The sequence below is a fragment of the Microtus pennsylvanicus genome, chromosome 19 (genome assembly GCF_037038515.1).
Source record: "Microtus pennsylvanicus isolate mMicPen1 chromosome 19, mMicPen1.hap1, whole genome shotgun sequence".
In the NCBI taxonomy this organism is placed as follows: Eukaryota; Metazoa; Chordata; class Mammalia; order Rodentia; family Cricetidae; genus Microtus; species Microtus pennsylvanicus.
The window spans coordinates 31,885,585-31,995,136 of NC_134597.1; the positions used below are offsets into that span (position 1 = coordinate 31,885,585).

The window sequence follows — 109,552 nt, forward strand, 5'->3', positions numbered from 1 at the left end:
TTCTCAGATTTCCACCTTTCTCTCAAAACTCCAGCTCACTCCCTCCAGAGGTTGTACATAAATTTTCTTTCTTCAAATCTCTTCTTTCAGAGTTTTTCAAGACATCTGTTTGTTCCTCACACAAGTGTTCTCAAGAAGGCATGAATGGGGGCCCAGGGTGATGGCTCAGTCAGTAAACTGCTGGCCAACAAAAGCATGAAGACTCGAGCTTAGATCTCGCCACCTAGTAGAAAGCTGGGTCCTAATCTCAGTCTGGAGAAACAGACAGGTGGATGCGCTCCACATTCTGGGAGGGGCCTGTTTCAAAATTTAGGGTAGATGAGCTAATGAGATGGCCTGGCAGATAAAGGCACCACCATGCTTATGACTTAAGCTTGAATCCCAGGCTCCACGTGGTGGAGAAACCCAATTCCTGCAAGTTTTCTCGGACATCCTGTACACCGTAGCACATGTACACCCTCTACATTCCCCTCCCAACTACAGAAACACACAAACTAAGTGTAATAAACAACAATAAGGCAGAAAGTGATTGAGGAAGACATCCAAAATCAATATCCCCAAGCATATGTGCACACAGAAGCATGTACATACAATACACAGAGACAGATAAGGTATGAATAGCTTAATAGCTTGATCTCTCAGGATATATAATTGTTACACATATATACGAATATAAAAAACAAGAGTATGCCAGGCGGTGGTGGTGCATGTCTTTATTCCCAGTATTTGGGAGGCAGACACAGGCAGATCTCTCTGAGTTCAATGCCGGCCTGGTATACAAAGTTCGTTCCAGGCTGTCAGGACTGTTTCACAGAGAAACCCTGTCTCCAAACTCCTTCCCCAAAAAATAATAAAATAAAAATAAAGAATAATCTGACTTTACAGTATGTAGCATGAATTCTAATTGGTATTAATAATAAAACTCAGAGTCAGATATAGGAGTTAATGCTGAAGATCAGAAAAGCAGAGCTACTAGAGAGTTCTTACCTCTACCAATGCTCAGACTGAAGGGGTAATCCTGTCTCCATAAATCCTCAGACTGCATCTCAAGATTGCATCCTTAGCCTGCAACTGGGCTTGTCTCCTCTCACTTTATACTCCTCTCTCTGCCCAGTCATATAACTTCCTGTATCCATCTCCCTGGTGCTGGGATTAAAAGTGTGAGCCACCACCACCTAGTTCTGTTTTTCTTTTAGAATGGATCAATCTATTGTAGTCCAGGGTGGTCTTGAACTCACAAAGATCTGTCTGCCTGTCTCTTGAGTACTGGGATTAAAGGCGAGTGCCACCACTGCCTGGCTTCTATGGCTAATTAGTGGATGATCTTCAGACAACCTTTATTTGTTGGACTACAAACAAAATATCACTACAATAGTATATGGTTTAACTATGTAAAACACTGACTTGCCACTCACTAGGAACTGCCAATACCTCTTTCTAGCCTCTTGAAAGGCCTTTTTTTTTTCAATTTTCAACTACATCATTTAGGGTTTTCTAAGTTCTCTCGAGATTATGTATTTATCTATTGTCTATCTCTAGTCCCTAGGAGCAAAATTACATTTTCCTGTTAAGTTGTGGATTTACTTCAACTTCAAAACTGCAACCAACTAGAGGGTTCAGAAGCTGATTCTGAGGGTTACAAGCATCATTTAAGAACAAATAAAGCAAACCACAATAGAATTAAGGAGAAAACATCAGCACACACCACACCAGGTTTTATTTAGAACTTAACAGTACAACTGCTAAGACCAGGGTGTGGGACGTGAGGGCTCCATGAAGGCAAATCCTGGGCTCATTCATGGGACAGACAGTCTAATTTTACATGATCACAATTAAGCAGAGAGAATGTTGTTTGTTGACAAAATACTCAGAATTCTCTATTGAGTTTCGGGGGTGGGGGGTACCTTCTATGTTTTTAGGAAAAGGATGTCATCAATATAATACATGATTATATATATGAATATAAAGTCATGATGTTATTCAAGATACAATAAAATACTCTCAAAGAGTATGTGTTATTAGAAAAAGGAATAGAAGCCAGGCATAGTGGTGCATCCCTTGAATCCCAGTGGGTTTCTGTGAATTAGAGGCTAGTCTGGTCTGCATAGCAAGTTCCAGGACACCCAGAACTACATAGTGAGACCCTGGAGAAAGAAAGGGGTGAGGGAGGAAAAGAGGGAGCAAGAGGAAGAGGGGAGAAATAGGAAAGTGAAAAGATATAGAAATGTGCGTAGTTGTGGAAGTTTAATACTTTTTCCCCCACTGTAGCATGAATTCTAATTGGTCTTAATAAAAACCTGGAGTCAGATATTAGGGGGTGAAAGCTGAAAGGTCAGAGAAGCAGAGAGACCTTTTACCTTTCCCAAATCCTCAGACCAGAAGGGCGATCCTGTCCTCAGGCTGCCTCCTTAGAGTGCACACTGCAACCATCTCCACCAAACCTCAGACTGCACTTAGCTCCTGTCTCCTCCTCCCTAGTGCTGGGATTAAAGGTATGGCCATCATTGCCTGACCTCTAATGGTTTAGCTCTTCACTCGCTGATCTTCAGGGAAGCTTTATTTGTTAAAACACAAAATATCACTACATTTTCCAAGACAGGTTTTCTCTGTGTACCTTCTGGCAATCCTGGAACACATTTTGTAAATCCGAACTCAGAGATCTTACTGCCTCTGCCTCCCAAATTCTGGGATTAAAGGTGTGACTACTTGGTGAAGTTTAATACTTTCAAAATTCCTAAGATAGCTGGATGTGAAGGGACATATAATAACTGACTAACTTGAGATGAATTGGAAAGGTCAGGAGTTGAGGGACAGTGTTAGCTATATGACTTTGAAAGCAAAACACCTGAAACGTCACTAGAATGGTTTCAATAAGTCCTTTTATACAGTCAATAAGCCCTTTACATATGACCTTAAAATGTAAAGTTAATGGCATAACTCAGTTAATGCAAATCTTAGGGAAAGAGTATTAATTGCCTTCTGATGTAGGAAAAGAAAAATGGATCTTTTTTTTTTTTTTTTGGATTTTCGAGACAGGGTTTCTCTGTAGTTTTTTGTGCCTGTCCTGGAACTAGCTCTTGTAGACAAGGCTGGCCTCGAACTCACAGAGATCTGCCTGCCTCTGCCTCCCGAGTGCTGGGATTAAAGGCGTGCGTCACCACCGCCCGGCAGAAAAATGGATCTTATATTAAGGTTTGAAAACCAGCCAGGCATACTGTTGCACACTTTTAATTCCCAACACTAGGGGGGCAAAGGCAGAAGGGTCTCTGAGTTCAAGGCCAGCCTGATTTACATAGTGAGACCTTGTTTCAAAGAGAAAAACAAAATAAGAACAACTTCTTTATTCAGCACTGGTGGATATGGTGGGTGTGGCACATATACTTTTTGATAAATAAGCTAATAAATCAAAAACTTGTTCTTGGGGCTGGGTAGAGGTGGCACACACCTTTAATTCCAGCGCTGAGGAGGCACAGGCAAGGGGATCTCTGGGAGTTTGAGGCCAATCTGACCTATAGAGCTAGTTCCAGGACAGCCAGGGTTACACAGAAAAATCCTGTCTTGAAAAACCAAACCAACCAAACAAAAAAACTTGTTCTTGGTGATGTTACTATCTAAACTATTACTATAGAACATTTAGAATGAAAAGGTGCAGAACACTGTTATGCTAGATATATGTAGCAAACCAGTTTTATATAATTATTACTCTGTGTAAGAAAATATATTCAATACTAGAAATTAGCATGTAGATAATTCTAGGTCAACAAGATGACTCATTAGATACAGGCACTTGCTATGCGAGTCTAGCCACCTGCAAGGAGAGAACAGGCTCCACAAATCGTCCTTTGACCTCCATTGCTGTTTCCATTCTGTGCCTCACAGGAAGGCACACTGCACGTCAGCTGTGTGGATGTGGACATTGGGTTACAAAGAACTAACTTTCTGCTTTGATTTTTGAGACAGTCAACTTTGACTGTCCTGGGACTTGTTCTGTAGATCAGGCTGGCCTCAAACTCACAGAGATCTGCCTGCCTCTGCCTCCTGAGTGCTGGTTTTAGTGTTTATGTCAAGGCTTAGAATCTATTTCTTACTGTGGACCGGGAAAGCACCCAGCAGATGATAAAGTTGGATGAACAGTATACACACAGAAGAGCTGGCTCAAGGACAGACTGACCCAAAGCTCTGGGATAAATTGTAGCTACTGAACACAGGTATAGAGTTCACTTTGCAGCTCAATTGGAGCTGGAATAGAGAATGATACAACAAAAAGTGTTTCGGAAACATTAATTGCCCTATTGTAAGACTGGCAGAAATAGAGTCTGGGGACAGAAAGGTCATTTAAGTGCCTCAGTCCAAAATAAGAGATCTCAATCAAAATTGGGGGTGGTGGCGGAAGGAATGTTGTAGGTAAAGCATGGTGTCAAGGAAATAATACAGCATTTTAGAGCTAGAAGAGATTTGTTTCTTCTTTCCTTTTTTTCTTCCTCCTCCTTTTCAGACAAAGTCTCCCAGCTCTGGCTGGCGTGGAACTCACTAAGTCCACTAGGCGGGCCTTGTATCATAGAGTTCCACCTGAGTCTGGAGTGCCACACACTTTTAAGCATTTGGGAGGCAGAGGCAGGAGAATCTCAGTGAGTTCGAGGCCAGCCTGGTCTACAGAGTGAGTTCCAGGACAGCCAGGACTGTTACACAGAGAAACCCTGCCAGCAAAAACCAAAAAGAGGTGCTAGTTGGGCTGGAGCTGGTTATGTAGACTGTGTTGAAGTCGCACAGCCTGCCTCTTCCTGTGCCTCCACGCCTGTATTAGAATGAGGAGGAACTTTCGGGATGAACATTCCATCATCAAATGGCGCATCTTTGGAAAGGAACAGAATTCTGAGTCAATACCAGCCTGTTAAAAAAAATGATGTCACTTTGACTCAGCTCCTCAACATCTAATACAGCTAAGGCAATTAACAAGCTTGGGTTTCCTTGAGGATGTGGAAAACAAAAGTCTTCAAATTCACTTTCTACTGAATAGATTAAAACGGTCAGTAATTCTCATCCTTTAAAATCCGAATCACAATTCGGTTCCCATGGGTATAACAGCGAAGCCTAATCAGCGCTCCTTCTCACTCAGAAATGAGCCTCAAAGTCGTCATCCACCTCCCCCCGAGAACGAGTCTCCTAAAATAACAACAAACTCTGCTAAGACGTTCAAGTCTTCACGAACTGTTCGTTTGCCAGTTCAATTTCCCAACCGCTGCGCGTCACCGAGAGTCTCCCCGCCGTGCGCAAAGCGGCTGGGGAGAAGTGTAGGCGGCGGCGGTGTGGGAGGCAGCGTGGCGCCCGCGGGAGGGGTCTGGGGCGAGTCTAGTCTTTGCCTTTCTACCCTGGACACCTCTGGCGACTGGGCACCGGGCGGGCAGGATCAGGGGCTAGGCCGCGAGTCCCTCACCCTTTCCAGGGTCCACCCGGAGTCCTCAGCTGACAACCCTGCTTCCCGGGGCCGAGAGCCAAAGGCCGTCGACGAGCGGGACGCGGCGCCATGTCTGGGTCGTTCCCAGGCACATCGCAACGCTCACCCTGAGGGATCCGCGAGCGCGCCTCGGTTTCCGGGCGAACAGAGGAAATCACTCCGGGAACCCCAAACCCCTCCTTCGAAGCCAAAGCAGAAATAGCGTCTCCGTTGCTACGGAGACAGGGCCACATGTGACGTCACTTCCGCCGAGCTGTCGGCACTCCAGACTGTTGGGAGGAAAACTGAGCAACAGCCACGACTGTGGACGCGAGCGTCTCCGGTGTGCGCATGCGCCCGCTCAGCGGCCTGCTTCTATTTATGTGGGGGACCCAACATGGCGGCTGCGGCGACCCTGGCGATGGCGGTGGAGCTCATCAGAACGTAGTAGCGGGGACAGGGACCCGGTTCGCACTCACGGTGGCGTCCGTGGAGGCGGCTGAGGGTGCTGGAGGGAAGAAAAGCGACGGAGAGCGGAAGGAAAGGCGGGCAGGCACGCCGTGCAGGGTCGAGGCGAGAGCCGGCTCGAGCGAGCGCCGAGGGCCAGAACAGTGGGGATGGCGGAGCCGCGCAGAGTCGCGTTCATTAGCCTGTCACCGGTGAGGCGGCGCGAGGCCGACTTCGCGGGCGCCGAGCGCGAGCCCCCCCGCCTGGAGCCGCCGCAGCCGTACCGCGAGCCGGCCCGGGCGGAGTCGGCCCCCCGCGCTGACGCGCAGCACCCGGCGCGCGACAAGCCGCTCCCCCAGCGCGAGGTCAGCCGCGCCGAGCCGCCCATGGCGCTGCAGCGCGAGCCCCCGCGGCCCGAGCCGCCGCCGCCGCCGCTGTCCCTGCAGACCGCCCCGCCGCGGGACTCGGCTGCCCGGGCGGAGCCGCCGCCGCGACCGCCGAAGGAGACGGTTCGCCTGGAGCTGGTGCTCAAGGACCCCACGGACGAAAGCTGCGTGGAGTTCAGCTACCCGGAGCTGCTGCTGTGCGGAGAACAACGGGTACAGAGGGTCCCTCCCTCCCGGCCGCCCCACAGCCCGGGTGCCTCCGGACCGGCCGCCTGCCCGGGCTGCTCTGCACTTCGCTCACCCCGGGGGTGGGGTGGCGGGGGCCGGGCGGCTAGACGGGGCGGGAGCTGTGCGGCTCGGCCCACCTGGGTGGCCGAGGCTGCCCCTTCCACACCGCGCCGAGCCGGTTTTCCTCTGCACCTTTCGAAACCTCAGCTTTTTTTTTTCCCTCCTTTTCCTTTCTGTTCCCCACACCAAATCCCGAGGCCCCGCGAGCCGGGCGGCTAGCTTCTTGTGGCACTCCATCTGTCGTTCCGGTAGAAGGGAAGCGAAAAAACCTTGGGGGACACGCCCCCCGGTCTGAAGCGGAGAGATTGTGTGACCCCTTCTCGGCTCATCCTCATCCTTCCTCAACCCAGCTGTACCGGGCGCCAGGGCTGCTGAGATGGGCTCGTGGCCGGGTGGTTTATTTTCCTTGATTGAAGGGGATTTAAGAGAATTTAAACATTTTCAGAAACTAAAGATTCCACCTTAGGAATGAAAAAGTGGATTCGTTAATGTGGTTGCACTCGTGTTGGTAAATATTGTTAGCTTTGTGTGTGTGTTGAGTTTGTTCATATTGTCTTTGAATGGAAAGGTCTCCTGTCTTACTCGGTGGCTGTCTAATCATATTATTTGAGTGTTATTATTAGTTCGAATCGGGGTTATTTGTCCGGTGTAGTCTTTTGGAGAGTGATGGGAAAAACGTTGGCTTTGAATTTATATAAAAAAGAAAAACAGGAAAATACATAGGTATGCCTTTGAGGAAAGCGCTGAACAATGGGGATTAGGACAGCGGTTTGCCGGTGACTGTAATTTTTATTGTTGTGGGTTGGTGATCTTTAGGAGGGAGGAGGTGGGAAAGAGACAGAGGCAGACAGACATACAATTGTCCTCTAGTTTAGCGACTATGCTCTTTATTAGGCTGGGCTTTCTAGCAGGTCTAATGGACTCCATAATTCATTAGTATCTTTCATCAACTATCTTTGTTATTGCAATGAAGGACTCTTAATCAAAAGTCTCACGTTGAAAAAATATCATTAGCCTGTGTTCATTTTGTATCATAATCCTCTGATGGCTAGTTATAAGTATTGTTGTGCAGCCATCATTATTAAATGTTTTCAGACAAAATGAAATTTGGGGGGTAGTGACCATTTTGGTCACTTTCACATAACATTTTGTTCTGTAGACTCCATTCAGAGCTCTGTTTTGTTTTTGTTTTTAAGAGACAGGGTTTCTCTGTAGCTTTGGAGCCTGTCCTGGAACTGGCTCTTGTAGTCCAGGCTGGCCTCGAACTCACAGAGATCCGCCTGCCTCTGCCTCCCGAGTGCTGGGATTAAAGGAGTGCGCCACCACTGCCCGACCAGAGCTCTTTAAAAAAAAAAAGTCATTTTTTAGTCTTAATTTGAAGCATTTTTCAAAGAAATTATATTTGACTTGTTAGTATAAGGGGTTCGGTTTTTATAATTTGCTAAGTTACAGATTCAAAACATTTTGTAGATGAGCTTGCTAGTTTGTGACCTCAGCGCTCTGGAGGCTGGGGTTAGAAGGATGGAGAGTTCAGGGCCACATTAGTGAGACCCTGACTCAAAAGACCAGAACTGGGTGACAAAATGGCTCAGCAGGTAAAGGCACTTGCTGCCAAGCCTGAAGACCTGAGTTCCATCCCCAGGACCCCCATGGTGGAAGGAGAGAACCATTATCCTCTGCAGGGTGTACATATACACACACAAATAAGTGTAACAAAACGGCAGGACAAAAACCATCTTTAGGTAAAAATACTTAATGCTAGTTAGTGTTTTGTCATTGTGCAAACACTGTAGAAAGTACGTTCACTTAACCTGGGTGGGATTTTTTGTTTGCTTGCTTTAGTTTTGCTTTTTTGAGACAGGGTTTCTCTGTGTAGCAGTTTTATCCAGGAAATCACTCTGTAGATGAGGCTGGACTACCACTTTAGATCCATCTGACTTTACCTCCCCAGTGCTGGGATCAAAGGTGTTGGATACCACGCCCAGCTAACCTAGGTGTTTTAACCACCTATATAGTTAGCTATACGGTACTTAACCATTTAACCTGCTATTTAGTTAGACTCTGTGGTATTTATCATTGTGTATGTGATCTTTCCCCGAACCTGAAAGCATGGTACATGGCTATACTTTCATGTTTTAAGAGACAGATAAATTGGTCTTAATTTTTGTGTTTGTTTCATATATATTATCAATTTAGGGATCTAGTGATCCAGATTTCTCATTATATATTCAAGCATATATCTTTTGTAATTCCACAAAAGAATTTATCCTGGTGTTTGTTTTTTGTTTTGTTGGGTTTTTTCTTTTTTTTAATTTTATTTTTTATTTTTATTTTTTGTTGTTGGTCTTTGGAGAGGGTGTCTCTGTATATCCCTGGTTGCCCTGGAACTTGCTCTGTAGACCAGGTTGTTACTCTGTTTCAGGTTGTTATTCTTTTGTTTTGTTTTTTAATGCTGTATACTTTTGTAGCAGGAGTTTGCTACTGTTTCCTATGATTAGTCCTACTTGATATATTTATTACCTACTAATGTATAAATAACACCTTTGTAAATGAATTGTGATGGCTCCATAAAGGGAAATCCTAGAAGAGTGACCAGTTGGAATGCAAAAGAGCATTAGAATGTCTAGAAAGTGGGAAGCCCCAAATTTCCTCCTCTAGGAAGTCTTTCATTTTATTTTTCCAATGCTGAGAATCACGCCAAGGGTCAGTGATATGCTAGATCATTGACAGGACTCCAAGTCTACCTCTGTCTTTGTTTTGAGACAAGATAATTTTAAGTTGCTTAAGCTGGCCTTGACTTCATGATCTTGCTGTTTTAGCTTTCTGAGTAGCTGGGATTACTGGTCTGTATACCACCAGGCCTGACGCAGATTAATTTTATTTTTGGAGTTATAATCTTTCCAAAATAATTTTAATTTTGAATTACTGGAAGTGAATAATGTACCTGTAGTAGGCTAAGCAGAATTAGAAGAAAAAGTCTCCAGATTTTTTAAATAGCTGTATGTTTGTGAACAAGATTTGTTAACTGAAAGTTGGTAGCTGTGGACTGTTGAAAATGTTCTGTGTAAATACCATCTGTACTGGGGTGCATTTAAATAAGCCCCTTCAGACCTGCTAAATTAAGAGTGCAATCCCAATTAGTGGAAATACAGTTGGAGTTTTTCTGTATTTATGAGGAAAAGCATATTTTGGCTAACTCTAAAAAGCAAAATCACCTTGCATATTAGGTCAGCCCTTTTCCTTGCTCTCTTTGTGGTATTATGATATAATTATGGTAGTTTAGGTGGTTCTGAGACATTGGAATCATTCCTATCCTGAAAGATTAGTTTGTTCGCCATTGCTGGAGAAAGTGCATTGTGGAGTAAGTTTTGGACTTTATAAATACATAAGAGAAAAAAGCTCAGTTCTTAGCAAACCAAGAATCAGATAACCTGAGCACCTATTTTGAGAACATAATGAGTTAAATATTTCCTATGAAGAGAAAAACAAGCGATAATGATGGTGATGTAACTGTACTGTTACAGACTTCTGTGCTATTCGGTTGCTTGTCACTTGCATATGTTGGATAAGACCTTTGAAAGATTTGAACATGCTACTGAGATCAAAGGAGAAAACCATTGCATTGATTTTACTCATAGATAGCTGATAGTTTGAAATTTGTTTCACCTGGCGGGGGTGGGGTGGGGTAGGGGATTGTACTTAAGGTCTCACTGTGTAGGCCAGGTTTGCCTCAAACTTCTGTCAGACTTCTTGCCTCAGCTTCCTGAGTGCTTGGACTGCAGGCATTAAAGGTAAAGGAGAAGTGAGTTTATTTTAATTTTATGGACCACATGTAAACAAGAGATAGATTTCAATGCCTGTGTAAAATAACACAAAATATTTTAGATTAAACTGGGCATGGTATACTCATGATACTGAGGCAGGATTGTGAGTTTTGAGGTCTAGACTGTAGTGAAATCCTGTCTTGAAAAAAATTCTAGAATAACATTTAAAGGTGAGATAGAGAAATGGCTGAAGGTTTAAGGAAACTAGCTGCTCTTCCAAAGGACACAGGTTCAATTCTCAGCACTCACATGGCAGTTCACAACTGTAACTCCAGTTCTGGGGATTTGTCATCCTCACACATGTGCAGGCAAAACCCCAATGTACATAAAAAAATAAAAATCTTTTTTTTAAAAAAAGTGATTCTTAGTAAAAATTTGTGTTTGTATTTGCATATATAAAATAAGTCAGCAAGTGAAAGGCTCTGAGTTCAATAAAACTGTCATAAAATCCTGATCATACTAATAAGGATTTAGTATTTGAACTACTCAGTGGTGGGAGGGGATAGTTTATGACAACAGATACTGATTGCTTGCATCAGTGCCAGGGGACTGCTGTGCCCCCAATGTAGCAGTTTTACTCCTTACCAGTCTCACTTTGCTAGTTTGTTTTCAATTGGTTTTTTTAATATTTTTTATTCATAATGCCAATTAGGAGAAGATATTCTCTAAATATTTATTATTACATTTAGAAATTCTAAAATCAACTCCTTAAAATCTAAGGAGTTCCCCCCTCTTTTATTTTGATATGCTGGGAAGGATGAAACCTCTCTTTATCCATGTTTCCCTGTCTTGTTTTAGGCTGATTATGTGTATTGGTCTTTCTATCTAGGATGAAACACCTTAGTACTAAATTCAGGTCTTTGTCTTGGTTGTAATATACTTTTAATTATTTGAAGCTGCTTCATCAGGTTAAAAAAATGAATCCTCAGGACTTTAATCCAAGGAGGCAGAGGCGGGAGGATCTCTGTGAGTTCAAGGCCAGTCTGGTCAACAAAGTGAGTTTGAGAACAGCCAGGGCTTACACACAAAGAAACCCTGTCTTTAAAAAACAAAACAAACAAAAACCCCTGTTAAAATTTACTTTGAGAGGGGTATGGTTGTACATAGTTTAGTCGCACAGGAGAGAGAATCAGAAGGATCTCTGAGTTCGAGGCTAGCCTGATCTAACTAAGTTCCAGGTCATTCCAGGCTTCATAGTAAGACCCTGTCACCAAAAACAAAACAAAACAAAAATCAAAAGAAGCAAACAACAAAACCAAATTTACTTTCAAAGTAAATTTTCTGAAATTGGATAAAAATTGTATTTCTTTAAAAGTAGCTCTGCCTTTTAAAACATATATATATATATTTATATATAAATAAAACATAACTGCTGTAACAGCACTTCAGGTCAGAGCAAGCCTGGCAACCTGAGTTCAATCCCCAGAATCCACAGAAAGGTACAAGGAGGGAATCAACTACACAAAGTTGCCCTGTGACCTCCACGTGTGTGCACTTCTCCACCCCCTCCATCATGCAGCACATAATAATAATAATACATTAAAAGTTTTTTGAAAACATAGTAAAGTCAAGAAAGGATACAGTTTTATCTGTTTTGGCGAGTGGCTGGTGAATATAGGATCCTTGGTCATAGTGTGTGAGTGTGTCTGTTTTAAAGTGTATTTTAGAATGGCGTTTTATTCTACACTGTTAGTAGGAAGCCATGGTCAGCTATTGCATTTTTTTTTTTAGCTTTGTCTTTTCCTTGAATGGATATCCATTGACAGGAGACAGGCAATATAAAAAGTTATTGATTCTAAGTCTCAGCAGAAAGCCAGGGTCCCTTGCAGATACTTAAGTAATAACTTGTAAGCATATGATGAATCTTGATTCTCTAATAATTTGGATACCTTTTTAGGGCTATCCATGGCTGAATCAGTTAGCTCTTGGGGATAATATCAAAATAAAATTCATATTTTCATTTTTACCTGTGTTGGACTAGGGAGAGATTGCTTTATTTGGGATGGGATGGTCATGTGGTTATTTTGCAAGTGGAGTCAGTTTTGATGTTGGAATTCTTAGTACAGTGTGTGTAAGTCTATCAACTGCAGATACTTTCCTTCTGTGAGCTATCATTTAAAAAAAAAAGATTGCTTTTAATACTTTTAACCTATTTATGTTCATTGAAATTTAAAGGTAGATTCCAGTCTGGAAAATAATACAATGGATGTAGTTATAGAATATATAGTACTGAATATCTATTTGATATGCTACTTATTTATACTGAACTGTAGTTGATATGTGATTAGTATATGGCAGTCTAGTTGAAGTAGTTGTAATACTTCTGTTTCTTTCCCCATTTCCTTTGAATCAGAAGAAGCTTGTTCATGCAGAAGACCCATTTGATGATGAGCATAAGGAGAGGCAAGAAGTGGAAATGTTGGCTAAGAAGTTTGAAATGAAATATGTGAGTATAGTGTTCACCTCAGTCATTTTACCCTATTGGCCTGATTTCTTTGTGCAGTTAGTTGGGAGGGCCTATAAATAGCAACTGCTTACTTATCTTGATCTCACAAATTGAAGCTGAATGAATGGTTTTGACAGCCAGACAGATTTACTGGTGTGACTGACGGTGTTAGTAGGCTGCATTCATTATAGCCCTTCTAGAATCTAGGCAGTTTGCTTAACAAATCTCACAATAAAAGGCGATAATGTAAGAAATATTTACTGTATCTCACAGATGAACAAAGGAGGCTTTAAGCCCACATGGTCAGGAACAGGCAGCACATCCAGCTCTGCTGCAGCTCTAACCCTGTTCCGCTCCTCCTCGGTGGGGAACTGTTCTCTTGGTGTAGCAGTTCATCACCCTTCCTTCCTTTTAAGAGAATCACTATGAAACTTTTTTGTGTTATATTTACCGTAAGTCGTGTATATCCTGTTTATATGCAACAACACATTAGTTCTTATTTTAATAGAAAATATATAAATATTATAAAAATATAGGTTTTTTTTTTTTGTTGTTGTTGTTGTTGTTTTTTTCGAGACAGGGTTTCTCTGTGGTTTTGGGGCCTGTCCTGGAACTAGCTCTGTAGACCAGGCTGGTCTCGAACTCACAGAGATCCGCCTGCCTCTGCCTCCCGAGTGCTGGGATTAAAGGTGTGCGCCACCATCGCCCGGCTAAAAATATAGTTTTTATATAGTATTTTTTCTCCAATTTTTAGTATAAATAGCCATAGAAAGCTCCTATTCCTATGCCCCTAAGGCTTTAACTACTCTTGGCACTTTAACACCTGAGTGAGTGGAGAATGAGGCTTCTGTTCTGGTTCCTCTCTGAGCATAAGAAATACTTCACAGATGGCCAGGCAGTGGTGGCACACGCCTTTAATCCCAGCACTTGGGAGGCAGAGGCAGGTGGATCTCTGAGAGTTAGAGACCAGCCTGATCTACCAGAGCTAGTTCCAGGACAGGCTCCAAACCCACAGAGAAACCCTGTCTCGAAAAAAAATAAAATAAAATAAAAATAAAAAAATAAATAATTATATTGATTGATTTAAATAATTTCATACATTCTGATGAGTGATTTCACAACACAATCAATTGTGAAATACTTTCAACAGTCCCCTTGGGTATGATAGTGGGAAGTAGATATTGTAAAAACCTGCAATCATTTTAAGAATTATATCACTCATTGGTGAGCCATAACTCCTGAGAAGTTAGGGTACTTGGGGAGCTTCCCCAGGTCTGTTTTTCCTCCATTTTTCTTATACATGGTCCCTAGGACTCAGCTTGATAAAGTTTTGGAAAAAGTTTGGGCAAAGTTTTAAAGATCATTACAAAATGAATTCTACTCATAAAACACAGATTCCAGTGAATTTAGTATAGAGTAACATTGGTCTGCAACTAGACTGGATGTGGTGGCTCTCTGTGAGTTCAAACTGGTCTACATCACAAGCTCCAGGACATTCGGAGCTACATAGAGAGACTCTGTCTTTCAAAACAGAACAAAAGGGGGCTGGAGAGATGGCTCAAAGGTTAAGAGCATTGCCTGCTCTTCCAAAGGTCCTGAGTTCAATTCCCAGCAACCACATGGTGGCTCACAACCATCTATAAGGAGATCTGGCGCCCTCCTCTGGCATGCGGGCATACATGGAATGTTGTATACATAATAACTAAATAAATCTTTAAAAAAAAACTGTATGCCTTTTTATTGGAAGGTTGAAATCAGCATGGATATAAAAAGGCGCAATTGTAGAGGGCTTTGGTACAAGTTGAGAAACTATAATTATAAACAGGGTGTTTTCTTCTGGTTGTAAAACTTGAATCTTATGAATTAATGTCCTGCTTGCTCTGTCTGCCATAAGTGATCAGTGAATGTCACTTATTGTCACAATGGCAGTGGGGGTCCAGTGCTAGGAATGTCTTGTTTGTGTTTCAGCTTACTAATGTTGTAATCGCACATTGGCCTGAGATACTGATTATCAGGTTAAGTCAGTACTAGTGACTCAGTAATAGCCTGAGTCATTGTGGAGTGCTTGGACAAGGAGCTTTAAAGAGGGCTCTTCATTTTTGATGGAGCAAAATGGAAGTTTTGTTGTGTAACAACCCTAGCTGTCCTGGAACTGGATTTGTAGAGCAGGCTGGCCTTGAACTGACAGAGATCCACCTGCTTCTGTCTCCAATACTGGGATTAAAGTCGTGTGCCCCCCATACCTGACTCAAAATGGAAGATTTTAAGAATTTATTTCCATACAAATCTGATTTTTATAAGGTCTACTTGATGTGTAAATTGCACAGTATAAAAGGATTTAGAAAATCATGGAGTGAGGCTGATTGTATTGCAGGAATAGTCTCCTGAAAAAGAGAATGACTCACAATAGGTATGTGTAGAAGAGAGGACACATTGCCAGTCTGTCATGAGTTCCTTTAGGTAATATTTTAATGTTTTAAATTCACAGTGTATATGCTCCTTTTGGGCATCTGTTGAATATGTTGTTCCAAGACAGACATGATGCTACATGCCTGTAATCTTAGTATTTGAATGCTGAGGTAGGGAAAACAAGTTTTAAGAACAACCTAGGCTACATAGCAAGTTCCAGCTGTGGGAATGGAATTAGAGATGTGTGTAAATTGCCTTGTGGGTGATAGAATCAAACCTCTGCAAGAGCAACAAGTGCTCTTAACTGCTGAACCATCTCTGTTCAGCTACCTGTTTTTAAATTTAAATTTAATTTTAAATTTAAAATATGTACTTTTTGCAGTGTGTGTTTGGGCACACACATGCGCATCACATGTGTGGATGTCAGAGGAAAACTATCTTTTTTCTCTTTCTATGTAGGTCTTGGGGATCAAGCTTTGTTTTCTGGTTTGGCAGCAAATGCCTTTACCACTGAGCCATCACTGTTGGCCCTCAGAAGTTTAATGAATATTCTTAATGCTGTTTCTGTGAATAACCCGAGTTGTAAATAAGATTTAACAAATTGCTTTTCTTATTCTCTGTATTTACAGTCTTTTGCCATATTGGTTTTTCAATGATCAGTAGCATTGAATGGTTATGCCATAGTTGATAAGATTTATAGCTATGCCATTTGATGCTGTTATAGGTAGAATTTTTGGTGAGATTACAAATTAATATTATAGTCAAGGCTTTAGTTAATTCTTTTTGATAACCTCTTTAAGATTCACATTTAAAATGAAAAGAATTGACACCTTTTTAATAGCACTACAATTCTGCTCCGTTGAGCACTAACAACAATCATTTTTAGTTGGAATAAGCTGATAACCTTGATATACATGCTCCTAAATTAATTACCAATAAGATGTTTGTTCTTTTGTATTTGCTCATCACATACAGACTGTGCTGTTTGTTTTTTTCTGTTTGTTTGTTTGGCTTTGGTTTTTCTGTTTGTTTTTCAGGACAGGGTTTCTTTGTAGCTTTTGGAGCCTGTCCTGCAACTAGCTCTGTAGACCAGGCTGGCCTCAGACTCACAGAGATCCACTTGCCTCTGCCTCACGAGGACTGGGATTAAAGGCGTGCACCACCACTGCCCGGCTTGATTTGATTTCTTCAGGCAAATTGTTGTCACATAGTTGTACTTTCTTCCCCTGCTCTGAAAGTATTCTTTGAGCAGAAAAGAGTGGTTATGATTTTAATTAGTGTCCTAGAGAAAATTTTCAAACTCAGACTGAGCTGTGAGAGGCAGCAGGATTCATTGAGGAGTAAGAGGCCATATACAGTGAAAGCCTGAGGAAAGATGAGCACATGCGCTTAGGACAGGAATTTCAATGGACTAAAAGCTCATGTCAGAAAATTATAAAAGAAAGGTAGGTAGGCAGTCACGTTTAACATGCAGAAAGCCTTTTGTCTTGTAATAAGGCTGTTTCTGAGGCAGGAGATTATAGAAAGTGGTATTTTTTAAATAGTCATTAGATGTGGTAATGGTAAACTTAAGGGAAATGAGACAAACCAAGGAATTGAATACATTTGGGTCAAAACAGCTTTTTAGACCGGACAGAATGAGAAGGAAGCTGGAGGTGTGACTCAACTTTTAAACAAAGTCTCTCAAGAGAGACTTGAAGTAGAAATACTAATTCTTGAAGCAGAAATAATCTTGGTTTTACTCCAACTCTGGCAAAAATTAAAATGGAGAGATTGAGAAGGAAGGTAGAGAAAAAGAAAATAAAAACAATGACAGACTTTGAGGTCAAAATTATTAAAGTATCATTTAACTACAGCTTAACAGTTTTGGTTGTTTCAGTGTCAGTATATATGCCAAACAGCACTTAGATAGAATTACCTTTGGAAGTTATCCTGAAGGGAGTGCACTGCCTTAGAGGCATTGCTCATTATTCCAATGTAGCCCTTTTCTCCCTCAAGCACCATTTTTTTTTTTGCATTTAGTTTTTATTAAAGATACATTGCATTAAATGTATCAATCTTGGGTCTGGGTTGATAGCTCAGAGGTTAAGAGCACTGACTGCTCTTCCAGAGGTCGTCAGTTTTCCAACAACCACATGGTGGCTCACAGCCATCTATAATGAAGTATAGTGCCCTCTTCTGGTGTGTAGGCATGTAGGTAGAACACTATATAAATAAATTTTTTAAAAATGTATCAATCTTTAAACATTTAATTTGCATTGAAGGCCACACTGTGAGAACATATTCCTTTCATCCTTTCTGTAAAGCCCACTGTGGCTTAGAAGGAACATGTGTAGGCCCTTGTCAACAGTTTCATCTTCCTCTTCTTCCTTTTCGTGCATTCCTTTCCTCTATCCCTGACTACAAAGAGAAACAGGATGGGGAGATGGTGCAGGGATGCTTAAAAATCATAGTTGGATTTAAATCTGTAAATGTGAATATCCAGAAGGTTTCTCTACTAAAATTAATGTGAATTCTTCTACTAGGTCTTTTCTTAAATTTATGGAAAGAGTACAGGTATTGAATAAATCTGATGTATTTATTTCTTCTTTGCAGGGTGGGAAAGCCCGTAAACACCGGAAGGATCGGCTACAAGATTTAATTGATATAGGCTTTGGCTATGATGAAACAGATCCATTTATTGATAACTCAGAGGCTGTGAGTAGTATATCTTTAATATAGCAGTAAGCTCTTGGCAGTAGAAGTCAAGACAAAGTAACTTAAAATATTTCAACATATTTTTATTTGTGCCTTTTAAAGCTGTTTTTATAGCTTGAAGTTTTTTTTTAAAAAAATACTATAGATTTACATTTTTTAATGTTGACTTGTTCATGGTAAGTTGTTACTATATTGCTATCATAGGCCAGGTTTTGGCAAACTATCTCTAAAGGACCATGTGGTAAATATTTTAGACTGTGGCCATCTGGTATCTGTTACAGCTATTTTCCTACTGTGGCATGTGAACAGTCATAGAGACTATATAAGTGAATTAATGTGGCAGTGTTAAAAGTAAACTTTACTGATAGACTGTGAAATTTAAACTCATGTAATTTTCATGCATCATAAAATACTTAATCTGATGTTTTTCCTACCACTTAAAAAACGCAGAATTCATTTCTGGCAGTTGGGGTAACAAAACTGTTAGGCTGAGCTAGGCCAGCAAGTTCTGATTTGCCAATAAAGTAGTAGACCATTACATGTAGCTTTCTGTGTTTTCAGGTCCTGTGAGAATCTTTGAGACTAATAGTTGCTTATTTTCAGGTGCATAGTTAGCATTAATTCCTGGAGAAATCATTGTTCCTTGCCCAAACTGAGAAATAATTTTTGTTTATTTGTTTGGTTTGGTTTTTCTAGTTTGGGTTTCTCTGTGTAGTCCTGGCTGTCCTGTAATTCACAGAGATTCACCTGCCTCTGCCTCCTGAGTGCTGGGATTAAAAGCGTGAGCCACTGTCACCCAGCAAGAAGTAAAGTTTTAAAAAAGATAAAAGCATAGTGTTGTACACTGCAGTCCCAGTGTGGTAAAGTAGACACAGAGAAATCAGAAGCTCAAGATTATTCTTGAGTACATAGCAAATTGAGGGCATTCTGGGACCTGTTTGATATATGGGACTCTGTTTTTGAACACGAGCACACTGCTGGGCAGTGGTGGCACACACCTTTAATTCCCACGTTCAGGGGGCAGAGGCAAGCAGATCTCTGAGTTCAAGACCTGATGGGGGAGTGTCATATATCAATCTGTTGATTTTATTGGTTAAGCAATAAAGAAACTGCTAGGCCCATTTGATAGGCCCACCCTTAGGTGGGTGGAGTAAACAGAATAGAAGGCTGGGAGAAAGAAGCTGAGTCAGAGAGTCGCCATGATTTTCCCACTCCAGGCAGATGCAGGTTAAGATCATTCCTGGTAAGCCAGCTCGTGGGCTACAGCAGATTATTAGAAATGGGCTAGTCCAGGTGCGAGAGCTAGCCTAGAAGAGGCTAGATAATGTAGTAATATGAGCGGCCGCGGGGCTGCGTCCCCAACACCCCAGCCGCCTGCCCGGCTAGCTTTACCCGAAATAATTACACAGACACTGTATTCTTTTAAACACTGCTTTGGCCCATTCCTATCTAGCCTCTTCTAGGCTAATTCTCACATCCCGATCAACCCATCTCTAATAATCTGTGAGCACCGGTCTTACCGGGAAGATTCTAGCCTAAGTCCATCCTGGGTCGGAGCTGGGGCATGGCGTCTCTCTGAAGCTTCTGCTCCGGAGAGGAGAGCTGCGGAGTCTGACCTCACTTCTTCCTCTTCCTCCCAGCGTTCTGTTCTGTTTACTCCTCCCACCTATCTCCTAACCAATGAGAGCCAAGCAGTTTCTTTTTATTTAACCAATGAGCTTCCTCCATCAAGATAAAAATGGGCCAAGCAGTGTTTAAAAGAATACAGTTTCGGTGTAATTATTTCGGGTAAAGCTAGTCGGGTGGCAGGACACAGCCCCTCGTGGGTGGGTGGGTGCCAGGGACACAGCCCCGCTGCCCCTATTACAACAAAGGCCAATCTGGTCTACAGAGTGAGTTCCAGGATAGCCAAAGAAAAAGAAAAGCTAAACAAAAACCATGAGCACAAATGCACACATTGTCAATAGACACACATAAGTACATCACTGACACAAGTACCTGCACTTTCTTACGCATAAGCACAGTCACTAATACACATATAAGTACATATATGGGAAAAGGAATAGAGTTCTAACCAAATGCTGAAAATAGTTACATTAAGTTTAGTCAAGGATGGAAAATATTGATATGCTTGTCTTAACTTTTAAAAATTTTTATTATTCATGTGTGTGTATGTGCTCAAGGAGATCAGTGAGGTGTGAGCTTTTTGAAACTGGAGTTCTAGAAAGTTATGAGCTGCCTGATGTGGGTGCCATGGATTGAATTTGGGTTTTTTCTAAGAACAATATGTGTTTTTAACCACTGAGCCATTTCTCCAGCCCCCTGATATGCTTGTCCTAACTACGATTTATTGAATTAGCATTTCTGGATATAAGACTTAAACAGGAAATTTTTTGTTATTGGGATTTCTTTGGTTTTATTTTTCTAGCTTTTAAAAGAATTATTTATGGAGATGTCTCAGTTGAAAAAGGGCCTCCCATGCAAGCATGAGAACTTGAATTTGGATCTCCAGTACCCACATAAAAGCTAGCCACTGCAGTGCACAGCATTGGGTAGGCAAATTCGGGGACTCACCAATCAGCCAATCTGAACAAATTAGTGAGTTCCAGGTTCAGTGAGAGACCCTGTCTTAAAAAAATGAGGAAGAGAGACTGAAGAAGATCCCTGACATAGACCTCCGGCCTCCATACACTCATGCACAGGCGAGTGCACCCTCGTACACACATATACAACATACAGTACATAAACAAATCAGTTATGCTTATAACTCAGCAATAAAGCACAAGATCATTATGAAGTACAAGATAAATTTTCCCCAAATGTCATCCATCAGAAAGTAAATAGGAAATTTCTTTTGTAGTCAAGAAATTCTGTATCTAATAAACATTCAACATGTATATCTTTGTAAAAAAAATACTATGTATTTTAAATATTCTTTATTGCAATTCAACATTTTTATGGTATTTATACATTAGCGCATAGGTATGCTGATTTTAATTTGTACTTATTTAACTGATTTTAATTAATGTAATTTTAATTCTCAGGGATATGTGTTTGCAGGTAGTGGTAGTTGATCGTCTTTGGTTGCATTTATCTACTTAAATGTATATTTAGGTATTTTATAGAGTTTAAATATATGGTTGAGGCAGATTGCTAGCTATAGAACTTGTTAGTAATGGGCACATACTGAATTTCTTTTTTGGGAGGTATATTTTGAAATGATGTATAAAACGGGAGCCAGGTAGTCTTTTTGGCAGATCCCTAGAAGACAGACTTAGTTTGTTATTGTTGCATACCTTACTACAATGGTGGTATCTTAAGCAACAGCCTTTATCACCAGTATGTTTTAATCAAATTTTGTAACTTTGGCTCTAGCATCTATTTTCTCTTATAAAAAGAAGATGAATTTAGGACACCATATAAGAATTATTATTACTCTGTCTTGTAGCACATGAATTAAGGCTTGTCATGTTGGTAAGGTCTATGTTCTTCCATTTTTATCTGGAAATTAGATTACTCTAATGCCTAGGATTATGATATCCTCTAGTGTAGCAGGAGGCCGCTTGTTGGTACCCAGCCACTTAGCCCCGAAATAAAACCACAGAAACTGTATTATTTAAATCACTGTTTGGCCCATTAGCTCTAGCTTCTTATTGGCTAACTCTTACATATTAATTTAACCCATCTCCATTAATCTCTGTATTGCCACGTGACATTGGCTTACAAGCAAAGTTTCACATGTCTGAGTCTGGAGGGGCTCCATGGTGTCTCTCTAGCTCCACCCTTCTTCCTCCCAGCATTTAGCCTAGCTTTCCCTGCCTACCTAAGTTCTGCCTTGCTATAGGACCAAAACAGTTTCTTTATCATTAACGATAATCACAACACACAGAGGGGATTCCCACATGACTCTAGGATTATGATAACTTGTGCAGTGTGCAGTGATTACTTGGGGTATCCAGAAAATACTAGTTAAAATTTCATGATTCGCAAATTAGTATAGGTTTCACATGGTGATATAGTCAGTACTTGGTTGCCTAGATCGTAACTGACAGTTTAAACTGGTAAGAGTGATTGGAATGATTGTCAACATGATGCATACTGTACATCATGTTCACTTGTGGTATCTTAGCAAGTCATATTAGCAGTGTCCTTTAGAGTAGAGAGGTGTTGCCTTTACTAAAACTGTAAGCAATTGGTAAATTAAGACTGGGATTTTCTGTCTAGAATATTGACTGTTATTTGGAACTCAGAGTGGAAGTCCTGGTTTATATAATAAATTTCTAATTTGACATTTGATTAAGAAAACATACTTTAGTGTCACCCAGTTTTCTGTACAAATTTCAAGGCCAACCTGGTGTACAGAGTAAGTTCCAGGACTGCCCCCCCTCCTTGAAAAAACAAACAAAGCTGGGCGGAAGTAGTATAAACCTTTAATCCCAGTACTCAGGAGGCAGAGGCAGGCAAATCTCTATGAGTTCGAGACCAGCCTGGTCTACGAGAGCTAGTTCCAGGACAGGTCCAAATCTACAGAGAAACCCCATCTGGAAAAACCAAAAACAAACAATTTTTTTTTTAGTTTTTTCAAGATGGAGTTTCTTCGTGTAAGAAAAATTAAAAACCTCCTTCTAGCTATTTTGAAATACAAAGATCATTGACAAGTATCTCCTTCATTCCTTTCTGCCCTCATCCCAAACCCCTACTCTCTAACATTGTACTCTGTACCTTTTTGAACTGAACATATTTAGAGTCCATATACAAAGGATAGTGTGTGATACTGATCTCTCTGTGCTGGTTCATTTCTTTACATATTGCAAGTGGCAGTATTTTCTGGCCTTATTCTTTAAGACAGGGTCTTGCTCTCTAGCTCTAGTTGTCCTGGAACTCACTATATAAACCTGCCTGACCTTGAACTCCATCTACCTCCACCTCCCTAGTGATGGGATTAAAGGCATATGCCACCATGCCCAGCTCTGACTTTCTTTACAATGCCAAATAATGTTTTGTTGTATAAATATACCACATTTTAATATTCATTTACTGATGGACACTTAGGTTGCTTGGTGTTTTAGCTTTTGCAAATGATGCTGCTGTAAGCACAGAACCGTCACATTTTTTTGGCATACTGATTTCATGTCTTTTGGGAGTGTGCCCAGTAGTGGGATTGCTGCATTTGCAGTTAGTATTTAAGGAAATTGTCAGTAAATGCTATTCTTTGACATGTTTTTATAATTATAGACAAGAGAATATATTTGAAACTTTTTTTGCTCTAGTATGACGAATTAGTCCCTGCTTCTCTAACAACAAAATATGGAGGCTTCTATATCAACACTGGCACTCTTCAGTTTCGCCAAACGTCAGATACTGAAGAAGATGATATTACAGATAACCAAAAGCACAAGCCACCCAAGGTGAGTTTGACATCTCATCAGTAAGGAGAACATACAATTAATATTATATACTTTTTGTTTTATTTTGTTTATATTTTTGCTATGCTAAAATTTGAGCCTGGGAGTTCTTATATGCTAAATAAGCATTATTCTTCTAAGTTACACCACCAGACCAGGATATTTTTTGATTATTCCTTTTTCATTACTATTATATGTGTATATATGATGAGTATGTGTGAGTATGGGCAGATGTATGCCATACTTCTGAGAATTGGATTTCTCCTTCCACCGTGAGCTCTAGGGATTATACTCAAGCCGTCAGGTTTGCATGGCAAGCAGTTTTACCTGTTGAACCATTTTGTTGGCCCCAAAAAGATCCCCCTTCCTTTTTTTATCCCTGACTGTCTTGGAACTCACTGTATAAATCAAGATTGTAGCACAAATAATAAAAACCCAGAAACAGATATTGGGGTTCAATCTGAAGATCAGCAAAGCAAAGCAGCCAAACCACTAGACACTAGAGAGCTCTTAACCTCTATGAAATCTTCATACTGGAAGAGAGTGAGTTCCCGTCCCATCCATCCTTCTACTCCTCTCTAGTGCTAGGAGTAAAAGGCTTGCAACACCACCTCTATGACTAACTAGTGTGACTGCTCGGATTAGAGGTGTGCCACTGCCTGGCCTGTATGGCTGATTAGTGTGGCTGTTTTGCATTCTAGTCTTCAGGCAAGCCCTATTTATTAAAATACAAATGAAATATCATTACACAGCTGGCCTTAAACTAACAGGTAAGCAGAGATTACCTGCTTCTCTGCCTTATGAGTGCTGGAATTAAAGGCATGTACCACCACACTTGGCCTCAGGTTAGATATTTTGAATATTATTTGTGCCACAACTGTGGACATAAGGAAAAGTAAAATACTATTGTTTAATTATATGTGTAAAATTATGTTGGTGTGGGCAGGGGCTATGGCTTAATGGTAGCGTGCTTACTTCCTATGTACAAGGCCCTGGAATTGATCACTACACTATTTAAAAACAGACACACACAGTCTTTAATTGCAGCATTTGAGAAGCAGAGGCAGGGGGATCTTAGTGAGTTCAAGGTCAGCCTGGTCTATATATCCAGACAGTGCTATAGTGAGACCTTGCCTCCTCCATAACTTAAGACAACAAAACAGGCAAACAAACAAGAAAGTAGGATTTTCTATAGAAGAACCTTTCATAGCCTTTAACTTCCCTCAGATTTAACTTGTAATGACTTCTTTTGTTGTACTATAGCTGAGAAATGAATATTGTTCATAGGTGTTTCCTGCTGTGGGGTCAGAGACTTTATTTGTACCGGAATAATTAAAATTCTTATTTAAACTGTAAACTCTAAGGCCCCAGTGAGCTGAATCAAAGTCACAGTTGAGAGACTGGTGATACGGCTCAACTCATCTCCCCAAATTTGGATTCCCAGTGCCTATTTAAAGCCTAGCGTGGTGGCACACATCTGCAATTCAAACGCTGAAGAGGCACAGACAGAAGGATATCTGGGTTCGCCTACTAACCAATCTAGCTGAATTGGTGAGCTCCATGTGCAATGAGAATCCTGTTTGAAATAAGATAGAGAACAGTGAAGAAGATACCCATGTTCTCCCTTTGGCTTCACAGGCATCAGTACTCACACACTTAAACACATATACAACAGTAGCAACGAAAACATAGATCCCCAAGATCTTAGACTTTGACCAAGTAATTCTAACAGACACTGTAAAAGACCACTGTCTTGTACTCTATTGCTAACATCAAAGAGGAAAAATCCGGATAAATGACATATTCTCTTATCATGTTGCAGGTTCCCAAAATAAAAGAAGATGATATTGAGGTAAAGAAGCGGAAGCGGAAAGAGGAAGGGGAAAAAGAGAAGAAGCCAAGGAAAAAAGTGCCCAAACAAATGGGGTATGCTAAATTAAGCCTGATAGGAAATTAACATCACAATATTATGGTTTCCTTTTAGAAATATATATTCACCACTAATGTATTTAGTTGTTTAATTTGATAATGACCTACTGCATTTTAATAATGTTGTGGTACTATTAATAAGCAGGAGACTTTGTCATCTTAGAGACTTAGTGTTTCAGTTACACTTACAGATTTTTCATTGGCTATCTTGTTTATTACAATTTTTTAATCTTGAAGAACCAGTTTAAGTCAAACGAGGTGGCACAAATGTGTATTTCTAGGACTTGGGAGGTTGAAGCAGTAGTTGAAGGTCATCCTGAACGATGTTTGTAAGGGTTTGAGGCCAGCATAGGCTGTGTGAAACCTGTCACATATCCAGAAGATGTTGTGATGGAGGAAGGTCATTGGCTAATAAAGGAACTGCCTTGGCCCATTTCATTGGTTAGAAGATAGGTGGGAGGAGTAAACAGAACAGAACGCTGGGAGGAAGAGGAAGTGAGGTCAGACTCGACAGCTCTCCTCTCGGGGGCAGACGCCTAAGAGGGACGCCATGCTTCCAGCTCCCAGGCAGACGCACGCCATGCCCCAGCTCCGACCCAGGATGGACTTAGGCTAGAATCTTCCCAGTAAGACCGGTGCTCACAGATTATTAGAGATGGGTTGATCGGTATATCAGAATTAGCCAGTAAGGGCCAGAGCTAAAGGGCCAAGCAGTGATTAAATGAATACAGTGTCTGTGTAATTATTTCGGGGCATAAGCTAGCCGAGCAGGCGGCTGGGGTGTTGGGGACGCAGCCCCGCCGCCCATATTACTACAATGTTGGAGACGGTGCTATCATGCAAGTGTAATCTAATACAAAACTATAAAGACGATTTTGTTGTGCCATCTCTCACTGGATTATTTTAATTGTTTTATTCATTGACATATGGGATTAACTTTTTAAATGACACAGCCTAACCAGTCTTTTTCCTTTACAGAGTTGTGGCTCTCAATTCACACAAGTCTGAAAAAAAGAAGAAGCGATATAAAGATTCCCTTTCTTTGGCTGCCATGATACGAAAATTTCAAAAAGAGAAGGATGCATTAAAGAAGGAATCTAACCCTAAAGTCCCTGTGACCCTAACCACTTCCTCTCTGACCAAGCCCTCTTGTGCTGCTACAGCCCTGGGGGATGACATCTCGGACTTAGGTCTGAACAGTGCTGATCCAGACCTCCCTATTTTTGTTAGCACAAATGAACATGAATTGTTTCAGGAAGCTGAGAATGCCCTCGAGATGTTAGACGACTTTGACTTTGACAGATTACTGGATGCTGCTTCTGATGGTAGCCCGCTCTCTGAGTCAGGGGGAGAAAATGGAAACACCACTCAACCCACCTTAACCTCTCAGGTTCTACCCAAGGTGGTACCTACACTTCCAGATGGCCTACCTGTGCTCCTTGAAAAACGCATTGAGGACCTTCGTGTAGTAAGTGTAATGATGCTCTCAGTTTTTATTCACTGCACAAACATAAAGTTCAACAAAAACAACCCACAGTCGCAACAACTTATTTTCCATAGCCTCTTATAGACATTGGATAATATGTATACTTATAATATATTATAATATATAATATTTATATATTGTTATAAATATATAAAATATATAATATATATGTTATCCAAATATATATTTGGTTTTTCAAGACAGAGTTTCTCTGTATCTTTGGAGCCTGTCCTGGAACTCACTCTATGTACTAGGCTGGACTTGAACTCACAGAGATCCACCTGCCTCTGCCTCTTGAGTGCTGGGATTAAAGGTGTATGCCACTACCACCTGGCTTAAGTAAATTTAGTTTTACATGGCTATACTATACACTTGCTTTTTTTTTCTTCTAGTGCTAGGGATAGAGCCTAATGTTGTATGCATGTTAGATGGTCACTCTACCACTCATTCTAAGCTCTGTAGTTGATTCTTTTTGTTTCAGTTTACCTTATAAATTTTTCTTCATATTTGGTTGTGTGTGTGTGTGTGTGCGCGCACGCGCGCGCACATGCACCCATAAGTTTATTGTGTACATGTGGAGGTCAGAGGACAACTTGCAGGACTCCATTCATTTCCCAACATGTGGGTTTTGGAAATCAAACTCAGGTTATAAGGCTTAGTAGCAATTGCTTTTACCACTGATCCATTTTACAAACCCTACCTTACAAATAACATTTATATAGACTTCATAATAAAATTTTTTAGGATTTATTTTATGTGTATGAAGTGTTTTGCTTATATGTGTGTCTGTATACCAGGTATATTCTTGGTGCCCATGGAGATCCCCGAGGACCAGAGTTATAGGCAGCAATGACATGCCACTGTGTGGGCCCTGGGAATTGAACCTTGGTCTGATGTAAGAGCAACCAGTGCTCTCAACTGCTGAGCCACTACTCCAGTCCCTCCTAATAAAATTTTTATTAGCTGCAGACACATGCAAAGAAAACAGTGTAGAAAAAGGAGAGAATATTGTGTTGTGGACGTGTACTTGGACTTGATTGCTTCAAACTATTTTAACGTAGTTTTATTTTGTTAATTATTTTTGCAGTTCCAAGGAATCAAGTCCTCGACTTCATATATCCTAGGCAAGAGTTCTACCTCTAGCCGGGTGGTGGTGTCTCATGCCTTTAATCCCAGTACTCGAGAGGCAGAGGCAAGCAGATCTCTGTGAGTTTGAGGCCAGCCTGGTCTACAGAGCGAGTTCCAGGACAACAAGGGCTACACAGAAAAACCTATCTAGGAAAAAAAAGAGAGAGTTCTACTACTGAGTGACATTACGAGCCCCTAGTTATTTTATGATCTACTTGTCTGGCTAATCAGCAATTATAGTAAGCATTAGTTCTTTCCCACCATGATAGCTGTCATGGGTTTCTCCTCAACTTGAACTCATTTGCTAGTTTGATTAGCTACAAACCCAGTCTCACACGTACCCCCTTTATCTGAGGTATAGAATATTTTGTGTTCAATTTTGGCAGACTTTGCTTAAATTTAGCCAGGCAGCTGCTAGCCAGCCAGGTACAGCGTAGGACATACAGAATGAAACAAAGGTAAAAAGCCCTGAGGCGAAACTTAGATGAAGAGAAACAGGTTACAAGATCTAACTAGAAATGAGCATAAGATAAGGCTGCACATTCATAATTAATAATACACGATTTGGGAGCTGGTTGGTGGCCCAAAAGCAAGCCTTTTATAATACCCATGAGTTCTTTGTGTTTTACTTTGAAATATAAGATGGTGGTTTTTTTTCAGGAGATAAAAATTTTTCCTGAGCTCACACATTTGTGTTTTTCTGAAAAATAGCTTCTTGATGTTCATTTTTTGCTTTGTAATGAGAAAGTATCCTTTCATGATAAACCTTTTCACTTAAATTTCTCCTTTTTTCTCAGGTTTCATTTTTATTCTGGCTTTCTTTGTATATGAATATTTCCTCTGAATATGCTTAATCTTCACTCTAGAAATATTCTTGGAGATTTGCCTTTTCTATCTAAAGCATGTCAAATACTTAGATAGCTTGGTACTTTTGACTCTGGTGTGCTTAAGTTCTTGTATCAGCTCTGTCCAGCCAGTGTGCATCTCATGACTCCTGATGCGAACTGTGCCTTTGACTTCCTCAGTCTATTTATTATCATAAGTGATGGCAGAGTTTCCCACTTAAAAGCTCTTTGCCTCTGGTCACCAAGTTAAGAGGAAATACTGTGTGACAATGTTATTTTCAAGCTTATAGTTTGTGCTTATTCCTTGATAATTTTTTTTATTGCTCTCAATTATGTAGAAACCAAACTACCGCAGTCATCCAGTGTCTGCTCTGTGGCAGTTTTGCAGTTTACAAAGGCCTTAGTCTAAATCTTGGCTGCATAACTTTTTTTTTTATTTATTATACACACACACACACACACACACACACACACACACACACACACACACACACACACACACACGAGTGTTCTGTCTGCATGGATGCCTGCAGGCCAGAAGAGGGCACCATATCTCATTACAGATGGTTGTGAGCCACCATGTGGTCGCTGAGAATTGAACTCAGCACCTCTGGAAGAGCAGGCAATGCTCTTAACCTCTGAGCCATCTCTCCAGCCCTTGGCTGCATAACTTACTAGCAATTTGATTTGGGGGCATTTTGCAGCTCCTTATTTGTAAGTTTGCAGTTCCTTATTTGTAAGATCAGGAGATATACTACCAATTTCTGGCTGTTTATGCAGATTCTATATGATAATGAGTATAAAGTATAGACTAGAGTAGAAGAATACAAAGTTAGAAAGTTTATAGACTCACCCTACCAACAAGGACTTTATTCTATAGGAAACAGAAATAATCTTGTTTTTACAAATTGTGTTTTGAGGATGAGAGCTTAACTCAGTGTTTGGGAATTTACCTGACATGTACAGCATCCTGGTTTCACTCAGCACAGGAAAAGTAATGTGGGCTCTACTACTGCCTGGCATTTTTGTTTAGATAGATACATATTTGTGACATTGAGTATTAAGTTTGATTTTTGCCTAAGATTATTAGCATTTAAGATTATAAAGTTTAAAGTGGACATAATCACAGGATTCTGTAGAAATCCTTAGGTGGGTGATAATCTGCAATCTGATTCAGGAGGGCTGCCAAGCTCAAACTATATCCTGGGTTACATAGGGAGCCTGTGGCTTAAAATAAATAAATGTGTGTGTGTTTGAATGAGAGCGAGAAGATCTTTATGCATTTCACTCAAAGGCCATGTCCGTTTTGTACATTAGGCATTTTGGCAATCATTATATCTATCACAAGATTGACACTCAGTTTTCAGCTTTATACTTTTCATGGCCTCTGATGACAATTAAGTCTAGAAATAGGCAGCGCTAATGCATTTCACATTGCTTCTCTTTTTAAGTATAGTATTTCCCTGTGGTTATTAGTTAAATGGCTCTTGGAAAGCTACGTTATCTCAAGTGGTACTGTTAGTTCCATGTGCCATCATGCCATATTAATTCAATGTATGCTTTGTTTTTAAAAAAACTTCTTGGGTCTAACTTTGCTTTTTTTTTTTCTTTTTCTCTCTGAAAAAGAGCCTAGCCCTGTTGTCACTTGACTTTAGACCAGTGACACTGATTTTAAATGTTCAAGTGCTTTTCAAGCCACAAGTGTGTATTAGTTATTACCAACTGCAGCAGTCATACATGATAGCCTGTTTGATTTGGATCTCAAATGGCTTTGCCTGACTGGGTCAAAATTTGTGGTATTTTACTGCTAAAATAAAATAATAGTAAAATACTATACTACTGATAGTAGTAGTACTATTGTTGTTGTTAGATAATTTATGTCAGTAACTGTTTATTGTGAATTATGTTGTCTGTTTTCCTTATGTTTCTCTAGGCTGCCAAACTTTTTGATGAAGAAGGAAGAAAAAAATTCTTCACACAAGATATGAATAATATTCTTCTGGAGTAAGTGATTTTTATCTTTTTTTTAAACCTGGAGTGGGAATAATCTCAATAATATACTTGCAAAGCATTTGTGAGGCCCTAAATTCAAGTTGTTTTTTGAAATAAAAGAGTACAAATGAAAAAACCTTACAGGCTGCTGAGGCTGTAGTTAGTTGGTAGAGTGCTTGCTTAGCATGCTGGAAACCTTGGATTTGCATAAACTGAGTGTGGTTTGGTACACCTCTATAATCCCAGCATTTTGGAGGTGAAGAATGAATAGTTGAAGGTCATTCTCAGCTACATTGTGGGTTCAAAGCCAGCCTGGACTACTTGACACTCTATCTCAAATAAATTAATAAACAAATAATTAATACAAATTTTGTAGAGGATGGTGGTGTATGTCTCTAATCTCAGCAGCAAGAGGTTGAGGCAAGAGAACTACAAGTTTAAGTAAGTGAATTAGGAGGGGCTGAAGATAGAGTTCAAATAGTACAGTTCTTGCCTTTATTTTACAAGATCTGGATCAGATTACCCTGGACTGCATAAAACTTACTGGATATGGTACCTGTTTTCCCAGCACTGTAGAGATAGAGGCAGGAGGACCAGGAAATTCAAGATCATCCTCAGGAATAATATTAAGTTATAGAGTTATAGACTAGCCTGGGCTATATGAAACTTTTTCTTAAAAAAAAAAATGCTACATGCATACACACAGTTGACCTGTGAAAACCAATGAGATGGCTCAATGGATAAGGTGCTTCCCACCAAATCTGATGGCCTGAGTTTGATCCCTGGGACCCACATGGTTGGAGTTCAGAACCAAGTCTACAATTTGCCCTCTGACCTCCTTAGGTACTCCATGGTACCGTATGTATACACACACGTAATATTTTAAAATAGTTTTTGTTTTTTTGAATTTTTTTTAATTGGTAGTTATTGAGCTCTACATTTTTCTCTGCTCCCTTCCCCCCTTCAACCCTCCCCCAAGGTTTCCATGCTCTCAATTTACTCAGGAGATCTTGTCTTTTTCTACTTTCTACTTCCCATGTAGATTAGATCTATGTAAGTCTCTCTTAGTGTCCTCATTGTTGTCTAAATTCTCCAGGATTATGGTTTGTAGGCTGGCTTTCTTTGCTTTATGTTTAAAAACCACCTATGAATGAGTACATGTGATAATTGTCTTTCTGTGTCTATGACCTCACTCAAAATAATGTTTTCTAGCTCCTTCCATTTTCATGCAGAATTCAAGCTATCGTTATCGTCTAGGGGTGTCCGCGTGAAAAGAGATGGGTGTATGCTGGCAGGTGATCCTATGTACAGTGGCTGGAGTGTTAGGAATTTCCTTTGAATGGTCTGTTCCTAGGTGGTGCCATCTTATGGCTTTTCCTGGGACCCAGTGCTGCCTGGACCCCATGCATGACCAGTCTCTCCTGGGCTCCATTATGTGTGGCCCGGATGGCCTAAACCCCACAAGTTCAAGATAGAAATCTTGGAGCCAGGCATAGAGCCCAGGCATGGTGGTGACGCACACCTGATCCCAGCACTTGGGAGGTAAAGGCAGATCGTTCTCTGAGCTTGAGGACAGCCTGCTCTACAAAGGGATTTCCAGGACAGCCAGGACTACACAGAGAAACACCGTCTTGAAAAATCAAAGAAATCTTGGCGGTTAGTTTATATGGAACCTATAGAAATCAGATTAGGAGAAAAAAGATCAAGGTTCATATATGACATGAATTATTTTTAAATGAGCAGATTTTTAGGTTTATCAATTTTACACTCAGAGTTTGATACTAATAAAGCTGCATTTTTGAAGGTTGTAGCCAAATAAACTGTACTTGTAAATGGATGTCTCATAGGTTTAAACTGTTGGTTATAGGATTTAAGAATGCAGTTGAATGCAAGCAGAACTAGGCAAAATGTGATAGTAGATTTTACATGTATGATGAAAATGATAGGTCTGCTCTGGCATTTTATAATGTCAGATAGGAAGATACAAGCAAATAGTGTTAGTGTGACTCCTGTTTTTTAAATAGATAATAGAGATATTTGATATAAAAGGGTGTTTTTTTCAGTACTTATAGGTAGTTATAATCTGTTATACTTAAAAAGTAGACTCAAACAGAACAGTGTGTTTCTCGTGGAGTAGCACAAGAGTTCTTTGTTTGGGCCCTGATTTTCAGTTGAATGCATGTGCTTGAAAGAGGTGCATAACTCTTCACATTCGTGCTGCCACCCTTATGACTGCTTTTAAGCTCCAGAGGCACTAGACAGTGCAGCTGTTGCTCATCAGAGTTGTCCCAGATTCCATAATCTGATGTCACTAGCCATTTTTTCTTTCCCCTTGTACTAGATGAACTTTTTCCTCTCCCTCCTCCCCTCGCTCCTTTCTTTCCATTTCACTCTATTCCCCCCACCCCCAGAGGCAAGAGCCCCATCCTTGTGCTCTGGCAACACAGGTAAACACACTGTTAGAGTTCCATCCCTTTCTGTCACAAACAACTCTCTGAGTTGCGGAGCCCATCTACTTTGGTTTCTTCTTAGATGTTTTTATTTTTATTTTATGTGTATGGGTGTTTTGTCAGCACATATGTAACTGCACCATGCATGTGCCTAGTGCCCAAGGAGGCCAGAAGAAAGCATCAGATCCCTTGAAATTAGAATTACAAACAATTGTTAGGCACCATATGGTTTCTGGGAATCAAACCCTGATCTTCTGGAAGGGGGTCAGTGCCCTTAACTGCTAAATCATATCTGTCTGTCTGTCTGTCTGTCTGTCTCTCTCTCTCTCTCTCCCCCCACAATCTACAGAGTTGAAGTTTTTCCTTTAGAGTCACTTTATTATTGTTTTTGGCCTTTTTTTATCTACCCTAAACCCACATGCTTTCCTCTTCTGGACAGAGTACCTGTTGTAAAAATAGCGTAATCCTATAACATTACCCAGGTGTATTGGCCTTAACCATTTCTTCCTTTTGTTGTGGAGAAAAAGATTAATTTCTTGGTTAACGATTTTTTTTCCCATAGTTGAATTTGACCTGAGTGAACAAGTATACAATATGCTCACTTGATTTTCTTCCCTGTTCCCTGAAGCAGGCATTTCTAACAGAGAACAAGCTGCTGACTGCCTCTGGTCCACTCAGATTGCACTGGGCATGATTCTGTTTACTGGACACTCCTATGAGAGGGCCTCCATGCCATCTCCTTGGTGCTCTCTGAGTGAGCTTTTACTTGAATAGCAGTACACAGAGGACTTAGCAGTTGATTTCTCCTCAGGAAGTCTGCTTTCCCGTGTCTGTGTTAACCTTTTTGGAAACCAGTAACTTTTTAAACTGTCTCCTTGAGTCAGTCTAGACTTTTGTGGCTTCTCTTAGTACTTGGAAAGTTTGCATTTTATCTTCAGTTCCAACTAACTTTTCTTTTTTCTTTTGAGACAGGATTTCTCTGTGTAACAGTTCTAGCTGTTCTGGAACTAGCTCTTGTAGACCAGGCTGGCCTCATACTCATAGAGATCCGCGTGCCTCTGCCTCCCGAGTGCTGGGATTAAAGGTGTGTATCACTACTGCCCAGCTGAGATTACACTGTATTTTAGAAGTGATAAATTCATTTAATATGGGAATATTTCCTAATTATCTATGGTGTCAAGAGCCCCAATTTGTTTTACTATGTTGTATTTTTTTGTTTTGTTTTGTTTTGATACAAGATCCTTGCCTGGCCTGGAACTTGTACATAGTCCAGGCTATCCTGGAATTCAGAGAGATCCCTGCCTCTTCTTTCCGAGTAGGGTTAAATATATGCACCATCAAGCCCAGCTATAAGAGTCCCAATTTGATAATGACCTTCAAACTGACATCAGCTGTTATTTCTCTTCAGCAGCAGCTGCCAAATAAAATCTTTTCCATTTTGAGAGACACCTTATTTATTAGTTTCTCTCTGCCAGAATATGGCAATTATTACAAACTTTACTGCTTTACTTTTTTGTTGTTGTTGTTTTGTTTCTGTTCTTATTTTTTGAGACAGGGTTTTGTTGTAGCTTTAGAGCCTGTCCTGGAACTAGCTCTTGTAGACCAGTCAGGCCTCAAATTCACAGAGAACCACCTGCCTCTGCCTCCCGAGTGCTGGGATTAAAGGCATGTGCCACCACCACCTGGCACTGCTTTACTTTTAAAAGAGGAATTGAGATAGAGAAGAGAAAAATGTTAGTCCCACTAAATGAGAGTAAAGACCAATGAACAAAACTTTTTGGTCAATTTTTTTTTTTTATTGAGCTCAACATTTTTCTCTGCTCCCCTCCCCTTCAACCCTCCCCCAAGGTTCCCATGCTCCCAATTTACTCAGCAGACCTTGTCTTTTTCTACTTTCCATGTAGATTAAATCTATGTTAGTCTTTCTTAGTGTCCTTTTTGATCAAATTAAGAAAGCTTTAACTTCTGTCAGACAGGACTGTCTCCCTAAAGCCAGGTTTGAGAAAAATAGCATTGGACATAGGAGAAATTGGGGCTTTATATAGCCCAAAAGACTGCAAGGCTAGGGAGTTTCCAAGGGGTTTTTTGGTTACATAGGGACTTGATAGAATGTCTCAAAATTATTTGGCAGAACATCTTAATCAGGGTGGAGGTCAGGTGTGGAACATGTCAAATTCCAGAAAAGGGTAAAGACATGCTCAGATTTAAGTTTTACAGAAAACAGGAAGGAACTTATTTCGACCCTGTAACAAGATTCTAAACTTAAGATGGAGTCAGGCTGAAATATCAAAAAGAAATTGCTACTAGACAAAATAAAGATTTAACATTTAGTTTTCTGTCCCCAAAAGGGAAGTGAGAACTAATCATTTACAATAAATTAAGTAAACTATTAAATAACAGCTGTGTCACAGGCATAAAAGGAAAACAAAGATGAGGAAATTATCTTGTGCACATAGCTGGGTGTAAAGGGCCTTGCCTTTTCAGATACTTTAAAGGAGAGTACTATAGGAACTCTGGGAGTATAGTTTCAGAAATACCTGCCTGTACTTGTTTGCTTTCTTTTCTGTTTTTGTTTTTGCTTTGTTTATTTTTCAAGACAGGGTTTCTCTCTATGTAGTCCTGACTGTCCTGGAACCTGCTTTGCAGACTATTCTGGCCTCGATTTCAGAGATCTGCCTGCCTCTGCCTCCACCAGGTGCTAGGATTAAAGGTGTGTGCCACCACCGCCTGACTAATTTCTGGCTTATATATAGATGCTGTTTACTATTGTGTGTTTTGTTTTGTTTTGTGGTCAGCATCGAGTTACAGCTACAAGAACTAGGCCCTGTCGTTCGTAGTGGTGTCTACTCCCATCTTGAAGCATTTGTGCCATGTAATAAGGAAACACTGGTAAAACGTCTAAAGAAGCTACATCTTAATGTCCAGGTAAGTGGAAGAATAGTACCTAGATCTTCAGTTTTGTAACCAGTAAACATGTTTCCAGATACCATTACATGCTTAGTTTATTAATTAGTATCTATGGCATAGGTTTCTAGTCATAATTTTTATGTTCTAATACATCTTTTATCAAAAGGTGTAATGACTTGTTAAGGGTTGGGGGTATAGTAAAGCTTAAGTAAAGACTTGCTTAGTATGTCTGAATCTCAATCTACATTATAAAAAGCAAAATCCTTTTGCTTTAGTGAAGAAAGAATTAAGATATTTCTGGGCCTATGACAATGATGAAGGTTTTAAGCACTTAAGTATATGTTATTTGTAAGATGAAAATGCTGTTGGCTGACTTGAACTGTCAGATACAAAATTCTTATTTTCCTTTCTATACTGAACCCACATGGAGAAGAGTTTCTCAGTTTCCTCTTTCTTTTGGCCTTGAATTTTAAGTTTTGCTTGCATCCTAAGTTATAATTGCTAGCAGTAACTGGGAGAACAGGTTGCCTGCATCCTGTTGTTAGTCACCAGAGCAGATTGTGTGTTGTAGTATTTTAGAATAGTGTCTTCCTTGGCTATATCTCAACACCAGGAGTTAAACAGTAGTCTGGGTAATATCAGTCCCATTTTCTATTTGTATTTTAATTCATTCATAAAACTTATTGGCCAAAATTTGGACTCATTCTTAAGAATGTGAAGGAACACTGTTTTGGGGGCAGCAGGCAAAAACTGGGACTCTGCTTGGTGTAGTGGAAAACACAGTCAATGTAATTTTTCTTACAGTGTACCTTGACAAGTCGGGGCTGTAGAAGAAATGTCATGTTAGATAACATTTCATGTCTATAATCAGTATGTAAAATGTGATTTTACCTATTGAAGTTCTGCTTATAGAGTAAGTTTTGTTATATTTGGAAAAAAAAAACTCCAAATATATTTACCCCTTCAGGATGATCGTTTAAGGGAACCTCTGCAAAAATTGAAGTTGGCTGTTAGCAACGTCATGCCCGAACAGCTATTTAAATACCAGGAGGACTGCCAGGCTCGCAGTCAAGCCAAGTGTGCCAAGTATGTACCTCTGCTTTGGGCTGGTTTAGAATTGACAGTGACGTTTGGTTGATAGTCTTTTGTTTGGTTTTATTTTGTTTTGTTTGTTGTCATTTGTTTTTGGCCTTTTGCTTTTTTTGAGACACAATTTCTGTGCAGACCTGGCTGTCCTGGAATTCAGCTGTATAGACCAGGCTGGCCTCAAACTCACAGAGATCCACCTGCCTTTGCCTGCCGATCTCTGGGATTAAAGGTTTGCACTACCACTGCCCTGCTTAGTTGATGTTCTTAAGTAGTCCTCATTCTCTAGTCACCATGTATACAGTTAAAATGATGTAATCGAATATTTTCTAAGTGATGTGTCACTTCCCACTCAACTGATTTTGCTGTCAAGAGCAAAAGGCTTTGTCTGGTTGGTGTATAGATGCGAACAAAACAAGAACCAAGGGAGGCATAATAGGATGTACCTATAATAACAGCAATTAGGAGGTTTCAGCAGAGTGATCCAGGTTCTAGGCTAGCCTAGGCTTCATGCTGACACCTTGTCTCAAAAAATAAGTAAAAATAAAAAGCTAAAACCTAATGCTGCTTAAGGCATTTCATGTCTTAACCAATTATACTAAGCTGGGACTGGACACAAAGTTTGATCTAAAGGCTGAGCATTTGCACCTCTGTATTATATTATAGTTCAGGGCCTTATTTACTCATCCACTTCATACTGGCTTCATGTGGAAATACTGCCCCCTGTCCTGTCTCAAGTAAACATTTGGATGAGCAACTGAAGTATTTAAGGACTATATGGTCGTGAATTCTGGGTTAAAACTGCTTAATAAAGTGTTATTCATTTTTTAGGGTGCAAGCAGATGAAGAACGGGAAAAAAATGGATCTGAAGATGATGATGAGGAGAAACCAGGGAAACGAGTCATAGGCCCACGGAAGAAATTCCACTGGGATGACACCATTAGGTGAGCTTTCTTAGTCTTCATTTATAGGCAAAGAAATGAGAAGAATCCCCAGAAGTGGAGGACTAGATCAGAAGCAACCAAAGAATAGTGTCTAAGAAAACATACTCAAGAATAGTAATCCAGTATAATGGCCTCAGGGGCTGGTGCTTTGGTCTTCATATAATACATTTTATCAGCTGTTCTAATAGTGGACTGAAGTCATTCTGTTTGCATAGGACAAGCATGTGATATACTTGTGTGAACTGTCTGCTTGCTTTACCCCAGGGAGACAACTATCCCTTTCAGTCTTTGGTCACTAAAGAAAGGTACCAAAGGCCATTGTTTCATGATGGGAATTGATTGTAGTGCAGTGAATGATCAATTTTAGAACTTATTTCTCTTATCATAGTCTGAATACTTCAGTTAACATTCTTTATTGCCACCAGATTTGTGTGCTTCAAAAGTAACTGTTTTGAATCTTTTTTTTTAAGTTTTACAATTCACATTTTTATATCAGTATATATTTTTAATTTGTTTAGAACTTTGTTATGTAACCTTGTTGAGATCAAATTGGGATGCTATGAATTAGAGCCAAATAAAAGCCAATCTGCTGAGGATTATCTTAAATCCTTCATGGAGACAGAGGTGAAGCCACTTTGGCCTAAGGGCTGGATGCAGGCAAGGTAAGAAATATATTTTTGTTGTTATAAAGATATATTTGCAGACAAACATACATCAGATCGATTTTGCTAAGAACTTATGTTTGGGGGAGTTAGAGGGAGGAAAGAGAAGGGGGGAAATTATAATCTAAAGAAATATTTAAAATGAGCATACATGTTTAACATTAGTATATCAAGAGGACCCCCATCTCAAACCAACCCCCCCCAAAAAAACCAACTATTTTGTGTGTGTGTGTGTGTGTGTGTAGTATTTCAGATCATCAACACTTAACAAAACAAATCTTGTGGAACTAGAAATAAGATGGGTATAAAGATGTTTTTTGTTGTTTTTTTTTATTCAAACTTTTTTTTTGCTTTTAAGTTGAGTAATAGGGAGAAAGGACTGTAGATAATGGTTATAAATTTGAGGAGTTTTTAACAGATAGAAAGGAACCACATGGTAGATTTAGAACAGAGCTAGATGTGTGGTACATACTTATAACCTAGCCCTAATGAGAATATACAGAGGGCTGCAGGTTTGAGGCAAGTTTATACCAGAGAATTCCAGGTCAACTTGGGCTATGTTGTGAAATCCACTTTAAGAAACAAAATTGCTAGTCGTGGTGGTGCATGCCTCTTAATTTCAGCACATGGGAAACAGAGGCAAACAGATCTCTGTGAGTTCAAAGCCAGCTGGGTTTAAGTAGGCCGTGTTGACCTTGAATTCACAAAGATCTGCTTGCTTCTGTTTCCTGAGTACTAGTACCACAGTGCCTGCCTGGAGAAATTTTAAGAGAATAGGCTATCAACCTATCATCCTTAAAGTAACAAAAACAACCTTTTCTATTGATTTGTTAAAAATTCTGAATACATAGAAATAAAGTTGTTACTACTTTTGCTTGATAAATAAGTAAAAATCAAATGGTTAATGATCTTGAGTTCAAGGTCAGCCTGAGCTATAATACTCAGTTTGAAGGTAGTCTGATCCACACAGCAAGATCTTTTATGTAAAACAAAAACAAAAAGTGAAGCAATTACCATGTTATCTGCTATAAAAAATAATTTTGTCTTTCTAATTTTTCCAGAATGCTTTTTAAGGAAAGCCGGAGTGTACATAATCATCTCACCTCTGCTCCGTGAGTAAATGCTGGCTCTAGATTTCTACACGTGCTTTTATTCATGTTATGGCTTCTTTGGGGTGTTTCCTTTTGTTTTTCTAAGACAGGGTTGAACTCTGTAGGTCAGGCTGGCCTGGATCTTAGAGATCCACCTGGCTCTGCCTCTCAAGTGTTGGGATTAAAGGTTGTGCCACCACTACCCATTCATGTTATGGTTTTAAAAACAAAAATATTACTTACTAAATGCCCATTGACATAGGTAAGCTTACAGGACACTTCCATAAACACCCTCCTCCCCCCGCCTTGCAAGCTTACAGTGTTCATCCTTCTGTGCACAACTGGCTATAGTAAAAATATAAAGCAGATTTCTAGATCTGCGAGATGGTTCAGTGGATAAAAGCACTTGTAATGCGAATCTGAATTGGAGCCCTAAAACCCATGGTAAAAGGAGAAAACCAAGTCCTGAAAGTTGCCCTCTGATCACTGTATTGCCTTAAGGCATGTTTCTACCGTACACACACATACAGTCGCTCACAAAATCAAATTTTAAAAAATGTTTATACCAGGAATTAAACACAGGTCCAGCATATGCTAGGTAAGCACTCTTCTACTGAGCTACCTGCCCAGCCCAGTGAAATTTATTAAAGAATGAACCTTGCTGGGCGGTGCTGGCACATGCCTTTAATCCCAGCACTCGGGAAGCAGAGGCAGGCGGATCTCTGTGAGTTCGAGGCCTGCCTGGTCTACAAGAGCTAGTTCCAGGACAGGAACCAAAAGCTACGGAGAAACCCTGTCTCGAAAAAATGAATGAATGAATGAATGAATGAATGAATGAATGAATGAATGAATGAATAAATAAAAATAAAGAATGAACCTTTATTCTCCTAATACACTGGAACATGCCATGTTTTGTTAGTGTTTGTTTTGGGGGTACATATTGATCCACTGGAATGTAGCTCAGTTGGTAGAGAGGACTTACCTACCATGCACAAAGGCCCTTGGTTCCATTTCCAGCATTTAAAAAAGAAGTTACTGAAATATGAAGTTAGTGAGTTATAAATGATTTAAGCACTTCAATGTATTTTTAATTCTATTTAAGGTATCAGATTATCATTTTGGAGTGATATTACAAAATTCTTATTCTCCTTTTATATACACAAAAGAAATGGATATTTTTCGTTTTAGAAAGGACATTTTGTTAATATATCATCAGAGATCTATTGTTTCAGTTATTATTCTTCATTTTCTCTTTTTTTTTTAAGATTTATTTATTTATTATGTATACAACATTCTGCCTCGATGTATGCCCACACACCAGAGGAGGGCGCCAGATCTCAGTACAGATGGTTGTGAGCCATCATATGGTTGCTGGGAATTGAACTCAGGACCTCTGGAAGAGCAGCCAGTGCTCTTAACCTCTGAGCCATCTCTCCAGCCCTCATTTTCTCTTTTAAGACAAGATCTTGCTTTGTTGCCCAGTTTGGTCTTAAACTCCTGGCCTCCAAGTATTCCTTCCTCTGCTTCTCAAGTAGCTGAGACCATGAGTGCTTGCTGCTGTGTCTGGCTCCCTCAGTGATGGGCACTGAGCCTAGGTTTATACATGCCAGACAAGTGTTCTGCCATTGGGCTGAATCCTAATCATCTCCTCAGCTCTTAAAAATAGTTCCATTGGAGTGAAAGATCTATTTGACAAGAACTATAAGTCTTTGAAGAAAGAAATTGAAGAAGACACCAGAAAATGGAAGGACCTCCCTTGCACTTGGATTGGGAGGATCAACATAGTAAAAATGGCAATTCTACCAAAAGCAATTTATAGATTCAATGCAATCCCCATCAAAATCCCATCAAAATTCTTCACAGATCTGGAGAAGACAATAATCAACTTTATATGGAAAAACAAAAAACCCAGGATAGCCAAAACAATCTTATACAATAAAGGATTGTCTGGAGGCATTACCATCCCTGACTTCAAACTCTATTACAGAGCTACAGTATTGAAAACAGCTTGGTATTGGCATAAAAACAGAGAAGTCGACCAATGGAATCGAATAGAAGACCCTGACTTTAACCCACAAACCTATGAACACCTGATTTTCGATAAAGGAGCTAAAAGTATACAATGGAAAAAAGAGAGCATCTTCAGCAAATTGTGCTGGCAAAACTGGATGTCAATCTGTAGAGGAATGAAAATAGATCCATATCTATCACCATGCACAAAACTCAAGTCCAAATGGATTAAAGACCTCAATATCAGTCTGAACACACTGAACCTGATAGAAGAGAAAGTGGGAAGTACTCTACAACACATGGGCACAGGAGACCACTTCCTACGTATAACCCCAGCAGCACAGACACTAAGGGCATCATTGAATAAATGGGACCTCCTGAGACTGAGAAGCTTCTGTAAAGCAAAGGACACTGTCACTAAGACAAAAAGGCAACCCACTTACTGGGAGAAGATTTTCACCAACCCCGCAACTGACAAACGTCTGATCTCCAAAATATATAAAGAAATCAAGAAACTAGACCGTAAAAGGCTAATTAACCCAATTATAAAATGGGGCACTGAGCTGAACAGAGAATTCTCAACAGAAGAACTTCAAATGGCCAAAAGACACTTAAGGTCATGCTCAACTTCCTTAGCGATCAGGGAAATGCAAATCAGGACAACTTTAAGATACCATCTTACACCTGTCAGAATGGCTAAAATAAAAAACACCAATGATAGCCTTTGCTGGAGAGGTTGTGGAGAAAGGGGTACACTCACCCATTGCTGGTGGGAATGCAAACTTGTGCAACCACTCTGGAAAGCAGTGTTTCGGTTTCTCAGGAAATTCGGGATCAACCTACCCCTGGATCCAGCAATACCACTCTTGGGAATATACCCAAGAGAGGCCCTATCATACAACAAAAGTATATGCTCAACTATGTTCATAGCAGCATTGTTTGTAATAGCCAGAACCTAGAAACAACCTAGATGTTCTTCAATGGAAGAATGGATGAAGAAAGTATGGAATATATACATATTAGAGTACTACTCAGCAGTAAAAAACAAGGACTTCTTGAATTTTGCATACAAATGGATGGAAATAGAAAACACTATCCTGAGTGAGGTAAGCCAGACCCAAAAAGAGGAACATGGGATGTACTCACTCATATTTGGTTTCTAGCCATAAATAAAGGACATTGAGCTTATAATTCATGTTCCTAGAGAAGCTAAATAAGAAGGTGAATCCAAAGACAAACACATAGGCATCCTCCTGAATATTAACCTTCATCAGGCGATGAAAGGAGACAGAGACAGAGACCCACATTGGAGCACCGGACAGAAATCTCAAGGTCCAAACCAGGAGCAGAAGGAGACAAAGCACGAGCAAGGAACTCAGGACCGCGAGGGGTGCACCCACACACTGAGACAATGGGGATGTTCTATCGGGAACTCACCAAGGCCAGCTGGCCTGGGTCTGAAAAAGCATGGGATAAAACCGGACTAGCTGAACATAGCGGACAATGAGGAATACTGAGAACTCCAGAACAATCGCAGTGGGTTTTTGATCCTACTGCACATACTGGCTTTGGGGGAGCCTAGGCAGTTTGGATGCTCACCTTATGAGACCTGGATAGAGGTGGGCGGAGGTGGGCGGTCCTTGGGCTTCCCACAGGTCAGGGAACTCTGATTGCTCTTCGAGCAGATGAGGGAGGGTGACTTGATCGGGGGAGGGGGAGGGAAATGGAAGGCGGTGGCGGGAGGAGGCAGAAATCCTTAATAAATAAATAAATTAAAAAAAAATAGTTCCATTGGGGGCTGGAGAGATCGCTCAGTGGTTAGGAGCATTGCCTACTCTTCCAAAGGTCCTGAGTTCAATTCCCGGCAACCACATGGTGGCTCACAACCATCTGTAATGAGGTCTGGTGCCCTCTTCTGGCCTGCAGACATACACACAGACAGATTATTGTATACATAATAAATAAATATTTAAAAAAAATAGTTCCATTGTTACTACTACCTTTGTGTTTTATTATTTTTTTAGTCAGAAAACAGGATAGGTAAATTTGACTTTTTTTTTTTTTAATTTCAAGACAGGGCTTCTCTGTGTAGCTTTGGAGCCTCTCCTGGAGCTAGCTCTTATAGACCAGGCTGCAAACTCACAGAGATCTACCTGCTTCTGCCTTCCAAGTGCTGAGATTAAAGGCATGAGCCACCGGCTAGCAAATATTTCTTAATGCTCTAATGGCTTCCTCCGAAAAAGGCATGGAGAATTAGTGTTGCTTTCCTGAAACTGCATATTGACAGGTGTTTCTGCTGGTTCCTAAGTGTTCAAAGTTTTTGTTTTACATAACCCTGGCTGGCCTGGAACTCACTATGTAGACCAGGGTAACCTCAAACTCACAAAACTTCCTTCTTGCCTTTTAATTAATTTGTTAATTTGTTATCATTCTAACATTTTTTTTATTTTTGCAATTAAAAATAATTTTTAATAAAACCTTAATTTTTTTCTTAAAAAAGTCATTAATAACTCGTCCTGATTTGAGTATGCCATATCCTGAAGATGTTTCCCTACAAATAAATCGTGAGTTCTTACCAATCCATTGAAATGAGTCTCCTGAGGCTAACCTGTTTTGAGTCATTTTATGTTTTATGTACTTACATGTAGCTTTTATTTTTCTATTTATATTTCTTTCTTTAGTAATTATTTGGCCTTTTAGTCCATCTGAATTAAAAAAAGTATTGCTGATTATTCCCATGCAAGCTGAGTAGTTACTTCCTTCAAAGAGTTTTCTAAATAGTGGAAAGAATTAAGGTAGTCTACTTTAATTCCTAATATATAACTACTCCTGAATGACCTTTGTTTTAATCTTTTATCTTAGAGCAAAGAAAAAGGTGATTCCTGCGTCAAAACCCAAAGTCAAGGTAAGAATCCAGCAAATCTGTAGTTGGTCCTTAATGGTGAGTGTTGGGATAAATTCTTAGAGGAAAGGACACATGATATTTAGCAAAGATAATTAGGTGCTATGCTACGTTGCTTGTTTTCGACTTCATAAAAGTCCATTTGAGGAGTAGATTGTTGTGGAGCTGTGGAGATTTGCATTCATTATTTCTGCATAGGAATATTGGATAAAGAATCTAGAAGAAAACATACTGAGTAAGGTAACCCAGACTCAGAAAGACAAATATCATATATACTCACTCATCAGTGGCTTTTAGACTTAAAGCGAAGAAAAACCAGCCTACAGTCCACAACCTAGAGAACCTAGACTACAAAGATGACCCTAGGAGAGACACACATGGGTCTACATAGGAAGGAGAAAAAGACAAGATGTCCTGAGTAAACTGGGAGCATGGGGTCGTGGAAGAGGGGAGGAAGGAAGGGGAACAGAGAAAAATGTATAGCTCAATAAAAACAATAGAAGAAAGAAATATTAGATAAAATGTAACAAGTGTTCTTTATAACATTTGAATAACTGGGCATAGTTGCATATGACTTTAATCCTAGCACTTGGGAGGCAGAGGCTGGTGGATCTCTTAAGTTCAAGGCCAGCCTGGTCTGCAGTACACGTTCCAGCACAGCTAGGGCTACTCAGATAAACCCTGCCCCCCCCCCAAAAAAATAGCTAAAATTATAAATACAAAGAAAGTGGTGGCCTGCTGCTGAGGCCTTCATTGCCCTTGGAGAGACTACCTATCACCTTATGGTTTCTTTTCACTGTCTTCTCAGAATATGACAGGTAGGGTTTTCTAGGGTTAGTAGTCAGAGATAGAAAAGAAGCCCGTGTGGAGAAGGCTTCTAAAAGGACGTATTTAATTAATGACAGGGAGGGGAGCATCTGCGTACCAGCAGAGAGAATTATCTATCTTGGCCAAAGGTTCTAGATTGGAGAAAGACTGTCCTGCCTGAAAATGTCCCCTTTGTTAGGAGTTTAAATTGTATTACTTGCCCAAGGTGGCAGAGTAATTTACTGATTTAGCAGTGACCCAGGGCAGCAGGTAAAAACAGATTCTATGCCATATAATGGTCCACATCTTACCTACTTACAGCACAAGTCAGGCATAAAAGCTATAGGTGGATTTCAGGCAGAGCATATATTCAGCATGTCAGAGGCCCTGGGCATAAACCCAGCACCACAAAAAAAGCCCCAAACAACAATAAACAGACAAAACCAAAAAAATCAAGAGTAAATAGTATACTCGGATTGTCCACATGTGCAAGCTTATGTGTCGTGTGCTACCCTCTCATTTTAGCCAGCAGTGGGGCCCTAGTGGGGTTATACCAATGCTTCTATCAGTAGTGAGGTTTGCAAAATGGAGATTTAGAACAAGTGCTATGGAAGTTAGAGTGTAAAGCATTCTTAACAGCTTACTTACTGTAACACCCTAGGAGGTGATGGTAAAGACCCTTCCTGTTCGTTCTTTCCCCACTATGCTGAAGGTAAGTGATGTGGCTGTACACATCGATATATGAGATTCTGGGTTTGGGACTTTTTCTTTCCAAGGAATTAGTAGAGCCCCTGAAATGATGTATTGATCTGTGTAGTCATTTTGTCTTTATCTTAAACATAAAGTAGTCTAGTACTTTATATTACTCCCAACAAATAAACAGTTGCTCTTTGACTTACTAATGTTTTTTTTACTCTGAATACTTAAAACTATAATTCTCTTAATTCTTCCTCGAATTTTAAGAAAATTTATTCATTTATTTATTTATTTGCTTAATTATTTATTTATTTATTTTGGTTTTTCAAGACAGGGTTTCTCTGTGTAATGGCCCTGGCTATTCTGGAACTCACTTTGTAGACCAGGCTGACCTCAAACTGACAGAGATCTGAGTGCTGGGATTAAAGGTGTGCACCACCACCAGCTGGCAAGACAGTTAATTTAACAGATTATACAAGACAATCTGTTAACAATACAATATTCACCTAGATCTTTAGCACTTTAATTACTAATATCTTTATTTCCTTAGAACAGAGCCTTAACTCATAGGAGACACTAAACACATATTTGATAAATTACAAGTAATGTTCATCATAATGAGTAGCAATATGATTTAAATATAGTTGGATAATTCAGTAGTTTCCCTATATCCTGGTGGTTGGTAGCTATAGAAATGCAAGGAAACGGAATGAGAGCCTGCACCAGCAAACCTTACTAGACAAGAGTTCAAGTCTTGATACGAAGGCAAAGTCCCTGCTGAGCACCAGAAAAGTAAAAGCTCTGAGAAGCTGGGATTGAAATGAGTTCTGAATTTGATGGAGGTAGAGTTAACGAGTGATGTCTCCCTCAGTCACCGCCCTTCAGCCCCAGTTTCAGGATCTGGTAAGATGACTTGCAGGGACATAATGGCATAGTGTGTCACACACTGTGTTATGAGGAGAGCTGGTTAGAGTACCGTCTTCTCAATTTTGTTTTCAGTAGTCTTCTCTAGATTTCTAGCTAAAAAAAAAAAAAGAGGCCCAGTACAGTAACACAGGCTTTTAATACCAGCACTCAAGAGGCAGAGGCACATGGATCTTTGTATGTTTAAGTCCAGCCTGATCTATTTAGGGAGTTTCAATTTCTTAATCTTATAAAAACTAAGTTTAAAATTTATAATTAACTCTCTGTATCTTTTCCAATATAATGATACTTGTGCTAGGAATGTAGCCCGAAAAAAGACCCAAAGGCTCCTGCATCTTTGGTGGCTTCAGTTGGTGGTCCTTCCACGAGCTCCAGCACATCCATCATCGCCTCAGCCAGCTCCAGCTCAGCACCAGCCCAAGAAACCATCTGCCTCGATGACTCCCTGGATGAAGACCTTTCTTTCCACTCATCTTCACTGGATCTTGTATCTGAAGCTTTAGCTGCCATCAACAATGGGAACAAGGGCCCCTCAGTTGGCTCAAGGCTGAATGTGCCAACTACAAAGCCTCGTCCAGGACTGAGAGAAGAAAAACTAGCAAGTATCATGAGTAAGTTACCACTGGCTACTCCCAAAAAACTAGATTCTACTCAGACTGCACACTCATCAAGTCTTATTGCTGGTCACACGGGGCCAGTACCAAAGAAACCCCAGGATTTAGCTCATACGGGCATTTCTTCAGGCCTTATTGCTGGTTCTTCAATTCAGAACCCTAAAGTTTCCTTAGAACCTTTGCCAGCCAGGCTACTCCAGCAAGGACTGCAAAGGTCAAGCCAGATACATGCTTCGTCCTCTTCTCAGACTCATGTCTCCTCCTCCCAAGCCCAAGTTGCTGCCTCCTCTCATGCTCTGGGAACATCAGAGGCCCAAGATGCTTCTCCGTTAACACAAGCAACAAAGGTGCACCAGCACTCAGCTGTCCAGCAGAACTATGTGTCTCCATTACAAGCCACCATTAGTAAATCACAGACCAACCCAGTGGTGAAATTAAGTAATAACCCCCAGCTTTCCTGTTCGTCCCAACTACTCAAGACTTCAGATAAGCCACTGATGTATCATCGCCTCCCTTTGTCTACCCCATCACCTGGAAATGGGTCTCAGGGGCCCCACCCCCTGGTTTCTAGGACAGCACCGAGCACCACTACCTCCAGTAATTATTTAGCCAAGGCTATGGTGTCACAAATCTCCACCCAGGGTTTCAAATCTCCCTTCTCAATGGCTGCATCTCCCAAACTTGCTGCATCTCCCAAACCTGCCACATCCCCCAAACCTTTGTCCTCACCTAAGCCTTCTGCCTCACCCAAGCCCTCTCTGTCAGCTAAGCCTTCAGTATCAACTAAACTTATTTCTAAATCCAACCCAGCTCCCAAGCCTGCTGTATGCCCGACTTCTTCCAGTCCAAACACACTAGTAGCCCAGAGTAGCCATCCCTCAAGTAACAACCCCGTCCATAAACAGCCCAGTGGAATGAACATCAGCAGACAGTCTCCCACTCTGAATTTGTTGCCCTCAAATCGCACTTCTGGCCTTCCATCTACAAAAACTCTTCAGACCCCTTCTAAATTAACAAACTCATCATCCACTGGAACTGTTGGGAAGAACAGCTTGAGCGGAATTCCAATGAATGTACCTGCCAGCAGAGGTAGCAACCTTAACTCAAGTGGAGCTAATAGGACTAGTCTATCTGGGGGAACAGGAAGTGGAACACAGGGTGCTACTAAACCGTTGTCTACTCCACATAGACCAACCTCTGCCTCAGGGTCTTCAGTGGTAACAGCCAGTGTGCAGGTATGTATGTGATGTGCATTCATGTGATAAATGTAAGATTGAGCAAGCTTCCTAAGTCACCTTAATGACTTCCCATATGACATACACAATGTATAGAATGTGCTTATGCTAGGCTGATAACAGCTATGGCCATGGATTGTTCTCAGTGTTGACATCATAGTGCTGGGTGAGGTTTTTGTTGGGATGTGTGTTTTTTATTTTTTTTCAACCAAGTATCATTAATCTTTGTGTATGGTGCTATATACCTGTAATCCTAGCACACAGGAGGGTGAAGCAGGAAGAACTCAAGTTGAAGGCCAGCCTGGGCTATATACAGGGAATTCTAAGCTAATCTGGGCTGCACAACAAAGTCTTGCTAAAAATTAAAGCTTTAGAAGGTAGGATGGGAACTTGGGGTTGTTAGCTCAGTGTCTTTATAACACATGTGAAACCCCAGGTTCAGTCCCCAATATCAGGAAAAGACTCAGATTTACCTTAACGTTTGTTTTGGAAAACAGAACTTGAGTTTATATTTAAAACTTTTTCTCTTAGCCAGACATGCTGGCACACTCCTACAGTTCCTACTCTTGAGAGGTAGAGGCCTAATGACCAGGAGTTCAGAGTTACCCTTGGTTACGCAGTCAAGTTTGAGGCCAGTATATATAGGCTGTATGATACCCTGTTGAGGGTAAAAAATCTTCGCAATCTCTATCTTTTACTAAAAGCAAGAACAAAAAGCATTAGTGCAGAAATTTAAACATATTCAGTTGTCTCCCTCCCTTTTCTTCTGTCTTTATAAATGTGTATGGGGGCATGATGTGCGTGTTGGGTGTAATGCTTAAGAAGGCCAGAGAGGGGTTAACAGGCAGGTGTCAGCCCTGACTTGAGTGCTAGGAAGCAACCTCTGGTCCTCTGAAAGAACAAGTGCTCTTAACCATTGATCCAGCTTTTTTTGTTGTTGTTTATTTAATCAGATTTATACATTTGTCTTTTCTTTAAAATTTTATCCTCTCCAAATTTTTATTTTACATTAACTTTTTAGTTATACATGTATAATTCTGTGCACTTAATGTTGGAATACCTGCATACCATAGTTTCCCAATGGTTTGTCAAGTTTTAGTGTAAACATGGCTCTCTCTGTTAGCCAAGGTCTTTGCTAGAAGAGGCATAGATGGTATTTACTTCACCATTGCTCTCTCAGACTTAATCTCTCCTTTCTGTGTTGTAACACTTACACAAGGGGAGACTTCCACTTCAAATTCATTGCTTAGTGTTTAGGATTATTTTATTCTCCATGTAAGTAATGTGTTTTGTCTGCTGAAATAGCTAGAAAAATTTACCTTTAAACCCCAGAATTCTTAGACTATAGCTATGTTTATCTAGTTTTCATTAATTTTCGTACTTAGAACATAGTGAGCCTCAGACCTGGCTATTTTTTCAGCTCAAGAATATCTTATTCTTGGCCAGCGAGATGGTTGAATGGGTAACGGTGCCTGCTGCCAGGCCTAATGATTTGAGTTTGATCCCTGGAAACTCAGGCAGTAGAAGGAGAACAGATTCCTGAAAGTCATCCTCTGGCCTATGCACACATACATGGCAACATAGTTCTCCCAACTCAAGAAGAAATGTCATTTTAAGAAGTTTTTTTTTTAAAAAAAAAAGCAAAGACTGTATTATTTTATGTTTGGTAATTGTTTCTGATCCAATGCTTTGCTTAGACAATGGACATTTGTATATAGGTCAGACTGGCCCAGACCTGCTGTACCCCTACCTGTCCCTGAAACGGAGATTCCTGGCATGTGCTGCCACACCCCACTTAGGTTATTCTGAGAACTTTGTTCTTTTTAAAGAGAGGATCTCACTCTGCCGCCCAGGCTACTGCAGCGTAAGCTGCTGGGTGACAGCCTTGGATTAGCACATCTAATTTGTTGTTCATCTATTTCTTGGCTCTAACTTCTATGCCATCTTGTATTGTATTCATTTCTCTACCTTCACTATATTTTGAGGCTTTCAAAGATTTAATTCTTCACATTAATGATGTGTGATTTTTTTTTTCCTCCTGGAAGTAATACACTGTCACTGTGAGCAAATTTAGAGACAAAATAAAAACCACCTATGCCCACCACGTTTTATATGTAGGGTATTTTAAGGCTGTTCTCAAAAAAAAAAACTGTCTTATACAATGTCATGTTATAAATATATTTTATGATATACAAGCGCTTAGGTCCTAAGTCTTTAAGAACATGACTCTGGTTTGGGAAATGAGTTGTCTACAGCAATGCTTTAACTTCATGCTGCTCCAGTTTTTGTGCATTAGGAATTTAATGAAAAGCTTTCCCCTTACTATTTGTAGGGGCTTCGTGCAGTTTGGTATAGTGTAAGACTTGGTGTTGAATACACTTAATAATACCAAGTTATCATTCTTGTACTCACATGGGTTCAGGATTGCATACTAATGTAGAACAAGTTCAGTTTACTAAACATATGGATGTTTAGTCTCTTAAACATCTTTTCATAATAAGGAAATAAAGCTGAGTGAGTGTTCGTCATCTGCATCCTAACCCAGGAGTCAGGACGATCACTTGAGCCCGTAAGTTTAAGACCAACCTAGGCAAGCTAGTAATACCGTATCTCAAAGAGAGCGGGAAAGACAAAGGGGGGAGAGGTGAACAGCGAAGCTCAAATGCTGATAGTGGGGGTTGTTGGTTACACTTGTTCCTTATAGATAATTTGTGAATTAGTCTTTACTAATGTTCAGACTTGCTAAAACGGCAGTTCTTTCTAAAATTAACCTTTAATTTGGTCAAAGGAAAAAAAAGAAATGGAATTCTAAAAAAAAGTGATAGTTCCTGGCCCCATACCTCCTTATTATCCATACTTTTTTTTCTTTTTTTTTTTTTTGGTTTTTCGAGACAGGGTTTCTCTGTGGTTTTGGAGCCTGTCCTGGAACTAGCTCTTGTAGACCAGGCTGGTCTCGAACTCACAGAGATCCGCCTGCCTCTGCCTCCCGAGGGCTGGTATTAAAGGCGTGCGCCACCACCGCCCGGCTTATCCATACTTTTGTTCTTTCTGAGACAAGACTTTTGACAAGGCCACTACTGGGGTTATAAACATGCACCACCATATAATAACAACCAGGTATGGTGTGGATTACCTTCAATACCAGGCAGAAACAGGTGGATCTCTGTGAGTTTGAGTCTAACTTTATCTTCATAGTGAGTTCCCAACCAGTCAGGACTACATAGGGAGACCCTGTCTCAAAAAAGAATGAAGAAATGAATGATAAACTCTTAATTTCATGAATGTTACCATTATGTTACCTTGTCATTTTCATTATGAAAATAAGAATTACAGTTCTTCTTAGCTGTACCATTTTGCTGAAATAGTAATCAGATTTTGGTTAAGTCTTCCATGACATAAGTATTTGTTTCATTATCAGAGTTATGACTTCATTTACTTTCTTATAAAATGGTAAGGGAGTTTTCTATACTTAAAAATTGGCTTTGTGTCGGTTTTTTATGTCATTGCCTTCAAGGGTCTGGTTAAATTGTCCTTCACCTTTGTTCATCTCTAAAATCTACCTGACCATCTTGTATTTGATTATCATTTATCCTAAAAGAAGCCATTCACTGTCTTAAGAATAGTTGATCTGTCAGCAAGAAAGCTGCATGACAAAAATGCATATTCCTGACAAGTTCCTTCCCGGTACTTTTCCACTCCTGGGTCACTGTATTCCTGCTTTCTTTGGTCTGTTTTTCTGTCTTACTGGTTTGACTAAAGAAAAAGTCAACAGTTGATTAATGTCACGTCGCCTCTGTCACTGGTAGTTGTTTTCATATGACATAGCAGCTCTGAAGCCTTCTCAGCTGTTTGTGGCCTCCGGGTATTATTAAACACAGGTGCTTAAAGCGATGTTCCTTCATGAGGGGAGTACATTTGGTATCCGGTCTTGTGAAGCCTGCATTTCCTGTCTACAAGGGATCTGCAGTGCTAGCCACAGCATAGTGGAAAAGATGGGTCGTTTAACAAAGGCTGAGAGTGAAAATATTCCTAAGTCCAAGCTCTGTCTACTTTCCTTACAGAACGGTCTTCCTCTTTATTGCGCTTCAACTTACTTTGTATTTGTTACTTTATGACTCTAAAAGCCATCATTCAGTGAGCAAATTGAGTGCCATGTGCCAGGCTCTGTTCTATGTGCTGGGGAACCAGGGTGAATAACATACTACATCTGCTCTTGTGGAGCATATATTCTAGATAAGCTAAATATCAGTTTTATTTTAAAAAGAAAGAAGTATGTGCTATGAAAAAAATGTTAAAAATTGATTGTTGATAACATAAGGGACTACAGAAGACCTATTAAAGGAAATACTATTTTATTTGAGCTGAGAGTTGAAATAACAGGGCACAGCCATGCATAAAGAAGACAGGAAATTGGTATGAGCTATATAAAAATGCTGAGATGAATATAAAAAGAGCCTGAGATGAAAGCCCGTGTGTGTGTGACCTAACTATGGGGATAAACCTACACTAGGTCAAGGGGGCCTGATAAGGGACAGTAAGGATTTGAGGTTTGTTTTGTGAAGAAGGGAACCTGTTGGAAGGTTTTAACCAGAAGAACAGTCTGGCTACATATCAGAATATTATTCTAGGTGAATAGGAAACAGCTGTCTCACCAAACAGAATGAGTAGCTTTATAGGATCAGGTGCCTACCTGAGGAAAGCAGTTTCCATTCATAAAAAACATGTCTGATTATGGACACTATATAGTCTGCTTATCTAGCCAATGTTGACAGCCTTTCTATGCTCCCAGATATTATAAAAGTGGAATTTTCTACTTCTGAAAGTGCCTAAACGCTTAAATGTCAGTGTAACATTGAGGTCACCTGGTAATTCTAACTTAGTTAGTCATAAACAAAATTAGGTTTGAAAAATTCTTAAAAAGTATAAAATATGAGTTATAGAATATTTTTAATTGCTGGTATTCAAATTATTTTTAAAATTTGGAATTTGTCCTAATTTATGTTCTCTATCTGTTGTAATGCTTCAGTTAGACTCTTGGAGAAAGGCTTTAAAAGGTTCAATCATTTGCATTATTTACTGTTTTTTACTGAGAGAAAATTTGGGGCACAACCTTGGAGATTATCTTGACTACAATAGACTTATGTCTAAAATGAAGGAACCATTCTTGCTTACTTTTTAAACTTTTTTTATTATGTATTCAGTGTTCTGCCTGCATGTATGCCTGTAGTCCAGAAGAGGGCACCAGATGGTTCCTGGGAATTGAACTCAGGACCTCTGGAAGAGCAGTCAGTGCTCTTAACCATCTCTCAAGCTCTTGCTTACCTTTTTTTTTTTTTAAGATTTATTTATTTATTTAATGTATATGAGTGCTCTGTCGACTTTATGCCAGAAGAGGGCATCAGATCACACTAGAGATGGTTGTGAGCCACCACCACACCATGTGGTTGTAGAAATTGAATCCAGGACCTCTGGAAGAACAGCCAGCGCCCCTAGCCACTGAGCCATATCTCAAACCCCCATTCTTGCTTACTTTTTTTTTAAATATTTATTTATTTATTATGTATACAATATTCTGTCTGTATGCCTGAAGGCCAGAAGAGGGTGCCAGACCTCTTTACAGATTGTTGTGAGCCATCATGTGGTTGCTGGGAATTGAACTCAGGACCTTTGGAAGAGCAGGCAATGCTCTTAACCACTGAGCCATCTCTCCAGCCCCCTCTTGCTTACTTTTAAACTGATACGGGATCCTTTATATCCTGGTCACTTTAAGACAGTAGTGTTTGTAACCGGATATTTTTTCTTAAATGTACCCACTGTGTATCATAAGAGGTATAGTAGAGAGAAGGGCTGGCCACTCTTCAAGGTGTCTGTAACAAAGTGTTGAGGATTACTGCTTGGGTGGAAAGAGAAGGTTGGGTGAAGAAGAAACTCCTTTAGTTTATGAGGCCTGCAGACTAAGGTTGATGTCCCAAACTCCTGGAAGAAGAAGTGCTTGCTGATGGCAAGACAGTGGAGGGTGGGGACCAGGTGAGTCCAGTTTGGACAGGTCAGGCTAGCTGAGTGTTAGAAACCCATGTGGTGATACTCACTAAACTCTGGTTCACAGGATTAAAGTTGAGGTGACAGGTCAGAACTGAGCTTATAATAACACAGGAGATGCGCAAAGTGGAGAAATGAAGTTGTGGAACTTAAATAAGATGACTTCTTGAGAGTGACCTCACTTTTTGTTCAGCAGTGGTGTTAACCCTGGGGTGCCACATATGTAGGGAAAGTTCCATATATTTTCTTACATGTTACGAAATAAAACCTTTAGCCTTTCCCATGTGTGGTGGTATCTGAGACATGCCTGTAATCATCGTAGTTAAGAGGCTGAGGCTGGGATACTCGGATTTCAAGGGTTTTTTTTTTTTTTTTTATGTTACGTAATGAGTGCCAAGCCAGCCTGAGATACATAATGAAATGCTGTTTGAAAAATAAAACATCAACCTTTAATTAATGATGTTTTTGGTAGAAATAGCACACAAACCAACAATATCTAATATGTATCATTAACTTAAGAAAAAAGCTTTTGGGGCTAGAGAGATGGTCCAGAGGTTAAGAGTACTGGCTACTCTTCCAAAGATCCTAACTTAATTCCCAGCAACCACATGGCAGCTCACAACCATCTATAATGAAATCTGATTCCCACTTCTGGTGTGCAGGCAGAACACTGGGTATAATAAATACAATAAATATAATAAATAAATAAATCTTTAAAAAAGAAAGAAGGAAAGAAAAGAACGACAAGGCTTTTTGGAAATTCTACCTGGCCTGAAACTTGCTATGCAGATCAGGCTGGCCTTGAACTCAAAGAAAGCTGCCTGCCTCTGCCTCCCAAGTGCTGGAATTAAAGGCATGTGACACCTCCACTGACCATCTCTCTAGTTTCTAAATTTAAAAAAAAAAAGGAAATAAAATTCTGTTTTATTGACCACAGTTGAAACTATCAATTTTTTAGCTGAGGAAGCATTGTAGTTTACAAAAGAAAACTACAGTGGCAGGACAGTAGTATGTAATGTTTGCGTCTGAGAAAGTTGGATGTGTTTAAATAAATGTTGATGATAAGTGCCCATCATGAAGAAATATCAAAAGTGGAAAAAAGTCTTGTTGCATAGAAAGCCATTGGAAATACTGAATTAGCTCAAATATATTTATTTGAGTGTACTTAACTAGTTTCCCATAGAAGCACATCGACATTAGCAGATTTCTGATTCATCATTCAGGACCTCAAAACTCACATAAAGAAATGAGAAAATGCTTTATACTTTGAAAGTCTGATTTCAGAAAAGTGATGTAATGAAAACCAGTTTTAGTGGTTCTGGAGAGATAGTGTGGAAAATGAAGGTTGTCATTCAGTATTGATTTTTGAAAAGGATTACAAATAAGATTAGATTATGACTGGGAGATGGAAAAGATGCAGAAATAACATTGGAGTTGTAGAAAAAGAGAGAAAGAATGTTGTGGGAGGCTTCAGTTGGTGCCCTTTGTGGTATAGGTTGGGAAGTGTGCAGCCCTGGGGAAGCACAGGTAAGACCAAGGATGAGGAGTGCTCAGGGGGCCTCATCTGTGTCAGGTGCCGTGACAAAAGCACAGTAGATGGGAGCAGCAGCTGTAGGCCTTGGGCCAGGAAAGAGTCTGCGGAGTCCCAGGACATTGACTCGAATTACTCCTTGTGATTCATATCTGTAGTTTTGGAAGGAGAAGTAGAGAAAGGGAGATTGAGGCTTACAAGCAAGAATGGGCATTGAACAGCTAAGAAGCAAACTACAATGCTAATACAAGAACTGTACATACAAAAGTTTTCAAATGTTTTTTGCAGATTTTCAGAAGCATTATTAGTAACTCTCTGGATTATATTTTTCACTTCAGTCTTAATTTTTCTCTCATTTGTTAGAACAGATAAAGACACAGTCTTACATCCATGAAGATGTTAAATCAACTTAGGTGCAATGCTTTATTTCTTATCTATTTTGACCCCTGGTTTCTACACAGTCCACAACAGGAGCATCATTATTGGCTAATGCCTCACCTCTGACTCTCATGACATCACCTTTGTCTGTAACAAATCAAACTGTGACTCCTTTTGGGATGCTGGGTGGCCTTGTTCCAGTGACCATGCCCTTCCAGTTTCCCTTGGAGCTACTTGGCTTTGGAACGGACACAGCTGGAGTGACAACCACCTCGGGATCTACCTCAGCCGCTTTCCATCACAGCCTAACTCAGAGTAAGTAGGGCTCTGTTTCAAATGAACTAATGGACCGTCCACCCGCATTTCTGTTATAAAGTATGTAGAAGAAAGTCAACATGGGGGGTTTCTTAGCATACTCATGGCTGTATTTACATAAGTCAACTCTTTACATGTGTGTGCTGTAGTGTTAGAAAACTCTGGAGCTGGGGCTCAGGCCGGCATTAGAGAAGACAGAGTCTTACTGAGTTTGAGTTTACACACATACATGGTAAAGATAACTGACAAGTCTGTTTCCCTCTCAGATTTACTAAAGAGTTTACAGCCGGGAACTCAGCATGCAGCAACACTTTCCCACTCACCTCTGCCTACACACTTACAGCAAGCATTTAATGGTAAGCAAGCTGCTTGTTCCTATTGTGTATAACTGAGTATAGATGCTGATTAAAGTTTCTTCAAACAGTGTGAATAAAATGACAAAACATTGGGGGTTTTCATTTACCTGGATCCTCAGTGGCAACAGACACTTTTTTTCTTAAGAAAAAAGGATAAATGAGATCTATTAGACACATGGGGAAAGAATTTTATTATATAGACATGTTGCCTAATCAAGAATTCATAAAATAATTATCCAAAGTCCTAGATGTTGACAAGAAGGTTCAGCAGGTTAAAGTCCTTGAGTTTTGTCCCCAGAACCCACAAAAAAAGGTAAAGGGACCAATTCCACAAAAGTATCCTCTTCACATGAACACTGTGGTATGTGTGCCCACAAATACATGCACACATACAAGGTGTTTTGAAGTCATACTCAAGTCATAGCAGTTAAAGTCATTTAATGCTTTTACAGAGGACCCAAGTTCAGTTCCCAGCATCTACGTGGCATCTCCTAGCCATCTGTGACTTTAGGGGATGTTATGCCCTCTTTTGGCCTTCATGGACACCAGGCACATACATACAGGAAGAATACCCATACAAGTGCAAACAAAACTAAACCTGTCTTTACACTCTTGGGCATAGGGCAGAAACGGGAGCTGTGCATCAGTCTGGAGGCAATAGGCTATCATCAATTTCATGGTCATTCCTGTGATCAGCTGCCCAAGACTCATTCTTGAGAAAAGGAACATAAACCCATCTGACCTTCTTGCTCTTGATTGGGCTTGAATATATTCCTGTTCTGGGATCCAGTTGGGGACAGGAGCTCTTGATGATTGTCATGAATGTGACCGCCTACAAGGAAGTAGACAACCAGAATTCTTGATGGTTCCATCTCTATGGGAGCTATCTCTTATTTGGTCAACCCTACTCTCCCAGCACAAGAAAAGATGAGTATTTTCCAAATAACTGAAGTTTAATGTTTAAAACTCTTCATTTAAAAAATTGGATGTAAGCCGGGCGGTAGTGGCGCACGCCTTTAATCCCAGCACTCGGGAGGCAGAGACAGGCGGATCTCTGTGAGTTCGAGGCCAGCCTGGTCTACAAGAGCTAGTTCCAGGACAGGAACCAAAGGCTACGGAGAAACCCTGTCTCGAAAAAAAAAAAAAATTGGATGTAAGGCCTTAAAACTTTTTGGATTTCCAGTTGTAGAGCTGCCAGTTTGAAAAACTTCACCATCACTTCTCTCACCCCACACTGAAGATAAAAAAGGTCTCATAGCTGTCCTATGGGATCTAATAACAGTAACTGATTGAAAGAGTCTCAGCTGGTAAACAGAGGTCAAAAAAGGTTGTCTTTGCTTTTGTTTTCAGAGACAGGGTCTCTCTGTGTAGACTTGGCTGCCCGGGAACTTGCTTTATAGATCATTCTTGCCTTGAACTCACTATGTGCTGTGTGCCACCAAGCGTGAGTGGCACAAATAATAAATATTTGTGGTCTGCAGTTGTTAAAGTCATTTAGTCTTTTTTTTTACAACTACTTAAATCATTGTCATGTAAAATAGCCACAAATAATTTATAAACAAGCAAGTAAAGCTGGATTCCAATAAAACTCTATTAACAAAAACAGATGATGGGCCAGATTTCACCATGGGCCATGCTACACTAAACGCTCGTTTAAAGAATTTCAGTCTAGTTGATAGAATTGTTTTATTTCAATAATTAACCAAAGTTACTTTATAATAATCACTAACATTGATATAGTTTTTCTTCTAAGGACAGTGTTTTAATTTTTTTTAAATGTTTTCTAAGATTCTTGGATATGAGTGAATCTGGCCATGTGACTTATGATCCCTACTCATTCCTCTTCCTTTGAAGAGTTTCCTTCCCTTGTTGTTATCTCTCAGGCCTGGCTTGTCGTTGAGTCTTTCTTTTCCTTACTAGGGTTCTGCACTTATGGAGACTTTCTATTCTGTTGGCCCTCTGGGTCAATGGGTCCTACTCTTGCCTGGGTAACCCCTTTTTCTCTCCTACCAGTTATTTTAGAACTATTTGGCTGAGGATCACATGGAGTGGGTCCATATTTTCTGTAAACAGTGAAGGACAGTAGCATTAGTAGATATGGAAACTAAGCTGCCCAGCCCCAGCAGCAGTCTCACATCCTGTACCTCAAGGCTAGGACCTGCACAGAGACGTAGCTGGACTTTCTTTACTACCAATGTGATATGTTCACAATGCTTGGGAATTACCAGATGTCATGTTATTATGGCAAATAACTTCAATTTCACTTACAAGAAAATAAAATTGACCTAGGCTTCCAAAGAAATCAAAAGATGTGGTGGGTCCCTTGAAGGTGGGCATTGTGTGATCTGGTTTCTCTGTAATCCAGCATTGGACAAGGTTATGAGGTAAATAAATGGTAAACACCTGCTGGAATAGTTTTTATATAGTTTTCAGTCACTGAGTTTCTACATCGTATGTGTAATCAACTTCTATAATGCCATCATCATGTGAGATAAAGGTTATCTTTTTAGAAATGTAATTCACAATAAACTGATTCTTCTGCTTTTTCTTTTTCCTTTTTTTCTTTTTTACAATATGCCAAACCATATCAATTTGTTTATTTTCTCAGATGGAGGCCAAAGTAAAGGGGACACTAAGTTACCACGGAAATCTCAGTGACTTCCCAGCAATCAAGAGAGGAATCATTTGACTGGCTGATGGGACCTACCTGATGGGAAAGTCTTATGTGGTCACAGGGCTGCTGTTTCTGTCGATGTTTACATTCTTGTCCCAAGCACTGTGGTGAGGAGGAAAAGGAAAGAAAATGTTACTTGAGCAAAGCCAGGTGCAGGAGGAAGAAGTGCTTTTGTGGAAAGTTAGTGACCTTTGGTCTCAAAGTTCCCATAGGAACTTTAAAAGAGACTCAGCTGTCAAACCCACAGAAGTATCAATTTGATTTTTTTTTTTACCCTGGGGGGAGAAAGAAGGAAGTTGAGAGGATTTGGGTAAATGGCCATCCATCCTGGGGGTTGGATCTGAACACTCTACATAAAAGTGCATAATAAAAGCAACTAAAAAGTAGAATTAACCCAGTTTGAGGAGAATCAGTCATGTCTATGTAGTGGACAGATTTGCTACAGTCAGTTGCATGATGCTCTCCAGACAGTAGCCCAAGAGTACTGTACCCTCAAATGTCCTGAGCAAACTTGAATCTTCTCCAGTATGTAGCAGTTCACAGTGTAAGTCAGTAGACTGAAAATGCTTCAGCAAAGTTGCTGTAGCACAGCGATATATATTACTATATCTTTTAGGTTTTTAAAGTAAGGAAAGTGAGCCTGTTGCTCTTAACAGACAAAATGTAGACCCTTTTTGTGAAAGGGTCTGTTTCATCCTCCTTCCAGAGTAGGTACTGAACTCCTCTGTGCAGCTGACTGTCGTCCGGTCTGGACTGGTTAGTATTTATTTCTACTGCTGGTGCGCAGAAGTGAGTGCTCACTTTTCCTCTTGATCATGGGGTCTTTGCTGTTGGGCTGCTGCTTTGCTGCTCATCTCCTTTGTAGCCTGCCAAGAACTGCAGATGCCCAGTTCCCTCACTGCACAGTGCTCTTTACTAGTGGTACTTTAGGTGATTAGAGCTGTTGATATAAACAGTGTGCACAGCATCTGTTTCTTTGTGGGCCAGCTAAGTAGCATATGCATAATAGTACACTGTTTTAAAGGGACGAACCCCAGTAAGAGTACTGATGTGCACAAGGGATCACCTTTTATTTCTATCACAGTGAGACTTTATGCCCTATATCCAGTGCAGTAAAAATGTTTCAAGCATTTGGAATCTTAAAGTTTTACTAGAATTTACTTAGAATGCTGATATTCAAGTAAACCTACAGATAATTAAGATTCTTTAATTCTGGTTTCTGTATGTGAATAGAGACAATGAAGGGTGTAAAGGGGAAAACATACAATTCTATTTGGAAACTTTTATTTTTGCCTCAATTACATTGTGGTGTCCCCTGAATTTTAAACTTCTAAGTATTTTCAAACTGTCTAAGAGTAGCTCTAAGTGATGTAACTTTAGTCTATATATGATGACAGATTCGTTTCTATATGATGACAGACTAGCCTGGTAATAACAAGGTTGCTTTTATATTCTCATTACATGTTACCATGTACGATTAAGTTTATACAGATTAAGAGTGTTAACCAGGCCCAATTTTCCTTTAATAAGCAGAAGTCCCAAGAAGCATCTAGGACTATAATAACCAACCACAGATCTACTCGGATTTTTAATGGCTATAATTTGACTTAAGTCACATTGGCATGCTTCATAGCCAAAAGTCGATGAATAAATAATGTAAAACTTTAGTTCCAAGAACTTGTTACAGTAAGGGAAAATGATTGTTCAGAAGAACCATTGAAGCTTGGTGTGCTGCCCAGTGCTTGTAATCCCAATACTCAGGAGGCTGAGGCAGGAGGATCTCAGGTTTGAGGCCAGCCTGGAGTATATGTCAGTGAGTCCCAGGCTAATCTGAACTGGGCTAACAATGAGACCCTGTCTCAAAAAAGAAAAGAAATCATTGGTATAATTTCTTGACTATAGTAATTTAGTTTATCAGTAAAACAAATACAGATGCTACATGAGCCCAGTAGATATTTTGGAAAGATACAGGGACGTTGAAGAGAGCTTTGACTTGAACTTAACATGCTAAGTTTCATTTGAAAGGTCTCTTAGAGGAACTTGCTCAGCTCTTGGCTTACTATAGTACCGGGTGACTTCTTTACAGACATGCCTGCTAATACTGCCTGGGCTGCTGTGCTGGAGGTGTGCTTAGGAAGGCGGCCTTTGGCTTCACTTCCTCTACCAAGGAGAAGTCAGTGCGTTTAGTCTCTTCCTGCTGATACCTGTGTGTTTGTGTGTTTACATAGACACACCCATTCATATAAATCAAATGCTATTAAAAGTCAATAATGATAATTGTAGTTTCTTAAATCCATCACTTCTGAACCATACTATATGAAGGCTCTGATGGTTCTTTGCCATCTTTAGAAAACAAAATTAGTAATTCTTTTTCCTGTGTCTTTTTATAAAATTCCCTGAAGCCCTGGGCTCTAAGAATATAAGATGTAAAGTATATTCTGTTCCTGTCAGTCTTGATTCCCTAAGGACTGCTGAGAGATCCCCACTTCAGCAACCCTCTCATGTTATACAGATAAATCAGAGTCCTTTCTACATGTAAATACATTTCTTTCTATATCATAACATTGAAAATGGTCTCCATACTTTATGGTTACCTGTCTTTACAGTTTTTATTACTAAAAACAAGCGTATAAGTTGGTTATTTTTTAACAGAGACTTGCGACTCATACTGTATTTTTGCACTTAAAGTCAAATTATGTTATTTTTAAATGGTGAATAACTGGAAAGGATATCTGTAGAGCAGTGTGTATCGCTAAAGAGCATTAGCAAGATCCAAATGCAGAGGTAAATCAGCACACTTGACCCACTCATGGGGTACTTGATTCAGGAAGATTAAGCTATTTGTTTCCAACTGTCTTATATTTGAAATTGCCTTCACTGATGTATAAGCTGTTACTGTACATACAAGGTGATCCTCAGTATTCACAAGCAATAACAGTCAGCAGAGCTGTCCTCGGACAGCAGTGCTGAACCTCAGTTGGAGACTGTTTGGGAGCAAAGTGTCAAGCTCATTGAGAGCCTCCAAAATAAATGCAAGCAATAATTTCTATTAAAGTTAAATTATAATTCTTCTCATGCTTCTGAGAACAGAGTGGGAAATCATGATTTTAAAACAATCTGGAGAAAAGATTTGGGGGGAAAGAAGCCAAGTTTTAATCCATAGTAAGAAAGTCCTTATACTTTGAAGAAATCAGGAAGATTTAATTAGCACATTCTTTCATGCCCACCACCCCTTTGATGGATGTTATTAGCCCAAATTATATCGTTTTGTGTCATAGATGCTGAATAAGGCTTATTTGGGTCCCAACACTGGGGGAAGAACCGGGCATATACCCGTTTGAAAACTGTGGGTTTGACACCTGCTTGGAAACAGCTTATTGGAACTGATCTTAACCCAGGATATTTTTTCCCAAAGCAGATCTAAATTGTTTACTATGCAGAGATGGAAAGGGCAGGCACTCCTATTCTCTCTCCTCCAGATGCCCTCTCCCACAACCCTTTCCACCTCTACTTGGCTCAAGACTTTCTGAAATGAAAATTCTACTGTTATTGCAACTGCCATTGGTTATAAGAACTCTGTCCTTTGGGATCGTCTCTAGAACTTATCTGTCCTACTTGCTGCTACATTTGGAAATGAATTTGCCTGTGTTGGTTGACTTTAACTTCTCTGTTTGTAGGAGATTTTGTCATGTGCTTTGCTCCCAGTGTAGAACTAGGGTACTTTATTTTAAGAGTGTACTACAAAAGCACACTGGTCCTTGTATTGTTATTATTATCTAGGTTTTGAATTTGTTTCCTTTGTTTGTTGGATTTTGTTTTGTTTAATTTTTCAAATTGAAAATAGAATAATGACAAAAGTCTATACTGCAGGCCAAACTTGAGAACTGTCCTGTGCTTCAGCACGAGTACTTCTGCTGACCTGATGTTCTCTGAAGGGGCACTTTGACTTTTAGTTGTACATGTGTGACTTTTTGTTTTTGCTTTGGGGGTGCTTTTGGTTTTGTAAAAACAAAGCAGAAAAAAAGTACAGTAGTAGATAAATGATCACAAACATGTTATGCAATTTTATTTTATAAAGTTTTAAGGGAAAAGTTTAACTCCTTGTAAATAATTTCTTATCTCTGGTAAAAATGCTTATATACTCTAAACCATGCTCAGTTCAGGCCTTTGTCTTTGTTAAGTGCCTTTTATTTCTTTGTTTTTCTCCCCTCTTTTGAAACTTTTCAGACACCCTCAAATACATATTGATAAAGTCAAGGGATTCAGGAGAAAGAATCTCAGACTTGCCAAGATCATATCATGTTATAATACTCTTCCTTCTGCTTTGTATGTGTGGACACAAGTACGAGATGCACAGTGTGTGTCTAAAACCAGGAACAGCTGTTCGTGGCAATCTTTCTAAGCACTGCCCTTTTGACATTGCAGAACTTCTGCCCTGTTTGTTCCATTGGTTTGAGTTGATTCAGATGGGCAGATTGGGAAGTAGTCTTTGCACATGATGCTGGCTTCCCCTTCTGAATATCTGTAGAAGTTAATGTGTGTGTGTGTGTGTGTGTGTGTGTGTGTGTGTGTGTGTGTGTGTGTGTGTATAGGATAATATATATATATATAGCATATATGTGTTGGTTATTGCGAGCATAATAAACTCGGTGGACTCGTTGACTTTTTCTGGATGTAATCCACTTCTCTCTACCCTTCAAATTCGGCAGATGTAGTGTGTAAGGAAGCATCAGAATAATAAGAGCATCTTGTGGGCCAATCTGAGATGGTGCCCTATGCAGACAAACACATGGGTGGCTAGAGCTAGAACCATGCAGTGGTATCTGAATACACTTTGAAGGAAGTTAGCACTCATGTCAATATTAAAAGGTGTTTTCTTCTGGAAAATGATCTTTAAGAAATTATATAGCTGAATACCTTTTAAAACTTCAGTAAGCTTAGAATTTAGATAGTGAAAAAACACTTATAATCTGCAACATACTTGAGATTTTTAATCTCTTTATTTTCCAGATGATTAGATTTTGATCTGATTTTGTGATTATTTAAATATCTTTCTTGAACAAAATAACATAACTTCCAGAATCTAAGATTTATTTATTTATTTTAGATGTGACATGTTGAAAAAGACTAAATTGAACCAATTCTCTATAAACAGTACAAATATATCTACAAAGTACCCCATGTAAGTAAAATTTTAATTGGAAAAGGAGACTTGTGGCTAAAAAAAAGAAGCTCCTGGTAGCAGAGCTGTTGTCTGGCAGCTAGGATCAGTAGTGAGTATTAACTCCTAAACAACTTTATCTAGGGGGATGTCATTTAACCTTTGTGCCTCAGATTACCCATGAGAAAATTGGGTATAATAATAATTGCCTACCTCCCAGGGATATCAGAGACTTTACTATTTCAAAAATATTTTGAGTTTTTCTAGAACATCCTATATAATTAATAGTATTATCTTGCTGCAGAGGTTGAAAAGCAAATGTTTTCCTTAAAATGGATATAAAGAGCACCCTATGGTCTTTATGTTTAAAAAAATCATTGGAATTTTAATTTAGATGCATATTTGATATTTAAACATACCATATTTATAGTGTGGTAGAATTACTAGTTTCAGGTTAAATCAAAGGGGATGACACCAAGTTTCTTAACTACCAATTGATTGTTTTAAGCTTTTATGATGTTATTACCTCGTGTGATATTTTCAAGATAGTCTGGTTTACAGATAAACGATCCTGGCAGGTTATAGCTCCCTCCTCCACCTTCTGAATTTACTTTACTTGTAGTACCTGCTTGGTGGTGGAAACTAAGGTTTTGCGTTTCTAACAGTAAATCAGACCCTACACACTGCTCCTGTTTCTGTAGGTTTATCCAGCTTTGCCCTGGGGGAGGGAGCTATGTGTACTTTTAACTTTGCAGTTCATGCTTCTTCAGCCCATAAGCAAGTCGGAGCCATCAGCTGCTCAGATTGTAGGAAAATGGGAGAAAGAAGACAGGATTTATTTCCTACCAGGAACAGAGGTAGGGATGGTCAGAGTAGAAGGAAACATGATTTCCCTAGCTCCTGGGAGGAGATTAAGATCATTTTATCTCACCTTCTATTAGTGCATACTAAGTAATAATACATAAAACGTTTCTCTTTAAAACAAAGGAACAAATGGATGCTGCAGTTTTTGCTGGGGCTAAATAGTGTGTAAGAGAGAGTGAGTGTGAGGGAGTTTAAATTACAGCAGAGAGACCCGGGTATTGTGTCGAGGAACAGTTACAGCTCAAGCGAGTTAGGAGAAAGCACTGGGCCTAAGCAGCTAGCACATCTGGGCTGACCCCAGAACTGGCTTGGACCTGGTCAGTCTCTAAGCCCTAGGTGTTTGTTATTGTTTTTCTAAAGTCCCTTTTGGCATTTTTATTGATTTTTTTTTTCTCCTCCAGATAAGGCCTTAGTTCATAACCTTTAAGTATCAACTATGCAGATAAACATACTCTATTTTCTGCATTTCCTTCTTGTTCCTTCTTCAATAAAAAATGTTAAGATTTCAACCCAAAGTAATAAGGTTTAGGGGGTTTGTCGAATGTGTGTGTGTTTCCTCTGGGGAAGAATAACAGCAGTCTAAAATAGATGCATTGTCTGTGTTCATCTGTCCTAAAATGTGAACTTTACATAAAAAGCTAGCTGAAGACCCTTTTACCTGTGCAGACCTGGAGTTAGTGTCGTGGAGCATGTTTGTGCTTTTATGAAGTCCCCAGTGTGTTGTTGAGAAGTTCAGTGTTTGGTTGACAGAGCTGAAAAGATGGCTAAGACTGATTGAAAAGAGCTTCAAATATTAATGTCGAGTTCTTCGTTTCTTTTGGTCTTTATTCTTGCCTTTGGTGTTGAGCTCTTAAGTTAGCCACTTGTTCCACTACAGTATAAGTTGCTTGGGTTAGATCTAAGGAGGAAGGGCAGATTGTTTCCACATCCTCTTGCCCGCCACTTTTCTGTCTGCTCTTTGTGCTCCAACACAAAGATAGTATAAGTGGACAGTTTGCATCTTAGCAGAGGGCACAAGCATAGGTTATCTTGAGTTTAGTGGAAATGCCTTCAACAACCTGATGCTAAATGACACTTTTCTCATGCACACACCATTTGCTTTAAGGTGTTTATTTGTGATCCCCTTGTGTTGTGATGATTCTGCTTCTCTGTGTTTCCTATGTATTTCCATTTCATAGCAGTTGGTATTCAAACTTTGTATACTTTAACACTGCTATCCAAACTGGTCAGGAACACATTTTGAAGTCTCAGTAGTACAATTAAGGTTTTGTATATAGTCCAGAACTTGGGGATTACTGATGATTGGAATATTTTCCTCTTCTCATTTATATTAAAAAAAAATTAGATCTCCTAGGCTGAGGGTGTAGCTCAGTGGTAGAGCTCTTGTCCAGCATTTGCAAAGCCTGGAGGTCCAGGTCCATAATAACAATAAATAGGTCTCATTTTTACATAATACCAGTACCTTTCAAGTTTCATCAGAGGAAATACAGTCTTCATTAGGGCTCATAACAGCCTGCCTTATTTCCATGCCTCCCCTAGAACAGAGCTCTTTTGCTAAGGTCTATCTGAGCCAAGCCGACCTTTAAATCCTTAGTCCCAGTTTTAAGTTCCTTGGAAAACTATCATTTGCCCCCACGTTGCTACAGTTACATAATTCTGGTTTACCGTGAGTCTGACTGGTGAGTGCTTGGTGGTAGAGCTCTGACTGATGTCAGATAAAATGGCTTCCCTGAGGGAATGTGAAAGTCAGTGGCTCCATCTGTCTTCAAAGTACATTTAGGAATCAACAACTAAGAGAAGCCATTGTCTGCCTGTGTGACAACTTGTGCTTAAAAGTTCACAACCATATTGTGTTTTCTGTACTTAGAGCCATAGACTTTCCTCCTTTCTTGCTTACCTCTACTGTTTGCAGAAACATTATGCCCTGTCAGAAAATTGTCTTTTCTCCCACACTGGCAAAATTACCAAGGATTTGCCCAGTTTTAGCTAGAAACATAAAAAGGGAAATAAATTTTTATCAGTTGACAAAAGTATTTCTTTTAAATAGAAAGTTGAGCTAACTTTGGAACAGCTTTCTTGATGTTTCAGCTCTGCCTTCATAATAGATTATACATACCTTTTTGACATGTGCTCAGCAAGGGCCTTCTCCCACACAGCCTCCTCTAATTCATAGTTAGCACCAGAGAAGAGAGCCAAGCTTTGCAGTGACCTGTTGTCAACTGAAATTGAAGAACTGTCTTATTCTAGGAAATATTGGAGTACTAAACCATTCTTGGAGGAGAGTGCCTTCATTTGAGCCTCCCCAAGCTTCCTCTTGTTAAACAGTATCAAACTTTAAGGAGAGGAAAAGAAGTCTCTATCTGGTGAAAATTTTGTGCTCCAAATAATGAAATAAAGTATAACCAAGGTGGCTAAGAGTCGGGTGTTTTCTCTCTTTGCTTGTGAGCAAGGTTTGTTTATGAATGCAAGAACTACCATGGGATTGCAGACCTATTTGCTATAACTGGAAAACAAGAGTCTGAATTTTAGTCTGCTGAAACACACATTTCCAATCCTCGTTAAAATTTAGAAAGGGGAGACTTTTCTTTAGTAGCGAAGGAAAAACAGTTATTTATTCCTGAATGTCCACTCTGCAGAGCTGCTCCCACCAGGGAAACAGTCCCTCCCCTTTCGGCAGCTCCACCCTGCACAGATGCTATCTTGTTTGCAAGCCCCTCCCACAAAGGAGCCTGAGGAGTCCATGGTCCTTTAGGGGAGATGCCCCAATTACTGTGTTGCATCTACTCTTAGGAAGGTTTTTTTTTGCTAACTTGAAGGATTATATGCTGTATTTCAAATAAGTGTGTGACTTAATACTTTGAGACTTTTTTTTTCCTCTAAAAACTGGACCTGAACGCAAGCTTTGAGTTGGTATTTGTAATAATCTCAGGACCTGAAAGATTGTAGCATTTAGTGTGTCTTAAAAATTATGTACTGTACCAGCCATGGAGTTTTGTAAATATACCTGTCTCCCTTTTTTTGTATTATTTTAGTAAATAAATAAATAAATTTAATAAAAGGGGATGGTGATGACATGTATGTGTTTGTCTGTATGTGCGAGTGTGCGTGCATAAGGCTCTTTTAAGACAAATTGGTGCTTGTTGAATTTCTAGTTAAGCTTAGCAGGAATATGGACAAACTGCTGCTGCTGACCCTGCACTGAGCAAGGAGGATGTCCATCCTGCCTTTCCAGTGGTCTGTCTGCGCAGTACTAGTAAATTGGAAGTAATTAGAATCTAAGCTCTTCTCCACAGCCGTCTTGCTGTTGCGATCTTGATCTAGTTCCGGCACCCTTTAAACTTGGGTACGAAAGTTTCCACCCTTCCCTGATTCCTGGTTTTAGAACTCAACTTTTCTAAGAAAAAAAAAAAGGGCAGGTTTAAAAAAACAACAGCAACAAAAGAACCGCACATTTCATAAGACCCCTGATGAATTTGGGACATGCGAGAACATTCCTAAGCGTGAACTTGCCGGCCTGGCCCATGATACACTCCTTCAGTGCAGGGACTCTGTTCATCTTACTTTGCAGCAGCCCTGTTCATATTCCAAGTGTAACTAGCAAACCCATTTTGAAATAAGAGCCTTATTTGATTCAGAATAGATGTTTCCTGTCTATCCTTTGTGACAGGACCTTTTACATGAGTGGGCTTTTTTCCTTTTGTATATGTTATGTGTGTTGTATTAAATAAAGAGGACTGTAAATATTACTCCTGTGTCTCTTGTTTTACTACGCTAATTTGGGTTTAAATGCTCCACCGTCAGCAGGGGTTGAGACTCTGTATTATACTGTACCTGGGCACCATGGGCAATGGAAGGGCACAGCTTGCTCATTGTGTTCCTAAACAGTTTGCAATCACTTGACAACATACAGTTGTCAAGAATTATTCAAACTTTGTGTACAAAAATGTGCTCCCTTGCCAATGGACATTTGAGTTCTGTTTTAGAGCAACGGGAAGACTCCGAGGAGTAGAGAAAGCTTTAGGTGGACCTCCAAGGACAGGTCAGGAATTGGTAGTCAGGAAGAAGGGGCAAATAGATGTGCTGGGATGTCCATTTGGGTAGCTGAGAAGGGCAGATGGGAGAGTCCTTCCTGTAGGCAACAGCGTGGTGTGTGTTGAATGATATGTAACAACGCATAGAAAAAATAGACAGGGACATAGACACCCCCCCCCAATAAGAATAGTGGTTTGAATGCTTGTTTTCATTTTTGGTTTCTTGAAGATGAAAAGGACTTCTAAGATTTCAAATAGCACCAACGACTTTGAAGTACCAATTAGCTTCCGCCTTGGAAGCACTTTTTAATGCCTCCCCAGACCTCCAAAATACCTGAGTTAGTAATTAGACATGCCAGGCGGTTGTGGCTGGCAGCACTCGGGAGGCAGGCAGGTGGATCTCTTGAGTGTGAGTGCAGCCTGGTCTACAAAGCAAGTTCTAGAACAGCCAGGATTGTTACACAGAGGAAAAATTGACATAATTACTCAATGACGTCATCTTTTGTCAGTGTATAACTTTGATGTATTAAAGGCACCATTGCATATTATTCTAGGAGTTTATTCTTGCTTACGTATGTGTGTCCACTTGTGGGTATATGAGTGTGCATGTAAGTGCCCATGAAGGCCAAAAGAGTGTTGTATCCTCTGTAGCCGAAGTTATAGGCAATTGTGGGCCATGTGATGTAGGTGCTGCGAGTTGAATTTGGGTCCTCTGGAAGAGGAATGAATGTGCTCTTAGGCACTGAGCCATCTCTCTGGGCCCCTACAGATGCCATTGTCATCAGTCAAGGTATTTAAAAGATCTGTTAGTGGGTCAGCGAGGTGGCTCAGTGAGTAAAGATGCCTGCTGCCAAGCCTAATGGCTCGAGTGTGATCCTTCGCCCACATGATGGAAGGTGAGAACCAACCTCCTGAAAGTTATCCTCTGCATTCCCACACACTCACTCTCTAAATAAAATGTGCTTTAAAAATCCATTGTTGGTTTGACACACTGTCTTCCACAAAGCAATAACTAAGTAATAGCTTTGCTATTATTTGTATGCACTATTTTTTTTTGGCATGGTTTCTCTTTGTGGCCTACACTAGCCTTGAACTTGCAATCGGCCTACCTCAAACTCCTTAATGCTAGGTTACAGCTGTGTGCTATTGTTTCTGGCATAATCTTGTTTCATCATTTATTCTGTATATAAAAATGAAACTCAGAAAACTTTATGAAGAAAGTCATCCAAAGAACTAAAGGGTTTCCAAATAAGCTAATAGTTTAGAGAGCAAGAAATAAGTGGGTTAGACCAATTCTGTCATGTGGACCTGAATGGAGACCAGGTGGAGACATAGAAAGAAGTATTACTAGACTGGAAAAATAAGTGTGTTAGGGTAAGCTTCTAACACCAACAGAGGATTAAAGATGCTGAGTTTGGGACCATCTTGGTCTACATCTGTAGTTTCAGGCCAGCCTGAACTATATAGTGTGACCCTGACTCAAAAGGAAGAAAAACTATGCGGGTTTTATCTTACAACATAGAAGCAACAAAATGGAAAGCGACTTAGGAAAGGGTCAAGATGGAGTTTCAAGTCAGATTTAACAAATTGTCGACGAAGGTACTTTGCTTTTACATATTCTAGGGGTGACTGTGTAGAGATTTGTGTCTATGTTTCTAGCGTTACAGCAATAGTGTAGGAATACAGTCTAACATAGTAAGACTGGCTGTATAAATCAGATTAACACTACATAGCATGGTTTTTTGTTTGGTTTTGATATCAAAAAGAGTAAGAGTAGTAGGGGAAACCCTGTGTTTTCCCAAGTACAATGAAAGTTGCCTCTTGTCTAGGTGTGTGTGTGTGTGTGTGTGTGTATATATATTAGTATGTTTTGTCATCTCAAAAACTTGTGTGTCATTCACATGCGCCTTGACATAGCTTGTCCTTTTCTGTGTGTGTTTACCGCTCTTGTGTCCTGGCATGTGCGCCTTCACTGCCTCCCCACTAATGTTCTTACTGGTAGGGTGGCATATGTGAAGGAGAACAAGTTGTCATTAGACAGACGGGTTCACATGGCTCCACTAGGAAACTCTGGCTGAAGATGTGTTCTCCCTGCCCCGCCATGAGAATGGTCGGGTTAGACGTGGAGAGCACCTAGCCGAGTGCCTAGTACATACTAATGGCAGCTACTGCAGTCATTCTGTCTGCTTCTCAGCGCATGCTTCCTCTTTCCTGTCCCTCCGAAACAGAAGTGTAATAACCTTACAAAAATCTTGATCACTGCTTAGCACCCAGGTATGGAAGAAACCCAGCTAAAATGCTTTTATGGCAGGTGTCAGAAACTCCTAACTTAGAAAGAAAGGGGGATCTTGTGTAGCTGAGCAGACTTTCAGAAGCCACCTGGTGCAGGTGAAGCTTTATCTAGTGGTCACTAAAGTCCACCTCTTCACAGGTAGCCTGCTTTCTGCTGGCCTCTGACCTTCTTCATAGCCCGTTGGCTACTGCAGTTCCGAACTGTATGTAAGCATTTATGGCTTATAATGTGTCAGTCCAAAAGCATTCTCTTTCCTGATTATGCACTCTGTCCTGCCGTCCTTTCATCCCTCACCCAGTACTGCCCCATCATATAAGCACCTGTCCCTTTTTTGACATGTTCCCTTGTGCATAAATCTTGGTAAGTAGCATTGCTTTGCGTGCGCACAGATTTAATGTATACAATTGATGCTGTGCTATAAATGTCTCCTGCCTTGTCTGTTGGGTTAGTCTGCACTGTTCTGTCTACTCGTGTGCTTCTGAGGTCTGTCGCATCGTTTTTCCTGAGTGTGGATCCTATCCCACTCTAAACTCATTCCCTAGAGGTGGATACCCTAGTTCGCCCTTAATTCCTTATTACCTCAGCAAAACAAAACAACAAAAGCTGCAGGTCGTCTCTCTTTCTGGGAATTACTTGCTCATCTTTGCCAATATGGTCAATTGTACGTTTTGTCTTCATTGTAGATACTATTCTCTTGTCAGTCTTAGATGTCATATTTTATTCATTCCCTGTCTTTTAGCTTCGTGTATGGCGTCCTTTACTGAACAGAAATCCTTGGTTTTTAATAGTCGAATTTAGCAAGTATTGCAGCACACATACAGGAGGCCAAAGCAGGAGAATTATGAGTTTGAGACCAGCCTAAGCTACATAATGAAACCTGGTCACAAAGGATGGGGCTGGAGTTGAGTGAGAATATTTAGGTGTTTTCAGGGGTTGCTTCTAACATGCTTCCTATTCTAGACCACAAACTTTCTCCTTGAAGATGAAGCTTACCTTTATTTTCTCTTCTGTCACTCATTTGTCGGTTTTGTTTACTAATGCATTTCCTGCAGACCACCTAGTAATCCTGCCCCATCAATGTGTAGTGCCAGTTTTACCCTCTGTCCAGTTCTCCTGTACAGAAGGGCCTGCTTCTGAGCTCTGAGAATATGAAGCCCGGTGGGACTAGGTACGTCTGCACCAGCGCCATACTGCTTGCCATTCCTGGGGACTTAGAGCATGCTTTCCATTGAGTCCCCAGTTGTCCACAGCCCACCTGGGTTGTGATTTTTTTTTCTTGTCTGTTTTGTTTTTTGAGACGAGGTTTCTGTGTCACAGCCCTAGCTGGAACTAGCTCTTGTAGACCAGACTGGCTTTGAACTCACAGAGATCCACCTGCCTCTGCCTCCTGAGTGCTGAGATTAAAGGTGTGCACCACCACTGCCCAGCTAGATTTTTATTGTCATATAAATTTCACATTGTGTGGGGCTGGAGAAGTTGCTTGGTAGTTAGGAACACCTCTTCATGCATCTGGACCCACATGGCAGCTAACAACCATACATAACTCTGGCTCCAGGGTATCCACCTTGGTGGGCACTAGGCATGCACATGGTACACAGACATACATGGAAGCAAAACCTTACTTGCATAAAAGTGTAGAAATCTTATATTTTTAAAAAATTTCACATTGTGCTTGGTATGGGTAGCACATTCCTTTAATCCCAGCACTCTAGTGACAGAGGCAGGTGGATCTCTTTGAGTTCAAAGTCAACCTGATCTAAATATCAAGTTCCAAGATAGAGGTATACAGTATGAGACCCTTTCCAAAATAAAAGGAAAAAAAAATCACATTGTATTAAAAAAATTAAACTGAATGGGGTAGAGAGTTGGCTTAGGAGTTCAGAGCACTGGCTTCTCCTCCAGACAACCTGGGTGGGATTTTCAACACGCACTTGACAGTTCGTAACCATCTGTAACTCCAGTCCTGGGGCATCCAGTGTCCTCTGGCCTCGTTGGGGAACAGGCACATACATGGTGCACAAATAAACATGCAGGCACATTTTTTTTAAATTAAACTTTCCTTAGTTACTTTTCTGTTGCTATGAAGAGACACTATGACCAAGGCAACTTTTAAAGCATTTAATTGGGGACTTTCTTGAAGTTTCAGAGGCTTAATCCATTTCATCATGGCAGGGAACAAGCAGACACGACACTGGAGCAGTAGCTGAGAGCTCTCATCTGATCCACAGGCATAGGGCAGAGAGAGAGAACTGGGCCTGGTGTTGATTTTTAAAACCTCAAAGCCCACCCCAAGTGACGCCTTCAACAAGACCACCTCCTAATCTTCCCCAAAATGGTTTTGCCAACAAGGGACCTAGCATTGAAATATATGACCCTATAGAGGCCATTCTCATTCAAACTACTACAAAGTTGGAATTTTTACTTAGATAGAATTAAATTTATAAAGTGGTTTAAGAATAGAATACAGGGGGCTGGAGAGATGGCTCAGTGGTTAAGAGCATTGCCTGCTCTTCCAAAGGTCCTGAGTTCAATTCCCAGCAACCACATGGTGGCTCACAACCATCTGGAATGAGGTCTGGTGCCCTCTTCTGGCCTGCAGGCATACAAGCAAACAGAATAATGTATACCTAATAAATAAATAAATATTTAAAAAAAAAAAAAGAATAGAATACAGGCCAAGTCTTCTTTAATCCCAGCACTCGGGGGCAGAGACTGGCAGATCTTTGTGAGTTCAAGGCCAACCTGGTCTAGAGACTGAGTTCCAGGACAGGCCCCAGAGCTACACAGAGAAACCCTGTCTTGAAAAACAAAACAAAGAATAGAATAGAATACAAATTTCTTTGTGGTATAGTGATATGTTCATTTTTTCAGATGGTTTTTGCCTTCTGTGCTCTACGCTTTTCTCTGTAAAGGTCTTACATATTGTAGTTTAACTTATTGATAGTATAGTTTGTGAAAATATCCTAGTCTCTATTATTTGATTTTTGTTACTTGTGTTAAAGAATGTTACTAGTCGAACATGGTTTCATACTTTTGTAACCCTAGCTCTCAAAAGCTGAGCCAGAAGGATCTTGAGTTTGAGATCAACCTTGTCCACACAGACTCTGTCAAATGTCAAAGCAGGAGCTGAAGGGGGTAGTTAGGTAGAGAAAATAATAGGGAAGGAAGGAAGGAAGTCATATTAGTAGGGGGCTGGAGAGATGGCTCAGTGCTTAAGATCACTTGTTGCTCTTCCAGAGGACCCAGGTCTAGGTCTAATTACCAGCACCCACATGGCAACTCATAACCATCTGCAACTTTCAGGATATTCCACGCCCTCTTCTGGTTTCCCTGGGTACCAGACAGGCACATGCTATACAGACACGCATGCAGGCAAAACCCACGTACCCTTAAAATAAAAATTAAAGTCCTTTGATTATTTTTGTTTTTAAAGTATTAGATTTGAGGGTGGCAGGATAGAATTCTTCTAATGGAAATAATCCTAGGAAAGATGCATGGTATTTAAAATAGAGCTCGTGACTGAGCTCTGCTGTCTTCTCAAGCCCCTGACTGCTGAGACTGCAGACTGCCTCACCAGTTTACTACTGATTCCTGTCCATACTGCACTGTCCTCTTCCCGCCCTCATCTTTCTTCCTCCTCTGAATGCCGCAAGTGTGCAGCGAGGCTCCTTTCCTTTCTCCTGGTCCTCTGCTTTCCCCTTTTCTTTTTCATTTTCTTTCTTTCTTTTTTGCTGTGCTAGAAATAGGGCCCAGATACCACTGAGCCGACACGCCAGCGCTTGCCACGTGTCACTCCTTTTTCTCACTCCCCCTCACTGCTGTTGCGGCAGGATCTGGCCTTGAATAGAAAGTCCTTCTGTTTCAGTTTCCTGAGTGCTGGATTACAGGATTGCACCACCACACCCAAATGCCCACTATACCCGGCACTTGCTAAACATTTTGATGGTGGTAATATTGGGGATTGAACCAGAGTCTCACACATAGGACGCATGAACTCAATGCATGAGCTGTATCCTGTCATTAAACTGCCATACTCTAGTATTCCTGTTACTGTCCAGTGAAATCTAACCAAACCTAACTGGGGTTCTGTGGGTTGAGTGCAGGGGCCGGAACGCAGCAAGCGCTGTGCCGCTGAGCTGCAGCTTTTGCCCCAGTGACGACCACCTATCAACACAGTGATGCTTTGTTTCCTCATCTAGGTCTGGGACTTTGGTTCTTGGAACCTTAGACAGGGTGGCCATCATGACTTTATTAAGTGTGGGGCTTATTCTGATTTTAGTTGTGTTTTATGAGATGGGCTCAGGCTGGCCTGGAACTCAGCCACCTTCACCTCCCAGTCCAGGGATTACAGACGTGTTGAGGTACCATCTCGCCCAGCTTGCAGTTTGTGAAGCTATTTATGAAATAAAGTTGCTTGGGAGTGTAGATCATATGCACACACAAACTGAATTATTTCAAGTATGTTTCCTAATGTTTACATAAAGCAACACTCACAGAAAATCCTTAGACATGCACTCACAGCTCCCTTTATTTGTGTCATGCTTTATATCTTCTCAGTTTTCACACTCCATTTTGCTTATGCACGTCATCTTTTTGCTTTTATTCAATCTTGTCATTCCTCCCTACTAATTTTTCAAAGAACTCTGAATGTCACTGGGTACATGCTCATTGTGGTTGTATTTTTAAAAGTATTTATGTGTATGAGTGCTTTTCCTGCTGGTATATACATGCAGCACATACGCGCAGTAGCTACTCATGGAAGCCAGAAGACACCGTATGCCCTGAAGCCGGAGCTACAGTAGGCATGAGCACTGCAAACTGCTCACGTCCTCTGCCCAACCGCTCGTGCTCCTGACTGATGAGCCACCTCTCTAGCCCCGAGTTTTCATTTCTTTAGTGCTATCTAACCTATCCTCACAGGTATAAAATGGCATCTTCTTACTCATGTTTTACCTTTTCCTTTTTGTGTGCCTGTTAAGTAGTATATTGAGGGTAAGATATTTGTATATCCCCAATTTATCATAAAATTATGTATTTCAGGAAAGTTTCCAGATGGGCTTTTTATGGACTAAACTTTCTAAGTCTAGTGTTTAAACACAGTTGAGCTGTAATTGTTATTTTTTCATTTCTTACTGAAAAGTGTAATTTTGTTGCTTTTCTTCCCTTTCTGGGGCTTCTGTTCAGAAAATAATGTCATTCTAATGCTTTGCTTTGGTGCTCTCAAATTTCACTGTTTTGTGTCCAATTTAGTTTTTGTTTGGTTGGTTGGTTTTTGCCTTCTGTAGCTTTGGAGCCTGTCCTGGTTCTTGCTCCACAAACTCACAGAGATCCGCCTGCTTCTGCCTCCCAAGCGCTGGGATTAAAGGCGTGTGCCACCAACACCCTGCTTCCTCTGGTTTTTTTCTTTTTCTTTTTTTTTTCTTTTTTTTTTCTTTTTTTTTTTTCTTTTTTTTTTTTTTTTGGTGCTCCAAGACCTTTGAGTTGGTGATTTTTATTGAACTTGGAGATGTAGCTGAGACTGACTTTCTCTTACCTCTGTATTCACCATCTTAGTTCTAGGGTCACAGAGGTCACAGGTTTGTACACCACACCAGGTCCTCTGGAAGAGCAGGCAATGCTCTTAACCACAGAGGCATCTCTCCAGCCCCAAAGTATGTTTTTTTTTTTTAAAAAAAAGAATATCTGAGGGGCTGGAGAGATGGCTCAGTGGTTAAGAGCATTGCCTGCTCTTCCAAAGGTCCTGAGTTCAATTCCCAGCAACCACATGGTGGCTCACAATCATCTGTAATGAGGTCTGGTGCCCTCTTCTGGCCTGCAGACATACACACATATTTATTATTTATTATTGTATACATAATAAATAAATAAATAATATCTGAGTTTGCATCTTCCAGGCTTTAGGGACATTACTAACCTAAGACCACTCCAAACTAAGTTTTTAGCTCAGGATTTCAGTAACACATGGAGTGAATCTTAATGTATATGCATGGTATGTGCAAGGTTAAAAACTTGTGGGAGAGTCCCTACCCTGTCACTCACCCAGAGTTTCAAGTGACAGAAAAATCCTAGAAAAAAGCCAAAGATGATCAGTTTCTGTTGTTTTTTGTTTGTTTGTTTTTGTTTTTGTTTCATTATTTTCATTCCCAGCCATGCATTCTGTAGGAATCTATGGCCTGACCTCCTGCTGTGCCAGACTGAGGCTTTGTTCCCAGAGGCAAGTTTGAGTGCACAGTTCAGCCTCCTCCTCCCCTCAGTGTAGACTGCCAGGACACGCTGCAGCAGGGCCTTTTGCCTGTCCCTCCTCCAGCCTCTGTGTTCTGGCCTCCTTTTCATTTGTTTCGGCTGAATCAGGCTTCAGAAAAGTGGTTTAATTTTTTGTTGTTGTTGTTGTTGTTTGGGTGGTTTTGGTTTTTCAAGACAGGGTTTCTCTGTGTAGTCCTGGCTTCCCTGGAACTCACTCTGTAGACCGGGCTGGCCTCGAACTCACAGAGATCCGCCTGTCTGCCTCCCAAGTGCTGAGATTAAAAGTGTGCGCCACCACTGCCCAGCCAGAAAAGTGGTTTTTATGTTAAAGTTTTCACAAATACTTAAAGGTGTTCTATATTGACAGAAATCTTTGCACAGCTAATTGTATAAAATGTGAAACCTATACATCCTCTGAATTTTTTTATTGAAATGCCCAGGTAAGAATACAATATAAAAATAGTTAATAGTTCTGTTTAACTATCTCCACACAGCCCAGTTCATAAGGCAAACTGTTGTGTGACACCTCTGGTCCGTCTGATAACGTGCTTCAAGAACAGGCGTTCATAAGGAAGAGAGATTAACCATGGTAACTTCACTTACTAAGATGGGGACTTCTGTGTCGCTTTCACCAGAGACCCCAAAGGCTGAGAACAAAGCAATAGGTGTCCTTCCGAGTTGTAAGGGGAGGAGGAGCTGGATGACACGTGCAGCCGTTAGCTCTGTCCGGAAGGACCCTAGCGTCTACCTCTGGGCTGCCCCATGGATCAGGAGAGTATTCTCTGGCAGCAGCTCCTCTTCGCTTGAAACCCAGTGAGGGGCCTTCAAGAGACTTGACAATGTGACCAGCACACCTTCTAGAGTTTGAAGGATTTGAGATTGGTATCAGACGCGGTCCTAAAAGTCTCCAGATGAACAGTCGGGGCCAGCGCCTGCAGAAGACAGAGTGGCTGGTGTGAACAGTCGGGGCCAGCGCCTGCAGAAGACAGCTGTTCGTGGAATCATTGGCATTATCAGAGTCTCCATGTGCCTCACTGAGGAAGGGAGGCCAATTTGACCGTTTTCAAGAAGAAATTCATATGAGACCCTGGATCCAGTTCCCAGTACTGCTGGGGTGTGGGTGGGGGGAGGAGTCCAGCCAAAGGGAGGACTTAGAGGGATGGGATGGCCCAATAGAAGGGAGAATTGCTGGAAAATGAAGGTCTGGGGCAAAAACCCAAGCGTGCAGCTAGCGAGGGCCCCCCACAGAGGCTAGAGACTGGAGAAGCTTTTGCAAACCCATGAGAAAGAAAACGCTACAAGAAAAGAAGCAACATTCTCAATCTGTCGCTAGAAATGGCGCTCACCCGGTGTCCGTCTCTAATGACCAAGGGAGACCTGGCCTCTGCTTCCCGTGGGAAACAAAGCACGCTGACCCGTGGCCCTTCTGCCACACACCTCCCAGCCGGCACAGCAGAGTTTTCAGTGACAATGACAGCTTGTGTTTTGATTTGACAGTGTCTGAGACTGATACCTAGAAAAAGGGATTTTAAATAATGATAAGAATAAGAAAGAAATCACAAACCTGTGTGCTACCCAGAAGAGCTGAATTTCATCCAGGTGTAGAAAAGAATATACCGCTGCAGCAGCCTTGTGGGAGGTGGGAGCCCTGCTGAGAATCGAAGGGTGCTCTCCGCTGGTCCTGAGCCTGAGCTGGTTCAGCAGGAAGCCTTATCAGCAGACCAGCTTGGTGTGTTCAGAACTCCTGGCTGCAGGCGAAGGGAAACATCTCATCCAGTTAGGTTTGGTGTTCTAGTGTGGTACAGACTGCAACTTTCCAGAACCAAAGATGGTCTGGCATGTCCAGAGGAGCCGTGTGGACCCCCTCCAGTTCATAGCAGGAGAGGACGGAATCCCCTTGGAGGTTCCTGTGGCTGAGGGGAAAGAATAACTTGTCCCTGCTTGCACTTAGTATGTCCAGCTTGCTAGTTAGTCGTCACATTTTCTTCTGATTATAATGTCCTGCAATTTGGACACTACAGGATGCTATCAACAGAATGGATTTGGTTAAAAGACCTTGACTGGGCATGATGGCATTCGCCTGTAACATGGAGGCTAAGGCAGGAGAATCCTTAAGTTTGAGGTCAGTCTGGCCTACAAAGTGAATTCCAGGCCAGCGTGTCTGAAAATAACATTAATTAGAATTAGGACCTTTAAGTAATAGGATGCGAATAGGCATGAGCCTCTCCTCTAGAGCTGGCAGTGTACAAATGACACAGCTGTTTTGACATCAACTGCTCTCCACCCACCCTCAGTGGCAGATGCTGCAGCCTAGTTCTGTGCTTTGGGTACCAGCTTTCATTCCCATGTCCTTACAGGTTCCCCTGCATACCATAGAAACTAAAGTAGAGACTGGGGAGATGGCTCAGCTGTTAAGAACACTGAGTTCAATTCCCATCACCCACATGACAGCTCACAACTGTAACTACAGGATCCAACGCCCTTACTGAGACATACATACAGGCAAAACACCAATAAAATAAAAATAAAATTTTAAAAAAGAGCCTAACAGTATAGAAACTCCATTTACCAAGGCAACTCCATTTGCCTTCCCGGTTCTAGCTGCAATTTCTTCCAGTGCACTCAAGCAAAGCCTCAGATAAGAGGAAAAACTGGTGTCCCTGGCTACTCAGTGCAAGTGGGGACTGAGATAGGCTTAACGTTCCCTGTTAGCCTCCAAGCCATCTGTCTGACCCGTTTCCCATAACTTGGGCCACAGAGATCAACCACAGAGGAATCCTTGCGCTCTTCTGCTCCAGGTGACAGAAACAACCATGCTCCTGTCCTCTGGAACCCTGTGTGGCTGCAACCCGCCCCCCCAACCCTAACCCTGCAGCCCTTGGGGCCTGTACTCAGCTCCTCCCAGCTGTGGAGCCCTGCAGTGGCTCCTTGTTTTCTCACTGAACCTTGACTGATCCAGCTACCTAGCTGATACACAGCAAGAAATGTACTTTGTGAGTCTTTAAGTTAAAGGTGATTTTTTTTAAAGCTATAAGAGATGCTGACATTTAAAAGAAATATGCTATGAAGAGAACTTGACAATGGATGTTTAGAAATGTTTATCACTACGTGACTTTGTTGTTCAAAATAATGTGCTAAAGAATGACTTTTCAAAATACCGAACATACTGAATTACATTGTTTTCAATAAAACAATCTTTATTGCGCGAAATTAGGAGTTTTTACTGTTGGTAAATAAAAGTATTTTCTAAATATTGTTTACTTTTTGAAGTAGCCCTCATTTCTGCTTTGTGAATGCTTTAAAATAGCCGTACTATGTTGCTTCAGTACTTACTACATGTCTGTAATTTAAAACTACAAGCATGTGTAGACAGGTAGCCAGTCACTGCCAGGGTTAGACACAGTAAGGATGGGCCTACAACGGCCTAGTTCCCTAGTTTCAGGGCATCAGAAGCTGATAGACACATAATCTTCCCCACGGAAAAGCACACCAATTGGTTATCCCATACAAAACGGTATTGGATAACTGAAAACATACAAGTAACATTATACAGACTAAGCAGGTTGAATTTAGGAACATACATATACACACACCAATAATGAAAAAAGAGGCCATGAATTTGAAAGCACTAGGAGGGGTTTGTGGGAGGTTTTGGAGGGAAGAAAGGGAAAGAGAATGTGGTGTGATTATAAAGACCTCAAAAGAAAAACAATTCAAAGAAGTATGGGCATTGTCTTTCACATACACGCACAGCTGAAAACACCAGGTAGGGTCTGTCACACGGGGGCTGGCTGTGCTCAGCATTGCACTGTCAATAAAGACCCCGAACACCTTGCAAAGCCCCGATCCCAACAACCCCAGCTTCATCACCACAGCGGAAGTCGTCACTGTTGTTTGACTGGAGCAGAAGCTTGGTGAGTAGAGCTGGGGAACACAAAGTATTGCTTGTGTTTATTTCCTTAGCACCTACAAAAAGGAACAGGACCCATAGCCGCTGCTATCTCATCCCCACTCCACCCAAGATGTGAGCACATGGACCCAAGTCAGTGCAGCTGACAGCTCCCATCAAGGCTGTGACTTTAGGATCAGGACTTTATTCTGAGAGAAGCCAGCTTCAGCCATTGTCCCCGAGTATCTGACAAGTGTTTGGGCTAGTTCTATGTAACAACACAGCTAGTGGCCTTTGGGAAGAGGGACTCAATTGAAAGAATGCCTCTCCATAAGACTGGCCTGAAGTGTATTTTCTTGACTGATGATTGATGGGGAGGGTCCAGTTCGCTATGGGTGGTGCCACCCCTGGGCTGGTGGTTCTAGATTGTATAAGAAAGCAGGCTAGGGGCTGGAGAGATGTTTCAGAGGTTAAGAGCACTGGCTGCTCTTCCAGAGGTCCTGAGTTCAATTCCCAGCAACCACATGGTGGCTCACAACCATCTGTAATGATATCTGGCACCCTCTTCTGGCATGCGGGCATACATTGAGCCAGAATGTTGTATACATAATAAATAAATCTTAAAAAAAAAAAGAAAAGAAAGCAGGCTATTAAAACGCTAAGCTAAGGTTTAGCCATCACACTTGGCTATTTACTATTAACATGATGTACTAAAAGTAGAGCCCTTTGAGAAGATGACTAGACATGTATAAATGTAACATTGATAAGCTAATAAAAGTGATTGAATCTTAAAAAAAAAAAAAAGGAAAAAAGCAGGCTGAGTAAGCCATGGTTTTGGCTAGAGTTCCTGCCTCTAGGTTCCTGCCTCCAGTTCCTGTCCTAACTTCCCTGGATGATGGACTACAACCTGTAAGATGAAATAAACCCTTTCCTCCCCAGATTGATTTTGGTCATGGTGTTTTATCACCACAGTAGAAACCCTAGTTAAGACAGCCAGTGCCCAGGGCCTGCCAGTGCCCTGTGTCAACCCTGAAAACTGCAATGACTATGCCCAGGATGTTTTAACTGAACTAGATCCACAGTAGGTCATCAGGTATTGGGTGTGTAGCTTTGAACTTGATTTAAGTATTAGCAGAAACTTCTGGCTGGGTGTAGTGCCTTGCACAGGTAATCCCAGCACCTGTAAGACTGAAGCAAAGCTATGCAATGGTGGCACTCACCTTCAATCCCGCACTCAGGAGGCAGAGGCAGGCGGATCTCTGTGAGTTTCAGGACAGCCTGATCTACAAGAGCTAGTTCCAGGACAGGCACTAAAGCTACAGGAAACCCTGTCTCGAAGACCCATGTTTGATGTCAAAACACTCCAGTTCTCCAACTCTCTCAGCTTTGCTGACTGCCACACACTTCTTTCTCTTGGGCTGGTTCCACCCCCTGTTAGCAGCGCTCCTTAGCAAGTATCCCATGACTCTGGAATCTCTAACATCATGGGTTGTCCAGGGTAATCCAGGCTTCAACTTCACAGCTTCACACAATGGCCTCTCTACAAGGCCTCCAGGGACACCTGTGACATGCCTGGCCTCAGTGGCTTTGTTCCATAACTCCACTCCTTTCTTCTGTCCTTAACTCTAAAGCCAGAACCACATAGCTGAAGCTGCCAAGTTCCACTGCTTGTTGGGACTGGAACATGGCCCCTCATTCAGTTCCATCTTCACTAGCTTTCTATCTTTTACTGCCTAAATGGCTACCCTGTAACTTGCTCTGTAGACCAGGCTAGACTCAAACTCAGAGATCTGCCAGCCTCTGCCTCCCAAATACTGGGATTAAAGGTGTGCACCACCACACCCTGCTCTAAGTTTTTCTTTAATTCTTTTTCACAAGTTGGAAACTTAGCTGGGTGAGATCTTGCCCTGACGTTACCATTCCCTTTTCAATTTCTTAATCAGTTTATCTCCTTGAACGCAGGATTTAGCTCCGTTCCTCTTCCTGGTGCTCTTTTTCTCCTCAAAATTTACATTTTGTAATTTACCCTGCTCAGCTTGCTCCTTTTCATTATAAATCTTCATTAGAGTTACCACTAATAACCCCACAACAGAGTCTATACCAGGCTGTTTGGGGATTTCTTCTGCCAATGGAATTAATCCAAAACTCTTCACTTTATCAGATTCTTCAGACAAGGGCAAAAGGCACCCACTTTCTTCAAAATATCACAATAACTATCTATAGGCAACATGTTCAAATTCTTCTCTGAAACCTCTTGAGTGAGCCCCCCAGCAGTTCAGATGACTCTTGGCACCCCTGTTTCCATGCTCCTACTAGTATGGCTCATTAAGCAGTTCTTAAAGCATTCCACTGCTTCCATAAACCAAAGTATCAAAGTCCAAATTCCTCCAGAGGAAAACATGTTCTGGCTTAACACAGCAATACCCCAGTTCCTGGTACCAACTTCTGTCCTAGGGTTTCTGTTGCTGTGAAAGAAACACCATGATCACAGCAACTCTTATAAAGGAAATATTTAATTGGGGTGGCTCTCACTTATGTTTCAGAGGTTTAGTCTATTATCATCATGATGGGAAACATGGGGGCATGAACACAGATGAGCTGGAGAGGGAGCTGAGGGTCCTACATCTTGCAGGCAACAGGAAGTTGACTGATACAGTGGGCAGTATCCTGAGCATAGGAAATCTCAAAAGCCTGCCCCCACAGTGACACGCTTCCTCCAACAAAGCCACACCTCCTAATAGTGCCACTCCCTATGAGATTATGGGAGCCAACTGCATTCAAACTATCAAACCTGGTCTACAGAGTGAGTTCCAGGACAGCCAGAGCTACACAGAGAAGCCTTGTCTGGTGTGGAATGGTCTTTCTGTATGCTGTGAATATGTGTTGCTCTCATTGATAAATAAAGCTGTTTTGACCTATGGCATGGCAAGGTAGAGCCAGGTAGAAAAATCCAAGCAGAGATACAGGAGAAGGGCGGAGTCTGGGAGATGCTAACCAGCCTCAGAGTAAGTAAGACAGGTAAGAAATGAGGTAATAAGCCATGAACCATGTGGCAAGCATAGGTAAGAAATATGGGTTAATTTAAATGTAAGAGCAGACTAGTAATAAGTGTTATGGTTTTGGTCCCTTTAAGAGACAAGCCACACCCATTCCCTTCCCCATCTGCTGAGGTAGGCTGATCTTCCGCTTCCGGCCTGAGCTCATTCTCTTTTCCATCTTCCTCTCCGAGAGGCAGCTTTGCTTCTGCCTCTCTCCCCACTTCTCAGCTTCCCCCCCTTCTCTGTCTCTTTCTCCTCTCTCTCTCTCTCTCTCTCCCTTCCTCCCTCCCTCTCTCTCCCTCTCTCTCTGTCCCCCCTTCACCCTTCCTCCTCCATAACCCCCTGAATAAGCATTCAATCTCACCCTGCATGTCGTGTCTATTCATGTTTCTGTCTTCTGCCCGCCTGCCATGTGTCTCCCTGCCTGGAACCAGCCATTGCTCAGGGACCAGCAGCCTTCTCTGCCTGGGGCCCACTGCCTGCTACCACATGGCCCGCCACCACTGCTCTGAGACCAGCAGCTGTCTCTGCCTGGGACTGGCTGCTCCCAGGACCTGCTGTCTGCTGCCACATGGCCTGCCACCACCACCACCGCTCGGGCCGCCGTTTTGGGACCGGCAGCCATTTCTGCCTGGGACTGGCTGCTCCCAGGGCCCGCTGCCTGCCACCACATGGCCCGCTACCACCATTTGGGACCTACAGCATTTCTGCTGCCTACTGCCACTGGGGATCTTGCAGCATTTTTTAAAAAAGAATAACAATAAGCCTGAGCAATCAGTCAAACATTTAAATAAACATAAGCCTCTAAGTGATTATTCAGGAACTGGCAGGTGGTAGAGAGATCTCAGATTACAAATGATGTAGCAACGTGAAGCTATCAAATTTCCATAGAACCTGAGAAAACTTTTAAAAATAGAAAAGGAAGTGGTTCCTTCAAGAGTTTTTGTGGGACAGTGAGTTCTTGAGGAGCTAATATGTTAAGTAGAAACAAACTAAGTAAAACTGCCTGCCACAGCGCAAGCATTGGCATTCTAGAGCTCTAGGAAAGGTTTAATGCAATTCTTACTCACGAACCTCCAACTGGGCTGTGAGCTTTAGGCTTGACTTTCAGTACCCCCAAAGTGGGCAGAGTCAGTCACCAATGTCGTGGGCAGAGATTCACTCTGCTTAGCAGTTTAAAGGTTTGTTTTCATCTGGCGATGGATGGAGATAAAGACAGAGACCCACATTGGAGAGCACTGGACAGAGCTCCCAAAGTCCAAATGAGGAGCAGAAGGAGGGAGAACATGAGCAAGGAAGTCTGGACTGCGAGGGGTGCATCCACCCACTGAGACAGTGGAGCTGATCTATTGGGAGCTCACCAAGGCCAGCTGGACTGGGACTGAAAAAGCAGGAGATAAAACCGGACTCTCTGAACGTGGCGGACAATGAGGGCTGCTGAGAAGCCAAGGACAATGGCACTGGGTTTTGATCCTACTGCATATACTGGCTTTGTGGGAGCCTAGCCTGTTTGGAAGCTCACCTTCCTAGAGCAAGATGGAGGGGGGAGGACCTTAAACTTCCCACAGAGCAGGGAACCCTGACTGCTCTTCAGACTGGAGGAGGGGAAAGGGAGGAGTGGGGAGAGGGGGAGGGAAAAAGGAGGCAGGGAGGGAAAAGGGAGGCGGGGAGGAGGCGGAAATTTTTAAATAAAAAAAAAAGCAAGAAAAAAAAGGCTAAAAGTAAAAGTGGTCTGGACAGAAAAACCTCTAAACAGGTTCCAATTTGCTTTACAATGTGCGTAGGCTTAAGAAAAAAAAATGGTATCTACAGTTATAGAAAGGAGTAAAGAGTCAAAAAAAGTCATAGCCTTTAAGGAGACAAATGAAATAATAAAAAAGCCAGGGAGTCTGGATCCTGAATTTTGAAATTTTTGATGGCCAATGGGTGAGAGCCAGCTGCTGAGAGACCTGGGGTTGAAAGAGAGACATAAAATATACCAACAAATATTTTTAAATTGCCTGACTGGGTATGACTAAGAAACTCCATTTACACCTGACTTCAAAATAAATAAATAAAATAAAGAGGAGGAAGAAGAGGAGAAGGAGAAAGAATGTTCTTGATTGCCAGGTCAGACTGCATAGTTTCAGACAAGCCAGGGTGACAGACAGAGTGAAACCCAGTCTCCAAAACAAAAACCTACCACCCACAAAACTCCCGGTAGCTGATTACTATCATGTAAAAGTAGTTTATCTAGGACTAGTGTCAAAACCTGTCATCCCTGGGGCTGGAGAGGTGGCTCAGTGGTTAAGAACACTACCTGCTCCTCTAAAGGACACGGGCTCAACTCCCAGCACCCACATGTCAGCTCACAACTATCTGTAAGTCCAAGATCTTACACCCTCACACAGACAGACATACAAGCAAAATACCAATGCACATAAAATAAATAAATTAAAAAAAAGAAGAAGAATGTGACAGGTTTACAAGAGTAATGAACGGTTCCAAGAAGGTGCCCGAGACAGTCATAGCAGGATTGCCGAGGCCAAGTTTTAAGGAAAAAGAAAAAGAAAAAACAAAAACAAAAAACCAAACCTGTAATCCCAGTCAGTTAGGAGGCTAAGGCAGGAACAATTTCAAAACCTGCCTAATGAGACCCTGTCTTAGAATGTGAGGGGGCTGGAGAGCTGGCCCGGAGGTTAAAGAGAGCTTGCTGATTTTAACAGAGGACCAGAGTTGAGTTCCCACGGCCCATGTCAGGCCACTCACGGCCTCCTCTTGTTATAGTTGAAAAGATAATGGCGGGCGAGGGAGAGACGCCATCATGCGATGCGACGGAGCTCATGTGGAGGGCTTTATCGGGAGAAGGGAATGGGAAAAGGAGGAAAGGAGGGAGAAAACCAGCCTCTGGAGACAGGAGCAGCTGCGGAAGAGGGGAAAGGGAGGCAGAGAGAGGAAGCAGGCGGGGATGCCTTTTATGAGGGGACATTGGTGTAGTGAGGTCGCTGTCAGGAACCCTGAGCAGGTCAGAGTACTGCCTGAGTACTGGCAAGCGCATCCTGTCAGGTGACGGCCAGCACAATGCCTGAATTGTAACCGCCTGCTACTTCGGCTCCGGGCTGATCCGACAGCCTCTTCTGGCCTTTGTACATACATGTGCACATACACATACATAAATTTAAACATCTCTTAAGTGCAAAGAGCGCTGTAGACACATTTTAGTGTTAAACCTTTTGCCAAGTGTGCTCAAGGCCTTAGATTCGATCCCCAGACTGTAAAGAATAGAAAACAAGAAAAGCAGGGGAAAGGAAAGATCAGATACTTTTTTTTTTTTTTTATTTACAGCTGGGTGGTGGTGGCACATGCCTTTAATCCCAGAGGCAGGTGGATCTCTGTGAGTTCGAGGACAGCCTGGTCTACAAAGTGAGTTCTAGGACAGCCAGAGCTGAATAGTGTAACCCTGTCTTGAGAAACAAAAACAAAACAAACAAAAAGAGTAAATTTGAGATCTTCAGAGACAACAAAGGAGGCTGGAAATATAGAGAAGGCAAGGAGCCAAGTTTACAAAAAGGCATTCTAGTTTACTGTAATATTGAGTTGTGTCACTCCTGCCTGACAAGGGCTTGGACTCCAATTCCCAGCCTGCCAAGCGCTGACCCCACGAACCCACAGGGTATTTAGGGTAGCACTAGAACAAGGAACATGTGGTTTTGTGTTTGTTTGTGCCACTCCCTCTGTCTTCCCCCTGCCATGCTCTTGGCCACCCGGTAGTCTGCCGTCTATTAAACTCGGGTACTTAATTTGGTTTAATCTAGTCTGATTGGATTCCTTTGCACCAGCAGAGAGGCTCTGTTAGAAAATATTCCTAACGTTTACCTTTTCCTCCATAATAGCAGCACCAGCACTTTAGTGATTACTAATATTTGGGGTTTTATTTTTTATTTTTGGTGGGGGTGGAGGATTGGTTTTGTTTGTTTGTTTGTTTTTTGAGACAGGGTTTCTTTGTATAACAGTCCTGGCTGTCCTGGAACTCGCTCTCTAGCTCAGGCTGGTCTCGAACTCACAGAGATCCGCCTGCCTCTGTCTTTCAAGTGCTGGGACTAAAGGCGTGCGCCACCACCGCCCTCCCATATTTGTCGTTTTGAGACAGGGTGTTGGCCTTAAAATCACAATAATCCTCCTGTCTCTGCCTTCCAAGAGCTGGGATTACAAGTATAAGTCACTACATTTGTTAGCCATTACTAAATACTAATTATATGTGCAACTAATTAGTGAGAGAGTGTAACTTTGTTCTCACAAAAGAAAAATGATGTATGCTTGCCTGGCTGGGGCAATAGCATGACTACAAAGACGATTCTCCCAGGGGAGAGTTCTCCATTGCACTCTGGTGTGCTGATCCCTGAGATTTCCCAACACGTGGACTGCGCTCGCACCCTCTCCTGCTTGCGTTTATTTATTTATTATTTATTTTCGAGTCAGGGTTTCTCTGTGTATCCCTAACTGTCCTGGATCTCACTTTGCAGACCAGGCTGACCTCAAACTCAGAACCTGCCTCTGCTCCCGAGTGCTGGGATTAAAGATGTGCACCACCATCGCCCCTCTCCTGCTTTTAAAGAAGAAAGAGAAAATAAGAATGGTGTGAGCTCTCTGCACCTTGTTCAAAGGAAATCTCTTCCCTTGACGTGATATGTACACGTGTTAACCAAACAATTCTGACTGTACGATAAATGATAGCTGAGGAGGGCAACAACCGAAGAAAGGTGAATTCCACGTTGATGTTTTAGGGAGACTGTTGTATGAGGTCACTTGTTTGTTTCCCGGCTGGCTGCTCAGACTCCCAAAATAACCACACAGAAACTGTACTAATTAAATCACTGCTTGGTTCATTAGCTCTAACTTCTTTTTGTTTGTTTGTTTTTTTGTTTTTTTTTGTTTTTCGAGACAGGGTTTCTCTGTAGCTTTGGAGCCTATCCTGGAACTCCCTTTGTAGACCAGGCTGGCCTCAAACTCACAGAGATCCGCCTGCCTCTGCCTCCTGAGTGCTGGGATTAAAGGCGTGCGCCACCACCGCCCTGCCCTAGCTCTAACTTCTTACATCTCAGTTTAACCCATTTCCATTATTTTATATTTTACCACAAAGATCATGGCCTACAGGCAAGGTTTCAGCCTGTCTGTCTCTGGCAGCGGCTCCATGGCTTCTCTTTCACTCTGCCTTTCTTTCCCAGCATTCAGTTTAGTTTTCCCTGCCTAGCTCTGTTCTACCCTATCAGGCCAAGCCAGTTTCTTTATTAACCAATGGTATTCACAGCGTACAGAGGGGAGTCCCACATCACCTCCCCTTTTCTGTTTAAATGAAAAGGAATATTTTAACTTTAACATAGTAAAATTACATAAAACATTTATCAAGCAAGAATTACAGTTACAATATTTATATCTATTTTATCTTTTATCATAACTAAGGAAAACCATATTATTACTATCTACTCTTCAATTCCATCAAAGACTCCAGAAGGATATAATATTACCTAAGTTAACAGGAAGTGCCTTGTTAGCAACTTCCAAAACTCTAGAAATGACAGAGACATCTCACTGCCTGGACTGTCACCTAAAGTTTTTCTGTATCATTGTGGCATCCATCTTTAGCCCACAGGCCTATAGCATCCAGCAGACTTGACCATGAAGCAGGAAATTTCAAAGACATTTCCGCCTATATTGGCAACTTGTCAGTCACTTTCTTCTGGTCCTGCAGAATATCTGGCAGACTCTTTCATGAAGCGGGAACCCCAAAGGACCGTCTCAAAGGCAGGTTCAGCAGTCATTTCTCTGTGGGTCCTGCATATCAAGCAGTCCAGGCAAGAGCAGTTGCTTCTCCAAATGGCTAGTAAACTCCATAAGGAGCCTCTTCAGTTCACATCTTCCTCTTGAAGAAACTGGTGCTGCCAGGAGGAGTTGTGTCTCATAGTCATGAAAAGTCCTAAGTTCTTAAACATTTTAAATGCCATATTCTGAAGGTCTTTGAAAGGTTTGAAGAATGCCCATCCTTCTAAAGTATATATCTGTCCATCTAGAAAATCTAAATAATATGACTACAAGCTTGACTATTACAGATGATTATCTATTAACATATATTTCTTCTTCTTCTTCTTCTTCTTCTTCTTCTTCTTCTTCTTCTTCTTCTTCTTCTTCTTCTTCTTCTTTTTAGTTTTCTGAGCTAGGGTTTCTCTGTAGCTTTGGAGCTTGTCCTGTAACTTGCTCTGTAGTTCAGGCTGGCCTCGAACTCACAGTGATCCACCTGTCTCTGCCTCCCAAGTGCTGGAATTAAAGGTGTGTGCCACCACTGCCTGGCTAACATATATTTCTTAATTATACATTACATTTTTAAATGAGTTATACAAACACAATACCTTAATCAAGAGCAGAAATACATATACACAGTATAACAATATTGACCTTAAATTTGCATCAATAAACCAAGATCCATACCAACGCAAATCTCTATAGCATATCCCCCTTGAAATATAAACAAACATTTATAAACAATATTTGGGAATTTGAACATAGTTCTCTACAAACTGTTTCCTGTTTTTTGTTGAATGAAATAATTTTTGAGGGTGTTTACAGCAACTTTTCAGGGTATTTTGGTCCATCAAACCACATTAGCCTGGAATGAATCCACAGGTTCTCATCCTCTGTGGAAACAAAAGAAGAACCTATTTTCCAAAGCAATATATCCTTAGATCCATATTTTAAAATCAAGATACCTTTAAAGTATATATGTTGGTCACTTAGCTCCTTCACGGTCAAAAAAATTCAAGGAAAACACAATAATATACATCATCCAGACTTTTTATGTATTTTCCATCTTTATGTGGCTTATTATTTTTTACTCTATTACTTTTTAATATTTATTTTATTATCTTTACTCCTTTAATATATGACTATCTGTACTCTGTCTCTTTAAAGACTCTGTTTTATATTTTTTCTAAACCATTTACTTCCTTTTATGACTCTCTATACTAGTTATCTTTTCTCTCCCAAGCCTACATATGTTTTTAAACATTGTGACCCATTTAGAGGTCTTTTTTTTTATCTGAATATGTCTTTATTGTGTATCTGCAATTATTTTCTGACCAGGATTGCTTATTAAAATGCTAACCACTTCTTAAAATCATAAGCTGCAGCATTGCTAGATTAAATATGGCCCTGCCTGCTTGCTCCACGCAGTCCGACATGGCGGAAGTCTGTTCACTGCCTCTAAGACTGCTGGGTGAGAGTTGTCCTCACTACTTCAACTCTGATAACCAGTTGGCCCAAGTAACTTACAGCACACTGCCCACAACCCCCATTTAAATGCTCCACAGCCAGACCTCCAGAAAGAGTCAGAATTTGTACTGGCAGCATGTCCCAGGAAGTTGGTTCAAAACTGTGTGGCTTTTTTTCTGCTACCGTTGAATCAGTAAGACCTCTCTTAAAGGAGCCGCAGCATGCTGCCCACAAGCAAAGCCCATTCAGGGGGAAAATGAGCTAAACTTTGCTTTTTTAGTGTCTAGAATGCCTTTCCAAGCTTTCTTAGGTTTTACATGGATTTAATCAACCACGTTGGCATCCCTATTTTTTGTATGAGCCTGCTTGTTTGTTTCCTGGCCACCCAGACTCCCAAAATAACCACACAGAAACTGTATTATGTATTAATTGAATCACTGCTTGGCTCATTAGCTCTAACTTCTTATTGGTTAGTTTTTACATCTTAATCTAACTCATTTCCATTATTTTACATTTTACCATGAAGCATGGCCTACCAGCAAGGTTTCAGCATGTCTGTCGCTGTTGGTGACTCCATGGCTTCTCTTTTACTTCAGCTTCTCTCTCCCAGCATTCAGTTTAGTTTTCCCCACCTTGTTCTCTTCTACCCAATCAGGTCAAACCAGTTTCTTTATTAACCAATGGTATTCACAGCATACAGAAGGGAATCCCAAATCACTAGACCATTGTGTGTGGGAGTTTGTGCAAGAAAATAGTGACCAGCCGGGCGATGGTGGCGCACGCCTTTAATCCCAGCACTCGGGAGGCAGAGGCAGGCGGATCTCTGTGAGTTCGAGACCAGCCTGGTCTACAGAGCTAGTTCCAGGACAGGCTCCAAAGCCACAGAGAAACCCTGTCTCGAAAAACAAACAAACAAACAAAAAAAAAGAAAAGAAAATAGTGACCATACTGTGAACTGTGGACAGAGTGCAGCATGTTTTTCCCACAGGTGGCCTTCTAGAAATAATTCCACAAACGATGATAACTGAGTGTTCTTAAAAGCAAGGACATGAAGGGACTGTCCTGGTGTTTCCACTTTATCTCACTGGGAAAGGCAAAGGCCTGGGAAGAATATTCTTGACTCTTTTCACATGACCAAAGATGATAAAATACAACACCAGGTATATTCTCTCATTTCACTTATATGTACTTGAACTAGTTGTAAATGCCACATCATGTTTAGCTTGCTTTAATAATCAAAATGAGAAGTATGTTCTTTGCTCTATTCTTTGGAGGCCCCAGGACCCCATGCAGGTGTTTGTAATGTCTTTTGATCCACAGAGCCTTAGCCTTGCTGGCCCCAGAGTGGGTTGACCATTGTGTAAGGAAGAAAGGATGTTTTACGGTTTAAGTTACTGTGTTCCTGAATGGGAAGACAGTGATTTCCTCCAGAAGACATGGGTTAGTAACAAAAATTTCATTACCATGTTTAGGTGGCCTCCCTACCAGTGTTGGTCAGGGAGGCCACAAAGGCCCACTAAAATAGAAAGAAAGAAAGAAAGAAAGAAAGAAAGAAAGAAAGAAAGGAAGAAAGAGAGAGAAAGGAGTCTATTGCTATTGCCTCTCCTATTGCAAGTTAGCAAGTACCCTGTGTGTTTGGTATAGTAAAATTACAATTACCAAAAAATTATATAAAATTTTAATTAGTCATTGGTTCCTGATAATTGTAGAATCATGAAACCAGCATCAAAAATCAAAATGAAGAATGGTCCCAATAGGCTCAGGTATCTGAATGATTTAGTCACCAATGAGAGGAACTCTTTAAAACTTGTTGAAGGAAGGTTGTCACTGGGGGTGGATTTTTCTTTTTTGACGATTCAAAAGACCATGCCAGGCCCAGTCTCTCTCCTCTGTCTCTGCTTTGAGAGGACATAGCTCTCAGCTACTGTCTGCATGCTGCTATGTTCCCCACCATGATGATGAACTAAACCTCTGAAATTGAACGCCAGCCCCAATTAAATGTGTTTTTTTGTTTTGTTTTGTTTTTTATTATAAGAGCTGCCGTGGTCATGGTGTCTTCACAGCAATAGAACATTAGCTAAGACAGAAGGTATGTGTGTGCCACAGTGTGTGTGCGGAGGTCAGAGGACAACTTCCACCATGTGGGTCTTGGGGATCAAACTCAGGTCTTTAATCCTGGCAGCAAGTGCCCAGCTGTTGGGTCATCTGACTGGGCTCCTATCACCACAGACTAATTTATATTTTACACAAATGTCTACAAGTTTTGCTTCTTGCTTTTCTCAGGGTGATGATTTTGAGGTCTACTCATGTTACTGCATGAATCATTTATCTGTCCATTTTATTCCACCTTCTGCTTCTGGACATAACACTTTTTTGAGGGGGGCTGGTTTTTCCAGACACGGTTTCTCTGTTTAACAGCTCTGGCTGTACTGAAACTCACTCTGTAGACCAGACTGGCCTTGAACTCACACAGATCCAGCAGCCTCTGCCTGGGATTACAGGAGTGCACCACCACCGCCCAGCTTGTTTTATGTATGTATGTATATATATATATATATATATATATATATATATATATATATATATATATAGATATTTAATGCTCCCCCTCTCCTCTATGTGTATATTTTTAACAGATTTTTTTTACTCGCTAGTTTTATGTCAACTTGACACAGCTAGAGTGACCAGAGAGGGAGGAGCCTCAGATGAAATATGCCTCCATGAGATCAGGCTGTGGGTAAGTCCGCAGTGTAGGTGATTCATGGGAGAGGGCCCGGTCCATTACGGGTTGTGCCATCCCTGGGCAGGTGGTCCTGGACTGCACAAGAAAGCAGGCTGAGAAAGCTAAGAGGAGAAAACCAGTAAGCAGCTCTCTTCTGTGGCATGTTAGATGTATGTACATGTGAATGCAGGTGCCCAAGTCAGGTCCCCTGGAGTTAAGGAGAGGTTGTAAACCACCTTATGTGCACGCTGGGAACTGAACTCAGGTCCTCCGAAGAACAGTATGCACTCTTAACACCTGAGGCATCTCTCCAGCTCCATGTTTGCTTTATTTAAAAAAAAAAAATGTGTGTGCCAGGCGACAGTGGCACAAGTCTTTAATTCTAGCACTTGGGAGACAGAGGCAGGCAGATCTATGAGTTCGAGGCCAGCCTGGTCTACACAGTGCGTTCCAGGACAGCCAGAACTACACAGAGAAACCATATCTCAAAAACCAAAGAAAGAAAGAAAGGGGGGGGGGGTTGTGTGCCAGTATGCTCACTTGTGTGTGCATGAGTGGAGGTCGGAGGTTGACTCTGAGTATCTTCCTTTCTTTTGAGACAGGCTTGCTCACTGAACCTGGAGCTTGTCCCTTTGGCTAGACTGTGCAGCAGTGAGCTCTAGAGATCTCGCTGACGAGTCCTCCCCAATGCTGGGGTTATGGGTGCTGAAGATCCAGACTCGGGTGGTGTTGGGCTGGGGAAGAGTCTACCTGCTCAGACACCTGAACAGCGGGTATAGAGAAGTGACCGATGCTAGATAAAGGGTAAAACATAAGAAGCTAATGAGACAGGGTCTAGTTTGGAGACTTAAGTAGACAGAACTGTCTCTTAGAAAATGGAGAGCCAAATGACCTCAAAAGTGGTTTTCTCCAAAGTATACAATTAGGGATAAACCCAGCAGAAAAGCTAACTCCAAATTATTCCTAATTAGTTTTTTCTATAGTAACTATTAATTTTCCGCCGCCTTATATAGCCCGCTTGAAATTTCGAAACACAGCCATTCTAACACATTGCTGGCGGCGGAAATGGTCTCAGTATTGCAACCGGAAACAAACTGACCACTACACAAACGCCACCTAACGACGGGTTAGAGCACAGGCAAACCCTGAAAAGCAGCCCAGTCGGAAGGGGCCTGGCTTTCCGGGGAAATTTTGACGGAGAATGAAATGAGAGCGAGGAAGAACTGGCCAGTTTTCTCGGTCGCCGATTTGGCAGCCCCTCAGGCCCTCTATTGCGCAGGCGCAGTTCTACTACGCTCAGCAACAAGAACACGTAAGCAAAGGCAGGAGCCGGTTCTGCTTTCATTGCACCTACTATTTCACAGGGTAAAACCGTTGGCTCTTGATTTCTAAACTACATTTCCCAGCAGGCACCACTTTCATACAGATAATAGATTTGGTTCAGGGATAGGGTAAAAACAACTTTAGGGAGATGACGTATGAAACAGGAAATAAGTTGATTATGATGTTTGAGCGCCTCAATGCAGAGAGCCCCAGTGGCCTAATGGATAAGGCATTGGCCTCCTAAGCCAGGGATTGTGGGTTCGAGTCCCATCTGGGGTGGTCTGCTTTTTTTTTCTTGCACCTTCTAGTTAAAACGCGAGCATTGAGTCAAATCTATTATCCATTTTGTTTTATATATTTATTTTTGAGACAGGATCTCACTACATAGCTCTGGTTGTCCTGGAACAAACTATGTAGAGACCAGACTGGTCTTGAATTCACAGAAATCTGCCTTTCTCTGCCTCCCGAGTGCTGGGATTAAAGGCGTGCGCCACCATCACCCAGCCATTTTGTTTTAAAACTAGAGACACTGGTGTTAGCTAGTAAAGCTGAGGGGCTGCGGTTTGCCACATCAAGATACAAGCCCATTTTCTTCCCCGGGGCTGCGGGTGTCATGAAGTTTGGAGGTCGATGCGTTTAGTTTTGACATCCCTGGAAGAAATGGGTTAGACCTTTTTCACATGACCTGAGTCAAATCCACACTGTCTCCTGCCAGCCGCTTTTCTCCTGAATGTCAGCGGCCACCGGCTAATGGACGTCCGAAGCGACGCCGTCCGAAGGTCCTCCGGGAGTCGCTACCTTTACGGTTCTCTTCCCAGCGCGCCCCTGGCGTGTCGCTCGCTCGCAGGCGGACGGTAGACGGCGCTGTGGAGCGCACAGGAGCGGCCGCACCAGCGAGCGCGGCTTCGCGAGGGACCCGGCTCGCCAAGGACAGGAGAATGGCGGCCCTGGGGTCCCCGGCGCGCACTCTGAGAGGCCTTCTGCGGGAGCTACGCTACCTGAACGCGGCCACCGGGCGACCGTATCGCGACACTGCGGCCTACCGGTACCTGGTGAAGGCCTTCCGAGCACACAGGGTACGGAAGCCGCGTCCGGGTCTCGGGAAGGGCAGACGAGGGTGGGTCTGGGCAGGGTGATGGCGATGTCTTGGGGAAAACGTGTCTGAGCTCATCTGTCCTCCACCTGCGGTTCTCACCACGTAACCCAGGCCCTGGGCTAGCCTGTGCCTCCAGTCCCCCTACTGACCCCAAAGCCACGTGGGGTGCACCTTCTTAGGGACTTCATATTTGCCACCCCCCGGGGTGGAGCTGTCTCTGACGATTTCATTGGTTTGTCTGGTACAGGGGTATGGGATTAAGGGACGGGCATTGTACAAAGTAGGCCCCAGGGGTCCTTACCCTTAAAGGCACAAGGGCACAAACATCCCCTCTCCTCACACTTTCCACATTAAGTTTTTATAGGAAGCAATGTTTTTGTGTGGCGGGAGTGTGTGTGTGTGTGTGTGTGTGTGTGTGTGTGTGTGTGTGTGTGTGTGTGTGTGTGTGTGTGTGAGAGAGAGAGAGAGAGAGAGAGAGAGAGAGAGAGAGAGAATTTCACTATTAAATTAGCTGACCTGGAATTTGCTATGTAGACCAGACTGACCTTGAACTCAGGTCGCCCCTGTCTCCTGAGCTCAAGGATTAAAGGAAGGCATGGGCCAGACAAAGACAATTTTTAAGATAATGAAGTAGGGAATATTGGCATATGTTTTATTTATGTAATATTTTGTTCACCATTGAGAAAAGCAATGACTTGTATAAAGAGATTGCACTACTAGCTAATTACCTTGCTATATAACAAGATGCATTTTTTAAAAGATTATTATGTATATAGTGTTTCTGTCTGCATGCAAAGCTGCAGGCCAGAAGAGGGCATCAGACTTCACTATAGGGGTTGTTAGCCCCCTTGTGGTTGCTGGGAATTGAACTCAGGATTTCTGGAAGAAAAGCCGGTACTCTTAACCTCTGAGCCACCTACAGTCCCACGTTAAAGGTTTCCCCGCTGTAACAAACATAAACACACAGAATGCGATCCTTAGGTACCACTGTGAAATCCACACTCCATTTCCTCTTAGTAGGGAGGGAAAAGAAGGTGGTTCATTTCCCAAATCAGTTCTCTGCCTTTGGACAGCTAAGGCTCAGGATAGTTACCTGTATAAGAATAAGCAGAACTAGAATTTAGGAGAAGAAAATCTAATGTCCTTGAGCTTCATTTTACCGCTGAATTTGAACAATGGAAAACCTTAGAACTAAAAGCTGCTTAGCTTTTAGAAAGTCATAATGTTAGGGACTGTGTGTATTAAGAACTTGGACCAAATATTAAGAGTAAGATTGCACCTGCCAGTGGTGACATATGCCTTTCATCCCCGCACTCAGACTCCTGAGTTTGAGGCCAGTCTGGTCTAGAGTTGAATTCCAGGACAGCTATAGTTTCACAGTGAATCCTTGTCTCAAAACACAACAAAACAGAACAGTAACAGCAAAACTCCTCAGAAAAACACCAAAAATTCATGCTCACAACTCCACGGCTGGCCAGGCTGTGGTGGCACACATCTTTAATCCCAGCACTCAGGAGACAGAGGCAGGCGGATCTACAGAGCAACTTCCAGGACAGCTAGTACTGTTACACAGAGAAACCCTGTCTGGAAAAAGCAAAAACAAACAAACTAACAAAAAAACAAAACTCTAGGGTTGACCCACATCTTTAATCCAAGCACTTCTGAAACATAGGCAGGCAGATACCTGAGTTCAGGCCAACCTGATCTATGAAAAACGTTACAAGCCAACTAGAGCTTCCCTGTCTCAAGAAACTAGCAAACAAAACAAAACACCAACAACAAAAACAAGCCTCGGAAATGTCAAATCTGATGGTAAGAGGCGGCAGGAAAGTACTTGTCTGAGGCCACTAGAAATTCAACTCTAGGTGGTGGCACATGCCTTTGATCCCAGGATTTGGGAGGCAGAGGCAAGCAGATCTCTCTGAGTTTGAGGCCAGCCTGCCTACAGGAATAGTTCCAGGACAGCCAGGATTACACAGAGAAACCCTCTCTCAAAAAACAGAAACCGAAACAAAACAAAAAAGAAATCCCATGCTATTTCTAAGCGAATGCATATAGACTATGGGGAATGATTTCTATTTCCTCCTGGCTCAGGGCTGACAGAAGCTTTCTGTGCTCATCTTTTCTGTTGCCTAGGGAGAAGGATGAAATTAGGAATGTCTCTCGTTTTTCATCTACCTTGATTTTTTTTTAAATTATTCTTTTTACATCACACCTGCAGCTTCCCCTCCCTCCACTCCTCCCAGTCCTCCTAACCTCCCATCTCTTCCAGATCCACTCACAGCCCTGTCTCCCCACAGAAAAGAGCGGGACTACCAGGGTCACCAGCTGAACATGGCACAAGATACAATAAGATCAGGCACAAACCCTCATGTCAAGGCTGGGCAAGGCGACCCAGTAGGAGGAAAAGCTACCTTCATCTTTTAATATATTTATATATCTACTTTTTTGGGTGGTGTGCATGCCAAACATGTGGGGGCTGGAGAACAATTTGTAGGAAGTCAGTTCTCTTTCTCTACTGTGTGGGTTCTGGGGGACTGAACTCAGGGCATCAGGTTTGGCAGCAAGTATTCTTACCTACTGACTGTGACTTTCTTTTTTCTTTTTTTGTGTGTTTTTTTGTTTATTTTTGTTTGTTTGTTTGTTTGTCTTTTTTTTTTTTGAGATAGGGTTTCTCTTTGCGTAGCCTAGGCTGCCCTGGAACTCACTTTGTACACCATGCTGGCTTGGAACTCACAGAAACCCACCTGCCTCTGCCTCCTGAGTGCTGGGATTAAAGGTGTGCGCCAGCCACCACACCTGGTTTCTTACAGTGATTTTTCAAGTCAGCTAGTGTACATAGTGAGACCATTTTCTCAAAAAGCAGTCATACACACACACACACCAAGTTTGACAATGTGATTATGGTGTCACATACCTGCAAATCTCAGTATTTGTAAAACCCTTTTTTGAAGAAGATGGAATTACAGGCCAGTCCATGCTACATAGTAAGACCTTGTCTCTAAAAACATTCCGATTCTAGCAGGTGAGTGCTGCTGGTAGTACATTAGATACTACATGCTGGAGTTGTCTGATTTTTTTTTTAAGTTTTATTTTGTTTGTTTGTTTGTTTTGAGGCAGGGTTTTCTCTGTCTAACAGCTCTGGTTGCCCTAGAACTCTCTTTGTAGACCAGGCTGGCCTCAAACTCATGGAGCTCCACCAGCCCCTGCCTCCCAAGTGCTGGGATTAACGGTTTATGCCACTAATGCCAGGCTTGAGTTTTCATATTTTAACTGTAGATATTCACAGGGGTAAAACACATCCCCATTCATGCACAATTTCTTGATGTTCCCGCTCCTTTTCCACAACCTTGGAAACCCAAGCAGTTAAGGGTAGAGAACTAAAACTCAAGTATTATGAAGAACAAGCATGCTATTGAGTTACTCTAGGCATTGATATGGACGTTTTAGCTTGTTCACGTCATTAGAATCCAGATTTTCCAGATGGCTAAATTGTACAAACAAGCTTAATATAAAAACATACTTCATATATATATATATATTCACAAACGCATACACATAGATACATATATATGATCTTCATGTTGCTACTGTTGAGTACAAAGCCATTATTTTTGAGATAAGTTTCTGATTTTGTAGTAAAAGGTGTTAGGTTTCAGGAAGTCCCTATATCCAGAAATGGGCTACAGAGAGGTTTTTGTACATTATATAAAAGCCAGTATTCCTCAGGAACTTGTGAAACGGGGTTTTCTATCCAACAAAGGAGCAATTTCCCTTGCCCTTGGAAGGTGGGACTTGTTCTCCATTTAATTGCATCTGTGATTGCACATCAAGGTCCCTGCTAGCCTTTGCGCTTTCACAGTCCCTACTCATAAGTACTTGTACATTTCCAAGCCCCTGTGCTAGCTAGCATCCTGGCCCTGCTAACTGCCCCCTCCCCCAGGCATGTTCCAGCTCTCTGTTCCCTTCCCCGAGCTATTCATTCTCCTTCCAACCCACTATCTCTTGCTCTCTCATGGCCCTGGCCACCATGTTCAGCCCACTGCATCTTCTTCTCTGCTATGGACTCTTCTAGATGAATATTTTCTCTTTTTCACAATAAAAATGATACAGTAAGTCCGGTGATGGCGGTGATGGTAGGCTTGATAGTTCCAGGCCAGCCTGCCTGGTCTACTCAGACAGAGATCTAACTGCCTCTGCCTCCTTGAATGTTGGGATTAAAGGTGTGGGCCACCACCACCAGGCTGCTGTTAATTTTCTTGGTGTTGGGGGCAGACCCGAGGCATGTATGTTCTTTATGTGGCAGAACAACAAGAGTGCTCCTATGAAGGCACTAACTGTACATACAAGCATGTTTGTATTTTCTGTTTACATTGTAGAAAAGCTCATGTATTAACTCTTCCCCTGTGGGTTTGTGGAAACTTTAGAGTGTTAACAGACGTCTGACTTTGTTAATTACTTTTTAGGTCACCAGCGAGAAGTTATGCCGAGCCCAACATGAGCTTCACTTCCAAGCGGCCACCTATCTCTGCCTCTTGCGTAGCATCCGGCAGCATGTAGCTCTTCATCAGGAATTTCATGGCAAGGGTGAGCGTTCAGTGGAGGAGTCTGCTGGTTTGGTGGGCCTCCAGTTGCCCCGTCAGCCTGGAGGGAAGGGCTGGGAGCCGTGATGGAGAGAGCCCTCAGATGTCCCTTCATTCAAGAATTTAACCATTTCTACCAATATGTATTTATCATTAAATATTTTTTAAACTGTTTTTTTGTTGTTTAGTCCTCTATTTTTTGTTGACTGAGTGGCTAGGGAAATAAAACTGGAGGGGTCTGCAAATGAATTAGCTGAACTTTTTTACATTGGGTTAATTGATGTTGTGGGTGTCGGTGCTCTGCACATGAAGGTTCATGCGGAGGCCAGAGGTGGACAAGAGGATGCCATCCTCAAGTGCTTCTCCGCCTTACTTCTTGAGACAGTATCTCTCACTATTTCCGGTCCAGAGACTGACTAACACGTCCTCAGGATCATCTCTGCTTCCCAGCTTGGGGATTAGAAGCTTCCACTAACATGACTGTTAATGAGGGTGCCAGGGACATGTGCAAACTAACCAGGGAGCCTGTCCCGTCGGCCCTGATGGGCTTGGTCTAATTTTATAACCCAGGGTTCTTTTTTCTCTTCTTTCTTCTTCTTCCTCCTCCTTTTCTTCTTCTTTTTTTAAAGTAATAAATGGAGATGGGCTCAGTGGTCAGGAGTGAGATGAGTTTGGTGTCTAGCCCCCATGTCAGGTACTAACAACCAACTGTATAACTCTAGTTTCAAGGGATCTAGCACCTCTGCTCTCTACAGGATCTGCACTCATGTGCATATACTCATACACATAGACATATTTTTTGAAGACATATTTTATGAATGAATGCTATCTGCATGTACACGTTTACGCCACAAGAGTTCATCAGATCCCATTATAGATGGTTGTGAGCTACCAAGTGGTTGCTGAGACTTGAACTCAGGACATCTGGAAGGTCAATCTGTGCTCTTAACCACCAAGTCATCTGTCCTGCCTCCACATATACATAATCTAAAAATAATTTTTTATTTTACTTTTGCTTATTTTTAAGATTGGGTCTCATGATGTAGTTCTGATTGGCCTGGAACTTGCTATGTAAGCCAGGTGAACCTTGAACTCAGAGACCTGCCTGCCTCTGCCTCCAGAGTGCTGGAATTAAAGTACCACCATGCTGAGCTCTGAACATAAATATTTTATTTATTTTTTTAAAATATTATTTATTTACTTATTTATTTATACAATATTCTGTCTGTGTGTATGCCTGCAGGCCAGAAGAGGGCACTAGACCTCATTACAGATGGTTGTGAGCCACCATGTGGTTGCCGGATATTGAACTCAGGACCCTTGGAAGAGCAGGCAGTGCTCTTAACCACTGAGCCATCTCTCCAGCCCCGAACATAAATACTTTAAAATATAAAAAAAAAATAAGTAATGCAAGCCTAATGTCTTAAGGAATTATCTGGGTGTTTTTGTTTGTTTGTTTTTAAATATTTATTTATTAAGTGTACAGTGTTCTGTCTGCGTGTATGCCTGCAGGCCAGAAGAGGGCACCAGATCTCATTACAGATGGTTGTGAGCCACCATGTGGTTGCTGAGAATTGAACTCAGGACCTTTGGAAGAGCAGGCAGTGCTCTTAACCTCTGAGCCATCTCTCAGCCCCCTTGTTTTGTTTTTTTGAGACAGGATTTCTCTGTGTAGATTTGGAGCCTGTCCTGGAACTTGCAGGCTAGCCTTGAGCTCTTAGGAATTCACCTGCCTCTGCTTCCCGAGAACTGGGACTAAAGGCAAGTGCTACCACTGCCCGGCAGTTTCCTAAGGAATTCTTTTTGTTGTTGTTGTTGTTTTAAAAACAGGGTTTCTTGGCAGCTTTGGGGCCTGTCCTGGAACTCACTCCGTAGACCAGGCTGGCCTTGAACTCAGAGGTCCCTCTGCCTCCCGTGTGCTGGGATTAAAGGCGTGCACCACCACCACACGGGTGTGCATCTTTCAAAACTTTTATTTTCTTACTGTATGATTTGTATGAGTGCAGGTGTTTGTGTACCACCATGCAGGTAGAAAGGTAAGAGGACAATTTTAGGGAGTCAGTTTTCTCCTTCCACAGTGGGATCCAGGGACTTGAACTCATGTTCTTATTCTTAGGCTTCAAGTGATTTTACCTACTTGCTGGTCTACTGTGTCTTTTATAAAAGTACACAACTGTAACCAGGTGGCGACGGCAGTGTATTCCTTTAATCCCAGCACTCAGGAGTCAGAGGCAGGCGGATCTCTGTGAGTTTGAGGCCAGCCTGGACTACAGAGCAAGTTCCAGGACAGACGCCAAAGCTACAGAGAAACCCCGTCTTGGGGGGAAAAAGGACACAACTGTGATGTGTTAGGGTCCTGACAGGAAACAGATGGAATAAGGCTGAGAAGAGTTAAAAGGGATGTGTGAAGATTTGGGAAGAATTAAGTGATGTCAAGCAGTAAGCTAACGACAGTGGGAGGTATTACTTCCTTAGGCCTGAGAAGCAATGGCTCCTAAGGATGATAGCTACAGCTGAACCCCAGCCCATAGATGTCCAGGAAGAGGGCAACATCTACCGCCTACTACTGTCAACTTGCTCTTCCTTTTAAACTGCACTTGAACCAATGTTCCTAATGCGTTTGGCTAACCCAATACAAAACTTGGCCTGTTTGGTATAGGTCTTGCTCTCCAAATTTATTCTGCCACATCTGCTTCTGCATCTTCTAGTTCCTCCTTATTCCTCTATCTTCACCTTGTCTGCCTCAATTCAAGCACTAATAATCCTTTTTTTCTAATAAAAATTATTTACTGACAATTCTTTACTACAATACTGAAGATATACAATACAGATTTTTCAGAAGCTGCTAGGTAGTAGTGACACACACCTTTAATTCCAGTTGTAGGGAGGCAGAGGCAGGTGGATCTCTGTGTGTTCAAGGCCAGCCTGGTCTACAAGAGCTAGCTAGGCCCAGGACAGACTCTAAAACTACAGAGAAACCCTGTTTCGAAAAACAAAACGAAACAAAAAAGAATTTTGAGAAGCCAATACCAGAAGAATAAAGAGAAACTGAGCCAGTAACAGGGAACATATAAATTTAATGTTACTGAGTACAAGTTCCTATGCTGTTTTTAGAAGTCACATGAAGGTTAAATGCCTTAAGTATCTTAAAATTCAATTTTCCTTGTACATAGAAAGGAATTTTAACTTTTAGTATTTCTTTCTAGTATCAATCCCAATGAAACCGATTTACTAAACTAGTTTAGCATTTCAGGAAAATGTATAATTAAAAATTTTTTGACTGAATAGTTCATAGAAGAAATTATATTTATGCAATTGCATGATATTTCTGATATAAATAATAATTTGCATTCACAAATAAATATTTTACTCTAGTCAAAATAATCCCAGCACTTGGGAGGCAGAGGCAGGCGGATCTCTGTGAGTTCGAGACCAGCCTGGTCTACAGAGATAGTTCCAGGACAGGCTCCAAAACCACAGAGAAACCCTGTCTCGAAAAACCAAAAAAAAAAAAAAATTATATATATATGCCTGTTCTATCGCCATATTGCTTAAAGCAGTTCCAGCTGTATAGTTTGAGGAATAGAAAGATGAATACAAAGAAGTAGTTTGGCTCACTGATCAATACAAGGGGGTTCCTTACCAGGCTTCACACAGTGCTTTCCGCTTGATTGGGACTCACCAGGAGGCTCATCAAGAGAATGACAGGTGTCATTCTCAGGCTCATTATAGGATCCTTTCTCATCATTTTCCACAGCCCTAACATATTGCTCTGGTACCCAAATGGGCTTATCCGTTCCTGGAGGGAAAACACAAACAGCTCCTCTCACCCTAGCCAACAGGAGCGTGGGCTCCTTCCCTTGTCCTGTAATAAGTTCTTTCCATTGTACCCATCCTAAGGACTGAGAACTTTTATTCCAATGTCTTTCCATGGCTGAGTGACCCTCACAATCCACAGTTAAAAATTTAGAATAAATAAAATAGAAGCCAATTGTGCATTGGGAGAATATACTCCCCCCTATTTATTTTTGTGAAATACTGTTTTATAACCATATGCATTCTTTCTACTATTGCTTGTCCAGTAGGGTTATATGGAATACCTGTAATATGTTTAATTGTGTTATTTACACAAAAAGTTTGAAATTTTCCACTAGTATATGCAGGACCATTATCTGTTTTAATAACATTAGGTAAGCCCATATAAGCAAAAGCCAGCAGGCAATGAGCTATCACATCCTTAATTTTCTCTCCACTATGCAATGAAGCAAAAACTAGAGCAAGTATCAACTGAAACATGCATATATTTAAGCTTTCCAGCTGAGGGTAGGTGGGTAACATCCATCTGCCAAATGTCATTCAGTTTAAGACCACGGGGATTAACTCCAGCAATGGGTGTATTATGAAAAGGAGCACAGGCCAAACATTGGGTGGTCATTTGTAAGGCAGTGGCTCTGGAGAAACCAGTATGGTGCTGCAAAGAACGAGCATTTATTTATTTATTTTTGGTTTTTCGAGACAGGGTTTCTCTGTGGCTTTGGAGCCTGTCCTGGAACTAGCTCTGTAGACCAGGCTGGCCTTGAACTCACAGAGATCCGCCTGCCTCTGCCTCCCGAGTGCTGGGATTAAAGGCGTGCGCCACCACCGCCCGGCGAGACCCTACTTTAAACTAACCAGTCAACCAACAAAACCAAAAGAGCGACTCTCCCAACCCCAAACCAAACAAGGCAGTGGTGTGTATTCAGTTTCTGGGCAGCGGTTTGCAGAACCTAAAGAAATCTTCAAACAAAAGCAAATGATCCCGAATGGAAAGGCCGAGGTGTCGGAGGGGATGAAAAGGAAAGTGATGATATGGCCACTGAATATATAAAACACAACAATAGAAGGTGGATGCAGATTAATGATAGAAGGCATGTTCAGCATGCTCAAGACTCTGGATTTGGGGCAGTAAGATGGCTCAACAGGTAAAGACACTTGCCACCAAGCCTGCCAAGCTTTGATTCCTGGGATTCACATGGTAGTAGAGAATCAGCTCTCAAACTGTCCTGATCCCTACACTGTAGCACACAAAATAAATTTTTTGTTTGTTCGTTTGAGACAGGGTTTCTCTGTCGCTTTGGAGCCTGTCCTGGAACTAGCTCTTGTAGACCAGGCTGACCCTTAGATCCACCTGCTTCTGCCTCCCGAGTGCTGGGATGAAAGGCATGTGTCACCACTGCCGGCAATTTTTTTTAATTGGATTTAAACCTACAAACCAAAACACCTGGTAATAAGGCATAGGCAGGCAGATCTCTTTGAGTTTGGTCTAAGTTAGTTCCAGGCCAGTCACAGTTACATGGTGAGGTCATCTCAAAAAAACTCACTAAAATCCCCTCAAACAATTAATTACTCAGTCTTTTAGTGCTTTTTCTAAGAATTCATTTCTCATGATAATATTGTTCATAATAGTGCATTTCTCTAGAATATATTTAATTTGTACAGTTTTCTACCATTTTACATCAATTTCCTTCTTTTTTTTTAAATATTTATTTATTATGTATACAATAGTCTATCTGTGTGTATGCCGAAGGCCAGAAGAGGGCACCAGATCTCATTACAGATGGTTGTGAGCCACCATGTGGTTGCTGGGAATTGAACTCAGGACCTTAGGAAGAGCAGGCAATGCTCTTAACCACTGAGCCATCTCTCCAGCCCCAATATCCTTCTTAAAAACATTTTTATGCATGGGTGTTTTACCTCAGTGTATGTATGTCCATATATGTATTCATGGCACCTTTAGAGGCCAGAAGACAATATCAGATCTTCTGGCATGAGAGCTGCCATGTGGCTGATGGGAACTGAGAACTTGGGTCCTCTGCAGCCAATGCTTTTAGTCTCTAAGGCTCTCTTCAGCCCTTTTTGTACAACAATTTTCAAAATCTGCAAGTATTTTGGAATTGTTTAGAATTTAGCGATTTTGTTTTTCGAGACAGGGTTTCTCTGTGGTTTTGGAGCCTGTCCTGGAACTAGCTCTTGTAGACCAGGCTGGTCTCGAACTCACAGAGATCCGCCTGCCTCTGCCTCCCGAGTGATGGGATTAAAGGCATGTGCCACCACCGCCCGGCTGAATTTAGCGTTTTTGAACAGGACGTAGTGGCACACGCCTAACCCTAGTGTAGCTGAGGCCGGATGGCAAGTTTCAGGGCAGCTTGATTGAGCTACACAGTGTAAGGAATAAGTCATTTGGTCCACTGTCAGCATGAGCTGCATTTAGATAAAGCTCGTTATGGAATCAGGGGTAAGCAGGAGGCCCTGGGCTCCTGTATTCTCTAATTGGCAGCTGGCTGCCTGTCTGGTCCCTTTTGATTGATCCCAGGGTTGAAAAGTTACAGTACCTTACCCGAGTGGGCTCACAAATCAGAAGAGGAAATCTTGGTCGCCCAGACATTCACTGATTGTTTTGTGTCTTGAACTAAAAGGGTGAGGAATTTGAGGAATGGGCAATATTAGAATTTGGGAAGATTTTTATGTCCCTAAAAAACACAGTCACCTGCTTCTGCCTGCTGGGATTAAAGGCGTGCGCCACCACCACCGCCGGCAATAATTGCTTTTTTTTTTTTTGCAAATTACTGAAGATAGCATTACTATAGTTTCTATTGGTCCAGTATGTACTTAATTTGCTGAATGTGTGTGCAATTGTAATGAAACTAAAAAAGAAAGAAAGAAAGAAGCAAAAAAACCATTTCCCTCCCA

At 41.4% G+C, this 109,552-nt stretch overlaps 2 protein-coding genes and 1 non-coding gene across 9 annotated transcripts; all 3 read left to right on the top strand.

The window, feature by feature from the left end:
- The first annotated feature begins 5,737 nt into the window (after positions 1-5,737).
- Ubn2 (ubinuclein 2) lies at positions 5,738-80,678 on the top strand. Of its 7 annotated transcripts, none has more exons than XM_075953534.1 (18): positions 5,738-6,480; positions 12,733-12,825; positions 17,830-17,931; positions 23,202-23,339; positions 25,159-25,262; positions 26,244-26,739; positions 30,658-30,728; positions 35,962-36,091; positions 37,041-37,159; positions 37,991-38,104; positions 38,623-38,766; positions 39,828-39,878; positions 44,730-44,772; positions 46,238-46,288; positions 47,495-49,045; positions 57,077-57,308; positions 57,575-57,664; positions 60,273-70,109. In XM_075953534.1, exons 1-18 carry the CDS (start codon positions 6,052-6,054, stop codon positions 60,320-60,322), a joined length of 4,008 nt encoding a protein of 1,335 aa, XP_075809649.1. In that variant the 5' UTR covers positions 5,738-6,051; the 3' UTR covers positions 60,323-70,109. The 7 variants fall into 7 exon arrangements, with proteins under 7 accessions (XP_075809649.1, XP_075809651.1, XP_075809650.1 ...); XM_075953536.1 differs by having other exon boundaries at positions 26,244-26,733; XM_075953535.1 differs by having other exon boundaries at positions 12,736-12,825.
- Positions 80,679-97,013: 16,335 nt separating this feature from the next.
- Fmc1 (formation of mitochondrial complex V assembly factor 1) lies at positions 97,014-102,997 on the top strand. Its single transcript, XM_075953547.1, has 3 exons — positions 97,014-97,133; positions 97,860-98,220; positions 102,707-102,997. The coding sequence occupies exons 2-3, from the start codon at positions 98,083-98,085 to the stop codon at positions 102,908-102,910; spliced, it is 342 nt and encodes a 113-aa protein (XP_075809662.1). The 5' UTR covers positions 97,014-97,133; positions 97,860-98,082; the 3' UTR covers positions 102,911-102,997.
- On the top strand, positions 97,351-97,423 carry Trnar-ccu (transfer RNA arginine (anticodon CCU)). The gene has a single exon. It is a non-coding gene; the product is annotated as a tRNA-Arg (tRNA).
- Positions 102,998-109,552: the final 6,555 nt, after the last annotated feature.

Coding starts and splice junctions, on each gene's coding strand:
- Ubn2 (XM_075953534.1), top strand. CDS start 6,052: ATGGCGGAGCCGCGCAGAGTCGCGTTCATTAGCCTGTCACCGGTGAGG. Junction 12,826..17,829: donor AGAAGTTTGAAATGAAATAT/GTGAGTATAGTG, acceptor TCTTCTTTGCAG/GGTGGGAAAGCCCGTAAACA. Junction 25,263..26,243: donor AAAGTGCCCAAACAAATGGG/GTATGCTAAATT, acceptor TTTCCTTTACAG/AGTTGTGGCTCTCAATTCAC.
- Fmc1 (XM_075953547.1), top strand. CDS start 98,083: ATGGCGGCCCTGGGGTCCCCGGCGCGCACTCTGAGAGGCCTTCTGCGG. Junction 98,221..102,706: donor AGGCCTTCCGAGCACACAGG/GTACGGAAGCCG, acceptor ATTACTTTTTAG/GTCACCAGCGAGAAGTTATG.